Here is a 143,326-nt window from a genome sequence, read left to right on the forward strand (position 1 = left end):
GAATATCATATTCCATGCCCTCTGGTCCTTTAATGTAGATTCTTTTAGATCCTGTTTTAACCTCATTGGAGCTCCACAGTATTTGAATTCCATTTTTTCTAGCTGCTTGCAGTATTTTCTCCTTGACCTGGGAGCTCTAGAATTTGGCTATGATATTCCTGGAGGTTTTCCTTTTGGGATCTCTTTCAGGAGGTGATTGGTGGATTCTTTTAATTTCTATTTTCCCTTCTGCTTCTAGAATATCAGGGCAATTTTCCCTGATAATCTCTTGGAGAATGGTTTCTAAGCTCTTGTTTTGGTCATGGTTTTCAGGTAGTCCAATGATTTTCAAATTATCTCTCCTGGATCTGTTTTCCAGGTCAGCTGTTTTACCAAGGAGATATTTCATATTGCCCTCTATTTTTTATTGATTTGGATTTGCATTACTGTGTCTTGATTTCTCATAAGGTCACTAGCTTCCATTTGTTCAATCCTAATTCTTATGCAATTATTTTCTTGAGAGAGCTTTTCTATTTCTTTTCCCATTTGGCTTTTCAAACTGTTGACTTTTTTCTCATGACTTTCCTGCATCACTCTCATTTCTCTTTCCATTCTTTCCTCCATCTCTCTAAATCTTCCTTCTATCTCTCCTACTTTCTCTTCAAAGTCCCTTTTGAGTTCTGCCATGGCCTGAGACCAATTCATATTTTTCTTGGAAGCTTTGAATGTTGGAATTTTGACCCTGTTATTATCTTCTTCTTCTGAGGGTGTGTTGTGGTCTACCTTTCCCCCAAAGAAGTTTTCAATGCTGGTCTGTTTTCTCTGCTTACTCATCTTGGCCACCTATTTCTTTGCTTTTAACTCCTTCTTAAAGTGTAGCACTGCTTCCAGGACACACTGGTTGAGCTACAGTGTGGCCCAGGGGGTGATTGTACTTCTTCTCTGTGATAAAATAATGGGATTTAGCAGATACTCAAAGACCCACCTGGAGATTAATCTAAACTGGTTGAATCAAGTGAGAGTGAATGACTGCTGATTAGCCTACTTCAAGTTAAGTAGATTACAATCACACCTGGCTAGCCCTGCGTGATGAGCTGTTAAGCCTGATAAGTAGGTGATCCGAATTGCCCTCTTTTGCTGAAAAATAGTCTCACTCTGTTCTTATGTGCATTAGGCTTCTCTGGGTTTTTTTTTTTTAACCACATTATTTGGGCATGAGTAGATGGGTTTATGTGGAACTTGTGGGAGTCACAGCCTCTCCTCCACCATCTTGCTGGTACAAGGTTTTGAGGAAAATATGATTAACTTTAAACCACTTTTCAAATGGGAATTGTTAGCAGTAATGACTATAATATCAATGCATATAATGGACAATAATAGGTGACCCAAAGGGTTATAAAGGAAACAATATGGTGGGTATAAATATTTTCAATAATCTTGGTTCAAGAAATGGAATAAGGATCAACTAAGCAATGGATAAGATGAAAAGGAGGTGGGTAGGTCACATAGCAAATAGGAAAGAACAGAGACTCGGAGGATGTCCAGCAAATTGGGTTCTATGCAAGAACAAAGACAATAGCAGTACTGCATAAAAAGGTGTGAGTGACTTTTCATCTGTATCAGTGTTGTAAGTACCAAAATTGAGACTGAAGATCTGTTGAATAACTGTCAATAAGGACATGGCATCAGAATGCATGCAAACAAACAGGGAAGTCCAACCTAACGAGCTTCCTTACTCTTGGAGTAGTGAAATGCAGTTTGATTGTGAGAGAAGACTGGAGTTGGCAATCTGAAGATCTGGATTATATAAGACTTGAAGAAAGTCAATTATGCTTCCTGTACCTCATTTTGAAAAAAAAAAATGAGGGTTTTTATTCATAGCTTTTGTTTTTACATTACCAACACATTTGCCCATGTCTCACTGTCTCTCCCAGGAAACCAACAAAAAAGAGAAGAAAAACAGGTCAACAGTACACTGAAATTTGACTTCTTCAGTGTCCCAAACCTGCAGTCTCCCTGGTAGAGTGGAAGACAAGGCTTCTTAAATCTTTTGGGGGGGGGCAGTCTCAGAGATTAAAATTTTACAACATTCAACCGTATTTGTTTTCCATTTTATCACTTTAGTCATTGCATTGTGTATGTTGTTTTCTTGGTTCTTCTTATTCAGTTTGCATCCATTCATACACTTTTTTTGGTGAGGCAATTGGGGTTAAGTGACTTGCCTAGGGTCACACAGCTAGTAAGTGTTAAGTGGCTGAGGTGGGATTTGAACTCAGGTCTTCCTGAATCCAGGGTCGGTGCTCTATCCACTGAGCTACCTAGCTGCCCCTATCCATTCATACACATCTTCCCATGCTTCTCTGTCTTCATCATTCATAGTTCTGTGTAGTATATTTCATTCAGGTACAACTTACTATACTTGTTGAAGCCATTCCCAATCAATGGGTATCTATGTTTTCTGGCTCCCTTTTAAAAAAAAATGAGCAGGTTGGACTACAGGATGTCCAAAGTTTCCTTCTGTATTGATGATCCTATGTATGTATTTTTCTATATTTCCACACTCTTCACCACTCTCAATTTTCTTATACTCTTCCTATCTAATTGGAAACAGAAAATCATTGATTAAGAACTACTGATGTGAGAAGTGAAGCTATTTGGATAAGATCTCAAAAAAGCAGTGTATTTATGTTATTCTCATCATGTTATTTTACATATAATCTTATAATTTTTATTTTATTTTAAGATTGAAAAGAGGGGCAGCTAGGCAGCACAGTGGATAGAGTACTGGCCCTGGAGTCAGGAGGACCTGAGTTAAAATCCAGCCTCAGACACTTAACACTTACTATCTGTGTGACCCTAAGCAAGCCACTTAACCCCAATTGCCTCACACAAAAAAAAGATTGAAAAGAAAATCAGGAAATATTCTCATAAAATTCTTGCATATATTCTATAATTATCCTGATAGACATTTCCTTGCTAAGTCTTTTTCTAATATGGAACCCTTTGCTCAGAAAAAGGAATGTTTTGTTCTTTTTCTCGATAGGAAAATGATTATGTTAAAGAGGCAGCAAGCAGCATCTAGCTGCTTCCTTTCCCTATCTAGCTGTCTTTCCTCCTAATTTGAATATTCTTACTTCCTCTGGACCATAAAGCATCAGATATGACCGTTAGTTTTGGGGGCAATGCTACCATCTGAGGTATCTGGGGCAGTAACCAGGATAGCACTTTCTCCCTGATACTCCTTTCCTGGATCAAAGATATTTAGTAACCTGTATTTGAAACATAAAAGGAAGTGAGTGTGAATACCACTTTCATTCCCATCCCTTACTCCCCCTTTCCCTTCTTAGCCAATTATTTTTGCAGATGGTTCTTTGCTGCTGATTTGTTGAACTATGAGAGGGGCACCAAATGCCCCCCTTTAATTTGCCCTTCATCAGAAAAGAAAATGCTGACAATGTAGAAATGTATGACAATGTTTCATAAATATTAACACCCCAAAACATGAGCATAGTAAAAACACAGGCTGCTATGAATTTTGTACACTGAACTCCTATGAATTTAAGCATAATAAACTTCGGCCACTTTAATCAAGATGAATCTTAAATGATGATTATAGCATAGTCTATATTTTTTAAAGTATGTGAGCAATCATTTAAAAAAAAACTACGGTCTCGGTGAAACATAATTTAGTTTTTTTAAAAAATGGGTTGTCGACACTGCACATTTCTTTATTCCAGGCACTCAGAAAGATATGTAACTGAGTCAGCATTGCTATCTGGAATGAGGTTTATATCTTCACCTTCAATTAAAGGATCCCATTGATTAAAATTTCTCTGAAGACCTAGGAAAAAATACAAATATGCACAAATTTTCTGAATTGGTAGAAGGATTTCTTTACCTGGGAGCTTCATATAGCAGTTAAAATATAGGTCTTATCCCAATTTCTATTACAGCTATAATGACTTTGTTCTAATTATTTTATAATTCTTTAAAGATCTATAATTTGTGGCACTTTTATGTTACTCTAAAGTCCCCAAAGGCTGTAGGTGACTAATTTGTCATGATTTGCCCCTACAAGCATATCTTTGACTTGGTTCCTCTTTTGGTTAGATAAGTACTATTCTTGTTTTTTAATGTCAGTGCAAGCTCTGCAGTCTGAAAAAAAATCCTTAGAATTATCTAGAAGCAGGGGCAGCTAGGTGGCACAGTGGATAAAGCACTGGCCCTGGATTCAGGAGGACCTGAGTTCAAATCCAGTCTTGGACAGTGATACTTACTAGCTGTGTGACCCTGGGCACATATGTTCTACAGGCCACTTAAATGTCAGTGACAGAAATGCCAGTAAACTGAATCATGGCATATACAATTTTACTAAGATATTTCATTTTCATTTCTACCTTGATTTGCTAGTTCATTCAGGTTAGATGAGAATTGTACTTTGAAACTATAAACTAAATATCAGGAGTTTCTCAAAGAGAACTGAAACTTGAAAATGGGTCACTCTAGCTTGGTGTTAAATAGTGATTATTTTTTGAAAGAATTTATAATAGTTTCTTACCTAAATGCTTTTGCAAGAAAGCTAATGAAGCTTTGTTGCTTAGATCAATGGCTACATCTGAATCAATATCTCCTTTTAATGAGAACATGTATCCAAGTAGTTTACCAGTCACAAAAGTAAAGTCAGGAAAGTTCTGATGGACTGATCCCCTGGAAGGAAAGAAGAGAAATGGTTATATGGTAGACTAAGATTACATATGTGTTAATGGTGCAACACATTAAGGTAATATAAAAGATGCTACATAACTCTTGGTCTAGCGTGGTTAGCTCTAGGACTGATAGCATGGCACCAGTGAGACCCAAGTTATGGATCTGATCACCTTGGCTTTTTATTTCATAACCATATTTTGATAACCATAAGTGCCTTTGGTTGGTTGGATGCCATCTGAGCTTGGCAGATCTCTTGAGCATGCAAGTTCTGAGCTATACTGTGCTTAAACCTAGCAAATGTCTGGCCAGAAATAGCCAATCAAAGCTCTGGTTGTCACTCGGTAGTGGCTTAGTGAATAAACTCTATACATCCAGCCAAGGCAAGATAGGAAGCTTCAATCTTGATAGGTAGGGAGCTGGGGTAGGGGAAAGAATAAGCACTGTGCTAAGTGCTTTACAAATGCTTCATATGATCCTCATGGCAACCTTGGAAGGTAGCTGGTATTATTATTCCCATTTTAAAAACGAGGAAACTGAGGCAGACAGAAGTTATATGATTTGCATAGGAAAACACAGCGAGAAAGTGTCTGAGGCAGATTGTAATTCAATTCTTCCTAATTCCAGGTCTAGCGTTCTATCCACTGTACCACCTAGCTTCTGATAGGGGAAACACACAGATATGATAGATGGATGGACAGAGGGATGGAAAGACAGACAGACAGATAGATAGATAGATTAAATAATAGATGCCCTTGATCAAAAAGATGAGAAAATTAGGGTGGTTGAATGTAAATCTTATCTCCCCTCTGGGAAAACTCAAAATGCCCTCCTCTGCAGGTATTTGTTTCAAGAAAATGTTGTCCTCTGAAAGAACTGGAATACTCAAACTCTACTGTAAATCTATTCAGTGGCATCTTGACAAGCTGAATGTAAGGATCAAAGAGTGTGGGCTAACACCCTATATCAGAGACTGTGATTTAGAAGATATGGGTTCTAGTTCTGGCCCTGGGAAGAAGCCAAATAATTTCTCCTGGAAAATGACTTTCTTTCCTTTTGGTCTAAAGTTGCCTTCCATGAGTCCAAGTGAGTGTCTGGGGTTAGAGGGGCTTTTCCTTCCTAATTTATTTGGTAAGACTATTTTTTAAATTAAATTTGGCTAAACCTAAAAGATAACTAGGAAGATGCTGAGGAAATGAAGGTCATTTCTAATGACCTACAACTTGCTCATCTTTTCAGAGGACTTAAGAACAACTAAGTAAAGTATCCTTTTTAGGTTTCTCTGAAATTCATTTCAAAGATGACCTTACCTTATAAATTAGGAGGATAAAAAAAACCCTTCCCACTCCAAACCTTCATTTGGAAGGCAATTTTAGACCAAAAGGGAAGTATGTTAAATAAAGAACCATATTTAAACTATAGAATGTCTTCATCTTATAGTTATTGATTTTGGTGTCTCAAAATGTGAGGTCTGATAGTTTCAAAAAGAATTCTGTCTCCACAGTTAACATTGCTTTATCACAATGCACACTTGTACGTTGAAGGTGGTTCCCTTGGCCTGTTCAGTTAGATGTTGGTTTGTCTCTGCTTCCTAGCAACATTGAGAATCCCAGAATCTAAGTTAGAGATCTCTACTCCATCCCATTTCTGAATAGAAATCTTCCTATTTTGAAAATTGGCTGAGGGGCAGCTAGGTGGTGCAGGGAAAAAAACACTAGCCCTGGATTCAGGAGGGAGGATCTGAGTTCAAATCCACCTCAGACACTTGCCTGGGCAAGTCACTTAACCCTCACTACCCAACAACCCCCCCCCCAAAAAAGAAAGAAAATCAGCTAAGCTATCACATGGATATTTGTTTGCACTTTTTCCAGATGTTAATGTGTAGTCTTGGTAGTTCACCAAGAATCCTGGCTCATCCCAGCCATTCATTTCCTTATTGATCTCAACCCTATTTTTCAGCATGCTATAGTATCATTAAGCAATGAAGACTAAGGCCAAACTGGCCCTTAGATTTACTCAGGACTTCTGTATTCAGGATACATCCTGTCATCCTTCCTATAATCCAACTGTTCAACTTAAGGAGGTCTATTATTACTATGGATTACAAAGGAGACATTCTGCATAAGAGTAATCTTTAAAATGAGGTACAGTTGAAATGGTAAGAGCTCAGTGAGAGTACATGCCCCTTATACAAAGAAGACACTGATATCTCTACTTCTGTATGGATAGTCACTGTGGTATTGTGGGAAAGCACTGAACTTGGAACCAGGAGACCTGGAGCCATTCTAATTTGTGCAATCACTAGCCAAGTAACCTTGGGCAGATCAATTAATCTTTCTGGATTTCAGTCTCATCTGTGAAATGAGGATGGTGGGGAGAATGGACGAAAGAATACTTCATGGATTTCTAAGCACCCTCTTATTTCTGAAAATCTATTATCTCAAGCACGTTTTCTTCCTTTCCCTTCCTTCCTTGGCCCATGATTTAATTGTTATATGGAGCTGAGGAAACTTCATAATACTGAACAGCATTTACACTGTGTAGTCTTGAGAGTTTCCTGGTGACACCAAGAGATTATGTTTATGGTTACTAACATGTGACACTACATTATCAGGAAAACTGTACCTGAACCCAGGTCTTTTTTATTCCAAGGCTGGTTCTCAATCTAATATACCATGTAAATTTCATCCCATGATTCTGATACATTAAATAAATTTTACTTTTGTGGGTTTGCTTAACACTTTTAATACCCATTTATAACTATTTAAATGGGGAAAATAATAGGTTCCTTAAATCTCACATCCATTCTACCTTAAAAATTTAAGGTGATACTATATATTAGATTTGATAAGACCTAAATAAGTGCCTAATACAACCTGATGTCTAATATCTAGCCAGCTAGGTGGCACAGTGAATAGAGAACTGGGCCTGGAGTTGGGAAGACCTGAGTTCAAATCTGCCATCAGACACTTACTAGCTGTGTGACCTTGGGTGAGTCACTTAACCGTTAGCCTCAGTTTCCTAACTGGTAAAATGAGGTGGAAAAGAAAATGGCAAATCACTCTAGTATCTTTCCCAAGACAACTCCCAAAAGGGGTCATGAAGAGTCAGACATGACTGAAAAATGACTAAATAAAAATAACTAGTCACCTAAGTAATTTGGGTCTCACATAAAACATAAAAGAAAAAAATAACGTGTCCTAATGCAAAATATAATTGCATATATAGCATGATTTTTATTCACTTCTTAGAAATGAATTGATTAAAAGTCTGTCTAGACATTGAATTTTTTTCCAATGTCTTTTCCCATAATCAACAAAAGATGAAGTCTTAACAACTAGTCTAATATTAGAATTCTGCTATGGTCACCAATGTGTCTCAAAAATTTTCTTATTTTTTGTTTCATTATCTCCAGTTTAATGTTTTCAAATAGAACTGCTGAGTAATACTTACTTGATTGTAATCATTTTTCTTTCTTTATCAGGTAAGTAGAATTTCCTCATTTTTATGACGTTTTCTGCAGTCTGGAATCTTTCAGAGTTGATAAAGAAGAGTGGCTGGGGAACTCTACTGTACAACTCCTCACTTAACGGGAGCATCCATGCATCCAGGGCAATACCACATCTGGAAACATTTCATTGACAATAAAAAAGAAAAACAAGATCTTATACCTTAATTGACATGGAGACGGTTCAGAATTTTATTATAATAGTCCTAAAATTAGAAGATGAGGCTGATAATAGACATTTTAGTGACTCTGGTCACTAAAATATAGCAAGATACATTTACTGTGTAAATGGAAGAAAGGAACTTACCCCCCTCTTAAGGATAACTCAAATCATGCTATGACTTAAATGCTTTATAATGAAGCTTTGTTGTAATTCATAGAATTATGAATCATTAGCATTTATAGAATTCACAATTAACACTCATAGGATTCATAATTATTCATAATTAATATTCATAAAATGTTAAAGATCTAGAAAGATCATTTCATCCTCCTTGCTTTATATGTTGGGTTTTTTGTTTGTTTTTTGGGGGGCTATGAGGAACTTTCCCAGGGTCACACAGCTAGTAAGTGTCAAGTGTTTGAGGCCGGATTTGAACTCAGGTCCTCCTGAATCCAGGGCAGGTCCTTTATCCATCCTGCCCCATCCTTACTTTATAGAGGACACCGAGGCACATAAAGCATTTTAGTGATTTGTCCAAGGATCTAGAGCTAGTCAGTGGCAGAGCTAGCTGGAAGCAAGAACTCAAATATCTTGATTCATAGTTCATAATCATCACCTTCAGATGCAAATTTAGAAAAAGCTTTTTCAGTGTAAAATAGGTAATACTCATTAAGAAACCATTATAGGGGGCATCTAGGTGGAGCAGTGGATAAAGCACTGGCCCTGAATTCAGGAGGACCTGAGTTCAAATCTGGCCTCAACCACTTAACACTTACTAGCTGTGTGACCCTAAGCAAGTCACTTAACCCTCATTTGCCTGAAGAAACAACAACAAAAAAGAAACCATTATAGAATTGGAAAAAACATGGCTGGTAGAGACTTTACTGTATAAAAGCTATCTAGAATGAGAATTCATGGATGGTGAGATGACATTTAAGGAATAGGAAAAAGAGTTGTATGTATTATTCAATTCATACACACTAATAAGTATGCAGTTAACACTGTAGGAGACTCATCCCTCTATCAGAGATGGAATGGTATAACAGAAAAGAGCATAAAGTTAAGATTGAAGCTTTGACTGAGACCTGAGTCTTAGTTTCCTCATTTATAAAACAGGGCTAATATGGAAGGAGGTCAGACCAACAAGCTGTTGTTATATATTGCTGGGAAAAGAGGGACAAAGGTCATAGACCCTCTTGGAATTCTACAGTCAAACCCAGTAGTTGTCATCTGCACTTAACAACCCTTTAGAATTTTCTGGCCAGTGTGTCAGTTGCTGGAGGAGAGAGGGCAAGTTGGACTGAAATTAAAAGTTTTCTTACCTGGCTGTTTCTCAATCCCTTCCCTGTTAGGGAAATGGAACACTAGGGAGATTTATCTCAGCTAAGGAGTATGATAAATCCTAAACTGAATTTCTGACTATATGTTAGATGACAGTTAAATGGAGAGACCCGAGAAAAGTAGCATAGGTCAAGGTTATGTAACAGGACTGAGAAGACTTCTGAAGATGAGAAGCAGGCAACAGAAAAGTTTAAGAAAAGGTCAGAAAACAGACCTGATCTCAGCATAGAAACCTGTTCTTTTTGGTGCAGACAGGTTGAGTAGAAGACATTTTTATTAGCCAATGGCAGAAAGGAACCTAGCTGAGGAACTCATTGAAGCAAGCTTCACAGTTATTGACTGAGAATGCTGTTCTGAGGATAAATTGCTGCTTTCCCTGCAGGGATGAGGCTTACCAATCACAGTACCTCCAACAGACTGAAGGACTGAATTGAGTTGCAGATGGCTCTGAAGTGTTTTCCTAGGGACTAGAGCTGAAGCATGCAAGGAAGCTAGGAAAAAAAAAAAACAGCAGAGAGAGATATCCTCTCTCATCTTAGGGGAAAGGCTTATCAGCCACAGCCACCCCCTGCTCACAAGTGGATGTTGCAGTTGTCTAAAAAAGTTGATGAAAGAAAGATCTGTAACCACAGAACCCCTAGTTGTGTTGTAGAAAGTATTAGGTGAATGAAAATAGAGTTGGTTCTGGAAGAGAGCCACGGAGAGCAAAATTTGGAGGAGAAAAGTGAAAAGCCATGCTTGGCAGAGAGTAGCAGAGCTCAACACTTGGTGGAGAGCAGTGAGGAAAGCAATATCAAGAACATGGAAGTGCCAGTGACATCAGTGGAAGACACCCATAACTTTGCAGTTTCAGAGGTATAAGTTGTCCTCTTCAAGGCAAGTGCCCCCTGGCCATCTGTGGATATCTCATATAAGAGATCTATAAATGTATACTCTCCCACTGAGCATCTGTGTACTTGTGGAAGTCTGAGTTCAGGAGGCAAAAGGGGGTGGTGGTGGTGGTGTGAAATGCTATATTATTATTTGACCTCGCTATTTAATTAAATGCCATTTTATGAACTGAGTGATCTAGATGGCTCATAAAAAATAAGACACATTGTGGGAGGGGAATTCATCTACTATAGTTTAGGAAGGATTCTTGACCTACAAACTGCCTGGATCCTAGAGAGTACTAAGTGAATGGAGCAGAGTGAGGGGGCTATGACCCATGGATGCTACAAACTCAAACCCAACTAATTTACTATCATAGATTGTAGAGCTATGAAGGGGCCCCTGAGAGGCCATAAGTCCAACCACCTCCTTTTACAGATGAAAAAACTGAGGCAGAGGTAGATTAAATTACTTTCCCAGGGTTGCTTAACTAATAAAATAAGTACCTAAAGCAGGATTGAAACCTAGTCCTTCTTGACCCTTAAGTCTAGTGCCCTATTATACCCATGTCTCCCCAACTTTAAAACCTAAAGTGATTTAAGTTAAGTTAATTTAATTAAATTTAAAATTAATTAAATTTAAAATTTAAATTTAAAATTAATTAAATTAATTAAAAATTAAATATTTACAAATACGCAAGATAAGCATTATGTTACTCTTTCTCACCATTGTAAACACTAACTGGAACAAATAACAAGAATGAACTACTTCCTGCCTTAAGCAGTGGAACAAGTTAAGGCAGGATGCTGAATAAGTCTTTTTTTTAGGGTGTATAAAGAGAGTGCATAGATAACCCCTTGCTCAGAATGCTTTCCATAAAAGAATGGGGACTGACTATAAAACCTGCATGAGATCCTTTGCATGCCATAATTAAATCAACATCATTAAACAAAATTACAATATTTTCTTGCTTTATTTTCCTTACCGGAATCTTTCGTCTTCACTAAGAGACTGAATAACTGTTGCTCCACCAAAGGAATGTCCCATTATTGCTATTTTATTTTTATCAATAGTGTCCTGTGTAGAAAGCATGATAAACTCACAGCTTTTATAAGATGTCATTTGAAGTATTGAAGAAAATATAAAACTTTCATTATTCCTATTCATGCAGTCATCCATTCAATATGCATTTTTTAATCAACTTGATTTCTTATAAGAGAAAAAAAATATACTGAAGACTCATGAGAATGCGTGATTTCCTTTTACTTACTTACCTCGCCATATTTAGTGATCTCATCAGTTTCCATGACTTCAATAATCATCTCCAAATGTAAATAATCAGCCCTTAATCTCTTTCCTAGGCTCCAATTTTATATCTAACTCCAAAACTCAACATAAGAACTCATTTTATTACACACTGATCCTACCTATCCCTGTTCCCCCAATCACACACACACACACACACACACACACACACACACACCCTTTTCTCTTTTCATATTTCCTTATTTCTGTTGAAGGTACCACTCTCCACACGCAATTGTCCAAAGTTTTCAACCTGGGCAACTAGCTGAAAGGTGGTATCTACAACAGACATAAGGGAAACTATATTCTCTCTCACCACCATATCTTATTAAGTTTCCAAGGCTTGTCCATTATGTTTCTAGAGCTTTCGCTTCTGACCCCTGCCTGTCTTCCCCACATTAATTGAAACTCTCTGCTTTGATTCACTTCCCTCACCAGTCTGGGCAGCTAGATGGCGCCGTCGATACAGTGCCAGGCTTCGATTCAGGAAGACTCTCAGTGAGTTAAAATCTGGGCTCAGACACTTACTAGCTGTGTGACCCTGGACAAGTCACTTCACCCTGTTTGCCTTAGTTTCTTCATCTGTAAAATGAACTGGAGAAGGAAATGGTGAACTACTCCAGTACTTTTTGCCAAGACAACCCCAAATAGGGTCACAAAGTGTCAGACATGACTGAACAACAACATCAAATAATAATTTTGAGGCAGGCTTCATATCCACCAATAGGTATTTAAACAGTGCTTACACACTAGGTATACATTAAGTGCTTAATAAACACTTGTTGAATTGACTTGAATTGAATTAAGATTGAGTGCATTATAGGCATGGAGGAGGCTTATGAAAATGCAAAGGCAGGGGGCAGCTAGGTGGTGCAGTGGATAGAGCACTGGCTCTGAAGTCAGGAGGACTTGAGTTCAAATCTGGCCTCAGACACTTAAGACTTACTAGCTATGTGACCCTAGGCAAGTCACTTAATCCCAATTGCCTCACCAAAAAAAAAAAAAAAGAACAAAAGAAAAGAGGAATTCTTAGAACAGCTAGCAATTCAGTTTGTCTGTAATGTGAACTGTGTGAAGAGAAATATATGTGAAAGCTGGAAGTCAGATTGTGATTGATGAGTCTTCAATTCCAAGATGAAGATTTTGTCGGGGTTTTCCCCTAGAGTCAGTAGAGAATAACTGAAGATTTCTGAAGTGACACGATTAGACCTATATTTTAGGAAGACAATTTTGGCAGCTGGGTAAACGACCTAAAATGGGGAGGATCAGTGTGTTGTTGTTGTGTGTCATGTGTTCTTGAAGAGGACCATGACATCAGGGTGATATCATGACTTGCAGTGAATTGGATTTATATGAGGCAGGGCTGTGCAAATTCACCATCCTCACTCTCTCCTTCAGAGCCATCTGGGTCCAGTGGCAAGTTAGATAACAGGATGATTGGAGATGGCCCCGATTACTGAGTTTTGAAGCTAAATATAAAATTGGAGAATAGTCAGGGTAAGAGGTAATGACTTTCTGAACCTTTACATGGAGACATGCAAACAGAGAGAAGGTAATAGATTTTATTAAAGCAGAAGTGTAACGTTTTGGTAACTATTTAAATGGGGAAGGAGGTAAGGCCATATTTGAACTCAGGAAGATGAGTCTTCATCACTGACTCAAGACACCAGTGTTCTATCTACTCTGCCACTTAGCTACTCCCTCAAAACCATGAAGAGCTAGTTAAAGCCTACTCCCAGTGCATACTGGCTGGGGATCCTGACCCTGAGCTAAGAATTTGTGGTAATTCTCTAAGATTATAAAGTGCAGAGAGGGTCCTGACCTTCATTAGTAGAGGTAGTTTCCTATGCTGTGAGCTCTTTGAAAACAGGGCTTATCATTTGTCTTTCTTTGTATCCCCAGCACTTAGTGCAATGACCAAGCTTAATAAATGCTTGTTGACTCACTGACTGACTCACTGTCCCAGTGAAATCACAGTTCTAGTCACTAACCTCTATCTAGGTAACATGATGTTAGTACATGTGTATGACGTGCCCCTGTGAAGGTTCCATGAACAAGACACTCCATCTCTCAACTCTGGGCATTTTCTCTAGCTTTTCCCCATGCCTGGAATGTTCCGCCACCCTCATCTCTGCCAACTGGCTTCCCTAGTTTCTTTCCAGTGCCAAATAAAATCCCATCTTCTACAGGAAGCTTTTCCCAACCCCTCTAAGTTCTAATGCCTTCCCTCTTCTTTTTTTGGGGGGGGGTGGGGCAATGAGGATTAAGTGACTTGCCCAGGGTCACACAGCTAGTAAGTGTCAAGTGTCTGAGGCCAGATTTGAGCTAGATTCAGGTCCTCCTGAATCCAGGGCTGGTGCTTTATCCACTGCGTCAACTAGCTGCCCCCATGCCTTCCCTCTTTAATTATTTCCTGCTTGTCCTGTATATAGCTTCTCTGTACCTATCTGCCTGTTGTCTCCCTCATTAGATTATAACTTCCTTGAGGATAAGACATCACTATGTAATGTCTTTTACCTCTTTTTTGCTTCCTCAGTGCTTAGCACAGGACCTGGCACAAAGTAGGCATTTAATAAGTGTTTATAGACTGACTGAAATTTGTCAAAAGGAAAATTGACTTTATTTGCCTCACCTTTAGTTGCTGCAAGTCAAATGTGGAGTCCAAAACATTCTTCACTGTTTTTCCCCCATTAATATCAAGGATCAAATTAAGAGCTTTAGAACATTCCTCTGCTCTTTGAAGGACCTGGCCATGGAAGTAAACAGCACCATTTCACATAAACAGAATGATATAAAAGTTTCAATTCTTTGCTTGAGATGCAGGGAAAGAATGGAGGCACCAAATTGATCTTTTCTAAATAACATGTGGTTGTTTGACATTAGAGGAAAAAAGAACATTTTTGGGGGCCTATCCAATTATTGTCTAACAATTAAACTTCTAAAATTAGAGTGCTTCATATGTAACCTATATAAATTTATTTACCATCTTAGAGAAGAGAGAGAGGAAAGAGGGAGGGATAAAAATTTGGAACTCAAAATTTTATAAAAAGAATGTTAAAAATGTCTTTATATATATATTGGAAAAGATAAAATACTATTAAAAATAAAAGAAAATTAGAGCCCCTGGTGCAACAAATAAGAGGCAATGTGGATTACTGGAGAGAGACAGCTTCAGAGTCAAGAAAACCTGAGTTCAAATCTTCCCTGACATATTTTGGCTATGTGACCAATGCCAAGTCTTTTCACCTCTTAGTGTCCCAGGCAACTAACTCTCTAAGTAAGGTACAGATTCATTGCTGATCTGCATCGGGGGAGAGAGTTTCCACACATGGATGACATCACAGATTTGGATCCCAAGCAGAAATCTCCTAACAAATAGGTACCATCGATCAAGATTTTGGTTACTTTTGTTTTTATTATGAAATAGAAATTTTATAAGGAGCGGTCCTGAGAATTTGGTCATGGAGAACAGGAGATAGGACTGCAGCTTGAATGTGGAGTATTAACTTAAATCGCATGCCTATGGGTATGACTAAATTGTCTTTGCTCAGCTTATCCCTGGAACATACCTGTTCATGGCGTTGGACGTACTCCTTGTTCTCTAAACTGAGACGCATATAGGGAAGCCAGGACTTATTATTTGTCTCTACAGCATATTCATTTTCGAAGTAAAAAGTTGCTGATGCCGATTTATCTCTATGACATGGAAAAATCATCAGCCCATTTGCTTATTTAACCCTTGCCCTCACATTAACTTTCCTTACTTCCATCCCAACCTTTACTCTCTTTTTTTTTTATTCTAACCCTTTCATTCTAATGTATAACACTACAAAATTAAGACTTCAAAATTAAAACAAAAATAAAGATGCCTCTGAAGGAACCTCTGAATGCCAGGCCTGATGACTAATACCTCTTTACAAACATGTTAAGCACAACAGTGATCCAGTGGGGTTCAATAACAGCATAGCAGCCTCATGGGTGTGGCATCCATGGCAGGTGTGGTGTAGAATAGGGTCCTATGCTGAACTAGGCTCATCTCCTTCGTGATATGCCTAACTATGGTATAGTAGGGTAGTGGACATGAAGTTGGGGTATGGTTATAACTTTTAGTGACATTGAGAAATATTCTTGTGTGTGACTGTATTATGCAGAATAGGTGTCTCTAAATTAGATAGTAACAACCTTCTAGGCCATCTCACGCTGATAGTTTGGGGGCAAAGTAGTAACAACAACATTGATTTCAGAGTCAGAGAATGTGTATTCAAATTCTAGCTCTAATAATTTCTCTCTGAGTGACCTTAGGGCTTAATTGCTTTTGGCCTCAGTTTCCTCATACATAAAATGTGGTGGGTTGAATTAGATCACCTCTGAGGTCCCTTCCACCTCTAAATCTATGATCTTATCTTCTTCTAGTACAATTTAATCACATTTTATATCTATCTAACAAGTAGATGGGGTACAGTAGAGTGCCAAGCCTGGAGTCAGGAAGAGTTATCTCCTTGAGTTCAAATCTGGCCTTAGGCACTTACTAGCAGTGTGACCCTGGGGCAAATCACTTAACTGTTTGCTACAGTTTCCTTATCTATAAAATGAGCTGGAAATGACAAGTCACTCTGGTACCTTTGCCAAGAGAGCCTCGAATGTGGTAACAAGGAATCAGAAATGAGTTAAAACAACTGAACAACAACAATAAGTAGATACATTTATATGATGCTCTAAGACTTGTAAAGCACTTTACAGATCTCATCTTCCTTTTTTGGCTCTAAATCTATGATCTTGTGATCTTCCAACATAATTTTTTTTTTTTGTATCTAATAGGTAGCTGGCATTTATATAGCACTTTAGGTTTGTAAAGCTCTCTACAACTATTATCTCATTTGATTCTCCCAACAACCCTGGATGGGTAGGTGTTATGCTATTATCACCCCACCCCCATTTTGCGGAGGAGGAAACTGAGGCAAAAAAAAAGGTTAAATGATTTGCCCAGGGTCACAAAGCTATTAAATGTCCAAAGCAGAATTTGTACTCAAGTACTCCTGACTCCAAGTCCAGCACCTTGTAATCCAATCCACTATACATATATTTTAAACCAGAGTTGAGGGGGCAAACTAGGTGGCACAGTGGATAAAGCACTGGCCCTGGATTCAGTAGGACCTGAGTTAAAATCTGGCCTCAGACACTTGACACATACTAGCTGTGTGACCCTGGGCAAGTCACTTAGTCCTCATTGCCCCACCAAAAACAAAATAAAATAAATAAGAGTTGAAAATTCCTCTCTAAGGTATATTGAAATTCAATGGTATTGTTATATACACCAAAAACATTTTTTGTATGCTTGTGATGACATAAAATATTTAAAACTATTAAACATAGAAAAAACAATGCAACTAATAATAAGAAAAATGCACAGCAAAAAAACCTTTTTGAGTTGACTAAAGAAATCCCATACAACAAATGACATTAATATACATACCTGTGTTCTACAGCAGCAACTATAAACCCATGAGATGCCAGTTCAACCCCAATAGCAGAATAAATTGTTCTTAAAAACAGAAAGTTGACAAAGAAACAATTACACTTGGTATAAGTGCAAGAATTCCTTGTAGTTCCAAGACACATGACCCTGGGCAATATACTACAGAGACATGCTGAAGTCTCATTTAATTAAATGTTTGACTTAGGGTTAGGTAGTTAGATGGTTATCCTGTGATAAGAAATAATATCACCAAGTTATCTTTTAATGCTTATGTTTATAGATGATATACATGCATATATACATATAATATATTCACATACATGTGTGTGAAGCTTTAGAGGCAATAAATGTAAAAAAAAAATTGGACAACCATCTCCACTAAAAGTTTGTGCTTCTAAATCTCAACTGGACCACCCAATGCTCTTAAACGTTTTTTTAAAAAAATTCTCTTATTTGTTCCTTACTTAGATTTCCATAACAGTCATTGCAAATGTTTTCCATTCTCATTAGAGATCTACATTGGGATTTTGAATTCTGAAATTCACCCTCCTTGACCATATCCTCCCATCCATCTATATAACATTCCCTTATCCCTACTTAATCTTCTCAATTCTACTTTCTAGAGTCCTTGTCTCCTTCAAGAATCAGCTTGGGTGCCACTTTTGTGAAGCCTTTCATGATTGTCTCCTCGACACCCCTCAACACAGGCACCTAGCTGGATGTGTTTTCTGGGCCCCCTCTCCTCCTGATTTTCCAGACTTCTGCAACCATGCCCCAGCTGCCTTCCCATCCTAGAAAGTCCTCTCCATTCTGGTGGCTCCCTCCTGGCAAACTCCATTTAGAGAAGTTCTCAGGTCAGCCATCCTTCACTCCTTTTCAAGTTCCCCTTCTGACCACTCCCAGGATTTGATACCATGTTCTTCTGTAAGTACTTTTCTCCCTATCCCCCCACCCACCTTCAGCCTTTTTAGCTCGCTTTTTATGCATAGTAATTCTCTAGGTAGCCCCGTGGATAGAGTGCTGGACCTAAAGTCAGGAAGACTCATCTTCCTGAGTTCAAATCCTTCCTCAGATTCTTTCTGGCTGTGTGAACCTGGACAAGTCACTTAACCCTGTTTTCCTCACTTTCCTCATTTATAAAATGAGCTAGAAAAGGAAATGGCAAACCACTGCCAAGAAAACCCCAAATGAAGTTACAAGAAGTCAGACATGACTGAAAAATGACTGAAGAAGCAAATAAGAACGGAATCCCCTGAGGGCAGGGGCTGATATTTTGTATCTATTTGTATTCCCAGCCTGGAACATAGTAAGAACCTAATAAATGCCTGTTGATTTCACTCCCTCTTCAAAATACCCCTTTTTACACCTATCTAGGAACATGCTACCTCATACTTGTAGAAAGTGTACTCCTTGAGTATAGATATTATTTTTTTTTGCCTTGAAATCACTTAACACAGGGCCCTGAGCATCACACACATTTAATAAAGGTTTTGCAGAATTCAATAAAAAAGAATTCACAAGCAACTGGTAAATGATTACTGATTGGATCTGGACGGCATTGAGCTTAAGATTTCGATGCCCTTTTATGTAGGAAAAAGAAACAAATGATTGCTCCTGAAAGAGGCCAGATTATTCTCCCAAATGTTACCTGAATGCTCCAAGTCCATGAGAAAAAATAATTAGTGGATATCTTTCTCCAGTCCTCAAAGGGGCATTCCAATTTGCAGGAGTTTTCATGGAACCTAAAAACACAATAAAGTAAGACCACAAAATGTATACAGAAATTTCCTTTTTTGGGGGGGGGGTGAGGCAATTGGGGTTAAGTGACTTGCTCAGGGTCACATAGCTAGTAAGTGTCAAGTGTAAAGAGGTTGAATTCGAACTCAGATCCTCCTGAGTCCAGGACCGATGCTCTATCCACTGTGCCCCCTAGCTGCCCCCAGAGATTTACTTTTAACTTTACTATGTGAAAGTTATTGTTGATCTAATTTGTATTTTTTTAATACAAATTATGGTCCATTGATGCTTTGTCTTCTCTTACTATTATGTCTAGTACTAATTATAAACCCAGAAATAAGGGACTTTTCACAGGTAAGCAAAAGAATTGAGTCTCGTGTTCTTTGCTGAGGTCACATTATTAATCATTGGTATTTTTCACACAGTACATTAGCAGAACTATAGATAGCTCAAGCATATGGAAGACTGACCATTATTATTTAATGGAAGATGGGCCAAGGGGTCTGACCCTTGAAATACATGCAGAGGCTTGGGGAGCCTCTTCCAGAAATGCATGATGACATATAATGGACAGAATGATAACCTGACTCAGCATGAACAAGCATTCTCTGTTTCCCTTCATCTTCATGGTGATGAAAAGTCCTTTAATTAGCTCTTGAACTAGAACTGAATGCATACACATAAAGAAAAAAAAAACAGAAGGAATTTGTCTGTCTCTCCCTTCACAAAGCAATGGTGGCCAATGGTGGGTTGGGCCCTCTTCCTTTCTTACCTGGTTACCACTGTGTGGCCTGGCATGCTAGCTGTGGTTAATTTTCTGTCTGTGTTGTGTTTATTATTTCCTTAAGTGAACAAGTCACTGAGACATAATAGGACAGGCTGTGATTTTGTGGTCAGAGATCCAGCAATATGAATCCATAGCTGAATCTACCAGTGACTGAAGCATCCCTGAAGGGTGAACTTTGTAGCCAGCCCTGAGTCAGCCTGGCAGCCTACTCACTCGGGCCTGCAAGCAAGGGAGCAACTTGTCCATTGGCTCCACTGCCCACAGAAGTTAACATGGTGGAAGGAGAAATGTTTGTAGTGGCCCTTCTAAGTCTGAGCCCACTCTCCCCAGGGACCAAGCTGGTAGGTTAGGAGAGTATGGTCCTGGTTTGGGACATTTGTGTACTTCATTTTTTGGTATAGTAAAAATATCCCTTTGTAAAATTTAATTTATGTTCATTGGTTATCAATAACATTGAAGAGCTATCAATTGTTCAAAATTTATAAGGGGGCACTAATCACTAGCTAAATGATATTGAGGAGGTATTAATTGGGTCAATGCTTGGATGGAACACTGGATGGGTGCTTGAGAGCAATAGTATAGAAGAACCCCACAATTTCTTTTTGCTAGAGTATGCGTAATATGAGAAGTCTATTTCTTTTCTTTTTTCTTTTTTTTTTTTTTTTGCAGGGCAATGAGGGTTACACAGCTAGTGTCAAGTGTTTAAGGCTGGATTTGAACTCAGGTCCTCCTGAATCCAGGGCTGGTGCTTTATTCACTGTGTGTCCTAGCTGCCCCCTATATTTCATTTTTTAAAAATTATCCAGTGAATGGGACAGTGGGAGCTTACAGAAATTAATTAATGTTTTTAGACATGGCCACTGTGGTTATGTGTTTTGCTTAACTATACATATTTGTTATATGGAGGTTTTTTTCCAATGGGGGTGAGAGTGGGAGGGAGAAAAGGTGAATTTTTAATTGTAAAAACTAAGCAAAGTTATTTTTTTAAAAACAAAAAAGAAAAAAACAACACAGTTCTCATAAGTAGCTCTGGAACCCTAAAAAAATGGACCTACAAATAGGCTTGCTTTGGAAACCAGACCAGAACCAAACCATTGTAGTTTGGGAATTATGTAGAAGTGATGTAAAAGGATATCATCAAAAACCATATAGAAGTGAATAAAAATAAGCTGGTGAGAGCAAAGCATAACTGACAGATAACCTGAGTGCTCCATTGATTTTTGTGCCTCCATTTCCTAATGTCAAGAGAAACTGAGGAAGGCTACTATCACATTGGTTGGGACACCTTGTGCTAAATGTATAAGGGTTCATGGATTAGAGATTTACTGAATATGAATAGACAGGCATTCAGTGGTTGTCTTCTGCATCATTGGAAGGAAAATACACATTAACGAGACTGCAGAACCATAGGAGTATTTTGAGTCATGATTGTGGAAGTGATTTGCAAAGTATCAAGTGCTAAGAAAAAAAAATGAGGTTTAAATATTTGTATTGTTACCTTTTGAGCCATTATTTCTTTCTATTGTTTCATGATTTCCATAGGATTTGATCTTTTATCAGGTAATTTTGGATCATTCAGTCAGTTAATAAGCATTAAGCACCTATTATGTGCCAGGCACTTTACTAAACTCTGTGTTCTTTGTGTTATAATACTTGGGGTGCTTTGGTTTCTCTTGGGGTTTTACTCATTCCTCCATTTTTATGATCATCCTCTCTGTTGCTTTATCTGCTTGTAAGCTAGGTTTCTGTTTAGGTTTTCTCTCTCTCAAGCTTTTGGTCTCTTGACTTCTCTTGTATGGATTCCATGACAATCCCCTCTGGGTTCCTTTCTCACTCTTTGGTCCCTCTCCATCTTCAACAGACACACAGACCTCTGGTCATTTTCAGCTTCCTTACTTTCATAAATATGGCACTAGGCTGTGGTCCCAGTAAACTCCAGAGGAAGAGGAATAGCCCCATCTGGGCTTAGAGTCCCTTTCCCCTAAGGCCTTATGTTCTTTTACTCTTTAACTTGTAGCTCTGAGCACAGCCTGAGTCTTCTGCACCTCCCTCTTTCACTAAATTTCCTATTCTTTTGAATGGCTGGGCAAAGTCAGGGCCTGTTGCTTTTGTGGGGTTGGGAGTATGGAATCAGGATGAGTCAGTCTTGGGAGATTCTTTTTTGTTGTTGTTGTTTTGTTGTGTTGTTTTGTTTCTTTGGTGAAGCAATGAGGGTTAAATGACTTGCCCAGGGTCACACAGCTAGTAAGTGTCAAGTATCTGAGGCGAGATTTGAACTCAGGTCCTCCTGAATCCAGGACTGGTGCTTTATCCACTGTGCCACCTAGCTGCCCCCAGTCATGGGAGATTCTTACAGTCGAACCCCAAACCACAAGCCCATGAGTTTTCCTGTGCCCACTGCACCTGGGCACAAAGTGGATTGGAGGGCAGGGAGAAATGCACAGACATTTTAAGTGTTGTAACATACCTCTGATATTCTTTCATGAGTTGTTTCATTTTTGAAACTTCAGTCAGGGTTGTGTCTTCCTAGCTCACAGACTCAGCTGTAAATACTTTACTTTTATGAAGTTTTGGGGTAATGATAATTTGGAGAAAGCAGTTACTCTGCTACCCTGCCAGATAAGTTATATGTTTTTAATTGCTATTTTTAATTTCCAAAGACTTCCAGGACAAATTAAAATTATATTTGGAAAGTATTTCTTTTTCTTTTTTTTTTTTTTTTTTTGCAGGGCAATGAGGATAAAGTGACTTGCCTAAGGACACACAGCGAGTAAGTGTCAAGTGTCTGAGGGCGAATTTGAAGTCAGGTCCTCCTGAATCCAAGGCCGGTGCTTTATCCACTGTGCCACCTAGTTGCCCCCTGGAAAGTATTTTTAAGCAGGGGGGTGGGGGTGAGGGTGTAGGGGGGCAATGGGGCAGTACTGGTGGTAAGCAGGAGTGTAAGATCTGAGAAGATGATTAACATCAGCCCTACAATAAAAGTTTTGACTACACCAGAGTGAGATGTGTCTAAGGGATAGAGAGCAGTCTTTGGAGTCAAGAAGGCCTAGGTTCAAATCCTGCCTCTGACACATTGTGGCTGTATGGTCCTGGCAAGTCATTTAATCCCTCATTGCCCAAGGAAACTCCCTACGAGTGATAGTTATCCCTTACACATGACTTACCCTATCCCAGATTTGATATATTGTGGGTGGGCATAAGAAATTAAATGGGAAATTCTGGAGAGTTTTACAGAAGCCTCAGATGACACACAACGGCTAGCAGGCAACACAGAAAAAGTTTAGAAACTCAGAAATGCATAAAATACATGTATAGTATTATATAATACCAACCCCAATTTTTAAACAAGGTACTGCAAACACCCCATAAAAGAAAAAGAAAAAAATTCAGACTTCTCTGTTAAAAGGGGGGGGGGGCAAATTTTTTACATGGATTTTCTAGATCATGGGGGCATTGAGCCCCTAACAACCAGTGATGTGGAAGGAATGAGTGTATACACCTAAAAAGTTGCATGATAGTTGTCAATCAGCATTGGTAGAACAACAAATTTTTTTTACTGAGTCCCTTATATCCATGGAAAGTATATCCTTATACTCCCTGTGCCTCCACCTCCCAAAGTAAAGAGTAAATAAAAAACAAAACAGATCATTGCAGTAGAATTAAGTGCCATTAAGAGACTGGATGATAATAATACCTGACATTTACATAGTGCTTTACAAACATTGTCTCATTTGATCCCTCTTTGAACTTTGTGGTAAAAATATCACAAGTTTCCTAGGTCTGAGAGTGGGGATGGACCATAGAGATCATCTAATTTAACATATTCATTTACACAGAGTTAGTAAACTGAGGCTGGGAGAGATTAAGAGAGACTTTGCACCAGCTCACCCAGGTGATATTTTTATCCCTATTACAAGGGTAAGAAAACTGAGGCTCAGAGAGTTAGACATGAAATAGCCAAGATCATATAGTCATTAGGGAATCAAACCCAGGCCTTCTTACTTGTCCATTGCTCCCCTTCCCCTGTGTCAAGCTGCCTGTCATGGTGGGGTAAATGTAGCTTTGGTAAAGAAAGAAGGAAAGGCTAGTTTTTTGGGCAGTACTAGAATGACATACCTGAGTTTCAGGGAATGAGTTTTTTTTTTAATTCTTTAGCTTGAAGTACAGATGGCCTGCTACAGAGAAGACAGATTTGTCTCTCTTTCACATTCTCCTCCATTTCACCCTAAAGTAAACTGTGATGACTCCAAAATAGCGACACCACAAAAGCTCATCAATTAAATCAGCTTTGTTTTGTTTTTTGTTTGTTTTTTTTTTCTACATAGCCCAGTGGGATAGAGTGCTAGCTTGGAAGTCAGAAAGACTTGTGTTTGAATTCTACTTCTGGTACATCCTAACTTTGTGACTCTGGACAAGTCATTTAACTTCTGTGGGCCTCATCTCCTTCTGTGTCAAATAAGGGAGTTCTTTAATCCTATATGATCCTTTCATTTTACAAGCAGGTGGGTTGGCAACTGAGAAACATAAGAGGAGGTACCAAGTAAAGCAGAAATCAGGCTGCACATCCAGTAATAGATGCCTAACCAAGTAGGGTATCTTTCTGAATCCTTGAGTCAGTGGCGGTGGGGGATTAGCGAAACCCCAACTCTGATAACCCATTAGGATCAATGCTTTTAAGAAGGATCACATTTAGTGGATAGAGCACCGGCCCTGAAGTCAGGAGGACCTGAGTTTAAACCCGACCTCAGACACTTAATACTTGCTAGCTGTGTGACCCTAGGCAAGTCACTTAACCCCAATTGCCTCACCAAAAAAAAAAAAAAAAAGGATCATATTTGTCATTCAGAAATGTTTAGATGTTTGTAATCTTTGGAACCCTAGAAAAGTGGAAAGAGCTCCTGGGGTCCAATCTTGTCTCTTCCACTTTCTAGCCATGAGACCTTGAGCATGTCATGTCTCATGCCTCAGGTTCCTCTGGTACATAATAAAGGAGTAGGAAAGGAGGTGGGATGGATTCTAAGGTGTTTCTTGGCTATAAAGATATGATCCCATGAAATGCTTAGATCTGACATTTAAAAAGCTGAAAAGCTGTTTTTGCTCTTTTATTGATAGAAACTCTTATTGTACCAGATGAGTAAACAAGACATGTGAGCCTGTTTTTTCAGGCTTTCCTATATTTTGGGGTGGGGGGGTGGGAGGGGAGAACAGGAGAGAAAGGCATAAAAAAGAATGCAAAGCAGAACAAACAAATCTTACCAAAGTAGTAGGCGATGAATTTGCCCATGATCCTGTGCGTTCCAAGAAAATTAGAAAGACCTAAAAAATATTCTTTATTGGGGATCCATACAGTATCGTGATATTCAACATCCTGGGAAGGGTAATAGAGACGCATTAAGCTGCCCTGTCAGAGAAGGAAAGGAATGAGTTTTTAATTTAAAAAAGTGGATACTGTCTAAAAGCCCAGTATTAGAGCAAGGGTTAAATTTACTGCAGTATGTTGCTACTAGAACCGAAGATTATAATGCAATTAAAACAACAAAATATGAGAAATGTAAACAGATTTGGAGAGATCACCAGGAAACAATGTAAAATGAAAAAAACAAACAAACTGGGAGAATACTTATGTGAGGAAAAGTATAGGAGAATGAAGGGACAAAATCAGTGTGTTATGGATTTAGAGTGGCTAAAATGGTGTCGGAATACTGTATAATAGTTAACATGTATATCACACTTACTATGTGCCAGGCACTGTGCTAAATGCTTTACAATTATTATCTTGTTTGATGCTAACTCACAACAACCCTAGGAAGTAGGCATTGTTATTATTTTACTCATTTTATGGGTTACAAAGCTGTAGCAAACAAGGGTTGAGTGACTTGCCTGGGGTCACACAACTAGTAGTGTCCGAGGCAGGATTTGAACTCAGGTCTTCCCCACTCTAGGACTTGTACTCTTCTGTCTACACTGCACCATTTAGCTGCCCCTACTTTATGCACTGGATTTAACTACTGCAAGTGTAAATAAATAATTACTAAGCATGTTTAGCAGTTTGTATTAATGTTCAGCTTTAATATTTTGACAAAACATTAAAAACTTTCATCATGTGTCTAAAGGAACCTTAGAATCATAACATTTGAGCTGGACAAAGCCCTTGAAGGCCATCTAACTCAAGCTCTTCATTTTACAGATGAGGAAATTGAGGCTCAGGTCAGTGAAAGCATAGGTAGTCATTAGAAGAGCCAGAATTTGAACTCAGATTCTCTGACTATAGATTTCATGGTGTTCCCACTATATTATAGTTGTCCTAGAGATCTATGAACTAGCTAAAAAAGTTTGATAGAAGAGTTGCAAGGGACTTACCTTAGTAGTGAAGTCAAACATCAAGTCTGTGCATCCCACGGAATAAGATCCTTTTCCTTTGGGGATCTGATGTTTGCCACCGAACACAGTACTCATCAGGTTCTGTATTTTATACCACTCTGAAAAACACGTGAATTGGATTTCACTTGTCACCTGTTACAAAGATCAGTTCCTTAACAGAAAAGACATGGAACCATAGTTTCAAACCCTTTCCATTTTCCCCTCCTCCATCACTAAGCCTCTCTGACCCTGGAGCCAATATCTTCTAAAAGACAACTTGTCGGAGGGCAGCTAGGTGGCACAGTGGATAGAACACTGGCCCTGGAGTCAGGAGGACCTGAGTTCAAATCCGGCCTCAGACACTTGACACTTATTAGCTGTGTGACCTAGGCAAGTCACTTAACCCCAATTGCCTCACCAAAAACCAAAACAAAACAAACAAAAAAACCCCAACTTGTCAGGTTCAGAGAGATGCATAAAATTTATAAAATGACAGTTTCCTTGATGCTACAAGGATATCACTTCTCTCATCTCTGACTACTACCTTGCCTACCTTCTTTCTATTCCTAGCCAGGTCAACCTTTTCATTTACTACCTTTAATCTTCCCCTTTATCCCCACCAATGTGTATTCCTTCCTTTATGGACTCAGAGACTTCACCCCACACAGATCCTAAAACTCCTTCCTTGTTATATCTGCTTAAAACATTATATATGTATATATATATATGTGTATATATGTATATATATATATATACATACATACATACATACATACACACTCTTGATCCCCCCATAACATAGAATCCTTCCATATATGCGTATATACATATATACATACATATATACGTCTATATACATACACACATATATAAAAGGATCAAGGGATATTTGTCAAAGTGAATACCATTATTTTGCTTAACTTTCTATAGGGAACTAATTAGCTCATTAGTATCTCATAGGATCACAGCATCCTAGATCTTTAGCTAAAAGGGAACTCAGAGGCCACTTAACCCCATCCTCTGTAATCAATTCAACAACAAATTTGATTTTGAAAAATCATTCCTTAAGCAACTATCATGTGGGAGGCATTGGACTCACTGCTTTGCCAGCACGTTGTGGCTAATTGTGGAGAACTATGCAGGCTATGACACAGCTGTGATCATTGGGAGTTACTCCAGTTCTTTTCAGTGGGAAAATGTCCATCAGCTTCCTCCACACAGGTGACCCGTTTGTGACTCATCCTTCAGTGACTCATGCCTTTCAATCTATCTTCTATAAAGGAAGAAATCATTTGGTCTGATCGTTCAATAACAGTGAGCCAAATGGGTGATGCGAGCACCTAGGAATGTCCTCACATTTGGTTGTCTCGAGCTGCCTGAACTCTTGGTGAGGCCCCCAGTAGAGCTAGGTGAATTCAACCTGGACACATAGCTACCCTGTATAGATGAATTTACAGAATATCCTCTGCCAGTATTTGTCCTCAGAACCCTTGGAAAATGTCACTTGTCCCTGTAAGAGAATTGTAGTTGTACGCTCTTTTTGGAATCAAAATAGCTTCCTTCCAGAGAAAATTCAATAGGTGAATTGTCTTCATAACATCAAATTGCCTTCAGGGCTAGATGACTGTTCGGTGTCTAGCTGCCTACTGCTTCTCCCTGTAGTCTGGGGTCCAAAGGGGCCCAGTGGCTATGTACACACAACTCTCAACCCAGATTATGAATAGCCATGGTGACACCATACTTCAGAAAACCTCCAGCTCACACATCCTGGTCCAGGGAAGCCTTAGGGTATCCCACAGCTGCCAAGGGGCTTTGTTTCTTCACTGGCCTCCTCCCACTAAGTGAGTAAATTATGAAGATCCCAAATCTCTCTGACGAGGGCCTTGAGAAATCCCCGTTCTAGTCCAAACCCTTAGGATCCTAAGTGCTGAGTGATTTGGGAGGGGTCTTCAAGGGAGAGACCCTGGACCTGCCCTGTTAGTCCACAGGTCCCCAAGTCCTCCACTGCTTGGCCAATTTGAAGAGGAGCTTCCTCCTTGGGGCTTTAGGCCCACAGTGAAGAGGCATAGAGGCCAAAAGGGCACTGTGGCCAACCAGTGCCCATTTGGCTGCAGGAGGGTCTCAGAAGCCTATGATTATGTTTGCCTCCTCTGGGCTGGGGCACAAGATATCCCCTGACATAATAATGCCCAACTGTTACAGTGCTGAAAATACTACTGAGAACAACTTTCAAATCACTTTAGTCTTTTACTTCATAAACAATTTGCCAGAAATATTTTCCAAATTGCAGGACTTGCCAAATAGTTTTTAAAATTAATGTTTGGTTGATTATTCTTCAGTAATCACTTGGGATTTAACTTATAACAAAAAAGGCATACATAGGAACACATCAAAATTTGAAACATTTCCTGAAGAGAAACCAACCCAAGAAGGAGGGACCTTTGTAAGATTTTCAGAAGATAAGACTTTATAAAAGTCATTTTCAATTTTACACATTTAGTGAACTTAGATTAAAAAAACAAACACTGCAAATCAGTTCGTATTTTAGTAGGTTTGTTCTTTTCATTTTTGTTCCAGATCTATGATCTGATCTGTCTAGACAACTCCTTGTGTGAAAGATAGCCACCAGCATAACCTTTTCCAAACTTCAGAGCTTGCCTATTATTTCCATTTTTAAAATTTTGTTTTAAAATTTGCCTTCTGTTTTCATATTCACAGTCATAGGCCAACTAGTCTAACCCCTTCATTTTATAGATGAGGAAACTAAGGAATTAAGTGACAGAGTTAAACTTGAACCCAGAGCCCCTGACTCCAAATGGAGCACTCTTTCCACTCCCTTATTTGAGTCTTATTTCATTTTATCATGAGAAAGGATGCTGTAACTTATAGTGTTAGAGTTGCCTGGAACAATGAATGGTTACATGATCTGCTAAGGATCAAATGGGTAGTGTGTGTGTGTGTGTGTGTGTGTGTGTGTGTGTGTGTGTGTGTGTGTGTGTGTGTGTTAGGCAGGATTAGAATCTAAGGTCTTCCTGACTCCAAACTCAACCATCTATGCACTATACCAGACTGTTTCATAATAAGAATATTCTTATAAATTTATGAGATGCCTATTTATTCCATATACTGAATAATTTCCTGGGCTGGGTAACCCATTATCTATTATGAAAAATGACTTCCTTATTCTGTATTTTTATGTCCCCTATCAGCAAATGGGCTAATGTACCATTTGTTGTTCAGTCATGTCTGGCATTTTGTGACCCCATGGACCATAGCACTCCAGGCCCTTCTATCTTCCACTGTCTCTCAATGTCTGTCCAAGCTCATATTCATTGCTTCTATGACACTATCCACCTCATCCTCTGCTGTTTCCTTTTCCTTTTGCCTTCAATCTTTTCCAACCTCAGAGTCTTTTCCAAAGATTCCTGTTGTCTCATTAAGTGGTCAACATATTTAAGTTTCAGCTTCGGTATTTGTCCTTTCAATGGGTGGTTTGAATTAATTTTTTCAAGTACTGATTGATTTAATCTACTTGTTGCCCAAAGGACTCTCAAAAGTCTTCTCCAGAATCACAATTGGAAGCATCAGTTCTGTAGTATTCAGCTTTTCTTATAATCCAACTTTCACAGCCATATAATGCCAATGGAAAAACCATAGCTTTGACTATGTAGACCTTTGTCAGTGAGGTGATGCCTCTCCTTTTTAGTATGCTGTCCAGATTTGCAATAGCTTTCCTTACAAGGAGCAAGCATCTTTTAATTTCATGGCTGTGGTCACCATCTGTATCTTTGAGCCTGAGAATATAAAATCTGACACTACTTCCATTTTTCCTCCCTCTATTTGCCAGGAAGTGATGGGACCCATTGCCAAGATCTTGGTTTTTTTGATGTTAAGCGGGCTTGAAGCTTAACATCAAGAGGCTTCTTAATTCTCCTTCACTTTCTGCCATCAGGGTGGTCCCCTCTGCATATTTGAAATTGTTGTTATTTCTCCTAGCAACCTTAATTCCATATTTTGATTCATTAAGCCTGGCATTTCACATTATATACTCTGCATATAAGTTAAATAAGGTGAAAATATACAGCTTTACTTAGTCCTTTTCCAATCTTAAACCACTAAATTGTTCCATGTTCAGTTCTAACTGTTGCTTTTTGACCTGCATACAGTTTCCTCAGGAGACAAGTAAGATGATAGGGTACTCCCATTTCTTTGAGGATTTGCCATAATTTTTTGTGATCCACACAATCAAAGGCCTGGGGCTCTGCAAACCGCACGGTGCTCCACCCACTGGTTGTAGCCATTGCCATGGCACTGGCACCTCACATCATCACTATTTCCTGATGCCTACATGGGCCTGGCAAAATTATAATGATTGGAAGCCGAGTGAGGGAGGTCATGTGACTGTCAGAGCAGCTATCCCATTGGCTGGGGCTGTGTGGGGTTTTTCTGGGATTGGGGGAGGAGAATTGGGCATTCTAGCTGGACGCTGGAATGACAGGAGTTCTGCTGCATATTCTCAGTGGATTCCTGGGCGGTGGTATCTTTACAGGTTGTATAATTTCTCTTTCCCATTTTATTTCCTTTCCCTTGATCCTACTGATCCTGTTTGTGTTTTTTTTTTTTAAAGTTCATTCTTGTTAAAATAAATCCTGTTCTGTTTTGAGGGAGGTTGCTGGTCTCCTTCCTTGCTCCAATATTGTGGCGAGCCGCTTAGCTAACACACCCCAATTAAAAATTGGTCCCCACAGTTTTTGGCGAGGCTGCCAGGATTTTATTAACCTAGTGAATTTCTTTAATATATATATATATATGTGTGTGTGTGTGTGTGTATAATAATATATATGTGTGTGTATGTATGTATATTCATATATACATGGGTCTATATATGTGTGTGTATGTATATTCATATATATATGTGTGTGTATTCATATATATATGTATATGTATATATGTGTGTGTGGATATATGTATATACTATATCAGGAACCAACACCATTGTGGTTATCAGTGATGTTAATATCTTTCTTGTATAGTTCTTCTGTGTACTCTTTCCACTTCTTAATCTCCTACGTTTCTCTTAAGTCCCTACCATTATTTTCTTTTATTAGGCCTGGTTTTTGCATGAAAGGTTCCTTTGATATCTCTAATTTTCTGTTAGAACTCTCTTGTATTTCCCATTATATTGTTTTCTTCTTTTTATTTTCATTGCTTGTTTATGAAATCTCTCCATGCTAATCTCTGGAATTCTGCATTCAGTTGGGTATATCTTTCCCTTTCTCTTTTACTGTTCACTTTCCTTATTTCCTCATCAGACAGCCATTTTGCTTTCTCACTAATCTTTTTTTCTTTGGAATGTTTTTTGTTGTTGCCTCCTGTACAATATTGCAAACCTCTTTCTATAGTTCTTCTGGCATTCCATCTACCAGATCTAATGCCTCAAATCTATTCATCACCTCTGCTTCATATTCATAAGGGGTATTGTTTAGGTCATACCTATGGTTTTCCCTACTTTCTTCAATTTCATTAATGTGCCATACATAGTCCCATTTCATAGTATTAGAGGCTTTAGTGTCCCCAGGGACCTTAACGTTAATTGAGTGTAATGCCCTTCTCAGTTTATAGAAGAAAAAAATGAAGAGATACACAAGTAATAAGTAGCAGATATGGAGATAGAAACCTGGTCCTCTGAATTTGCCTACAAAGATTACTTATCACTTACCTCTCTTTCGAGAATGACAGGTTTATTGAAAGCAACTTTCAAATAATTTTAGTCCTTAGAGGCATTTAGGTGGTACAGAGCACTGGACTTGCAATCAGGATAAACCTAAGTGCAACTCCTGTCCAGACACTTATTAGCCATGTGACTCTGGGCAAGTCACTTAACCCCTGTGAGCCTCAGTTTTCTTCTCTGTAAAAATGGGAATAATAATAGAACCTACCTCACAGATTTGTGGGGACCAAATGAGAAGACATATATAAATCACTTTACAAAGCTTAAAGCATCATACTAATGTTTGTTATTGTTATTTTACTTTGCAAATTATGCCAGAAAAGTTTTCCAAATTTTAGGACTTGCTACTTTAATGTTTTGTTGATATCCTTCATCTTTACATTATATTTTTCCTTCCTTCTTTCCTTCCTTCCTTCCTTCCTTCCTTCCTTCCTTCCTTCCTTCCTTCCTTCCTTCCTTCCTTCCTTCCTTCCTTCTTTCCTTCCTCCTTCCTTCTCTACCACCTTTCCTCTTTTTCTTTCTTTCTCTCTTTCTCTCTTTTCTTCTCTCTATTTTTTAAAATTTTGATCAGACAATGAGGGATAAGTGACTTGCCCAGGGTCACATAGGTAGTGTCAAGTGTCTGAGGTCAGATTTGAACTCAGGTTATCCTGAATCCAGGAATGGTACTTTATCCACTGCACCATCTAGCTGCTCCTCTTTCTTTCTTCCTTCCTTCCTTCCTTCCTTCCTTCCTTCCTTCCTTCCTTCCTTCCTTCCTTCCTTCCTTCCTTTCTTTCTTTCTTTCTTTCTTTCTTTCTTTCTTTCTTTCTTTCTTTCTTTCTTTCTTTCTTTCTTTCTTTCTTCCTTTCTTTCTTCCTTTCTTTCTTTTTTTCTGAAGAACCACAAAAGCCAACACAAATGAATAATGATGTTCCAGCTTCTACTTGGTTCTAGGAGTAGATGAATAATGTTGAAGTCTCATAGGAAGAAAATGACAATAAAATTCTTTAGGTTTTGACCCATGGCCACAGGGTGGGTATAGATCTTAGCTGATCTTTTTATGCTTTAATTTCCCAGACTAGGAAATCCAGCAGGGCAGTTCCTGTTTATAAAGCATGTGAATTACCATAAAGCTCTAACCATTCAGTAGCATACAAGGGCAGCTCCAAACCCTCTATTGTGTTTCTCAGAGCCTCGGGGTGGAGGCAGCATTACAACACCTCTTGCACCTGAATCATGTGTATTAGGAGCCTGAGTGCTGAAATTTATGAGTCAGGGCTGGATGGGCCCAAGGAGATAGGCCCTTTTCCTAAAAGCCTCAGGCAACTTTCCTTGACAACAGAGGACCTTCAGTTGGGAAACCAGGGGCCTTTCTGCCTATAGATGCCTGGTCTGCCCTATGTCCTATGATGTCCTCTCCAAACACTCCCCTACCTACCTCCCCATCTCACCGTTGCTCACCAACCCATCTCTCTACCATCACTGTAGCAAAGCAGAAAGAAGGCAGCATCATCTCCACACTCAATTTCAAACATCCCCTTGAGCAGCAGAAGTACTTTACATGTATAGCATAGTGGATTTGGCATTAGCAGCCCTGGGATCAAATCCCATTCCTGCTTATTTCTACCTATATAACTTTGGGTCACAATGTCTCTGGACTTCAGTTTCCTTACCTATAAAATGAAGGAGTTTGGCCTGGATAAAAGTTCTGAATCTGTGGTCCTGTGATCCATCCATTCACTTACTAAATAAGAAAGATCTCATTACTCTACAACCTACCCACTCTGATCTCCCAAGTGGCTTAAAGCCCTCTAAATATCCAACAAGTATTATGAAGTACCTAAAAGGTGCCGGGCACTGTGCTAGGTGTTAAGGGCACAAATACAGTGAATGATACAACCCTTTCTCATAGGAAACTTACCTTGTAGCTAGAAAAGCCACCAAGTTCCCTAACTGTTCCTCTTTATAACAACAACAACAACAACAACAACAAAAGGTTTTGGGTACAGTGAAACAGAAGGCCAGAGGATATAGTAGGAGAGAGGAGAGGAAAACTTTTTAAGGAGATCATGCAAAAATCCCAATCCAACTTCTGTCTATACAATTCCCCTTGGTCCTGTCCTACCACCATACTGCCTCTGCAAAGGTACAGTTCAAAATTAAGGCCACCCAAGTGGACAATGGGTTGTTTGTATTTCTATATGGTTTATTTTAGGATCAATGTTCTAGCATCTTTGGGGAGGGATGGCACTTTCACTCCATGAATTTATTGGATCAGAGATGAAAGGACATTAGAGACCATCTCTAGTCCAGAGATTTTAAGGTGAGGTCCACAGATCACTCCAAGGAGAGATTTCAGGGTTTCATGAACTTGGGTTGGGATAATTACAAATATATTTCAATGTTAAATTTATAATCCCATGTGCAGACTGTCCCAAAAATCTTAGTATAGACTTAAGCAACTTTAAAGCATATACAGGATATATGAGGTGTCCAAAAAGTCTTAGTTAAATTTTAACACTTTGTATTTTTTTTATTTACACCCTGTGGTTTACTGTATACATTTTAAACATTCTGAGAAGGAATCCATAAGTTTCACTAGACTACCAAGAAAGTTCATGACCCAAAACTCATCTAATCCAACACCTCTATTTTATAAGAATCCTATTCTTAATGACATGTCATGTAACAAAGAAAATTTTTCTTTTTAAAGTAGCTCAGCAAGAGCGAGATGAGCAGAACCAGGAGAACATTGTACATAGAAACAACAACATTGTGTGATGATCAACTGTGATAGACTTGGCTCTTCTCAGCAGTACAATGATCCAAAACAATTTCAAAGAACTCATAATAGAAAATGTTCTCCACATCCTGAACAAAGATCTGAATACACATTAAACCATACTGTTTCTACTTTTTGGCTGTTTTTTTCTCTTTTTATGAGGTTTTCTCCTTGTTTTCTGTTTCTTCTTTCACAATATGGCTAATGCAGAACTATATTTAATGTGATTGTACATATATAACCTATATCAGATTGTTTTCCATGGGGCAGGGAGGGAAGGGAGGGGAGGAGAAAAATCTGAAACCAAAAATCCTATGAAAACAAATGTTGAAAACTATCTTTACATGTAACTGGAAAATAATAAAATACTTTTATGATTGAAAAAATAAGTAGCTCAGCAAAACCATTTAGCAGTAGGAAGGGCCCTGGCTTCAGAGTTAGAGGTTCTGGGTTTCATATCCTGCTCTTTATATAATTTTTCTTCCCTGGGCCTCAGGTTTTTTCATCTGAAAAAATTGAGGGAGTTGGACTGGATAATCTCCAGTGAATGAAAAGGTAATTATTTATTAAGAATATCTTGTGTACCAAGAATTATACTTTGCAGGGAGGCAGCTAGGTGGCACAGTGTATAAAGCACTGGCTCTGGATTCAGGAGGACCTGAGTTCAAATCTGGCCTCAGATACTTGACACTTACTAGCTGTGTGATGCTGGGTAAGTCACTTAACTCTCATTGCCCCACAAAACAAAACCAAAACAACAACAACAACAACAAAAAAAAAAATTGTCCTCTACACTGAGGATACTAATAGAAAAAAATAAAATAGTTCCTTCTCTCACAGAATTTACACTATAATGGGGGCAGACAGTGCATATAAAAGATTTCAGTTACAGGTAAATGGAAAAGCTCAGAAGTGAGAAGGACACAGCACTTGGACAGATGAGAAGGACCAGGGTTCAGTAAGGTGCACCAGAGGGTCAGATGACAGTGAGCTATCTAGTTTCACAAATCTAAAGACTACATTCAATTCAACTGGATACGACGTTCCAAACCCTTAGTCCCCCATCTCTGGAAAGAAACGAGGTGTGTGTTTCTTAATTCTTCCTCCAAATAATTCCTCCTTTTTTTTTTTTTCTGGGACAATGAGGGTTAAGTGACTTGCCCAGGGTCACACAGCTAGTAAGTGTCAAGTGTCAGAGGTCAAATTTGAACTCAGATCTTCCTGAATCCAGGGCTGATGCTTCATCCACTGTGCCACCTACCTGCCCCAGTAATCCCTTCATTTTAAAGAGATGGAAGAAGCTAGAGCCCTCATAGCTCAAGTGAATTGTACAAGGTTATGAATATAGTTAAGTGCTGCTTTTCACATTGCAACTCATACTTGTGTCCTTGGAGCAGCTAAGAGGATGAATTTCTGAATGGACTTCTTACCTGTTGATTTCATATGATTAATTGGATCTGCATCTGGCCAGCCAAAGGGATAAACCTGCACCAAACAACCGCAGAGACAGAAAAACACAGGCAATTTGTATGGTGCCATCCTGGAGCTTCAGCAGCTGTTTCAGCTTAACCTTTGTCAAAAATAATAATGAATGTTTTAAAAAAATACATATACACAATAGAACATTTAAGGAGATAAAAATAGATATGAATGACTGTTTTAATCACTAAAGGTAATAGAAACTTCAGATTTTAAATTATCCCCCAAATGGGGAAGTATTTGGATTTTCTTTTAGTGAACTGAAGACAATAAAATAAGGTGGAAACAATATATAATCATCTATGTGGGGTCAGGAATACCACTTGTCCTTTTGGACAACTAAGTTTTATATGGAATTTTGTGTCTGTCTTGCTGAAAATTAAAATATATAGTTTATTTTACCTATCTCCTACAAAAAGATCAGAAAAATTAATCTTTAATATCTCCTACAAAATTAATAAACAGATCAGAGAAATTATAATATCTTATATCTCCTACAATTTGTTTCCATACCTGTCCTCCTACAAAAACCCAGATCAAAGAAACACGAATCTCCTATTAAAACCAGATCAGAGAATATGGCTACAAACCAGATCAGAGACAGATTAAAAAAAAAACCAAAAAACATAATACCAATTTAACTTTGTCCCAAGAAGAATAAGCATGATCATGCTGGAGATCCCCTCCTCAGAAGGGAGCTCATGGACTCCCTCTTTCTGAGGGTATTTAAGTCCCCCCGACCATGGGTTACAGGGTGTTGTCAGTTACAGATCAATCCTAAAGCAAATACTGTAACAAGAATGAATGTCACAGAGACATCATGATAAGATTATAGGATTGCAAAAAAGGGTTTGGCAGGGATGAGGATGCTGAGATGTCCCCATAAGATAGGGACTTGCTATGTTTAGGGAAAAGAAGTTAGCAGGTAGGAAATTTTATCTGCTAGCTACCTGGGCTCAGTTTGAAGTTCAGTTGAAGGACATTTTGCTCCTATTAACTCAGGGTTTCATAAAAAATACTTTTGGATAATAAGGCACCTCCATCAAATCCAGGTGATACATACATTCATATTAACACTCTATAAATTGTAGAATATTCAAATTGGTGTACCCTGAACCACATTGTAATGGAGTTCTATTATAATATGTATTCATTGCTTTTGCTTAGTCTGGGATCATTTCTATCCTCAAAGGTGACCCCCCAACCTAGATCCATTGAGTGGTAGGCTGATAAATGTTTAACAACTGCCTCTCTGTGGGAAAATTTACATACAACACACTTTCAAAATTAATCAGCATTAATAACCTTTTATCCATCACTGTCTTAAGTCTAGGCAATCTTGTGTTATCAATTAGTCATGTCCAACTCTTCATGACTTTATTTGGAGTTTTCATGGCAAGAATCACTGTAGTGATTTGCCATTTCCTTCTCCGGCTCATTTTACAAACAAGGAACTGAGGCTAACAGGGTCAAGTGATTTGCCCAGTGTCATACAGCTAGTAAGGGTCTGAGGCCAAATGTGAACTCTGGGTCCTCCTGACAGCAGGGCTGGAATTCTATCCATTGTGCCACCTAGCTGTCCTTCTTGAAAATCTACCAAACAATAATGAAACCTTGATTTTAATCATTTTCTAGCCTATCAAACTGGTTCCAGCATACCCCTGGACTCATCACAATGGCACTGGGAGGGAAGGGGGAGGAGAAGTGGTAAACACTACTTGATGTTATAGGTCAGAATCAAAATCACCAAAACACATTAAATGACCACATTTCTGCCTTCCAATGAACAGACACTACTTCAAATAGAAATCAAACGCCACATTCCTTGCCATGCTGTTGGTTTTATCACTGAGAATATTTCAAAGAATAATACTCTGTTTCAAAATAAATCATCCTGTTGATCCAGGAAGGAATTTTCCTCTGAATTTCTTCTGACTTTTGTAATGATTTTACATTCCTACCATTTAAAAAAAAAGCTTCAACTGTTGGGGGCGGAGCCAAGATGGCGGAGAGGAATCAGCAAGCTGCCTGAGCTCTCCTTCTGTTCCCTCAAAAAGAACATTAAATCAAGCATCTGGACGGATTCTGAAACTACAGAACCTGCAAGGAGACAGAGAGACACAGTCTTCCAACCAGAGATAATTTAGAAGACTTCAGGAAAGGTCAGTCTGATTCAGGCAAAAGGGAGGCACAATGCAGGACAGCAGCCCAGCACTGAGTGGGTCGGGACAAGTCAGCAGGAAGCTGCGGGCCACAGTCAAATAACTGAGGCCCCTGGATCTTGGCTCAAAAATCTGGTGGCCCAGCATGACAGTGGAAAAACCTACCTGCACCAGCTGAGAGGGCAAGTTGCCAGCTGGAGGACTATGAACAGGATAGGCGCGACTAGGCCCACTGACCCTAGTGCACTCAGACAGGTAGTGCGGCATGGGGGAACTGCACACATCATAAAGACCTCAGAGTAAAAAGCCAGTGACACAGAACCTATACCCCTGCACAAGATGCCCAAAACAGGGACCCTGGTGCACCCAGAGCAGACCTCAATTTAAAAAATAAATAAATAGGGGCAGATAGGTGGTGCAGTGGATAAAGCACTGGCCCTGGATTCAGGAGTACCTGAGTTCAACTGAGTTCAAATCTGGCCTCAGATACTTGACACTTACTAGCTGTGTGATCCTGGGCAAGTCACTTAACCCTCATTGCCCCGCAATAAATAAATAAATAAACAAACAAACAAACAAACAAACAAATAAATAAATATTAAACTGCAATAATGAGTAAGAAGCAAAAAAGAGCCATCTCCATTGAGAGCTTCTGTATCAACAGGGAAGAAGCAAACACAAACTCAGATGAGGACAATACCCTCGAATTTCCTACATGAAAAGCCTCATGAGGGAAGGTAAATTGGTCTCAAGAACAAAAAGCCTTCCTGGAAGAGCTCAAAAAGGACTTTAAAAATCGATTGAGAAGGGGCAGCTAGGTGGCACAGTGGATAGAGCACCGAACCTGGAGTCAGGAGTATCTGAGTTCAAATCCGGCCTCAGAGACTTAATACTTACTAGCTGAGTGACCCTGGGCAAGTCACTTAACCCCAATTGCCTCACTAAAAAAAAAAATCAATTGAGAGAGGTAGAAGAAAAAAATGGGGAGAGAAATGCAAGCAAAACAAGAAATCTATGAAAAAAGAATCAGTAGCTTGAAAAAGGGAGCACAAAGATTGACTGCAGAAAACAATCCTTTAAAAAATTCATCTGGCCAAATGGAAAGAAAGGTGCATAATGTCACTGAAGAAAAAAATGCCTTGAAAAATTCATTTGGCCAAATGGAAAAAAAAGGTGCATAATCTCACTGAAGAAAACAATGCCTTAAAAATTAAAATTGGACAGTTGGGAGATAAGGAAACCATGAGACACCAGGAATCAGACAAGCAGAATCAAAAGAATGAAAAAATAGAAGAAAATGTGAAATACCTCATTGGAAAGACAACTGATCTGGAAAACAGATCCAGGAGAGACAATTTGAGAATCACTGAACTGCCTGAAAGCCATGATCAGAAAAAGAATCTAGACACCATATTCCAGGAAATTATTAAGGAGAACTGCCCTGATATTATAGAATCAGAGGATAAAATCATCATTGAAAGAATCCACTGATTACCTCCTGAAAGAGACCCCAAAAGGAAAACCACAAGGAATATTGTAGCCAAATTCCAGAATTATCAGGTGAAGGAGAAAATACTCCAAGCAGTCAGAAAGAAGCAATTTAAATATCATGGAGCCACAGTCAGGATTGCTCAGGACTTGGCAGCTTCAACATTAAAGGACCTCAAGGCTTGGAATATGATATTCCAGAAAGCAAAGGAGCTTGAATTGCAGCCAAGAATCTATTACCCAGCAAAACTGATCATTCTCTTTCAGGGGAAAATATGGACATTCAGTGTCAGTGGGGACTTTCAATGTTTCCTGATGAAAAGACCAGAACTGAATAGAAAATTCGATCTTAACATGCAAGACACAAGAGAAGTTTAAAAAGGTAAACAGAGGGGAAAAAAAGTTACTCAATTAGGTTAAACTGTTTACATCCCTACACAGGAAGATAATACTCATAACTCTTAAGAATTGTAAATGTATTTGGGCAGAGAGAAGGACTTTACACAGAGGGTATAAATATAAATTGTCTTTGATGTGATGATACAAAGAAAATTAAGGGGTTAAAAAGCGAGTCTATGGGGAGGAGAGGAAAGGGGAGGTGGAATGGGGTGAATTACATCACATGAAGAGGTGAAAAAAACTATTACAGTAGAGGGAAAGAAAGGAGGGGTAAACATTGTTTCAACCCTACTTTCATTAGATATGATTCAAAGAGGGAATAACATATATGTTCACTGGGATAAAGAAACTTAGCTCTTTCTTTTTGGGAAGTAAAAGGGGAAGGGAAAGGGGGACTGATAGAAGGGATGACAAAAGCAAGGGAGAAAAGGGTAAAGAAAAGGGAGGGGATGATAAAAAGGGAGGGCAGATTGGGGGAGGCAGGGGTAAAAAGCAAAACATTAGTGAGGAGGAATAGGGTAAAAGAAGGGGGAAAAAGTACAAAGAGGGTAAATAGAATGGAGGGGAATAGACAGTAATAATAACTGTGAATGTGAATGGGATGAACTCTGCTATAAAACAGAAGTGAATTGCAGAGTGGATTAAAAACCAGAATCCTACAATACGCTGTTTACAAGAAACATATTTGAAGTAGAGAGATACACACAGAGTAAAGGTAAAAGGCAGGAGCAGAATATATTATGCTTCAGCTAAAGTAAAAAAAAAGCAGGGGTAGCAATCTTTATATCAGAAAAAGCATAGGCAACAATAGATCTCATTAAAAGAGATAATGAAGGAAACTACATCTTGCTAAAATGTACTATAGATAATGAAGTAATACCAATAATAAATATGTATGCGCCAAGTGGTATAGCATCCAAATTCTTAGAGGAGAAGTTAAATGAGTTACAAGAGGAATTAGACAGTAATACTATACTAGTGGGAGATCTAAATCTCTCCCTCTCAGAATTAGATAAATCTAGCTGAAAAATAAATAAGAAAGAGGTGTATAGATTACTAGAAAAGTTAGACATGATAGATGTCTGGAGAAAATTGAATGGGGATAGAAAGGAATATACCTTTTTCTCAGTAGTACATGGCACATTTTCAAAAATTGACCATGTATTAGGGCACAAAAACATTATAGTCAAATGTGGAAAGGCAGAAATAGTAAATGCATCCTTCTCAGATCATAATGCAATAAAAATTACATGTAAGAAAGAACCAGGGAAAAGTAGATAGAAAATCAATAGGAAACTAAATAATTTCATTCTAAAGAATGAATGGGTCGGGCAGCTAGGTGGCACAGTGGATAGAACACTGGCCCTGGATTCAGGAGGACCTGAGTTCAAATCCATCCTCAGACACTTAACACTTACTAGCTGTGTGATCCTGGGCAAGTCAATTAACCCCAATTGACTCACCGAAAAAAAAAAAAGAAAAGAAAAAGAATGAATGGGTCAAACAACAAATCATAGAAACAATCAATAACTATATCCAAGAGAATGACAATAATGAGACAACATACCAAAATCTATGGGATGCAGCCAAAGCAGTGCTTAGGGGAAAATTTATAGCTCTAAATGCTTACATGAATAAAAAAGAGAAAGAGGAGATTAATGAATTGGGCATGCAACTTAAAAAGCTAGAACAAGAACAAATTAGAAATCCCCAATTAGATACTAAACTAGAGATCCTGATAATCAAAGGAGAAATTAATAAGATTGAAAGCAAGAAAACTATAGAATTAATCAATAAAACTAAGAGCTGGTTTTATGAAAAAAACAATAAAATAGATAAAATATTGGTTAATTTGATTAAGAAAAGAAAGAAGAAAACCAAATTACCAGTATCAAAAATGAAAAGGGTGATGTTGCCACCAATGAAGTGGAAATTAAATCAATAATTAGGAATTATTTTGCTCAAGTGTATGCCAATAAATTTGACAACCTAAATGGATGAATATTTACAAAAATACAAACTGCCCAGGTTAACTGAAGAGGAAATAAAATCCTTAAATAAACCCATATTAGAAAAAGAAATTGAACAAGCCATTAATGAACTCCCGAAGAAAAAATCCCCAGGGCCAGATGGGTTTACGGGTGAATTTTACCAAACATTTAAAGAACAATTAATTCCAATATTATACAAATTATTTGGAAAAATAGGTGAAGAAGGAGTTCTACCAAATTTGTTTTATGATACAAATATGACGGTGATACTAAAATCAGGCCAAGAAAAAACAGATAAAGAAAATTATAGCCCAATTTCCCTAATGAATATTGATGCTAAAATCTTAAATAAGATATTAGCAAGGAGATTACAGCAAGTGATCACCAGGATAATACACTATGACCAGGTAGGATTTATACCAGGGATGCAGGGCTAGTTCAACATTAGGAAAACTATTAACATAATCAACCACATCAATAAGAAAACTAACCCAAATCATATGATTATCCCAATAGATGCAGAGAAAGCTTTTGACAAAATACAGCACCCATTCCTAATAAAAACATTAGAGAGCTAAGGAATAGGTGGAGCTTTCCTTAAAATAATAAACAGTATCTACCTAAAACCATCAGCAAGCATTATATGCAATGGAGGTAAATTAGAGGCTTTCCCAATAAGATCAGGGGTGAAACAGGGATATCCATCATCACCCCATTATTTAATATTGTACTAGAAATGTTAGCTTTAGCAATCAGAGAAGAAAAAGGAATTTAAGGAATTAGAATAGGCAAGGAGGAAACAAAACTATCACTCTTTGCAGATGATATGATGGTATAGTTAAAGAATCCTAGAGAATCAACTCAAAAATTACTTGAAACAATTAACAACTTTAGCAAAGTAGCAGGATATAAAATAAATCCACATAAATCATCAGCATTTCTATACATGACCAACAAAGTCCAGCAGCAAGAGATAGAAAGAGAAATTCCATTTAAAGTAACAGTAGATAATATAAAATACTTGGGAGTCTACTTGCCAAGACAAACCCAGGAACTCTATGAACACAACTACCAAACACTCTTCACACAAATCAAATCAGATCTAAATAATTGGAAAGATATCAATTGCTCATGAATAGGCAGAGCTAATATAGTAAAAATGACAATTCTACCTAAATTAATTGACTTATTCAGTGCCATACCAATCAGATTACCTAAAAATTATTTTATAGAGCTAGAAAAAATAATAACAAAATTCATCCGGAAAAACAAAAAATCAAGAATATCCAGGGAAATAATGAAAATAAATGCACAGGAAGGTGGGTTAGCGGTACCAAACCTAGAGCTTTACTATAAAATGGCAGTCATCAAAACTATCTGGTACTGGCTAAGAAATTGAGTGGAGGATCAATGGAATAGGCTAGGCACAGGAAATGCAGTGGTAAATGACACTAGTAATGTAGTGTTTGATAAACCCAAAGACTCCAGCTTCTGGGATAGGAACTCAGTATTTGACAAAAAACTGCTGGGAAAACTGGAAGATAGTATGGCAGAAATTAGGCATAGACCAACATCTTACAAAATGGATACGTGATTTAGACATAAGAGGTGATACCATAGGTAAATTAGGAGAGAAAGGAATAGTCTACCTTTCAGATCTTTGGAAAGGAAAACGGTTTATGACCAAACAAGAGATAGAGAATATCATAAAATGCAAAATGGATGATTTTGATTACATTAAATTAAAAAAATTTTGTACAAACAGAAGCAATGCATCCAAAATTAGAAGGGAGGCAAAAATCTGGGAAACAATTTTTATGGCCAGTATTTCTGATAAAGGCTTCATTTCTAAAATATACAGAGAGCTAAATGAAATTTATAAGAATCCAAGTCATTCCCCAATTGGGGTCTTTTCCCCAAAGAGATCATGGAAAGGGGAAAAGGACCCACATGTACAAAAATATTTATAGCTGCTCTTTATGTGGTGGCAAGGAATTGGAAGTTGAGGGGATGCCCATTAATTGGGGAAAGGCTGGACAAGTTGTGGTATATGAATGTAATGGAATACTATTGTGCTGTAAGAAATGATGAGCAGGAGTTCAGAGAAACCTGGAGGGTCTTGCGTGGGCTGATGATGAGTGAGATAAGCAGAACCAGAAGAACATTGTACACAGTATCATCAACATTGTGTGTTGATCTACTGTGATGGACTATATTCTTCTCACCAATGCAATGGTACAGAAGAGTTCCAGGGAACTCATGATGGAAGAGGATCTCCAAATCCAGGAAAAAAAAAAAAAGATGTTGAATGAACCAATGAATCATACTATTTCTTTTGTTTTTGGTGCTGTTGCTGTTGTTTTTCTATTTTGAGGTTTTTCCTCATTGCTCTGATTTTTCTCTTATAACATGACTAATGCAGAAATATGTTTAATGTTTTATATATATATATGTGTGTGTGTGTGTATATATATATATATATATATATATATATATATATATATAAACCTATATCAGATTACCTGCTGTCTAGGGAAGGGGGAGGGACGGGAGGGAGGGAGAAAAATCTGAAATTGGAAAGCTTGTATGAACAAAAGGTGAGAACTATCTTTACATGTAATGAGGAAAAAATAAATACTTTATTTAAAAAAAAAGGCTCATTGAGGCATTTTTCTTTTTTGTTGTGGAATCATTTTTCCATGCAAACCCTCCCAACAACCCCACACCTCCTTTGAAAAGAATACTTTTGCAAAACTAACCAATCCACCACATATGTCAGTATGTTCAACACTAGGGATAGAGGTATATTTCATTCTCTATACTTTTAAACCAAGATTGGTCATTGCATCACTTGTGCCTAGAGTCAGGAAGACCTGAGCTGAAATCTGGCCTAAGGCACTTACTAGCTGTATGAGTCTGGACAAATGATTTTCTTTTTGTCTGTCTCTGTTTCCTCAACTGTAAAATGGGGATAATAATAACCTACCTTCCAGGGTTGCTGTGAGAATCAAATGAGATAGTATTTGTAAAATGCTCTGTATATAGCAGGTGCTTAATAAATGCTTGTTCCTTACTACTTAATAGGATGTTTAATTTTGGATAAGCCACTTGATTTCTCTAGGCTTTAATGATTTCTTGATAATGGATATTTTCCAATATAGTTATTATGAGTATTCAGTATGGTCCAATCTATTAAAAATGTTCTTAAATCTGAGTATTTAGGAATTAAAATTGAATTTTAATTAAATTTAAAGCTGATGTCATTATCTTTTCATTAGCAATACAGATATCAGCCCCCGCACATTTTCTTGTATACAATTTTTGTCTATATCTCCCATAAAGCCACTTAGAATATTTACCCTATGACGACTTCCCCTTGGCTTTATTTTGATGGTATGGGTTATCCATATGTTTTCTTTTTAAAATTTTTAAAATTGTTTATTTTTGTTTGTTTTTTGCGGGGCAATGGGGGTTAAGTGACTTACCCAGGGTCACACAGCTAGTTAAGTATCAAGTGTTTGATCCTGGATTTGAACTCAGGTCCTCCTGAATCTAGGGCCGGTGCTTTATCCACTGCGCCACCTAGCTGCCCCCATCCATATGTTTTCAATCTTAACAGGTGACCACCCCATCTCATCCTCTTCAGTGATGTGTTTTGTGATACTAATAATGACAAAAGATGAATTTGTGTAGAACTTTACGAAGTACTTTACATATTTTGTCATTTTATTACTTCCCATGCAAAAGTTATCACAAAGCTGGTTACTATGTATCTTGTTCCTTGGGCTACTTGTAATTTTTAGTCTTTTGACAACATAGTTGTTCCATGAGTCACAGTACTGTGGAAACCTTGAGAGGTGTCCTAGTATTAAATTAAAATTAAAAGGGAGACTTTTATAGAAGTATGCAATATAAGGATACTGAAATCAATGTGATTCAGCTTGATTGACCTATAAATGTATTTTATAATTCAATAGAATATCCACATAGCTGCATCATACTTTGGGCAATATTGCTTTTATCCACTTTGTTTTCTATTGTGGATAGTCCGAGGAAAGAGAAGCAGTGTTCTTGACTGATGCTGTGAATTTCAGGAACATTCTTATCACTCCACATAGAGAGTAGCCTATTCTACTTATGTTAGGATTTAGACAATAGAGAGGCTTTCACCCCTGCACCACTGAGGAAGTACTTGATGTAATCATTAATAAAAGGACATACATACTCTGTTATCAGTAAATATTATGGGGGCGGCAGCTGGGTGGCACAGTGGAGAAAGCACTGGCCCTCGATTCAGGAGGACCTGAGTGCAAATCTGGCCTTAGACACTTGACACTTACTAGCTGTGTGACCTTGGGAAAGTCACTTAACCCTCATTGCCCTGAAAAATAAAAGATTATAGGATCATAGATTTAGAGTTGGGAAAAATCTTAGAAGCTCTCTAGTCCAACCCCTTCACTTTACATATACTTGCCCAGGGTCACATTGCTACTAAGCATCTTAGTTGTTGTCTGAACCCAGGTCTTTCTGATTCCAACATTCAATCTAAGTCCTTCTGTTTGGACTCTGTGTCCAACATCTTCCAAGTGAGAGAAATTATTATTAATAATCATTAATTTGAGGAGATCAGAGTTCTCCCCTTTTTTTAAAGTCCTCATTTCAAAAGCTCAATCTGTGAAGGTTGAACTAACTTTCTCTTCAATCCTGGTTAGACCCCACCAACCTTATAAGGAATCTCTAATTTAAGGTGAATTCCTGCCTTGAGCATTCCACTCAAGCAAGTTTGGGTGGAGGTAGGTCCTTTGTCTAAATTGCCAAAGGCTAGGGTAGTCTGGGTGTAGAGATAGTTTCTTTGTCCAAGAATGACATGATATCACTCTTCTTGGCCTCAAATTGGAGTGAGCCAACTTCTCACTGTAATATTCATTCCTTAATTGTTAACCATCCTCTGGAAGACTAGCTTTTCCAAGGGCATATAAGCTGAGCCCACTGCCATGAGGGTCTTTGGCATTCAAGAGTGCCATTGGCCTATGTTATTAGTAAAATACTAGCATTATTAATAAAATGGTTAATGAATGGGAATTTTTGTGGACTTGAGTCAGTTTAGACTCAGAAGCTGAAGTTTGGAAATACCCAGTCCCCAGTCCCTGTTATTGTTAGACCATTCTGTCCATATTCCATCCCATTGCTAAAACACACTTCTTTGCCCCTTGTTCTGTGACAAAGCAGGAGAGCTGTCTCCTATTAATGTAGACCCACTCTGATACCTCTACCTTCTTGCATTCCTAAGCCCTATCTCCTGGTTCCAGTTCTTGGTACCATCTCTCCCTTCTTCCCCCTTGTCCCCTCCTTACACAGGTGGAGTGGTTTTACCCTTCCCCCCTCTCCTTCCCCCAAGCTTTCGGACCTAGCTAAGCATGCGTCCAATCTGTGATCATGCCCTGAACACCCATACTGGGTGAGACAGAATTGGATGTTAGATTGTGAGCTTACTCTGTGCACGAGGGGACTGCCCCCTCAAACTTCCATAAAAACCCAACTCATGAGCTCATCAGCACATCCCCTCATCTCTTGCAGGGAATTATCCATTCTCATAAGAATGAAATAAATCTGCCTCTTCTTGACTCGGTGGTCTTCTTGAATTATTTGGGTAAACTGAGGCAATTGTCCCATATAATTAATAATACAGATATTATATCTCTTGAATTTTTAAAAATGTAATACAGAGGCAAATATGATAGATGAGTGTGCCTTCCCATTTTACACTGCAATTGATAGCAAATCATGGCAGACAAATGAACAAAATTATCTCCATGTCTATATCACAGAATCTTTTACAATTTTAAGGTACTTGTAAGAAACACCTCTTTGAGGGATAAGAGGAAGTAGGAGGATATCTTTTTTTTTCCAGGAATGTAAGGTTGCATTTTGATGTACCAAATGAACTTTTAAAAAATCAATATGAAATAGACATAGATTTTTTTTTATTCTTTACCTCTGTGTTGGCCATGTAACTATTAAAAATATGGTATAATCATGTCTTTATCAAGGCTATCTTTGATGCATAAGCACTTAGCACAGTGTGGGGTACCTAGTAGACATTTTATAAAGGCTTGTTGACTTGAAAAAAAAACGATTACAAATTATTATAAAATTTAAAATCATCAAGACAACTAAACATATAGAATAAGGAATTTTTTATAATAAAACAGAATACAGAATAAAAATAGACTAAAGAATAAAAATCAGCATAAGAATAAGGAACAAATACTATGTTAAATCTATGGCATTTGACAGACTAATAAAACAATTAATGGACAACAATTAAAGAAAACATTGGTTGATTATTGTCCATATAGGTTATTTACAAATGTTTGCTATTACAAATAAAGGACTGCTTACTTAGATTTCCAATGACTTCTACTGTCACTAAATGGAATGACCAACCTTAATTAATCTTTCAGGACACTAAGGTAACCAACAGGAGTGCCATACATCTGAACCAGAAGAAAGAGGAATAATTGCTAGAATATCCCTTAAACAATTTTTCTTTACATCCAGTATTCTCTGGGGATATGTCAAAACTAGGCACCTGAAATGACCCCAGAGATAAAGATCACAAAAGTCAATACTGAAATGCAGAAAACACTGATACCTTTCCTTGGGACCTTTACTACTAGGAAATCTACCAAAGCTTTAATTTGGCTAGCATAACCAGCATAACCTTTATGTGAAAGGGAAGTATGTAAAAGGTTTTTATTTATTCAACTTCTCCATCTATGCGAAATGTGGGCATTGGTTGTTGTTGTTGTTGTTGTTGTTGTTGTTGTTGTTGTTGTTGTTGTTGTTGTTGTTGTTGTTGTTCTTCTTCTTCTTCTTCTTCTTCTTCTTCTTCTTCTTCTTCTTCTTCTTCTTCCGGCAATCAGGGCTAAGTGACTAGCCCAGTGTCACACAGCTAGTAATTGTCTGAGGCCAGATTTGGCCTCAGGTCTTCAAGACTCCAGGGCTCACTTGCTCTATCCACTGTACCACCTAGCTGCCCCTTTGTTGCATTATTCTTAATACCAGATTTTTAACTTTGAATGTTTTATTCAAGAATCTCCAAGGTATAATCTCTCACCAGCTAGTCCCATAATTATAATGGTGATAATAATAATTACTATAATTCATATGCTACATTAAGGTTTGCAAAGTGCATTACAAACATTATTTGATCTTCACAACAACCCTGAGAGATAAGTGCTATTATTATCCCTGTTTTACAAATGAGGAAACTGAGGCAGACGGAGATTAAGTGACTTTTTTAGGGTTATACAAATTCTAAGTGTCCTAGACTGAACTCTTCCTGCACTCAGGTCCTCAGGTTCAACACTTAGCTTACATACTACCTAGGAGGATACTAATAGAAAAAGACAACAACCAAACAATGAGATGGCTCCTTCTCTCACAGACTTTACACTACAATGGGGGCAGACAGTGCATATAAAAGATTTCAGTTACAGGTAAATGGAAAAGCTCAGAAATGAGAAGGACACAGCACTCGGCCAGATGACAAGGACCAGGGGTCAGTAAGGTGCAACAGAGGGTCAGATGACAGTGAGCTATCTAGTTCTACAAATCTAAAGACTGTGTTCAATTGAGCTGGACAGTACACATAATGCTCCAAACCCTTGGTCCCCCATTGCTGCCACCTAGCTTACATAAGTACAATGAAACCTTGATCAAATACCCTCAACTGGATTTCTTTGACCTCACACTTCACTGTTAGATTGTTCATTGTTCAGCCCTTAAGTCATGTCAAACTCTAAATGACCCAATGGATAGGCCCTTCTATCCTCTCCTATCTCTTGACATCTGTCCAAGTTCATCTTCATTGTTTCTGTTATAGAATCTATCCATCCCATCCTCTGCTGTTCCCTTTTCCTTTTGTCTTCAGTCTTTCCCAACATTAGGGTCTTTTCCAATAAGTCCCATCTTCTCAACATGTGTCCATAAGTAAGCTTCAATTTCAGTATTTGACCTTCCAGTGAATAGCCTGAATTAATAAATTACATAAATAGCCTGAATTAATTTCTTTCAATATGGACTGATTTGATTTCCTTGCTATGCAAGGCACTCTCAAAAGTCTTCTCCAGCACCACAATTTTTTTTTTTAGTGAGGCAATTGGGGTTAAGTGACTTGCCCAGGGCCACACAGCTAGTAAGTGTTAAGTGTCTGAGGCCGGATTTGAACTCAGGTACTCCTGACTCCAGGGCCAGTGCTCTGTCCACTGCGCCACCTAGCTGCCCACACCACAATTTTAAAGCAGAGATTCTGTGGTGCTCACTTTTAGAAGAAAGATCTCTCTCTCTCTCTCTCTCTCTCTCTCTCTCTCTCTCTCTCTCTCTCTCTCTCTCTCTCCTTCCCTCCCTCCCTCTGCCTCCCTCCCCCCTTCTCTCTTATACACGCACATACACACACACAGACAAACACACACTTAACCAGGAATTTAGTTTAAAATATTAAAGGAAACATCCTGACCACTTTAGCAATTCAGCCCAATCTTACATTTCTACCTGCAGTCCTATACAATGAGAATTGAAGCTCCAAGTAATGACCTCAATCATGTTCACTTTGCTTAACTAAGTAGGACAGGAAATTGAATTTACATATTTTGGAAACATTTTTCAGCAAAGGGTCTGCAAAAAGGTTTTTTAAAAATACTCAATTAACTCAATTAATTATATTTCACATTTCCTGAACATTTCACTTAAAAAGAAGTTATAGCTGGAAAAATCAGTTCTTCCTTACAGCTGAACCAAGAAACTTTGTCACTGAAAAGAAGTTGTATTAAAAGGAGGGAGGGGGAAAGAAGACAGGAAGCAAAGAATGTACACAGAATGAAATTAAAGGGAAATCAAGTTTCTGGAAAATTTTCCACACCAAGCTGAACAGTTTACCAACAATACCAAGCCCTGTTCTCTATGAACTGCATCTGCCCAAGCTAAAGAACTGCAGAACTATTTCAAAAGTCAAAAGCTATTCATAGAATCTGATCCTAGATCAGTATCATTGACAAAGCAGAGCACTGTTCTTTAAAAGAAAATTAAAAGTGACTTTTTATACTTGCCCTCTGTCCCATCCTATAAAATACACTACAATTGGGTGGGGAGGTCAACAAACATTTATTGAGCACCACACATTGTGCTAGGATAGTGTGATGGGCCTGGAGTAAGGAAGACTCATCTTCCTGAGTTCAAATTTGGCCTCAGACACTTACTTAGATGTGTGACCCTGAGCAAGTCACTTAACTGTGTTTGCCTCAGTTTCCTCATATGTAAAGTGAACTGGAGAAGGAAATGGCAAACCATTCCAGTATCTTTGCCAAGAAACCCCATATGGGCTCACAAAGAGTATAAAAAGACTGAAAAAACACAGGACTCAACTCAACAACCACAGAAGACACTGTGTTAATCCCTGGAGATAAAAAGAAAGGTTAAGAAGCTGTCTTGGTCTTCCAGGTGCTTACAGTCTTATGGGAGAGACAACAAGCAAACAACTACGTACAAACAAGATATGGGCATGATGAAATGGAGAGTACCTCCGAGGGAAGGAATTAGAATTAAGGGGAGAACAAAAGACTGTTTGTGAATGTGGAGGAATAGGAACTAACTTGCTGGAATTATTTGTATATGAATGGGTAAGAGTCTCTCATAGTGGATTGACTGGCTAAGGCTAATCTACTTCAGGAACAATATGATCCCTCTTCTCAGAGACCTCTCCCCATTTGGTTACTTACAGAGGTCTGTGTAAGGGATTGTTAGGAAACCTGACCCTTGCTATTGTAGCTTAGGACTGAGTAAGAAAACTGTCATTCAGCCTCCTCAAGGCCCTTTGGGCATGGAGAAAAGAAAGATGGAGGACAATAATAAAGAGAAAAGGCCAAAATAAACAAACAAACAAACAAATATATAAATATATAAGTGAATGAATGAATGAATCAATAAATAAATAGATAACAAGACCAAAAAGGTAATTTTGAGGAAAACAAACTCTTCGGTAATCTTTAGATCATGCCTATAAGATATTACAACTGTTCTGTAAATATCCACCCTCCTGCATTTTTGCTGGTTTGAAGAACTCCCTGGTGTTGAAATTTCCTCTACAGTGACTATCAGCAGCTCTTGCATAAGTAGAGAGTTGTTTGGGAGCCATTCTTGAGAAGTTAAGCAACTAGCTTGTGGTCACCCTGCTCTTTTGCAGCCTCTCAAGCCTCTGGTGTAAAAGAGGCAAAATAATGGGCCCCAGACTGGAGGGTCCTGGCCATTCCCAGGGATGACAAGGTAGTGGTGAGAAAAGGCTCACCCAGCACCACATTGCTGTTTTTCTGACCTAGGGTAGTGTGGCCAAAGTTACTGTCACCATTGTCACTATAGCGGGGCAATAGCATATAGAAGAGATTTTAAAATCATCAATCTTCATAATTGCTAATAGTATATATGTATGTGTGTGTATAATGTATATACACACATTTGGGTATGTGAGTATCCAATGTATATATTGGATATATACCTGTACACATAGACATCCATGTATATACACACATATATATATATATATATATACTCTATTAGTATATCACAAACATATAATACATATACATATATATGCCCTAGTTAGTATTAGTATGCTAATGATTATATTATACACATACACACATACATATATACAGGTAAATGTTGATAGGCACCAAACTTAAAGGCAGTGGCTCTTTTGGTGGAACAGTGAAGAGAGGGGTGGCTTTGGCCCACTCTACCTTAGGTATCTTTGTTGAGGGTGGTTTCATGTTTATCATTAGGGCCTAAGTATTCCCCTCTGTAAAGAATTATTTGTTATTTGAGGTTTTTATGCACACTGGCCTGGGGCTCCCCAAACGGCACGGTGCTCCACCCACTGCCATGGCACTGGTACCTCACATCATCATCACTCACTGATGCCTACATGGGCCTGGCAAAATTATAATGATTGGAAGCCTAGTGAGGGCAGTCATGTGACTGTCAGAGTGGTCATCCGATCGGCTTGGGGCTGTGTGGGGTTTTTTGCGATTGGGGAGGAGAATTTGCCATTCTAGCTGGAAGCTGGAAGGCAACAGGAGCTCTGCTGTGTATTCTCAGCTGATTCCTGGGCGGTGGTATTTTTTCAGGTTGTATAATTTCCCTTTCTCCATTTTATTTCCTTTCCCTTGATCCTACCCTGTTTGTGTTTTTTTTTTTTTTTAAGTTCGTTCTAGTTAAAATAAATCTTGTTCTGTTTTGAGGGAGGCTGCCGGTCTCCTTCCTTGCCCCAATATTGCGGCAAGCCACTTAGCTAACACTCCCCAATTAAAAATTGGTCCCCACACCAAATACCTATGATTTAGATACATAATGTTGTCCTCATAACTTGGGCCTCATGAAACAGACAAAATTTACCTTGACCCCTCCTTCTTCTCTCCTCCAAATGTGTCATCCCAGCAAGTATCCTCACACACACATATGTTAGTACATTACCCAGACATTTCTTAGTCTTCCTCCCCTTGTGAGCCTTTTCCTACTTTCTCAAAAGACAACTGCATAATCTGATGCACTAAGGCAGGCCATTAATGGTAACTGTATATCAGTGAGGTCTCCCTCCACTTCCATGAAAATTTCTGTTTTTTATAACATTATGCCTTAACCCTCAAACAGTGAAATTTTCTTCCTTCCTTCCTTCCTTCCTTCTTTCCTTCCTTCCTTCCTTCCTTCCTTCCTTCCTTCCTTCCTTCCTTCCTTCCTTCCTTCCTTCCTTCCTTCCTTCCTTCCTTCCTTCCTTCCTTCCTTCCTTCCTTTCTTTCTTTCTTTCTTTCTTTCTTTCTTTCTTTCTTTCCGTTCTTTCTTTCATTTGTAGCCCCTGGTGTTGCCCATAATAGCTATTGATGTTTGATTGTTCAAAGTGGCTTTGACAGTGGGTTCTCTTTGGAACCAGGGACAATGGGTAGAAGTTGCATAGAGGATAATTGGAGCTTGATATCAGGAACCAGCTTCCTAATCATCAGGGCTATCCAAAAGTGGAATGGGCTGCTTGGAAAGGTCGTGAGCTCCCTACTCCTTAGAAGTCTTCAAGTAGAGGCTGGATGACAATTTGTCCTGTATATTATAGTGAGGGTTAGGCTGAATGGCTGCTGAGGTCCCTTTCCACTCTCATACACACACACACACACACACACACACACACACACACACACACATCAAGCTATATACAGGATAATTTGTTGTAGACTTTGTCCATGTGGTTTTCTTAGCAAATATACTGGAGTGGTTTACCAGTTCCTTCTCTAGTATGTGCCTATTTTACAGATGAGGAACTGAGGCAAAAAGGGGCTAAGTGGATTGCCCAGCGGTCACCCAGCTAGTAAGTGTCTGAGGCCAGATATATACCCAGATCGTCCTGACTCTTTCCCTGTACCACCTACCTGTCACCAAAAGTTAGGAAATTATTAAAAGAGGGAAAGCATCAGAATTAAGAGAGATGAGAAGCTTCCTGTGGGAGGTGGGGTTTTAGCTAGGACTTAAAGGAAGCCATGGTTAGTAAATTACTCTGTTTACATTAGGACAACAGGCACCATGTAGCTGAAGACAAAACATCGTATCTGCTAACAGTTATGAAACCCAGAGAAAAGTATAAATTACTTCAACCAAATTTGTTAAACACCTGCTCTATGAAAGGCACTGGAGATACAATGGTAAAAAGTGTAACTGTCTCTGCTTCCAAGAAGCTGACAAATAATGGGGGTGATGGTGGAATGGGGAAGGATAATGGGGAATCATCAACAAGCATGTATTAATTGACTATGGTGTGACAAAGATTAAAATGGAGCAATGGGATAAGAACAAAAGAGAAACTCAAAGGGTTATGAGAAATATTTCCTAAATCAAAGTTCTAGCCATAGCTGTGTGACCTTGGTCATGTTGCCTAACCCCTCTGAACTTTTCCACACCTGTAAAAAAGAGATTGGAGACAGTGCAGTACAATGAGCATGGAACCAGGGGACCTAAATTCTAATCCTGACCGCCATTCAATACCTGTGCAATCTTGGGCAAGTTATTTAAACTCTACTGGTATTTCCCCTCCTGTCAAAATGAGAAGATTGGACTAGATTATTCCTGAGGTTCCTTCCAGCTCTAAATCTATGATCAATGATCAGAAGAACATTAGGATCCATGCCAGCTTTAAATGGCTGTGATTCTAGTGCCCAAGGAAAAAAGACTTCATCTATGGTTTTGTCTGGAGATCTCTCTGTAGCTATAGCCCTTGTTGGAGACAGACTTGAAGTAGGACATTATTAGCATTCAGTAACTTTCTGAGGAAGGAAGGAAGGAAGGAAGGAAGGAAGGAAGGAAGGAAGGAAGGAAGGAAGGAAGGAAGGAAGGAAGGAAGGAAGGAAGGAAGGAAGGAAGGAGGGAAGGAAGGAAGGAAGGAAGGAAGGAAGGAAGGAAGGAAGGAAGGAAGGGAGGAAGGGAGGAAGGGAGGGAAGGAAAGGATGGATGGAAGGAAGGAAGGAAGGAAGGAAGGAAGGAAGGAAGGAAGGAAGGAAGGAAGGAGGGAGGAAAAGGTCGAACAGTGAAAGTGAGAAGACATAGAGTGGTTGTCATTTTTATCTTTCTATTTACAGTACCTAGAACACTGAAGGCATTTTAAAGAACCATTTCTTGGATTGGATACTAAGAAAAGAAAGTGATTCCAGAAGACTGATGATGTATGCCTTCTACCTCTTGGCAGAGATATGATGGTGTAGAGGTGGAGGATGAGACATACGTTTTTAAGTATTGTCAATATGGGATTTGGGGGGAGTTTGATTATACTTATTTATTACAAGGAAGGGATTTTATTATGGGGTGGTACAGGAAAAATTTAGGGGAGGTTAGTGACAGTGATTAAAAAAACAAAAATAATAAAAACAAAAACAAAAACTCAGTAACACCTCCAATAACAATAATAAGAAGAAGAAGAAATGAAAGCAACTAACCAGAGGAATTCAGTCAGAAACTTGGTCGTTTGCCAGTGAAATATCAGCTTCAGTTCTTGTGCTTGGAAGCATAGATGGAGTTTTAGAAACCTTTTCCTGGGAGACCAGGAAAAATGCAGACAAAACAGGCTGGGAATTAAAACCTGTCAGCCTTTAGAAATTTAACTTTGTCTTTCTTATTTTATCCCCAGCACTTAGCAAAGTGCTTGGTACATGTTAAGCACCTAAAAATACTTACTGACTCATTGACTTATTGACTGCAAGAATAAGGTCGAGAGAGGGGATGGAAATATAGCATAGGATAAAATATTTTTGAAATACTGGTCACAATATTTAGGAATGGTGATTCAGGACAATGTATTAAACCTGGGATGTAAACTTAATGTATCTTCTTCCCTTCCCCTCAACTTTCTTTTTCTGCCTTGCCCAATATTCCCAAGCCAGTTTAGGAGAGGATGCAGGACATAATTCTGTGTCATGGTGCCTATCTGGGCATGTTTCTACCCACCAAAGTTGGTGTGCCCAAGGCAGATCTGAAGAGATGATCATGTCTTTATTGAATTCCTGCTTTGTGACTGTATGTATGTTCTCCCTTTAGAGGCAGTTAGACCTGAAGAGGAGAAATCCTGAGTACAAATTTGACCTCAAAACTTACTAACTGTGTGAGCCTGGACAAGTCTGTTAATCTCTGACTACCTCAGTTTCCTTAACTGTAAAAGAGGGTTCATAATAGCATCTGCCTCCCAGGGTTGCTTTGGGGATCAAATGAGATAACATTTGAAAAGTGCTGAGCATAGTGCCCAGCACATAGTAGGTGCTTAATAAATGCTTGCTTATTTTCTGTAGGTTACAGGTTGTCCCAAAAGTCTTGGTGCACTTTAAACTATTAAAGCTTAACAGAGTCCTTCCTAAAATGTTAAAGCTAAAAACTACACAAAGACTTTTGGGACCCTTTGTATAAGGTGGAATTATGACTTTGCTCCCAACAACTGTAGATGGTATTAGTCCATTGACTTCTTAAACTCATAGTGCCCATTTTCACTCCTCCTAAATCTTACCACTGATGCATTGTGGGAAAATATAGAACAGGCAGGAGGTCCCCTGGAAAACCCTTCAACACTGCCCTTTAGGCATCTAGTCCTTCCTTACTGTCTCAGAGATTTTCCTCTGCCTCCTCCCTAAAGAGAGGCAATGTTAGGAAGTAGACAGAGAGCTGGTCTCATAGCCAGGAATGCCAAGGTTCAAGTGTACCCTCAAGATAATTAACTGATGTGAAAATGGGTACCTTGATTTGCTTGAGTCCCCTAGTTATCCAGGTAATCAGAACAACTTACGAGGACTGGCTGCATTGGCTAACATGCCAACAGTCCTTTGCAATGACCAAATTCAACCTAGCTGGAAAATCAGTAACTCTGAAGCCAATTAAGCTCATAGCAGCATTGAAGCAGATCCGGAACTATTTGGTAATGGTGGTTTATGGACCTTCAAGAGACATTCCTATCTTACCTGACTGTACATTATGAGACTATGAACATATCCTGTTTATGGTCTTAATTGTCTCAAGCTCTTCCCCAACTCTGGTTATGGGACTTTCAGAATTATCCTTTTTTTGAGAGATGCCCTTATCACAACATCTCCTAATCAAACCTTGAACTGTGAACTGCTTATCAAGGATGCTTTCTGATTTGTGTATCAAAGGCCACCTCCTTGACCCCTGGGATTTTTCACTCCCCCTCCCCTTGAGAATGGAACTCCCTAAGACCTGCCTTTCCTTCCAAAATTCCTTAGTGTCTTTTAATAGATATAGATATAGATTCAGATTTAGATATAGAGATATAGATATAGATATAGAGAGACATAGTATGCCCCCACAGTCTCCTACCTGTTGTTCTATTCAGCATAAGTTGGATAGTAGCCATGCAGCATGTTAAAGAAAGGTTTTTACCTTTCTTTAGTTTTACAGGCATTGTCTTTGGTTTTCCTTCCCTTTTGGGAAGAAGAGGATTTAAATCTCAAGAACTGGTCTTTGTGTTCTCTGGAGAACTGGCCTTCGCATTTTTCCTGTCTTCCCCTTTGGGGAATGAAAGATCCAGATTCCATTTAAGAGAGGTTTGCCTTGGTTTACACTGGCTATATGAACCTGGTCATCGCTTAATTTCTCAATTCAACACAAGACTCTAGGAGTTGCAGAATTGTTGTCAATGTACTTTGGCAAAGGAAATCAAAGAAAAAAAAAAGATGTGTCCCATTGTATTGTTGGATTATATGTGAATGAATATATGGAATATATGTTTCTCAGAGACAGGGAAGAGAGGGTAAACCATGGGTACCAAAAGATCAGTTAAAATGCAGCCTCTGAAGCATACTGGACCATTTGATGTTCTAGGATATTCTCTGAGACTAAGTTATGGACCAGAAGTTTCTAACCAGGAGAATGCTTCATGGTAAGAAAATCAAAGGTCTGATTCCTCCTTGCACATAAACATTTATGAATGTAAATTTCCTCAAGTTGATTTATACATGATATCCCACCTCTACCCACTCTACACTGCAACCAACTAAATTATAAACTGTTTGAGGAAAGGCACAATATCTCTAACCATATTTTTCATTTTCAGAGTGCTGTGTACCCAGCAGGCAATGCCTCCTGACCAAACCCCTCACATTTTATGCAAATGAGAGACTACCACTTCCTCCCTGAACAAAGCTCCATTATAAACTATCAAGAGATGCTAGTTTCCTTAGATTCTACCTCCCTTTGTTATGTGGGCAATTAAGATCTCTGGGGAGATACTAATTAGCATTTCTAGACTTGAACTCTAAGACCTCAGAGACTAGGAGCCTTTCAAATGTTGGCTTTCTTTCCCTTAGAAGAAAAGGTATTGCCTTCTGCCAAACTTTTACCAGCTTAAGGCAATTACAAATTTATTTTTAATGGGAGAGTTGGGAACACTGAAGAATCTGAGTGCCTGTAAAAAGACTTGTGAATCTGGACGTTTCAGTTGAATAGAAAGAACACTGGCTCTGGGAAGCATCAACCCTAGGGTCAAATACTGCCTGTGACATATAATCCCTGTGTAACCTGGACAAATTATTAAACCTTGATACATTTTAGTATCCTCAACCATAAAAATGAAGAGGTGCTTTGCAATTTTTTTTTTTTTTTGCAGGGCAATGAGGGTTAAGTGACTTGCCCAGGGTCACAGAGCTAGTAAGTGTCCAGTGTCTGAGTCTAGATTTGAACTCAGGTCTTCCTGAATCTAGGGCCAGTGCTTTATCCACTGTGCCACCCTCGTTTTTTGTTGTTGTTGTTGTTGTTGTTGTTTGTTTGTTTTTTTAAGTGAGGCAATTGGGGTTAAGTGACTTGCCCAGGGTCACACAGCTAGTAAGTGTTAAGTATCTGAGGCCAGATTTGAACTCAGGTACTCCTGACTCCAGGGCCGGTGCTCTATCCACTGCACCACCTAGCTGCCCCTCCACCCTCGGTTTTAAGTTTTAATAGTGTAACTATACTGCTAGGTGGTCCCATGGATACAGTGCCAGGCTTTGAGTCAGGAAGACTCTTCTTCCTGAGTTCAAATCTGGCTTCAGACACTTTTTAGCTGTGTGACTCTGAGTAATTTAATCCTTTTTACCTCAGTTTCCTCATCTGTAAAATGAAATAGAGAAGGAAGTGACAAACCACCACAGTATCTTTGCCAAGAAATCCCCAAAAGGAGTCATGAATAGTCAGACACTACTGAAAAATGACTAAGCAAAAACCCCTAGCTCAGACCTCTAACATTCTATCTATGGCCAAAGCCCCTTTTCTGTCTTCTCTCCCTTTAAAGTTTCAGGAGTCTTGGCCTAGACAGCAGAGACCCACCTCTTTGGTGTCAGATCTCTACATTTGGCAGTCAGATACTTTGGACTCTGGTATTAGGCAGCAGAGATCTGACTCTGACACAACCAAAGGGTTAACAAACAGGTCTGCAGCTTCTACTTCATGGTCTAATAGACAATATTTTTTATAAAATTATTTGGTGTCTTTTACAAATCTTTTCTGATAACACTGCATGCCCCTCCCTGACAAATGGAAAACTTCCTTGTACCAAAGAAAAATAATTAAGCAAAAATATATATTCTATCAATGCAGATTACATCTCCATTCCTTAGTAAATGTTTTTCATTCATTGCAATCACCAAGAAAATTTGTGTTACCAGAAGCTGGAGTCCTGCCACAAACACGTTTATAATCAGAGGTTTGGCAGTCAGCTCAAAGCAGCTCATTAAGAATCAGATAGTTAAATTTTCAGCTGACCACCTGAGAAATACCACAATTTGGGGCTTGATGTATTGTTTTGCTGATTGTCTAGATTTAAGAAAGTGATGGAGAAAAAAAATTAAAAAAAAGAAAGTGATGGAGAAAATAAATTAAAAATTAAAAAGTGTACCTAACATGTCATTTCCCCCCTCCCCCCTCCCTCCCCCCCAGCCAGCCCCAGTGAATTGTTTTCCAGCACCCCTGCCTCCTGTGATTCTATGTGGAAACTTAGCCCACATAGCCTCAGATGACTTTTACAGAAAAGTTAGAACAGCTCATCTTATTCGAGAGCTGATAAAGCTGCTGTTTAGGACACTTATGGCCTTAGCAATAACAGCAAAGAACCACAGGAGGAAGCAAACACAAAATGAGAAGCTTGCTGTGTAGAAATCATTTGACCAAAAGGCAAACAAGGTCTTCTAAGTCTAGATACAGGACTTCTGACTCCACACCCAAAAAGAATTTACTTTTAGTTTTCAAATATTCATGTTTGCCATTATGTACCATTAACCTAAGGCACCTAAGGTTATGCCCACACCTCCCCCCCCCCATGGGTGTACTACTAATTTTTTAACAACTGTTTCTTTAAACAACAACAATTAACAACTGTTTCTTTAAACAACAACAACAATGACCACAACACACTTTAATTTCCATTATTATTTTCTCCATCCTTTTCTCAAGCCTAGACTGTCAACCAAATAATAAAACAAGCCTTGATTTGTAGCATTTGCCAATTTCGGGGGTATAAATGCTCGAACTGAAAATTTAACAATCAGCTTTCAAATTGGTTTGAGCTAGCTCCAGCAAATCCCTATCCCCATCCTTTACACTGCTCCTTGCCCTCCCTCCCCAATTTATCTAGGTCTACAGAGCAAATAAGGGTCAAAATGAAAATCTAATCAGATTATCCTCCAAATTCAAACTACCAAAGCACACTTTAACTGTAAAAGTTTCTGAGGTAAGAAAGACAATTCAAAGACTTTCAAGGTTTCCAAAACCATGCAAAGATTCTCAATGCCACCTGGGCAGCTGAACTTGTTAGCCTTCTAAGGGCCAGCCTACTCTGCCACTAAGCGGGGAGGGAGATATGCAGGATAGGCATCTCCAGGTAGGTCTTGAAGGCATTTCAGAGATTGGAACTTGCAGACTTTCAAATAACTGTTTTGTGGTGGCAGCATTAGAAAAAAATGTAGGCTTTTTTTTCCGTGGTCTGGTTTGTTGTTTTGAGGGAGATGGGGAAATCACATATCACATGTGCTCCAGTGCTATGTATTTCCATGATGAGGGGTAGATAGGGAGGGTGGGGAGATATCACAGCATAAGTGTTTTGAGAAGCACAGCCTGGTTTAACAACTAGACACATAACAATTACAGACATCAGCAGGTTTGGTTTTGATTTTTTTAAAAAATCCATCTCCAACATCAAACAGACAAATAGAACACCAAATAGGAAACAAGAGAGGGTTTATTCTTTAAAAATGTGTGTGTGTGTGCATGTGTGTACACACATACATCTTCCTTGCTACCCACATTTGGGAGCTAAAGGTACCATTTACCTCTGTTGAATAATAATAATTTACTAAATGATATCCTAGGCAAGGATTCTGTGAGCTTGTTTTAAATATATATGGATGCATACACATATAACTGTTTTATTATAATTGGTTCCCTTTGTAATGCAATCAACTTTATCTTATGCATTTAAAAACATGACTCTAAATAGGGGTTCTTCTAGGCTTTACCAGGCTGCCAAATGGGATAATGATACAGAAAAAAGTTAAGATCTTCTGATTTAGAAGGTCCAGATCAATTAAAACACTACTTAAATTTCCCAAGTCATGGTGGTAAATTATTGACCTGCAAGGTCTGGATTTAATACACCAAATGCAGAAACGTAGCAATGATCCAGAAAGAAGACACCCAATGGGCAACTTAATTACCATCCACTTATTAAGTGCTGAGTGGGTGGACCTTTATTTATGCAAGAGGTATGTTTCAGAAAACCTGTAGTAAACAGCTTTTGCAAGTTGAAACAATGTGCCACTGGGACTCACTATTTAAAGGAATAATGAAGTAATTTTTTTTTTGTAAATGGGAGGCTCCTTTTATGAAATCAATCATATCTTCTCCCCACCCCCACCCCAATTTGTCATTTTTTGTAAATCTGGAACTTTTCCTATATTGTATTTCCTTAAGGAAGAGTCCACTAGGGCAGTGATTTCCATACAGTTGGTAAAGTTCAACCCAATTCACTGTTGACTTGGCAGCTGCTGTCACATCATAAATGGTTACCCTGATCTATAGTGCTTATTGCTATCAAACACTCAGATTTCTGGGTGAAATAAAAAGGGATGGGGGTGGGGTGGGGGAGTGAGGCATCGGGAGGAGGGATATCCTAACCGATCTTCATGATACACGGAAAATAGGCTTGGATGTGGAGTAAAAGAGTCTGGGTTCTAATCCTGCCTTTGCTGCTGACTACCTATGTTTCTTTCAATAAATTACTTATGTGGGCATATTTTTTCAATCTTTAATATGTGGAGGTTAAACTAGACAGCTTCTGACATGTCTACCAGTCCTAAATCTATGAGAGAATTAGCTTAGATGGCCTTTAAGTTCCCTTCTCACTCTATGCCTATGTCTTGTACTACATGTTAAGGCTAAAATTCTAGCTAAACTATCTAGAATATCTAATGAATGGTCTCCAATAAATTATAAGCTTTAGCAAGAGTTAGACTTTTAAGCATTTATTAAGGAGAATAAGAATTTGGTAAAGAGAGGTGGAAAGGCCTGATTCATCCATCTATTAAAGGGAGAGAGCATTCCTAGCTCTGCTCTCCACCAGAGTCCACATGAAAGAGAAAGAGTCAGAGTGCCAAGCTCCCCCTTCTTCCTCCCAGAAGCAAACGTCACTTCCTGACGCCAAAGAAAAGACACATGGTCTGGCCCTCAGAGATCTTTACCTCATGGCAGAGCTTTTCTACAGTAAGTCTCCAGCAGGTGGCATCATTCCAATCATTACATACATATTCACATGAATTCTCCTTTTTATCTTTTCTCTACAGATTATTAGCTCTTTAGGACCAAGGACTGTCTGGATTTTCTATTAGTATATCAAGTGCTTAGCACTGTACTTGTGACAAAGTAAGCCCTTAATATATACTTCCCCATTCCATCCCAAATGATCTACCCTCATGGGAAAAATTTAAAAAAACAGCCATTTCAGAAGTATGCTTCAGGAACTCAAAGATCATTTCCTATGTAATCCTTTTAGCCTTCCCAGAATTAAGAACATCATTTGTTGTTTGGTTATTTCTGATTCTTTATGACACCATTTGGAGTTTTCTTGGCAAAGATACTGCAGTGGTTGGACATTTCCTTCTCCAGCTCATTTTACAGATGAGGAAACTGAGGCAAACAGGATTGTGACTTCTTGCCCAGGTCACACAGGTAGCAAGTGTCTGAAGTTGAATTTGAATTTAGGAAGATTCATCTTCCTGATCCTAAGTTCAGTGCTCTATCCACTGCACCAACTAGCTGCCCCTTTAGAATATCATAGGCACGGGGCAGCTAGGTGGTACAGTGGATAAACCACTGGCCCTGGATTCAGAAGGACCTGAGTTCAAATCCGGCCTTAGACACTTGGTATGTCCTAGCTGTGTGACCCTGGGCAAGTCACTTTACCCTCATTGCCCTGCAAAAAAAAACAAAGAAGAAAAAAAGAAAAAGAAAAAAAGAATATCTCTGCCCTTAAAAACTACATAAGGTGACTAGAAAACAAGCAAGACACATATGAAAAAGAAACACAGCAATGCAGTAACGAATGAATTCTGTGCTGATGAGAGCTTTCTAGGTCTGTATAATGTGATCAATTGTGTGATATGTTAGGATAAAGCATAATGCTAAGGCAAAGTCATCGGTCTAATTCTTCTGTGGGCTTTGAATGTGACAAGTGGATGGTATCTTAGCATTCATGCAGTCCACCTAGAAAACTGAGATAGGTTAAGACACTTCCCCAAGGTCACACAGTTTGTGACAAAGCGAGGACTAGGCCCTGGGTCTTTTGGTGTTCTCTCCTTTACACTACTCAGCAGTGTCCAGCATGAATCAGGAGCTTATTGAGTTACTGATTCAGCTGTTTTGCAAATGGAACTAAGAGAAGAGAGTGTAGATCATGACATTTATTTTGTGACTCTCCATGGTTGTTGAGTGATTTTTCATTTGCATCTGACTCTCTGTGATCCCATTTAAGATTTTCTTTTTTTTTTTTCAAAATTTTTTATAATTTAAAAATTTTTTTCAATTTTTTTCAATTTTTTATTTTTTCATTTAGGATTTTCTTGGCAAAGATACTAGAGTAGTTTGTCATTTCCTTCTCCAGCTCATTTGATGGATGAGGAAACTGAGGCAAACAGGGTTAAGTGACTTGCCCAGGGTCACATAGCTAGGAAGTGTCTGAGGCTGGATTTGGACACACCAAGAAGAATCTTCCTGACTCCAGGCCCAACACTCTATGCATTCTACCACCCACCTTCACTGGTGCTCTGTGGACTATTAGGTAAATTCGTCAGCCTGGCATAGAAGGCCTTCTACAGTCTCACACCTTCTTTTTGGATATATCTCCAGCTACTTCCACTCTCCTTGTGCCAACCAAACCAGCTGACTCAGCATTTCTGAATCGGTCCCACACTTTCCCCCATTGATGTTAGTGAGTACTCACACTTACAGTCTACATTCCTTTTCTTCTTTGCACCCATCCTTGAAGACAAAGTTCAAATGCTAACCTGCTACAAATAGCTTTCCCTGATTTTCTAATCAAATACGACCCTTCCTTCTTTTCAATTGTCAAAATCATATCTATCTCTATATCTATCTATATCATGCAGTTTAGGGGGCAAAGTAGACAGATTATTTGGTGTGGACTCAGAAAGACCTGAGTTCAAATCCAGACTTAGAGACTTAATAATGTCTGAACATAGGAAAGTCATTTCACATCAGCCTTAGTTCCCTCATCTATAAAATGGGTATTATTATACCATCTTCTTCCTAGGGTTGTTGCGAAGATCATAGTTCATATTTTTAAAGTGCTTTATAAACCTTTAATCACCATATAAATCTTATCTATTATTCTTTTCTGTACAAAATTGACATGTTGTTGTTTGGTTGTTTTTCAGTTGTGTCTGACTCTTTGCAACCCCATTTGGGTTTTTTTTGGCAGAGATACTGTTGTGATTTTGCCATTTCCTTCTCTGGCTCATTTTACAGATGAGGAAACTGAGGCAGAATTAAGTGACTTAACTAGGGTTGCATAGCTGGTGAATTTACATGTGCACATGTCTTATTCCTTCTTCTAATAAACATTAAGTTCCCTGATGACACAGACTATAGCTTTTTCCTTTTTAAAAAATATACTTCCATTGTGCCTAGCTTAGGGTCTTGTGCATAGGAGCAGCTCTAAAAAAAAAGTGTTGATTTGAATTTATTTTCAAAATCAGGGAAGCTGAAAGGCTGCAAAGAAGACTTTACATAGTAGTTAATTCACTCAGTTTCCAAAAAATACCAATGTTTTTGTCTTTTAATGATGAAATGAAGACTGTTCAGCTTAAATCACAACAAATCCAGCTGGAAAGGACAAAAGTAATCCCTAGGTTACATCCAGGCATTTGCTATGTGGCATTATGATATACTCAGCTCTTGGCTTAACATCCTATGAGGCCAATCTCAGCACTCGATGAGGAAATTCAGTCACCAGGAATAAAGAGTAAAATGAATAATAGAGAGAAATGAAGAAAGTCGAGGGAGCCAAGAGGCCCCCAAATGATAAGGGTCTGAGTGAGTCCTCAGAACAAACTCCACATTCAAGGGATGAATGAGGGAGGGTTGTTTCTCCATTTGGTGACACTTTTTTTCTTTTTACACCTCTAACCCATTGAATCTGGGCAAGGCAGAAGCAGTGAGATACGGGGGGAAACAACCCTCACAGTAGCTTTGGGTTCAAATGTGACTTCTGACATTACCTATGTGACTTTGGGTAGTTGACCACTAAATGCCTCCTCAGTCTAATGAGGGGATTGGACTCACTGGGGAACTTTCCGGGTCCCTTACTGCTCTACATCTATGACCTTGAGACTGAGAGCATGACAGAGAGAGGATGCCAACTCTTTCTTTGGTGAATTAATCAATCTAAAGAAAATGTTTACATGGGCAAAAAAAAAAAATCCCTTTCTAATCTGTCTCAGATCCTTCTTTAGTTATTCTACTCTGAAAACTCTTAATTTGGCATCAGTGACCTTGTTTTTTTAAAAATATTTTTATAACTGTATTTAATTGGCTTCCTTTTAATATGCTATATTTTGTTTTATAAGACAGCTAGGTGGCACAGTAGATAGAGTGCCAGGCCTGGAGTCAGGGACTGACTCGTTGATGAGTTCAAATCTGCCCTCAGACACTAGTTGTATGATGTTGGGCAAGTCACTTAATCCTGTTTGCCTCAGTTTCCTCATCTGTAAATCTGCTGGAGAAGGAAATGGCACACCACTCTAATATCTTTGCCAAGAAAATCCCAAAGTGGATTGCAGAGAGTCTGAAATGACTGAACAATAACAGCAAAACCCAGGAACATACTGATATTCATTTAAACAATAGGAAAAACTGAATTATAGATCAATAAAAGCCATGTTAAAACAACAACAACCATAGTAATAATAATGAGGGGGATAATTAACATTTTTATAGTGCATTAGGGTTTACAAAGCATGTAACAACATCTCATTTTATCCTGCCAACAATCCTGCAAACTAGGTGCTATTACTATCCCCAACTTACAGATGAAGAAACTGAGGCAGATAGTGGATAAGTGACTTCTCCAGCGTCACATAGCTAGTGAGTTTTCTGAGGCTGGATTTGAACTTAGGTCTTTCTGACTCCTATCCACAGCTCTCTCCACTGTACCACCTAGTTGCTGAATAGGTAATAACAACAATAAGTGATTAACAGTAGTATAATAAGATCTTAGATCTAGAGCTGTGTGGGACCTCAGGGGCCATTTCATCCAACCTCACCATTTTAGAGATGAGGAAACTGAGGCCAAAGGAGATTAAGTGACTGACCCAAGATAATACAGGTAATGATGATGATGATGATTTGGTTTTGTTTGTTTGTTTTTTAGTGAGGCAATTGGGGTTAAGTGACTTGCCCAGGGTCACACAGCTAGTAAGTGTTATGTGTCTGAAGCCGGATTTGAACTCAGGTACTCCTGAATCCAGGGCCGGTGCTTTATCCACTGCGCCACCTAGCCGCCCCAAACTATTTATAGCAGCTCATTTAAAAAAAATTTTTTTTAGGCAATGGGGGTTAAGTGACTTGCCCATGGTCACACAGCTAGTAAGTGTCAAGTGTCTGAGGCCGGATTTGAACTCAGGTACTTCTGAATCCAGGGCCGGTGCTTTAACCACTGTGCAATCTAGCTGCCCCCGATGATGATGATTTTTAAAAAGTTAGATGTGAACCCAGGTCCTCTGACTTTAAATTCGGTGTCCTTACCAAGTTAATTATAGCACTTGTATAAAGTATTTTCACATATTTAATCCTAATACTTGTCCTCATAGGTAGGGTATAGGTTACATCAGTGTCCTCATTTTACCCATGAGAAAATTTCGAAAGGAAATAGTCATTTCCCCAGAGGAACATAGTAAGGCAATGAGTGATGGGGTCTAGAATTCAAATGGCACATGATGTTTAGTCAGTGTTTATTAGCAACAATGAATTGTATTTTCCCCCTATTTTCTTTTCTTTTCTTCCTTCTTTCTTTCTTTTGTTTTTTTGGTTGGGGAAATGAGGGTTAAGGGACTTACTCAGGGTCACACAGCTAGTAAGTGTCAAGTGTCTGAGAACAGCTTTGAACTCAGGTCCTCTTGAATTCAGGGCCAGTGCTTTATCCACTGTGCCACCTAGCTGTCCCTCTAATTACATGTTAAAACATTTTTTAAAACATTTTTACATTTTTTTAAGAAACAAGAGATTAACAAAAATGACTTCCAATTTTTTTAAGCCTGAAATATTTCAGCTCTAATTAGGAATAATGGAAAAAACATTTAATATGTATGTTAAATGCCCTACACAGCACTTAATTCTGCCCACATCCCAAGGGGTGGATAAAAAATCTAGCCATAGATATTTCTATGGGCCTTATTAGAAATGAAGCTGTGATTCTATAAAATTTTGCACTCCGAAAGCCTTCTTCCTCACTTCAAATTGCTCTTTTTTCTGGATCTTTCCTTGGTCCCCTTCTCACTCTTATCTTGTTTATATGCTGTTACCTCTTCTACTACTAGCTAACATACATGTAGAACTTTGAAATTTATAAAGCATTTCATATACATATGTATATAATATCATTTGAACCTTACTATCCTCATTTTACAGATGAGGAAACTGGGGCAGTGACTTAGAGACAGTCTCAGTGTCAGAGTGAATGAAGCAGTATTTGAACCTAGATCTCCTTGACTCCAAATCCAGTACTCTATACAACATTCTAGGCCTAATTTAGGTTTCTTCCCTATAAAAGAAGGAAGTTGGACTAGATGATCTTTGTGCTTCCTGCTATAAAGAATGGGTCTATGTTGCTTTTCATCTCAGGGCCTAGTACTGTGTCTAACACATAGATCCATAAGTGTTTATTGAACAGAGAGAAACTTGGCTTAAGTGAACAAATCAGGCTATGTACAAGAAAGTAAGCACTTGATTTTCTCCTTTTCTTCCAGAGAAAATCTATTTCTTAGGTGTGGCAAGAAAGGGGATTTTAACAAAGCGGAAAACCAGCTGATATTCCCCAGAGCTCCAGAAATTTTTGGCTACAGCACTATGTCAGTGAGTTAAGGGTCATAGGTTTCATCCCCAAACAGGTTAGTATATTTGGTCTCTTTCAGACGGTAGTATGTAAAAATAGGTCTGTGCTATTTCATTACTATAAGGGAAAAAAATCAAAACACAGTCACTACTAAAAGTAATGCCTTCTTGTATACAGAGAATAAATAGCCCTTTGGGTGAGCAAATGAAATGCTCCTACATAAAGGGCTGGGAAAAGAGAATGGAATAGAGAGAATGCCTAACAGAGGAGTGAGATGATATGGAACATGTACCCAAGGGGAGCCTAAACCAACAAACCCTTTACCTAGGCCCTACATGTGAGTCTCTAAGGGGAGACTTAGATCAAGAGATCTGAATGGATGCTAGAACAGGCACTAATATACTTAGAGTGGATACCATTCTCCAATCCTATAAATGTTCACTGATGATACTTTGTACATAGTAGATGCCCAATAAATAAATATTAGGGAGACATTATTGTACAAGGAAAGAACCTAGCTTTGGAATAAAGGACCTAGATTGAAATTCTCCCTTTGACAAACTATTTGTGTGTCCCTGGGCAATTCCCCCAACTTCTCTGGTCCTTAGTTTTCTTATTTGCAAAATGAAGGGGTTGGGCTAGATCACTGGTGTGAAACTCAAGTGGAAATGGAAGACACTAATCCAAACAATGTAAGGATCTCTGAAGACTGACTTCCTTTTTTAAAATGTAGTGTTAGCTAAGCTTTATAGCATTTTTATTATTTTGTTAAATATTTCCCAATCTGGTTTGGTGGCAAGCTCAGCGATTGACATTTCTGGGATAAAAGGATGACCCCCTTCAGTTTTAAACCTATTATCTTTCCTATTAGAGTAGAAAACTGGGTTGAATTTTAAACAGAAGTCTTATTGCTGCACCTTTTCAGACTACCAAAAATTCAGAGAGGCATCTCTACAATCTGGTTAAAAAATGGCTAGAGGTGTGGGAGCAAGCACCTTGCCCTTCCTTGTCCCCAACACTCATAAAGAGGGCTGCAGTATTAGCTTCGTTCCTGCTTCAGTAGCCCAAGCATCGTATGGGTAAGTGACTTACACAAGTATCTTCATTGTTCCTTTATCTTGAAATAGTGGTAGGTGCATATGAAAAAACTGCCAACCAACACCACGGCCACCTTACCAATGCTACCAAAAATGGGGTGGGGGATAGATCTTATGATAGGTTAGGGGTGTTTTCCCCAAGCCAGAAACTTCTGCCAAGGGCTGCAGGTGAGATGTGAAGCATTCCTCCTCCCAAGCGTTGCAACATATATATTTTTGAAAACCACCTTCCCGTGTGACATGCTGATCTTATCCTGTTCAGTCTCAAACATTATCGCCAGAGTGAACTGGCAGGAAAGAATTGTATGGAGTTTGAGTTGTGAATGGGATTAGGGCCAGGGGTACATGGTTTTAATGCGTCCCCTTGTTCAAAAGGCAATAACCCAGGAATGGAGTTTACAGGGTTAATATGCCCGAAAGCTCCCTTCGGCCCAGCTTTTTATTCACCTTCCCAGCATGGTCCAGCCTCCTCACTTCTTAGGCATTTCCAAGGCAGGTCCCTCTCAAAGGATGAAGTTTGGAGGAGTACGAAGACTGGAGCTCCGTACTGGGCTCCGTCTGTCCTCAGACTCTGCCCAGGTCCTGGTCACCCTCGTACAGAAGGCTCATTCTCCCGCATTTTCCTCTTTAGCACGCCCAGCCTAACCTGGGCTCCATTGCCCGCTCTGTCCCCCGCGACAAATCCCTCAAAGTGGGGGAAAGAGGAGTTCCCGCAACAGCATCCCCCAATTCTGAGCCCGCCTTCACTTCTAGCTTCCACATCGCCTCTCTTCCCTCCCCGCAATCGTAGTCCCGCTGTCCTCTCCTTACCCCTCTGCGGTGCGGCTCCCAGGACCAGAAGTCTCCTAGCCAAGCCCCAGGGCCGCTTCGGGGTCTGAGAACAGAGCTAGTCCAATCGGAGCCTCGGTCTCCGCCGCCGCCTCCACCTCTGGATGCTATCCCGCCCCTTTTTCCTCCCCCCCACCCACTGTGCTGCAGCTGTAGGTCCTCTAGCTTCTTCGTCCTGTAAAGACTGGAAAGCTTCTGTAGTCCCCTTTGCCTGACTCCCGAAGGATTCTGCTCTAATCAATGCCCTTCCTCCCCTGCATCCCTGTAGGGTAAAGGGAGGGGCCGAGGGCGGAGCTGATCTCCATCTGCCCACTCGCAAACATTTGCTTTGCACGGAGCTATCCAAGCTATCCCTGAGTTAGCCTAAGGCTTCTGCAGCCTACCCATCCGACTCGTCCTGGACTCCTGCATCCGCTTTCCATCCAGGGAACCCAGAAACACAGACCTGACCTTGTGTAACGTGTGTAGAATGGGGCCATGCACCGCCCACTCCACTAGATCTGTCTCAAACAACTCACCCTGGTTAATGCAACAGCTAGTGATTGAGGCTAGGCACTAAAGACCCAAACACAAATTCCAAACAGCCTCTACCTCCAAAGAGTCCATATTTTATAGGAGGGAAACATAATAAATATGTTTATTGACTCACATGCTGATGAGAGAAGCGGCACTTGACTGGAGGCTTGAAGTGAACTAAGAATTGCTAGGTCAAGAATTAAATAGGGAGAACATTAGGGATTGATCAATCAACAAGCACTTACAGTCCGCTTCAGGCACTGTGCTAGAAGCTGGGGATATAGGCATGGTGAACGGATTCTGCGAAGGCATAGAGCTGGAGATGGAATGTCCTGCTCCGGGAACAGCAAGTGGACCAGGCTGTCTGGAACGTAGAGCGCCTAGAAAGATAAAAGGCATGGGGGAAAATCTTGTGAAATCAATCGAGAACACAGTTTCTTAAGCTAGGTTTCAGTGGGTAGATGAACTTGGATGGGGGGGGGGGGCGTGTTATATTTTAAAGTTAAAACATCTAACTAACCCTCACTAAACCTCTAAAGGGAATTTGGCATTTCCTTCGATTATGAATGCGAGTCACAAACAATTATTTTGAGAAGCAGTGCATGGGCTTCACCAGACTTCGAAAGGGGTCCATGACTCAAGAAAGTTAAGAACCCCTGTTCTAGAGCAGGGCTTCTTAAACTTTTTTCACTTGTGGTGCCTTTTCTCCCAAGGAATTTTTACTCAGCCCTGGGTATATAGGTATATAAAATAGGTACATATAATCTTTTACTGTTGCCAAATTTTTCCATGACCCCCACATTATGGGGTCGGGACCCACAGTTTAAGAAGTTTTGGTCTAGAGGATCCCCTGCTAGTTTTACCAACAAAATCTGATTAAATAATGGCAAATATTTGATCATTATTTTTATGTCTTTATTCTAAAATTATTTTAGTCTTCCCACCCCAGTTATATATACATGTACATACATACATACATACATACATATACACACGTGTTCAACTCTATATCATAATCTGCTCAGACCTATGTTTTGGTGCATACTGACAGTAATAGGGTGAATTTCTCCCACCGTCTTTGGAGAGGCCCGATGTAATGTCACACTACACAGCTAAATTTAATCTAGAGTAATTTGAATGAATTAATCTTAATTAAACCCAATCTATCATGAGGTCAGAAGCCAAAGTGCAGAAAGTTAAGAAGAGAGTAATAGTGGGTCAAGAAACATATATAGTCAGGGCAGCTAGGTGGTGTAGTGGATAGAGCACCGGCCCTGGAATCAGGAGGACCTGAGGTCAAATGTGGTCTCAAACACTTAACACTTACTGGCTTTGTGACCCTGGGCAAGTCACTTAACCCCAATTGCCCAGAAGAAGAAGAAGAAGAAGAAGAAGAAGAAGAAGAAGAAGAAGAAGAAGAAGAAGAAGAAGAAGAAGAAGAAGAAGAAAAGAAACATACATTGTCTACTATGTGCCAGGCACTATGCTGCGTTTAGGATATAAAAAGAGGCAAGAGGTAATCCCGATCCTCAAGGACCTCACTTGCAAACATATGTACAAAGCAAACTACAAACAAGATAAATAGGAAATAATTAACAGAGGAAAAACATTGCAATTAAAAGGTGTTGAGGAAGATTGTAGAAGTTGGGATTTGAGTTGGAACCTAAAGGAAATCAGGAAAGACAGTAGAGTGGAGAAGAGAGTGTTCTAGGCATAGAGAACAGCTAGAGAAAATGCCTGGAGCTGAGATATAGAGTATCTTGTTTGTAGATCAGCCAGGAAGAGAATGTCACTGTATCAAAAAGTATGTGACCAGGAAAGGTAGGAGAAGTCTAGGTTATAAGGGTTTTCATTGGCAAACAGAGCATTTTATATTTGCTCCTGGAGGCAATAGGGAGCCACATGAGTTTATGGAATAGGTGTGGGTGGAGGTGGGGGGTGGGAACTTTTGATGTCGGAAATCACTTTAGTGACTGAATGGAGGATGGATTAGAGTAGGGAGAGACATGAGGCAAGCAGACCCACCAGTGGACTATTGCAAAGGTGTTAAGGACCTGCACCAGAGTGGTGGAAGTGCCAGAGGGGAGAACGGGGCATAGTGCAAAGATGTTGCAAAGGTAAAACTGACAGGCCTTGGCAAGAGCTTGGATATGGGGAAGGGGATGATAGTGAAGATCTGAAAGACCCCTAGGCTGTGAGACTGAAAGATGGGAGGATGGTGTTGGTATCTATAGAAACAGGGAAGATAGGAGGGGAATGTGGGGGCAGGGAGGGAAGGTTTAGGGGAAAAGGTAATGAGCTTGGTTTTGGACAGACTGAGTTTAAGATATTTCCTGAACTGCCAATTTGAGATATCTGAAAGACAGTTGTAGATCTGAGATTGGTCATTTTCACCATGGGATGGCCTTTCTGCATTCACTGAAAGGGAAACAAGCCTAGAAAAGTTAAGTAACATGAACAAAGCCACAAAGATAAATGTAACATACTGCTTCTCACATATTTCACATATCATTGAGGGTAGGGTGGGGGGATCTTCATCTGAAACCTAAGTGGCTAAGAAAAATCACATCAAATATTTGTATTCTTAAAAATAGTTTATAAATAAGTTGGGTGACAATAATGGCAATTTAAATTTTAAGATTTAAAACTGTTATGGTTAAAATAATTACAAGACACCAGTTTGGGGCAAGCATATTATTGATTTATCAATCTCTACCAGTAAGGGATTGACAAAGCAGCTCTCTAGCTTCTTGTGGTAACATCAGGTCAGAAGCACTGAACATCTCCTTGACTGGGACCATATCTCTTTCTATAGTAATCAATACAAAGAACTTGGACCCCACCTTGACTGAGCCAGCAGTTGGCTACTATCTGGGTGTAGTCTTCAGGGGTTCAGTGAGAAAGTAACAAAAAGGGGAATCTGAATTTCCCCCTACACTGGTCATCAATAATTATTTTCTCACATAATGTACTTTCCAATGACTAACCAGTGAGGTAGAGACCTGCATTATTATCCACATTTTACACATGAGAGAACTGAAGCATCCAGTTGTTTGACTTGGCCATGCAAATGAAAAATTTCTAAGAATTAGGTACTCTTTAGAATAAAATCCATGTTAGTTTAATTGTATTTTCCTGAATTTCTCTAACTTAATTGAACTTGTAAAAACAGTTTTCCCTCTGGCAGCACTAAACTAAAAATAAAAATACAGGCTATCCCTTGGCAGAGTCAGGAGTACCTGAGTTTAAATCCAGCCTCAGATATTTACTAGCTGTGTGAGCCTGAGCAAACCTGTTTCCTCTACTGTAAATCGAGTATAATACTAGCATTTACCTCACAGAGTTGTTGTGAGATAAGAATTATAAAGTGCTTAATAAATGCTTATTCCTTCCACCCTCCCCCATTCTTTTATTTTTTATTTAAAAAATTTTTTTTGGTGAGGCAATTGGGGTTAAATGACTTGCCCAGGGTCACATAGCTAGTAAGTGTCAAGTGTCTGAGGCCGGATTTAAACTCAGGTCTTCCTGAATCCAAGGCCAGTGTTCTATCCACTGTGCCACCCAGCTGCCCCTATTCTTTTATTTTTTTAAAATTAATTTAATTTTTAATTTATGGAATAAAACAAGCATTTACACAACATGGTGCAATTAAAAAAGATGATTGCCCATAAAACTGTAAACCTACTATGCACAACTTGCTATTCCATTAAAATATATGAAAAATATTATCATATAATTTTTTCCTTTTTTGTTCTTTCCTCCCCCCCCAAATGGCTACCATTAGAAACAAATAGGTATATATGTAAAATTTTTCTATACATCTATCAGTTCTTTCTCTGGATGCAGATAGCATCTTTCTTTGTATGTCCTTTATAGTTAATGTGGGTAATTATAATAGTCAAAATAACTTACTTGCTCAAAGTCATTCTTAAAACAACAATGTTGTTACTCTATACAATGTTCTCTTGGTTCTGTTCATTTCACTTTTCATTATTTCTTGTAAGTCTATGTTTTTCTAAGATCATTGAGCTCATCATCTCTTATAGCATAGTACTATTCCATCTCAATCATATACTACAACTTCTTCAGCCATTCTCCAATTGATGGGCATCCCTGCAAATTTCTGAAAGACAGTTGTAGATATGAGATTGGTCATTTTCACCATGGGATGGCCTTTTTGCATTCAGAGCTGCTATAAATATTTTAGAATATTTAGAATAGCAACTTTAAACCTAAAGGCTAAATAATAAAACAATATTCTATGGAACACTTGAAAAGAGACAAAATCTGAAGGGCTGCCAAGAATAATTAATAAAGTATTTTATCTACCTCTATTTCATCATCTTCAGATAATAGGCACTCTGTGCTTTGGTGTGCTTCACCCTTGACTAAGATGGTACTCTAGATCTACACCCTGTGGCATTCCTTCAGGAAAAATAAGATCCCAGACCTGCTCCCTCCACAAGAATTCGTTATAGGTGGGAAGCCAAGATAGCAGAATGAAGCTAAAATTTTGCTGAGCTCTCCCAATACATCCCTTCTAAAATTAGTTTAAAAACATACTAGAACTATGAATAACTTAACTATTCTCAGCAATACAATGATCTAAGACAACACCCAAAGGACTGATGATGAAGCATCCTATCCACCTCCAAAGAAAGAAGTGATATTGATTGAACACAGACAGAAGCATGCTACTTTTCACTTTCTTTCATTTTATCTTTTATCCAAGTTTTCTTGTACAAAATGACTAATATGGTAATGTTTTACATAATTGCACAGGTATAACCCATATCTGATTGCTTATTGCCCCAGGGAAGGGGGGGGAGATGAAATTTGAAACACAAAACCATAAATAAAAATGTTTATTATTTTAAAAAATAAATAAAAGCAACTCTGAAAGATTTTTAAGAAACACACAAAATTCTAAGTGGGAAAGCCAAGAATAAAAAATAACAGCCATTTTTTTTCTAGCCCAGAGAAGCTTAGGAAGACAAAAAGAAAGGTCTGTGGACATTAGGGTGGGAGCTGGTAGGATTTTAGTGATGTTGATGGAGCAGCAGCAGCTGTATACTGAAGCAGTAGCAGGGAGAAGCCCAGTAACAGTAAGGGGATTGAACACCTGTTAGAAAGAGATTCCAAGGGACCCCACCCCCATCTCATGCTAGGACAAGAAGAAGGAACAGGGCTCATATAGCAACTTTGTTGTGTATTATCCAGTTCTGGGTCCCGGACTAAGATGGACAGGAGCAGTTAAAGTCATAATGGATCAAGAGCCCTACCTGGGAAAACACCAGAATGCAAACTTGAAAGGCAGTGTGCATCTCCCACTCCAGATCACACCACTTTGGAATCACTGGAAGCTTACAGGCCCCCACTGAGCTATGAAAGGACCAGAAAGACATAAAAGACAGAATCTCAGACCAGACATTTCCTTAGCTCTATCACCAGAGGTGAGCAGAGCCAAACTAACATAAAGTCCAAAGTCAAGAAATAGGCTGAAAAAATGAGTAAACAACAGCAAGCAGAAAAAAGAAAAAAGAAAAAAGAAAAAAGAGGGGGCAGCTAGGTGGTGCAGCGGATAAAGCACTGGCCCTGGATTCAGGAGGACCTAAGTTCAAATCTGGCCTCAGACACTTGACACTTACTAGCTGTGTGACCCTGGGCAAGTCACTTAACCCTCATTGCCCTGCAAAAACAAAACAAAAAGAAAACACAAAGAAAAAAAAGAAAAAGGAAAGAAAAGAAGAGAAAAGGAAAGGAAAGGAAAGAAAAGAGAAAAAAGAACATGATCAAAGAAAATCTATTATGGTGACAGGAAAATTCAAGACACAAACTCAGGAATCAACAATGATTTGAAAACATATATGAGCAAAGTGTCAATGGAAAAATGCAGATTAGACAAAAACCAAACAAGATTTCCTAGAAGAGGAAAAGAAAGAGATTTTTAAAATGCAAAACCAACCAAACAAATGAAAAAATGAATGAATGAATCAAATAAAGGTGGCAGAGAAAAAACTGGGGGAAAATGAGAACCATGTAAGAAAATTATGAAAAGAGAACTAACAGCTCAGTAAAAGAAGCACCAAAAATAACTATAGAAAATAACTCATTAAAATCAGACTCGTCCAAATGGTAAAAGAGGTACAAAAATACTGAAGAAAATAACTCTTTAAAAATTAGAATTGATCAGGTGGGAGCTAATAACTACCTAAGATATCAAGAAATAATAAAATAAAGTCAAAGAAAAAAAAAGAAGAAAATGTGAATTATCTCATAGGAAAAACAACCAACCTGGGACTAGATTGAAGAAAGGTAATTTATGAATTATTGGGATACCTGAAAGCCATGATCAAAAGCAGAGTCTTGATATCATGTTTCAAGAAATTATAAAGAAAAACTTCCCAGAGGCAAAGTATATACATATTGGGTTTTGCTTTTTATTCAACATGTTAGTTACTAAAGCTATCCTGTCTTGCTTCTCTCTCTCTCTCTCTCTCTCTCTCTCTCTCTCTCTCTCTCTCTCTCTCTCTCTCTCTCTCCCCCGCGCTCTCTCTCTCTCAACTTCCCTCCATTTTCTTCTGTACATTTAAAAAATGCTTTATTGATACCCTACTTTTCTTCCTTTGTTCTCCCCCTCCCTTCTTTTCTCCTTTTCTTCCTTTCTCCCTTCCTTTCCTCTCCATTTCTTCTTTACTTCCCTCCCTCATTTCCTTTTTTTCTTTCTTCTCTCTCTTCCTTCTTTCCTTACTCCTTTCCTTCCTTCCCTCCTTCCTTCCTTTCTTTCCTTCCCTTCTTCCTTTCTTCCCCCTCTCCTTTTATTCCCTCCCTCTTTCCCATCTTCCTTCCTTTCTTCCTTCCTTCTATCCTTCTTACTTTTTTGTATCCTAGGTCCTTTTCTCTTCTTCCTATATCCTGTTTCACTTGTTGATCTCATCAACTCCCAATGGATTAAATTATCATCTCTATGCTGATAATTCTCAAATCTACTAATTGAACACTAACCTTTCTCTTAATAGTGTCAAATCTTCACTTGCCTGTTGGACATCTTGAAGTGGAAGTTCTAGAAACATTTTGAACCCAACATAACTGAACTCATTATCTTCTTCCCCAAGGCCTCTCCTCTTTTTAACTCTCCTATGACCATTGAGGTCACCACCATCTTATAAATCACCCAGGCTCAGAACCTAGGTATAATTCTGAACTCCTTATCTCACACCCTATATCCAATCCGTTACCAAGTCCTGTCAATTCTACCTTTGTAACATCTCTCATATGTGCCCCTATTCTCTCCCTTGACACAGATACCACCTTGGTGCAGGCCCTCCTCACTTCATGTCTGGAGTATTGCTGTAGTCTACTGGTTGGTGTTCCTGCCTCAAGTTTCTTCGTGCTCCAACCTATTATCCACTCAGCTGTCAAATTGATCTTCCTGAAATGCAGGTTTGACCCTGTCACCCTATCCATCCCTATTCAATAAACTCCAGTGACTCTCAATCACAACTAGGTTTAAGCATAACATCATATTTTACAGTTTAAACCCTTCATAACCCGGACCCTTTCCACCTTTCATTCTTCATATACCTTACTCCCCTGTAACTATCACTCCAGGGAGACTGATCTTACTGTTCCTTGAAAAAGATACTAAATCTTCCTACTCAGAGCATTTCCAGTGGTTTGTCTTCTATGATTAGAATGCTCTTCCACCATATTTCTGCCTCCTGTTTTCCTTGTCAAGTTTCAGCTAAAATTCCATTGTCCCCAAGGTGCCTTTACCAGTCCTCCTTAATCTTAGTTGCCTTTCCCTTTATATTTTCCCCCAACTTATCCTGTATATATCTTGTTTGTACATAGTTTTTTAAAATGTTATCTCCCCCTTTAGAGCATGAGTCCCTCAAAGGCAGAGACTGTTTTTGCCTTTTTTTTATATCCCCAGCTTTTAGCAGTGTCTGGAAACAAGTTGCTGTTGTTAAGTCATTTCAGTCGTGTCTGACTATGACCCAATTTGGAGTTTTATTGGCAAAAATATTGGTGTGGTTTGCCATTTCCTTCTCTTGATCATTTTACAAATGAGGAAACTGAGGCAAACAGGATACAGTGACTCACTTAAGGTCATACATCTAGGAGTTGTCTGAGGCTGGATTTGAACTCATGAAGATGGGTTTTCCTGATACCAAGACCAGTGCTCTATTCACTGTGCCACCTAGCTGCCCCAAGTTCTGTCTGGAACATAGAAAATCTTTAATAAATACTGACTGTTATCAAAACTCTTTTACTTATCTCATAGTAGAGATACATAGAATTGTTCTTTGCTCTGTTATTTCTCTTTCTGTCTCTAACCTCATAGTCATCAGCCTTTTCTGTAGCAAAGTAGCCAGCTGCAAGCACCATCATTACAGAACTCTGCTTGACTGGCTTTCTAGACTTGCCGATCATTACTACTGTCCTGACTCTCTAGCAGACTCCCTAATGGAAGTAGGGAAAAGAGTTTGAAAACAGCAGCATTTATTTTTTCATCTAAGCATCCTAGTCCAGCCTGTAGACTGTTGAACTCAGAGTCAAGTTCAGTGTTTCATTCCTCAGTCTTCCACTGAATAAACTCTGCAGTTTCATTGAAAGAAACCCTCAAAAGGAGAGCAATCCTCTCCATTTTTCAGTCCACCTTGGAGAATAAGAATTTATCCTTTGTACACTGGCTGGCACAAAGTAGGTGTTTAAATCCTTATTGATGGATGGATTAACTGGGGAGGGGGAGAGAAGCTCTGTGTTTCCTTCCCCATATTTTGTCATTGATACTTTATGGAGAATCCCTTTATCAGATAGTTGTTTTCCAACATGAGAGCTTGCTAAGCGAAAGAGAAGGGACAGATTCATTTTGTGAAGAGGGAGAGGAGGGAAAGGTCTACAGTACAGTGGGGTAGGGGTGGGGCTGAAAGGCAGGCAAGGTCCCCAGCATCTGTGGGAAGGAGTGCTGACTAGAAAGGACGTAAGGGCAATAAATTTCACCTACTTTATACTGCGAGCCAGGTCCAGAAATGCTTGAAGAAAGTCAGGAAGCCAATATGAAAGGGACTTTTCTTTAAGCCAACCATTCCCAAGGAGGAAACAGTTACCACGGTGCTCACCAACAAACAGAAAGTCTGAAGTCCTGTGCCAGATATCAGCACTGCTAAATAAGCTTTGGGAGAATTTCACCAGAATTCTTTCATCCTTCACCATACTCCTTGCTAGGTGAGTCAAGGAGGCATCAGAGGATATTGTTATTTTTGGTTATAATATACCCAGTGATTATTTTATGTTCATGAAGTCCTATTGTACTTGTAAATTAATTGAAACAATTTAGTCAGTTGAGTGGGAAGTCAAGTGCCTGCTAGTTAATTTAAAAAAAAAAATTATTGTTGGGACATTGTATTTGCTGTCAGATTCAGATGATGCAATTAGTTTTACTGACCTGCTTTTTTTTAATCTTTCTTTTTCATTCTTTACCATAAGGGATGGCTCAGTGGGTAAGTGAGGGTAAGTGAGGTTTGAAAATGAAAGGGATATGAAAACAGAAGACCTCAATGAAAATGTATTTTTAAAAAATGTATGTGGGCTAAAGTTCACCCTCAAGAAGAGATGAGGGGGTACATTTTCCTGCTTCTTTGCAGACCTGCACAACTATGGGTTTGGAACACTGTGTACCATGTCAGATTTTTTCCTAATATGTTAGTTTCAGTGTTTCCCCTCCCTCCCACTTTTTTATTCCTTGTTTTAAAGGATGGTTCCCTAGGAATGGGAGAAGGAAAATAGTAGGAAATATGTTATAGAAAAAGAAATCCATAATTTTAATTTTGTATAGTGCATCTGTGCTGAATTTACAAGGGAGAGCCTGAGACATTGACATGGAATTGTAAACTCTGCACAAGTGAACTTTGTAGGCTATTAGGTCACGAAGGGATCTAAGAGATCACTTTCATTTTACAGTTTTACTCATCTGCAATTATTGAAATATTTTGAAAATATTGAATGCCATATTACAGGTAAGGAAGCCAAAGGCCAAAAAGGACTTGTCCAAGGTCATGCAGATAGTAAGTGCTTGAGCAAGGATTCTAACCTCGGGTTCCAGATTCAGTATCCTTTCATCTTCATTCTATTCTAGCTATGCAGTTACAAATTTGGTCAGAGCATAGAAAGTGACTTTGTTCTGCCATTCTTCTATTTTAAGGCCCCATTTAGTTTCCAGTTCTTTGCTACAATAAAAGAACTTAAAAGAATATTTTTATGTGCCCTTTTGCTATTCCTTTTATTTCTTTAGGATATATGGTTCCTAGTGCTATTGGTAGGTTCAAAAAGTGGGCATAGTTTAGTGTTTCTGGGTATAATTCCAAATTGAATTCTATAATAATCATACCATTTCACAGCTCCACCAGCTATGCATGACTGGGCCTTTTCAATCTAATATTCCCTTCAATAATTTCCATTTTCCTTTTTTTAAAAGTCATCTTGTCAATCTGATGGGTATGAATAGAAATTTGGCTATATTTTGTAATGCTGGCTAGGCATATATTTTAATTTTCATTCTTTGGATTTGTCTCCCCAGTGAGTGCTTAATGAATGTTTGTTGGTGGATTTCTCATGATTGGTAATTTGGGTCACTTTTCAAATGGATGTTGATAGCTTGCTTTTCCTTCCTTCCTTCTTAATTTAGGTAGTATTTTTATTTTATTGACACAGGTAAATCATGAACAATTAATATCTATCCATTTTATTTTCTATAAACAGTTTTATAGTTTTACCTATATTAACTCTTACATATGTCTATAAATGTCTCCCAAGCATTTTATATGTTCATTAGTTATTTTGAATTCAATTTCTCTTTCTATCTGTTCTTGCTTTGTTTTGTTAGTAATATTAAGAAAAACAAGGATTTCTTTATTTGTCCTTCTACTATCCTGAAATTACTGTTCCATCTAAGTTTTACTTGAATTTACAGGATTCTCTAAATAGAACATCATATTGTTAACAAGCAATAATTTTGTTTCCTCTGTTGATGTGTCTCAATTATCTGCTATCAACAGTAATTTATATTCCTTATATTAGATCTAAATTTACCTCTTTGTAGGCAAAATGAATCATAGAATCCTAAAATGCTAGAGAACTTAGAGATCATAGGATCATAGATTTAAATATGAATGGGGCCTCAAAGATTATCTAGTCCAACCCACTCATATTACAGATAAGAAAGCTAAATCCCAGGGAGATTAAATATCTTGTTCAAGGTAGCAGGTCCAGGCTTTGAACTCATGTTCTCTTACTCCAAATCCAAGACCACTTCCGCATTAATATAAACCTCTCATTTTACATATGAGGAAACAGGACTAGAGAGGTAGAATGAATTGTCTATAGACACACAGCTATTCAATTAATACTAGACCTGGAAAGAGAATGTACTGATACTAATAACTTAAATTTACAAATGCTTTTATAGTTTGAAAAGCTCTTGAAAATGATGGTAGAGGGGGCAGCTAGTTGGCACAGTGGATAAAGCACCGGCCCTGATTTCAGGAGGACCTGAGTTCAAATCTGGCCTCAGACACTTGACACTAGCTATGTGATCCTGGCCAATTCACTTAACCCTCATTGCCCCACAAAAATAAATAAACAGACAAACAAACAAATAATGAAAAAAAAAAAGAAGAGAAAATGATGGGAGAGTATGATCTGACCCAAGTTTCTATGTGGATAGAATATGGTTACTATTGATCAATTGTTTTAATATATGAGTACTGGCGATATTATGTCTTTTGCCTTCTTGATAAATAAATGGATGTAATATATAAAAGTGTCATTATTGTGAGTAGTTGGTTGTGTAAATAGAAATACAACAGTGGGGGATTGAGGGCCAAACCTGTGAGTAGAGAGAGAATATTCCCTTACAACTGAATTCCCCTAGGACCCTGAGGGAATTTGAGAGTAATTGTCAGGGTTATCTTTCTTTGGGAACTGAGACTTAGGAGTATGAAGGCAGGTTGGAATGACTAAGTCAGCCCAGAAAGTGACTAAGTGTCCACACACACCTGTGAAAGGTGTGAGGCACTAAAGTTTGGGTAGACACTCCCACACCCTTACATACTGTACATTTGTGACTATTTTCTGATCAGGAAATGTCCAGAATTACAGATATGACCAAGCTCCACCAAGCTGTTGCTATAGGGGACTACAATTTGGTGATGAGGATGCTAAAGAAGGGGCTTTACAATCCAAACCACAAGGATGAAGACTGGAATGACCGAACTCCACTTCACTGGGCTGCAATTAAAGGTAAACAATGAGTTGAGTTACCACCTATGTTCAGTAACCACTGAGCTTGGCTTTTCTTTCTTTATAGCTCATAGTATTATGTCCTCTCTATAGACCATAGCAATATGCCTACCCTACATTACTTATGGTTTTTTGCTTTTCTTGTTTTTTGTTTTTTTGTTTTTGGTGAGGCAATTGGGGTTAAGTGACTTGCCCAGGGTCACACAGCTAGTAAGTGTTAAGTGTCTGAGGCCAGATTTGAATTCAGGTACTCCTGACTCCATGTCCGGTGCTCTATCCACTGCACCATCTAGCTGCCCCCTACTTATGTTTTAATAAAGGATTTCTAGAGAAACTTTTCCTATCCAAAGGAATGAATCTCTAATGACAGTAAAAATTTTCATATGTACTTCTATTGCCGGGAAGAGATGAGCAATCTCTTCCCCATGCAATAATGGTTATAATTATATTACATTAACTCATGTAAGAAATGATGAAGGAAATCATTTTAGAGGAACTTGAGAAGACACATATGAACTGATACAGAGTGAAGGAAGTAGAACCAGAACAATTTATACAATAATAATAATATCATAAAAATGAATAACTTTGAAAGACTTAAGAATTATGATCATAATGATCATTCATGATTCCATATGACTTATGATGAAATGTCACTCCACTTTTTAATAGAGAAGTGATGGACTCAGAGTGTAGATAAGTAAATATATTTTTGGACTTGGCCAATGTGGAAATTTGTTGTGCTTGACTATGTATTTTGTTGTAAGGACTTCATTTTTCTTTCTTTTTCAATTGTGAAAGCAGGGAGTAACTGGAAGAGAGAAAGTGAATTTTGGCTAATTAGAAAAATTAATTTAAAACGATCAGTCATTTGTGGCTCTATTTGTAATGAAAATTGAGAACATTTTAAAATAGTAAGCTAATGATTTTTTCTAAATAAACTATACTTACAACTTTGACACTTAATACACCCCCAAAATTACAGCATTTCATTGCAAAGCATTTCCTATATATTAGGATACTTGTTTCTGACCATCAGGCCAATGAAATAGAGAGGAAGCAAGAGGAGGAGGAGAGGGAAGAGGAGGAGGAGGAGGAGCGGGAGGAGGAGGGGGAAAAATCTTGTCTTTAAAACAAATGTCACCTATGTTTTCCATTGTATTCCTTTTCTATCTATCCCGTTTATAATAAATATTTTTAAAAAGGAAGAAGGAGGGAGAAAGTTCAACAAAATTAATGTACATATAAAAATGATGCTATATGCAGTATTCCCCATTCACAAACCCTTAATTCTGCAAAGGAGTTAGGGGGATGTTTCTTTTCATCTCTTCTTTGGGTAGGAGCTTGGTTATTATGATTTTGCAACATTCAACTTTAATTGTTTTGTTGTTCTTTCTGTTTTCATTGTTGTTGACATTATATGTATTCTTTTCCTGGTTCTGCTTACTTCACTTTGTATCATTTCATATGAGTGCCTCACTGTATTCATCATGTGTAATGTTTCTTGCAACACAGTATTATTACATCACATTCAAGTACAACAATTTGTTTAGCAATTTTCCAATACATGAATATCTACTTTACTTCTAAGAACTGACATTCATATAGTAATTTGAAGTTGGCAAAATGTTTATTTACATTATTACATTTAAACCTCAAAACAACTCGGGGAGGTGAGTATAGACATTTTTTTTTTTTTTTTAGTGAGGCAACCGGGGCCAAGTGACCCACCCAGGGTCACACAGCTAGTAAGTGTCCAGTGTCTGAGGCTGGATCTAAACTCAGGTACTCCTGACTCCAGGGCCTGTGCTCCATCCACTGCACCACCTAGCAGCCCCTGAGTATAGACATTTTTAACACCATTTCACATAAGTGGTAGCCTACACAATTTAATTTGGGTGACTCTAGGAAGGCACCCTTTAAAAAAATTCTCTCTCCTACTACTTGTAACAATACAGGAACATCTGCCTTTAGATCTTTGTTCCTTTGAATGTTTAAAGGTTCTTTTCTCCCATTTCTAAGAGTCTCCAACTAAAATATAAATTTAGGTAGCAGGTATAATACCTTGCCTCAGTAGCTATTATACCTAATAACTGAGTGAGCATCAAGGCATTATGGATCTAATGCACAGCTTCTGGAGCTTCCAAAAAAAATGACAGAGGGGTACAGGCCCAGGAGGTAGAAGATTCTGAATTTACCATTTTCACAATTGTCCTGTGCACTGGCCCTGTTTCGGACAAAGAGCCAAATTGACAGTGATGCTAATAGTCAGGGCTTTAATAGTTTCTAAAATATTTTATATCTTTTAGTGAAAAAACGATCAGAGAAAACTGCACCAGGAGCCTGGAGAGAGAAAAATTAGTAGGGAAGAATTGGGCTCGGCCTGTGCTGGAAGATTTCTTAAGATGCTTCTAACCACCTGAGATATAGGGAAAAGCCTCACTGAATTGTAGTTAGCCAGACTGGTCAGAATATGGAGATATAGGATCATTCAATTCAGTGTAGCAAACATTTATGGATCCCTTATCATATATGACACTTTCTTCTTTGCTGAGGATACAGACGTGAACAACAACCCAGTCTCTCCCCTCAGGAAGGGACTTGATGGGAAATAATATGTATACAAGTAAGTATAATGAAAGGTAGAATGTGTGTAGACAGAGTGCATCCTTAGGAAGATTTAAGAAGGAAGAGAAGAACACTTTCAGGTGTATTAAGGAAGGCTTCATGGAGAATCATGGAACTATAACTGGAAGGGATCCTAGAATCTATCTAGTCCAATCTCCTCATTTTACAGATGAAGAAGTTGAAATCTAGCAATGTAATTAACTTGTTCTAGCTCACACAGAATAAAAGCATCGAGGGGCAGGATATGGATCTAGTACCTCTGACTCCAGGGCCAGCATCCTCTCCACTATACCTTAAGGGAAGGAAAGGAAAGGATTTGAACAGGCAGGGATGAGAAAGGCAACAAGTTGGGGACAGTCTCTCTGAATGCATGGAGGTAATAAAGTTGAGGACAATAATAGTCCAGTTTGACTGGAATATTGAGTATGCAAATAATAACTATAGTAATAACAATAATGTTAACAACAAGGATTGTGATGATGATAGCTAATATTTATATAGTGCTTACTATGTGCTAGGCACTAGGCTAAGTATTTTACAATTATGATCTCACATGGAGGGGAATAATATGAAATAAGACTGGAAATATAGAATATCACAGGATGTTAAAATTAAAAAGAATTTAGAGAGGGGGCGGCTAGGTGGCGCAGTGGATAAAGCACCTGCCCTGGATTCAGGAGTTCCTGAGTTCAAATCCGGCCTCAGACACTTGACACTTACTAGCTGTGTGACCTTGGGCAAATCACTTAACCCCCACTGCCCCGCAAAAAAAAAAAAAAAAGAATTTAGAGAGTAACTAATCCAATCCTCTCAGTTTATAGATGATGAAATGGGGCCATAGGGGATACACTTAACAGAAAGAGAATTTGAACTCAGGTTCAAATTTAAACTTCAAATGCAGTGCATTCTTCACTATACTATACTGGCTGGAGCCAAATGATAGAGGGCCTTAAATACTAGGCTATGGAATTTGTTTCTAAAGATGCTTAAAGACTTAGAACTGAAATTCTAGCCATTAGAATTTTATTCTAAAGGCATTAGAGACCAACTTTGAACAAGTGTCTTCTTCTTTTTTTTTTTTTTTAAGTGAGGCAATTGGGGTTAAATGACTTGCCCAGGGTCACACAGCTAGTGTTAAGTGTCTGAGGCCGGATTTGAACTCAGGTAATCCTGACTCCAGGGCCAGTGCTCTATTCACTTAGAGATCCGCTGGATTTTTGAGGAGGAGAATGATATTGTCAGAGCTGTGCATTAGGAAAATTATCTTGGCATCTGTGTGAAAGACAGTTGCAGAGTTCTCAAACTCACAGCTTCTGGCTGCATAAGGCCCAGAAAAACTCCTTAGTGCTGCTGAGGAGATGAAACCCTGAGAATGGTCCAGGCCTATGCAGATGCAGGGTTATAAGAAGCCTGCATGACCTGGGGCAAATTATTGAACCTCCCAGGGTTGCTTCCTCAGTAAAATGAGGAATTTGGATTAAGTGCTTTCCAAGGCCTCTTCCAATTCTAAATCCTAGAATTCTGTGGCTTCTTGCCTTAGTGTCCTCTAATGATCAAATAGAGATAATGAGCCTTGCTCCTGTGCTGGCAATGGAGGTTGTACCATTGCCCTGACTCATAGCAGTCAGGGTGACTTGTCCTTTGCTGCCTCCTAAAGGCCATCAGGAAAACAACACTTTCTGCTCTGTCCGCAGCAACATTGGTCTTGAAGACTGAATAATTTGTGGTCCCTGAGTATTATTGGGAGACCATTAGTACCTTCTTTGATAGCCTATCATTACCAGCTGGCTTTGGAGAACTATAAATGGAATGAATTGCCCATTGTGCCCATGATCTATGTGTCCTAGAATGTTTCCTACACCATCAAAATATGGTTCAAGATGATCAAGTTGTTGGTTGACCTTCTATGTGGTAAGCATCATCAAAGAGGCCCAGGCCACATGGACAAGGAGAGTTCCAAAAGGATTGACTGGAATGCATCAGAAAGGGAAAATTTTCACGTAGGGGATGGAGATGGGCTCTGAAGGGGGAGAAGGACTTGTTTCTATGCCTCCTAACCCTGGATTCTGTCTGCTGGAGTCCAAAGGTACAACAGGAGAGCCTGGTGAGGACTGAGAACAAGATAGCTTGGGGAAGCTGACTCCATTGCTGCTATTACCCAGCTATTGAGGTTCCTAGCTTTTCCTCTGTCTGTCTCCCCCCAGACCGTGTGTCTCTCCATAGCTTGACTCAATTCCAACTTCCAGTTCAAAGATCTGGATATTCCCAAATCTATGTCTGGTATAAGAGGGGAATTCATATCCCTGTTAAATACAAAGCTTAAGATGTTAGTCAGTTCTTAAATTCCTATTACATTCATAACAATTCTTTATATATCTTGGATATTAAACCTTTATCAAAGAAATGTATTATGTAGAGGAAGATAAATATCAGAGAAATTATTATGAAGATGTTTCCTGATTATTTCCTTTCTGAGTCTAACTTCACTTATTTTGCTCGTGTAGAGGTTTTTCAATTTTATGTAACTGAAATTGCTTTTTAAATAATTAATGAGTATTTCCATCCATTCCTCAGATAAGAATTCTCCTCCTAGACAAAATATTTCCTTGTTTGGTCCTTTTTAAAAATGATATGACCTTTTATACTAAGGTCATGTGTTGATTTGGAGTTTATTATGATATATGTTATAAGGGATTTAACTAAACCTAACTCAGACTACTTTCCAGTTTTCCTAACAGTTTTTGTCTAATAGGGAGTCTCTATTCTAGTAGTTGGTTTCTTGGGTTTTTTCAAACACCATACTACTATTGTGGATTGCTTCTGGGTATTATTTACTTAACCTATTCCACTGATCAACTTTTCTAATTTTTAGCTAGTACCAAGTGTTTTTGATAATTACTGTTTATAATACAATTTGAGATCCCATATTCCTTTAAATCTTGCATTTTTTCATTATTTCCCCTTCTATCATCCCTACTTTTAATTATTTTCAAACTCTTCTTGTCTGCTGGCTGCTCTCCTATTGTGTACAACCATAGTCATGTCTTCTCATTCTCAAAAGGTCATCTAGAATCAGTGCTTCCACATATTCTTCTCCTTAATCTCCTTTGCCACATGCACGTACAGATCATTCCCTCTAATTACTTCTCCCCCATACTACTTCATTTGGGGATTTCATCAACTCCCATGGGTTTAATTACCATCACCACTCTAGCAATTCTCAAATCTACTATCCTGCCAACCTCTCTGTTGAACTCCAGTTTCACTTCTCTAATTACCTTTAAGACATTTCAAACTGGATATCCAATAAACACCTTAAACTCAATATATCTAAAATGGAACTCATTATCTCTCCCCCTCAACACTCCCTTTCTCTTGCCTTCCCTTTTAATGTAGAGGGCAACACCATCCTCCCAGTTCCTCATGCTCAAAACCCTGGGTCATCTTGGACTCCTCACTATCTCTCACTCCCCCAATCCAATCTGTTGCCAAAGCCTGTCAATTTTACCTTTGCAAAATCTCTTGATTATTCCCCCTTCTCTCTTCTGACACTGCCACCTCTTTGGTGCACCACCTCATGTTTGGACTATTGCAATAACCTACTAGTGGCTCCTACCTGCTTCAAGTCTCTCCCCACTCCAACACATCTGCCATTTAGTCACCAGTGATTTTTAAAGTGCAGTTCTGACTATTTCACCCAAATCTCCAACTCAATAAACTCTAGTGTCTCCCTATTTCCTCCAGGTTCAACTACAAAATCTTCTTTGACATTCAAGGCCCTTCATAATCTATCCCCTCCTACTTTCCTAGTCTTCTTATACCTTACTCCCTGACACATAATCTTTGATCCAGTGTCGTTGGCCTCCTTGCTGTTTCATGAACAAGACACTCCATCTCTCAGCTACCAGATGGTTCTTTTGTTGCCCCTTATGTCTATAATGCTCTCCTTCATTCTTGTCTACTGTATTCTCTGGCTTCCTTTAAGTCCCAACCAATTCCATCTTCTACAGGCAGTCTCAAAACCTCTTAATCCTAGTGCTTTTCCTCTCAATTATTTTTTATTAATTCAGTATGTAGCTTGTTTGTACATATTTGCTTACTTGTATCCTCTATTAGATTGTGAGATCCTTGAGGAAAGGGACTGTATTTTGCTTTTTTTATCCACTAATATTTACCACAATGCCTGGCACATAGTAGGCACTTAATAAATGTTTATTTACTGATTGACTCTTGCTCTCCATAACTTTTTGCACTTTGACTTCTGACCTCATGATTCACCTGAAACATCTCTTTCCAAAATCACCAGTGATCTTTTAAAATCAACTACCAACTACTCAACCACCAAATCTAATGTCCTTTTCTTAATTTTCATACTTCTTGATAATGACAACTTTTGACATTGTCTATCATTTTCTTCTCTTTGAAATTCTCTTCTAAGTTTTCATGAAACTATCCTTTCACGGTTCTCCTTCTATCTGTCTAATTGCCCCTTCTCTATAAATTTTTAAAATTTATTTTCCAATTATATGTAAAGTAATGTTAAACATTTGTTTTTAAAAATTTTTAATTCTAAATTCTCTTTTTCCATTCTCTTCTTTCTCCTCCTTGAGAGGTCAAGTAATTTAATATTAATTATACATGTACAGTCATGCTAAACATATTTTCATATAATGATTGCTCCTTCCCAGTCTCATTTACTGTATCTTCATTTTAGTCATGCCCAATAATAATGGATGTCCCCCAGGGTTTTGTTCTGAGTCATCTTTTTTTTCCTCCTCTATATTGTTTCATTTGGTTCTCTCATCAGCTCCCATGGATTCAATTATCTCTATGCTAAGGATTCTAAGATCTATGTATCCTTCCCCAGATACATACTGGACATCTTGACCTAAATATCTCATAGACATTGTAAAGTCAGTGGATGTAAAATTGAATTTTCCTTCCAGGCCTTCCCCATTTTTCTAATTTTCCTTTTGCTGCCGAGGATATCATTATCTTCCCTGTCAGCTAGGTAACATCCTTAACTCCTCAACTGGGGAATTGCTCTTATTCATATTCATAAGAAAGCTTAAAATGGGAAATTATGGAAAAGGTCTAAACCCAGCATTTTTCAATACATAGAACAATATGAGAATGTTAAAGTTTATTCTTAAAATTGAATAAGAAAAATTTTACTTACATTAGATATTGATAGAAAACAGATAAAATTCATGTTTATAGAAGCATTTAGTGACATGTATTTATTTTCCTTTAAATTTTGCTCTCTTATTCATCACTTTCTTATCATCATAGTAATTATAGTCAATGCTTATTTTTTTTTCTTTTTTTCTTTTTTTGGTGAGGCAATTGGGGTTAAGTGACTTGCCCAGAGTCACACAGCTAGTAAGTGTCAAGTGTCTGAGGCCAGATTTAAACTCAGGTCCTCCTGAATCCAGGTGCTCTATCTACTGTGCCACCTAGCTGCCCCCCTCAATGCTTATTTTTTAATAAGAGGTATATTTTTATAGAAAAGCTTAATTTGTATCTTGTACTATTGTTTTGCTTATCCACACATGTAAGAAAGTTAGCTATTATCTACAATTATATGAAAAAAAGTTCTAGATCACTATTGATCAGAGAAATGTGAATTAAAACCACTTTGAGGTATCACCTCACAACTATCAGAGTGACAAATATAGCACAAAAGGAAAATATTGGATGTTGGAGCTGATGTGGGAAACTGGGACACTAATCCACTGTTGGTGGAGTTGTGAAAAGATTCAACCATTCTGGAGAGCAATTTAAAACTATACCCAAACAGCCATAGAACTGTGCATACCCTTTGATTCAGCAATACCACTGTTAGCTTTATATCCCAAAGACATCCCCCAAAAGAGAACAAGACCTATTTGTACAAAAATATTTCTAGCAGCTTTTTTTGTGGTAGATAAGAATTGGAAATCAAGGAAATATCAATCAGTTGGGGAATGGCTTAAACAAGCTGTGGTATATGATGGTGATGGGATATTATTGTGCTATAAGAAATGACAAGTAGAATTATTTCAGAAAGTCCTGGAAAGACTTGAATGAACTGACATATAATGAAGTGAACAGAACAAAAGAGAGCATTGTGCACAGAGACAGCAATATTATTTGTTGAAGACCTGTGAATGACTTAACTCTTCTCAGCAATGAAATGATCCAAGACAATTACAAAGGACTAACGATGAAGTATACTATCCACCTCAAAAGAAATAACTGATATTGACTGAACACAGACTGCAGCATGCTATTTTTCACTTTATTTCTTTTATTTGAGTTTTCTTGTACAAAATGACTAATATGGTAATGTTTTACATAATTGTCCACGTATAACCGATATCTGATTGCTTACCTATTCAGGGGGTGGGGGAGGGGATAGAGGGAAAGAGGGATAGAATTTGAAGCTCAGAACTTTAAATAAAAATGTTTACTATAAAACCCAACAAAATAAAAGCTATATACTTGAAAAATATCAGATCATGCCTACTCATAATCCAGGATATGATTTTTGGAACATCAGAAAGGATCCTTAGCCTTTCAGTGTGGGATTGGAAACAGAAAAGATAATGTGTGGAACATGTAATGTTATCCATAGAGATGCACTTCAAGGGTAGTGTGAGGGTAACGAATTGGGAATGGGAAATAAGAAAAGCAAAAGCTGGAAAGAGAAAAGAAAGGTTCCAAAGGAAAATTTCACCAACTTAATAACTTTGCTTAGGACTGGCATTGTCTTCAAGAAGAAAATGCATTTCCTCTGATTGTTTTTTTCTCTCTCTCTCTCTGAACTTCTAAGGACATGTTGAGATGACAAAGCTTCTAATAGCCTATGGAGCCAGGCACTGTTTGGTGACTGATGTTGGCTGGACCCCAGCACATTTTGCAGCTGAGTCAGGACGACTAGGAGTGCTCAAAGTTCTCCACATGCTGCATGCTGCCATTGATGCCCCAGATTTTTTTGGAGATACTCCAAAGAGAATTGCACAGATCTATGGGCAGGAAGAATGCATGGCATTCCTAGAGAGGTGAGTTTCCTTTTATTCTCAGATACTTACTAGCTGTGTGACCCTGGGCAAGTCACTCAACTTCCTTTAGTCCAAGTTCCCTCATAGGTTAAATGGAGAGAGTGATGTTACCTGTCTCACAGTGTTATTGTGAGGATGAAATGAGATAATAAATGTACATATGTTAAATATCATTTAAAGGGAGCAGAGAGCCTGTCCTAATTTCAATTTAGGAGTAGGCTGATGACTGTGATTTCATATGGGATTTATACTTTTACCTAAAGTTATTTATATATAAGTTGATTGGTAGTTTACTTTAGAATTACTGACAAAGTTGTATATAGTATTTTATCATTCGTCTGACTTATCAGAAGGTTTGCTGATGTTTCATCAGTTGTTCGAGAACATACAGATGTTGCTTACTATGTCATACCACACAGGTGTTTATCTTATTTATGAAAAACAACTGATAGAAAAAACACTATACTAAAAATAGCTCAGTTTATCACAAAATAGAGGCTTAAAATGGAATCAACTATGCTCTGTTGACAAACTATCCTAAGATAAATAAGATTTATTCTTACTATATTATCAGTTAAATTAATAAGCTTGTTCCTACTACCTTATTGAGGTACTAAGACTTATTTTTACTACACTTGTTGAAGAATAAGTCTAATGAAATATATGTCTTAAACATTTAGAGCAATAATTACTTTAGAATACCAGCATTTTTCCACTCCTTGATTTATTTATTCTATTTTTATTTATTTTTTTTGCAGGGCAATGAGGGTTAAGTGACTTGCCCAGGGTCACACAGCTAATAAATGTCAAGTGTCTGAGGCTGGATTTGAACTCAGGTCCTCCTGAATCCAGGGTCAGTGCTTTATCCACTGCACCACCTAGCTGCCCCTCCTTGCTTATTTTCAAGTGTGTATGTTATTTATTTATATAATTTTAAGTTTAACATATATTTATTTTATTTTTTCCAGTTACATTTAAGGGTAGTTTTCAACATTCAATTTCATAAGATATAGAGTTCCAAATTTGTCTCCCTCCCTCCCTTTCCTCCCCCCTCCACAAGACATCAACCAGGTTATATATGAACAATCCACAAGTGCTTTTAAAAAATCAGTTCTTTCTATGGGGGTGCACAATATGCTTCATCATTAGTCCCTTGGGATTGTCTTGGATCATTGTATTGCAGAGAGTAGTTAAGTCATTCACAATTGCTCATCAGACAATACTGCTGTCACTATGCACAATGTCCTCCCAGTTCTGCTCACTTCATTACACATTAGTTCATATGAGTATTTCCAAGTTTTTCTGGTATCATCCTGTTTGTCATTCCCTATAGCACAATACCATTCAATTACAATCATATACCACAGCTTCTTAAGTCATTTCTCAATTGATGGACATTACCTTGATTCCCAATTCTTAGCTACAACATAGAGTTACTATAAATATTTTTGGTACAATTTCCCCCTTTTCTCTTTTTCACAATTACTATTGTTAACTGTTTCCCTCCATCCTATTCCCTTCCCTATGATATTTACTCTATTATCTATCTTCTTTAACCCTATCCCTCTTCAAAAGGGATTTGCTTCTGTCTGTCCTCTCCCCCAATCTGCCCTCCCTTCTTTTGTCCCTCTCTCTTTATCCCCTTCCCCTCCTATTTTCCTAAAGGGTTAGATAGATTATTCCACCCAATTGAATGTGTATGTTCTTCCCTCCTTGAGCCAATTCTGATGAGATTGAGGTCTTTGATCCAATTCTGATGAGTGTTAGGCTCATTTACTGCCCAAATTAAATAGATTACCCCACCCAATTGGGTGTGCATGTGTTAATCCCTCCTTGAGGCAACTCTAATGAGTTTAAGGTCTTTGAGCCCTTTCATTTACTGCCCTGATCCTCCCCATCTCTTCCCCCACTCTATAAACCCTTTCCTATTTCTTTCATGTGGGATTTCACACAATGTTACCTCTGCCCTTCCCCCTCCCCGAGTGCATTCCCCTCACCCCTCAATTTAATCCTAAAGATGTCATGATGGGGCAGCTAGGTGATACAATGGACAAAGCATCCACCCTGGACCCAGGGGAATCCCAGCCAAAACCCTGCCTCAGACACAAGATAGTCACCCACTGGAGGACCCCAAGTATGTCCCCCAACTCCAATTTTTATGGTTCTGTAGGGTCTTGTATTTGAAAGTCAAATTTTCCATTCTGTTCAGGTCATTTCATCACAAATACCCAAAAGTCCTCTTTTTCATTGAAGTCCTATTTTTTCCTCTTAAACATGATCAGTTTTGCTGGATATGTGATTCTTGGTTATAATCCCAATTCCTTTGCCCTCTGGAATATCATATTCCATGCCCTCTGGACCCTTAATGTAGAAGTTGCTAGATCTTGTGCTATCCTGACTAGGGCTCCACAGTACTTGAATTCTTTCTTTTGGGTAGTTTGGAATATTTTCTCCTTGACCTGAGAGAGCTGGAATTTGGCTATAACATTCCTGGGAATTATCCTTTTGGGATCTCTTTAAGGAGGTGATCAGTAGATTCTTTAAATTTCTATTTTACCTTCTGCTTCTAGGATATCAGGGCAATTTTCCCTGACAATTTCTTGGAAGATGATGTCTAAGCTCTTTCCTTGATCATGGTTTTCAGGTAGACCAATAATTTTCAAATTATCTTTCCTGGATCTATTTTCCAGGTCAACAGTTTTTCCAAGAAGATATGTCACATTGCCCTCCATTTTTTTATTCATTTGGATTTACATTATTGTGTCTTGGTTTCTCATAAAGTCACTAGCTTCTATTTCTTCAATCCTAATTCTTAGGCAATTATTTTCATCAGACAGCTTTTGTACCTCCTTTTCCATTTGGCCAATTTGGCTTTTCAAGCTGTTGACTTTTTTCTCATGGCTTTCCTGCATAACCCTCATTACTCTTTCCATTTTTTCCTCTACCTCTCTAATTTTATCTTCAAAGTCTTTTTTGAGCACCTCTATGGCCTGAGACCAATTCATATTTTTCTTGGAAGCTTTAGATATAGGGGCCCTGACATTGACATCTTCCTCTGAGGGTGCACCTCGATCTTCCTTGTCACTAAAGAAATTTTCTATGGTCCTCACCTTTCTCTGTCTGCTCATCTTGCCTGTCTTTTATTTGACTTTTGGCTCCTTTAAGTGGGGCACTGTTTCCAGGCTGCACTATCCCCAGCTTCTGAAAGTCCCAGGTGCTATTATTTAAGGAGGATCAGTTTCTTCAGTCACCTGGCCTGTTCCCTGGTCCGTAGATGACCCCAGACCAACTTGCTAATCAAGCAGCTTTGTGTGTCATGGTTGTCAGCTCCAATGAGCTTGTGCCCCTCCCCCACCTGGGCCACTGCTACTCAAGCCTACCTCCTGGTTCCCAGCAGGGGTGAAAAACCCAAGTTCTGCCTCAGTACCAGCATAGACCCCTGTCATCTTCCCCCTGCCAAGGGCTCAGCCCTCTCACCAGACTGTGAACTTAGTTCCAGATGATACTGGTGCTGCAGGCAATTCAGAAGCTTGGGGAGGGGGGGAGGTCTCTTCCTCTGGTGAGGCCTTTCTGGGACTAGATCTGTGTCAGGGTGACTGTGGGGTTGGACTCCACTCCTGTCTCAGCACAGCAGTTCCCTCTTTCTGACCTTCCAAGCTGTCCTTGGTTGGAAGTTGATTTCAGTACATTCTTCTGTGGGTTTTGCTGCTTCAGGCATTGTCCTATGGCATTATTTGGATTTTTTTTTTGAGCAATCATGTCATGAGTTTGAGAACTCACTGCCTTTCCTCTGCCATCTTGGCTCCACCCTGTCATTTCTTATATCACAATAATATTGCATTACGATCATATGGTGGTGGGGATGTTGTTTAGTCATTCCTCAATTGATGGCCATGTATTCAATTTCCAATTCTTGGCCACCACAAAAAACTGCTCTAAATATTTTTCTACAAATAGGTTCTTCTTTCTGCCCCCTCCCTTTTAAAAAATCTCTTTGGTTCCTTGATTTTTAGAATGGATCTATTCCAGCACGGATAACTATAAGGCAAAATTTAGTAAAATGACTCAATTTTTTATGAGGTCCATTATATTATTAGAGATGTGTTCTCAAAGAATAAAAATCTAATTAAGTCAGTTGATTAAGTTTTAAAAAAAATACAATTTTTATGAGTAAGCACTGAAGAAGTAGCTATGCCAATGACGTCCTAAATCTCGTAATATTGATATTTCTTTAGCATTCCTTCACCTGATTCTTCATAGCAAATAATAATGTTGTGCTATAAGCCCTGCTTTCCCCGCAGTTTGAGAACAATAGCTCTAAATCTTTTTTTTAATTAATAAAGTATTTTATTTTTTTTTCCCATTACATATAAAGATAGTTCTCAACTTTTGTTTATACAAGCTTTCCAATTTCAGATTTTCTCCTCCCTCCCCTAGAGAGCAGGTAATCTGATATAGGTTTTATATATATATATATATATATATATATATATATATATATATACATATATACATACATATACATACATATACATATACATATATATATATATACACACATAATAATATTAATCCTATTTCTGCATTAATCATGTTATAAGAGCAAAAATCAGAGCAATGATGAAAAACCTCAAAATAGAAAAAAACACCACCAAAAAACAAAAGAAATAGTATGGTTCATTCAGCATCTATACTCCACAGTTCTTTTTTTTTCTTGGATTTGGAGATCCTCTTCCATCATGAGTTTCTTGGAACTCTTCTGTACCATTGCATTGGTGAGAAGAATAAAGTCCATCACAGTAGATCAACACACAATGTTTATGATACTGTGTACAATGTTCTTCTGGTTCTGCTCATCTCACTCATCATCAGCCCACGCAAGACCCTCCAGGTTTCTCTGAACTCCTCCTGCTCATCGTTTCTCATAGCACAATAGTATTCCATTATATTCATATACCACAAATTTTCCAGCCATTCCCCAATTGATGGGCATCCCCTCAACTTCCAATTCCTTACCACATAAAGAACAGCTATAAATATTTTTGTACATGTGGGTCCCTTTCCCCTTTCCATGATTTCTTTGGGAAAAAGACCCAAAATTGGTATTGCTGGGTCAAAGGGTATGCACAGCTTTATCGCCCTTTCGGCATAATTCCAAATTGCTCTCCAGAATGGTTGGATCAGTCACAGCTCCCCAACAATGCATTAGTGTTCCAATTTTCCCACACACTAGCTCTAAATCTTATCATTTATATTTGTGATTCAGAATATCATGATTCAACCTTTTTATACTTAGTTCCCCTCTTTAATTCATCTTCCATAGTTGCCAAATTGGTATTTTAAAGCATAGTCTGATTAAGGAGCTTCTCTGCCCCAGGAAAAGTTAGTGCCATCTACCCCAAAATTGCCTTCTAATTGTTTTGTGTGTATTTTGTTATATCCATGTTTTATCCCTGATAGGATATAATCTCCCTACGGGCAGGGACCATTTAATTTCTGTCTTTGTATCTCCATTGCTTAGCACGATATTTGACATATAATAGGTGCTTAATATAACTGATTAAATGACTGATTGAATCCCAATTGCTACTGTTTGGACTTTTAAGACCTCACATTCTGGCTTTGATCCATCTTTCTAGACCAATGACTATTACTCATCCTTATATATTTTATAGTCCAGTCAAGCTACTTTATTTTTATATAACATCCTATCTCATAAGGTCCCCTATGGATGATATGGCCCCAATTCTTGCCTCTGCCTCTTATAACTTCTAGTTCAAAGTTTGGCTCAAATGGCAACTTCTTCAAGAACCCTTTCTTGATTTTTTCCAGTTGATAGTGATGCCCTCTCGGCCCATGATTTTGTATTTTGTTGTTAAGTTGTTTTCAGTCATGTTCAACTCTCTGTGACCCCATTTGGGGTTTTCTTGACGAAGATACTGGAACAGTTAGCCATTAACTTTTCTAGCTAATTTTACAGATGAACTGAGGCAAATAGGATTAAGTGACTTGCCCAGGGTCACACAGCTAGTACATGTCTGAGGCCAGATCTGAATCAGGTCCTCCTGACTCTAGGCTGGAAGCTCTTTGCCATTTAGCTGTCCTGATTGTGGTGTGTGTGTGTGTATGTACATTATATACACACATATGTGTATATGTATATATTATATATACATATATGTATATACATTACAGGAAAGGAAGGAGGAAAGAAGTACTTATAGTACTACTAAATGGACAGGCACTGTTGCTAAGCACTTTAAAACATCTCATTTGAACCTCACAGCCATACTTCTGGGTAGGTAGTGTCATTATTCCCCATTTTACAGTTTAGAAAACTGAGGTAAAGAGAGGTTAAGTGATTGTTGATGGTTACATAACTCAGGAAAGTGTTCTGAGGACAAATTTGAACTCAGATCTTCCTTACTCCAGGTGTCATTCTTTATCCACTGCTTCACCTAGCCTGAGCTATCACAAAAAGTCACATGCCCAGCTGGATTGCCCCATTTTCCCTTCAGAAGCTAGAGAGCAATAATTTTATATGTGCTTTTGAAATGGTAAACAGCCCTTTTTCTGTCTTTTCTTTTTAGGGCTGAAGTTGAGTGTCAAGACTATAGATTAATGGCCCAAGGAGAAGGGGCTGCCATTGGATCAGAAAGATGAAGAATGGGAACTCAAGAAACAGGAAGTTGAAAAGACTCTCCCTTCTCTAAATCAAAAGAAAAATAGAAAAAGGATTAAGAAATCTCAAGGTCCCCACCAGATTCCATGTGGTCGGGCTCATTTACACTGAGATTCTCTTGTGGGCAGTTTGGCAAGGGAAATAACACAAATAAAGTTGGATACCCTCACATAATTGAATCTTATTCCAGAGCTGTGAAAAGCCTGTTTTTATGAAGTAAAATTTTTCCAGGGCTCAGTTAGGAACAGTGACTAGGCTACTTCTTTGTTAAATTTGCATACACTTGTATAGACTATTTATTCCCAGGCTGACTGTACTGTGATGCTGCAGTAAATAGTTCCTCCTGAAGGATTACTTGGTAAACTCATAAATGATTCAGGGACTGGACCTGTTATATAATTGACATAAGGACCCCCACATAAGGAAGTTCTCTTTTTAAAATGTTATTCATTTTGAACTTAGATATAAAGGACAAATAAAAGAACATTTCTATGTACAGAGACAACATCAAAAGAACCCATAAATTTCCATTTCAACTGTTTTTCAAAGCTGTTCTCCTTTTCTGTGCTTCTAAGTTTTCTTTTGTCTCTGCTGTGCACTTTTTATATTTTATTCTCTCCCTTCCTCCCCACACCCTTGCCCTAGAGCAGGCTACCATTAGATTACACCATTACAAATATGTGTGCATCTGTGTGTGTGTGTGTGTGTGTGTGTGTGTGTGTGTGTGTGTGTGTGTCGAACACCCTATACTTACTTCTGTTTATCAGTTCTTTCTTTGGAGATGGGTAGCATCTTCTTTCCTTTGTAGTTGATTTGAGTATTTATAATACTCAAATGACTAGTTGTTCAAATTTGTTCTTAAAACAATATGCTGTTACTGTGTATAATGTTCTCTGGTTCTGCTCATTTAATTCTTTATTTTTTCAGGAGCAAACTCTACCAATTCAGGTTGACAACTTTCTATGCAACATAACAGGCAAAAAGTTGCCCAGGGCTCTGAGAAGTTGACACTTGCCACATTTGTATGGCATTTGTATGGACTTGAATATGCCTTTTGTTCTTAGCTTGGCCTGTATCATATCTCCCTAAATAATAGGTTTCCTGCTTAACCCAAAATCAGCTGTTGCCACTTACCCTGATCTCATGGGGATTCACAGTGGAGAGGAGGCCTTGATTGGTAGTCATATCCTCTTATCACTAACTTACACTCGTAAGTTCTCCTTTTCCCCTCTGCTCCAGGCATGTGCAATTTCATGGAAATCAATAGGAGAGTATCAGCAACAAATGATAAGCCACTCAAAGCCAAAATATCTAATCAGGTTTATGCTAAGACAAAGCAACTATTTAAATTTCATAAGAAATGATGTTTTTCTAATCTGTTTCACAGTCCTGCTGTGTTGAGCACCTATCTCAGTTCATCAACTAATCCTTTGGGATTTAATTGGTCCCCCTGACACATTTATGTCAAGATAAAGGATAATAATCATGACAATAATTGGCACTCACATAGAGCTTTCAAGTTTGCAAAATGCTTCATGGACATTATCTCATTTGACTGTTGTAACAATTCTCCGAGCCTGTAGGATGGACATCATTATCTTCATTTAACAGATGAGTAAACTGAAACTCAAAGAAGTAAACAGAGGGCATATTCTTCAAAAGAACCTTATGGGAACAGGCTGCTCAGACAAGACAACAGGTCCATGGTGGTACAAGTAGTAGCAGCAGGATTAGTCTAGCAGACTGGTAAGCACTTATAAAAAACAGTGATTTGCCTTTAACACCAAGGTAGGATGGTATCATAGGTTGTTGGAATGAGACTCAAGAGGTTTTGCTTTGCTGATAACTAGCTGTGTGACCTTGAACAAATCACTTCTCCTTTCTGGGATTTAACCATTTCCCACATCTACAAAAGGAAGAGGTTGAATTAAGTAACCCTTTTGCTCTAATATCCTAGGATAAAATGTGGTCTGGGGACCTACTTCCTTCCTCATCACTAAGGAAAAGGTTCATTTTGTTTACATAAGAAAATAGGCCAAATAATTAACCCTGGGGATTGGAGGCAATGGGAAAAAACCCCCACTGTATTTAGAGTCAGAGGACCTGGGTTTGAATACTTGTTCATAAGTTGAACATATTGATATACTGGACAAGTCATTTCACCTTTCTGGAACTCACTTTCCTCATCTATAAAATGAGGGGGTTGGACTAAGTGGCTCCCCAAAGTCCTTCCATTCTAAAATTTATGATCACACAATGTGTGTTTCTTTTGTATATACAGAGAAAAATTGAATATTCCAGAGATAGAAAGACCCAAGCGTTTGGCCACTGCACTCTTCTGTTTCACAGTTCTACTTGGCTGATGGGTATGTGAATCTGCACACCATGTTTGTTGTGGTTCCTTAGCCACAAGTACAATTTTAGAAAAAAATAGGCAAAATATTAGAAATAGGAATTTGGCTTTCCAGAACTCAGAGCCAACCTAGCCTCTGCCTAGGAAGCCATTCCAATGGTTCTTCTTTTCATGGACCATTCTGTATTATTATTTTTTTTGCTTTTCCATTTTTTCACATGAATTAATTCCCCTGGACTTCACATTATCTGGATTCTGCATTTAAGGATGATTCTAGGGGCAGCTAGGTGGTGCAGTGAATAAAGCACCAGCACTGTATTCAGTAGGACCTGAGTTCAATCCTGTCTCAGATACTTACTAGCTGTGTGACCCTGGCCTGGGCAAGTCACTTAACCCTTATTCCCTTGCCGCCCCACCCCCAAAATAAAAAGAATGATTCTAGGTATTGCTCCTATGTACTTGTCTGGTGTGAATGCTCTGAAATAAAATTTTGAAAATGTTGTAAACTTCTGTGGCTCCCTTTCTTCCCAGGAAAAATACTCAAGGATTCAAGTTTCCACTTTGGTCCCTAAAGGATGTTAAAAATAAACACACTTGGGGCAGCTAGGTGGTATAGTGGATAGAGAACCAGTCCTGGAATCAGGATGGACCTGAGTTCAGATCCAGCCCAAGACAATTACTAGCTGTATGACCCTGGACAAGTCAGTTGCCTCCAAAAGAAAGAGAGAGAAAGGGGAAAAAAAAAGAATATGCTCATTTAAATGCAGAGAAAATCCTGTCTTTCCTCTGCTCCTTAATCCCTCCCCTATTTAGGTTTTGGTGGTTTGTATTAAAATAGTTTAGCAGCCATTGACAGAACCAGTCCTCAGGCAAGATTACAAAGTATGTCTTCTGCACCTCCAGCTTCCTCTTTTCTTAACCCTTCTATCCCCATTTCCCCTTCTATTTCCTCTGTGTCTTTGCTCAAGTGCTATAAGACTATTCCATTCTCCATAGAGAAGAAAGATCTGGCTTGAGGGTTAAATCCTAGCTCTGGCTAAATGACCCTGAACTAGTCATTTACCCTTTTTGGCTCTTAGTTTATTTATTTATAAAATATAGATGTTGAACTATATGGCCTTTGAGGTATCAGCTCTAAATCTAGGTTCATAATATGTTACCTACTATATCCCATCAGGAAATCCAGACTGGGGCAAGGTTTGGCTATAGTCCTTGATGATTAGCAGGTGGGTTGAGAGTAGGGATGGAGCTGATCTAATGCACAGTCCATTTCTGCCAAGTCAATGCTAAAGATACTAATGCAAAAGTTGTTGTTTGTCCATCTTTAAAGAGGATCAATGTCATCACAATGTGATGTCTTGATTTTTGTATGACTTGAACTGAAGTCAGCCAGAGTTGCACAAAGTCATCATCATCACTCTCTCTTCCAGAGTCCATTGGCAAGATAAAAGGGCAACTGGCGATGGCCCAGGATGCAGGGGATGAGCTTGGAATCTTCGATGCCTGACCAAGTTCTTAGTGCTCCACAGCATCTGCTTCAGTCTCCTTCATGACTGAATTGTTCTAAACTGTCTATTCTGCTGGGGGAAGTCTTCCCCTTGCTTGGGGTAGACACCCCCTATCATCAGTTTGATGGGTTTGAGGCCCATCAGTTACCCTCCCCCTGGTTTAGCCTGTTTGCCTAGATGGTTTATTGGGGTGTGGCTGCTGGGCATGCCACAGCTTTTTGGAGTCACAGATGAGAGTTGGGTGGGAGGTAGATACCAAAGATGGATGAGCAGCCCTGAAAAGGGATCAACAAGTCCTTACACCAGATGTTCTAGTCTTTCCTGAACATCCCAGATCAGTTGTTAAGAATAGCAAGGAACTGACCAGAAATGAGTGCCAAGAACATTAAAACTAGATAAGAAGTACCAGGAGAGCAAGACCAAGGATATAGGCAGCTCAAGATTTGGAATGATAGTTTCCAGTACCATGGTGTTTAACCTCTGCATGGGTTTCTTTAGATTCAGTCATTTGCTAAGTATCTATTAAGCACTTGCTATGTGCCAGGCATTATTCTTAGTGCTGGGGAGGCAAAGAAAGGCCCTCAAGGACTGTCCATTCTTTTTTTTTTAAGTGAGCAATTGGGGTTGTGACTTTCCCAAGGTCACACAGCTAGTAACTGTTAAGTTTCTGAGGTCGGATTTGAACTCAGGTACTCCTGAATCCAGGGCTGGTGCTCTGTGCCACCTAGCTGCCTCAAGGACTGTTCATTCTAATCATTGCAACATGTAAGTAATGTGGCATATAGATGATATGTTCAGAGTAGGTAAAAGATAACCTCAGAGGAGAAGGCACTAGGAGCTAGGAGGAATGAAAAGGCCTCCTGAAGGAGTGATTTGAACTAAGCTGAACTAGCATGTACTGGCCCTGCTCCTTGGAAATGTTCTAAGCATATTGGCTTGCTACCTTTCAGGATGTGGAACTTACCTTTCCCAGGAATATTGACATGTTAAAAGACTTCAAGAGAGGGGGTGGCTAGGTGGCACAGTGGATAAAGCATTGGCCCTGGATTCAGGAGCACCTGAGTTCAATTCTGGCCTCAGAAACTTGAAACTTACTAGCTGTGTGACCCTGGGCAAGTCACTTAACCCCCACTGCCCCGTAAAAAAAAAAGACTTCAAGAGAAGAGAGGACATTAATACTTCTGTGTTAGACATTGGAGGTTGGGGAAAAGGTTGTTTCAAGCATCTCTGATATGGTGGAGTAGAAATTGGGGGCAAGAAAATACCTTTGAGAGTCCCCTCAAATTGTATGATGTAGAGCTGGGCTTCTTAAAGTTTTTTACCTGAGAAATTTTAATGCAACCCTGGCTATATAGGTATATAAAAAAGGTATGCAAATCAAACATTTGCTGCCAAATTTTTCACAACCCCCATATTCAGTTACATGACCCCATGTGGGGTCTCAACCCACAGCTTAAGAAGCTTTAACATAGATGATTGCTTTCTGTGTAATTGCTACACAATGTGAAAGCATCACCCCAAGGAGTTTATGAAAACAAAGTGCTCAGCCAAGATATTTTATGTTTATTTCATTCCTGCCCCATTTGCTTTTGCCCCCTGATCCTTCCCTTTTCCCCAAGTCCTGGCTTATTTCATGGCTGAACACTTTGTGAAATGCTCAGGGCTCTGCTGGTAAATGTTTAACAACCAAGTCTCTGGGGAAAAAAACAAACAAACAACTGCACACCTGATGCACTTTTAAGTTTAATCTGAATTCTTAATATTTTTCTCCATCACTTCCTCAAGTCTAGACAATCAACAAAACAATCAAGGCCAAATGCTCACCATGAAATTTTAAGCATCTTCTGCTTTTAATGCTCCAGGTACGTCCTCAGTGCTTAGATGAGATGTCCTTTGATCTTTGCACCAATCAATTAATAAACCAATAACCTGTGATTAAGCACTCATTATGTGTCAGGTACTGTCCAAAGTCAAGATAAAAAAGGGCAGAACCACAAAAATAGGCTCTATTTTTTTTAGGAGTTTAAAAACTATCAGAGGAGGCAACATGAGAAGTAATGGTGTTTGGGATGGAAGGATAAGAGAGATATGGGATAGGAGGATAAGGGAGTTGGGTTCAAGAAGTAACCCACTGGAAAGGTATCAGAGGAAGCTTGATATCAGCATTCTCTTAGTTCAAGTTCAATGTTGGGATGAAATGAGACATTCCCAAGTCATTGAACAATCAACAAAAGGAGGTTTGTTTTTCCTAATATGGCAAAGCTATGCTGCAAGGATATGGTCAATTGTGCTTTTCTGAACACCTCTCCCACCTTGTCTGGATGAAAAAATTCATCTGGTCTCAAGGACAGGATATGGTGAAAGACATATTCTTCAGAAATTCATTAAGTAGGAGAAGGCCTGAATGTACACTAGAGGGGTTTTTGTGCCTTTAGATAACCAGGAAGTTGAAAGTTGGGCAACTGGTCAGGAACAGCTTTGTCTCCCTTTTAGGGAAAGCTAATCCTTTTTGAAATACCGCAATCACATAGAGGTCAGGGTCAGTGTCATATAGACAGCATGCACTAGGGGTAGGACTTGAATCTGGGTCTTCATGTTTTTTAGGGGGCAGCTAGGTGGCACAGTGAACAGAGCACTAGGCCTGGAGTTAAGAAGGCTAATCTTCCTGACTTCAAATCTGGCCTCAGATATATCCTAGCTGTGTGACTCTGGGCAAGTCATTTAAGACTGTTTGCCTCAGTTTCCTGATTTGTAAAATGAGCTGGAGAAGGAAATGGCAAACCACTCTAGTATGATTGCCAAGAAAATCCCAAATGGGGTCATGAAGAGTCAGACATGATTGTAATAACTGAAAAATGTCCTACGTCTGACAATAAGAGAAGCTAACTATATCTTTAGGAAGGTTAAACCTCGCCAGGGAGAATAGTTTATTGTCCTGTTTTGTCTTAATGTTTTTTCACTCAGCTGCTAGGAATATTGTCCTAACTTCGGAACTAAAATGTGTTTGTAAACATGTCTAACTTTGTTGTTGTTGATTTGGCTCAGCCGTGTGGTATGATTTCATTGATATAGAAAACTCCAAATGAAGAAGCTCCTCCTATCAGAAGATCCATAACTCATCTACAACTTGTCTTAAAGAGTGGACCCTGAGATGTTAAGAGATAGTAGGAAAATTTTCAACCATGATTCCTGAAGAGCCCAAGGAGAATCTTGCCCACCAGGCTGAATTTGCTAACAGGGGAGTCAATATAAAACAGCTAAACTTATATATATATATATATATATATATATATATATATATGCATGCTAAGGAAGATGGTTCACTAGTAGAAGTTTCGGCTTTATAGGATATGGTTTCCATAACCCTTCAGGCCCACTTAGGGTATGTTGTCAATCAGCAGCATTCTTTGGCAACTTAGATAAGTAACACTTTTCACAGGAGGCAGAGGGGTAGAGAAAGGGGGAGGGGTGTAATCAGCCTGAGATAAAGAGGTAGTTTGAAGAACAGGTGCCATGGGACTGGAAGGATTTGTTATTGAAATGAGATTCCCTATTTATTTATAAGAAAAAAAGAGGAAGTGACTAAGTACTTTAATAATTATTAAAGTCCATTTGATCTAAGGCAGAAAGGTTGAGGTAACCATTTATACAAAGCTGAAGGTATCTTGTATCCAATGATAACAAATAGTTTTGTTGTTGTTGTTTTTTTTGATGAGACAATGGGGTTAAATTACTTGGCCAGGGTCACACAGCTAGTAAGTGTTTGAGGTGAGATTTGAACTCAGGTCCTCCTGATTCCAAGGTTGACACTCTATCCACTGTGCCACCTAACTGCCCCACAACAGTTTTTACAGTGGTTGATGAGATCATCTATTTTACTTTATCCCTAGATTTGTTACATGTTATGTTTTCTTCAGTTACTTGCTCAAGGTCACATAGTCAGTATGTGCAGAGGTTGGGATCTGAACCCAGGTCTTTCTGTCTCAAAGGCTAGCACCCTAGCCACTATACCAAGATGTCTTATAATTATTATTTGGGGGGGGAGGCTGTGGGGTGTGGGGAGAGGTCTTGGATTTGTGATTTTGTCAATATGTAGAAAACTCTAAAGTAACTTCCCACCAATACAGATTAGTAGTTTTATAACATATAGTCTCCTGGGGCACTTCTTCTAAGATAGATGACTTGCCCAGGGTCATACACATAGATTAAAGATTAAGTAATAAGAAAGGACCTTAGAAACATCTTGTCTAATTATTTCATTTTATAGAAGAGGGGACTAAGTCCCAGAGAGATAAGTGACTTGCTAAAGATCACACAGGTAGTAAATAACCAAATTGGGATTTGTACCTGGTTATTCTGAATTCGAATTCACTAATCTTTCTACAGAGCAACTATGATTTTCCCTCCAGCTAGTTTGTGTTAAAGGTAGATCTTGAACCCCTGTCTTCCTGACTCCAAAGTGCATACTCTCTTCTGTAAAGAATTATTATTTGAGGTTTTTATGACCCCATCTTTTGGCTAGAATTTAAAAAACACCTCGGCGTGCCCACCAGCCTGGGGATCTGCAAACCGCACAGTGCTCCACCCACTGGTTGAAGCCGTAGCCAAGGTGCTGGCACCTCACATCATCACCACTCGATGATGCCTACATGGGCCTGGCAAAATTATAATGATTGGAAGCCCAGTGAGGGCAGTCATGTGACTGTCAGAGCAGTCAGCCAATTGGCTGGGGGCTGTGTGTAGTCAGCCTGGGGTCTCCTGGGAAGAAGGGAGATTTTTCGCCATTCTAGCTTGAAGCTGGAAGGCGACAGGATGCTGCTGTATGTTCTCAGCTGATTCCTGAGCGGTAGTGTTGTTCAGGTTGTATAATTTCCCTTTCCCCATTTGATTTCCTTTACCTTAATCCTACTGATCCTGTTTGTGTTTTTTTAAGTTCATTCTTGTTAAATAAATAATCCTGCTCTGTTTTGAGGGAGGCTGTCGGTCTCCTTCCTTGCCCCAATATTGAGGCGAGCTGCCTAGCTAACACTCCCCAATTAAAAATTGGTCCCTATACTCCAATCTTAATATACGTTAATAAAGTAGGATATTATGTTACAGTTCAGATGGAAATGCAGAGCCACCAATGGTTATACAATAAGAAATTTCTCACTGAAATGTCTCTCACTGAATGGGTGTTGAATTAGATAAACTGAGACCTGGGAAAAACCTTAGCTTAAAAAGGCCAAGGTCTTCCTCTGCATCCAGGACCATCTCTAGTCATCCTGATCTGTCTTGCCACTGGACCCAGATGGCTCTGGAGGAGAGAGTAAGGGTGGTGACTTTGCACAGCCCTCCCTCACTTATATCCAATTCACTTGCAAGTCAAGACATCACCTTCCCAAGAACAAAGGACAAATAACACTTATTTGAATAGACCTATGTTTCTCCTGTTTGAGTAGTTTCTGCAGCACTTTCTCACAGAGTCGCTCATTTGACTCTTATAACGACTCCGTGCTAGGGGGGTCAAATATTGAAGAAACTGTGGCTCAGAGAGGTCATGTTGATGTCAGGCAAATGAAAAATTTTCAGGCTTCATCTGAATGCTTCTTAATGTCTCAGATGAATTTTCAAAATCTGAATGTCTCAGTGTCACAGACAGTATATGTTCCAAACACTGATGTAGCAGCTGAATGTCAGTCCTATATCCTTGTAATATGATTGAATAGGCACTTGAGTTCATAGGACTGGTGCAAAAGCTTGCTTCTAATTATGTGTTTATGACACCATGTATCTTGATGGAAGCTTTAAAAATTCTGTCTATATTATTAAAGATTTAGATAGGTCAACTGGATTTCTTTCTTTCTCTTTTTCTTTCTTTGTTTCTTTTTTCTTTTTTTAGCTTTTCATCCCAGTTTGTGATGCTTGGTTTGATATAGACTTAGGTTGTAGGGTAGAGGGCTGGCCATCCTAGGTTTAGGGAATGCTTGTCAATCTGCTCCATCATCTCTTTTAAAAGAGCCCCAGTTATGCTTGGTCATGATTCTGCCCTGGCAGACAGTACTAGTGAGGGGCCTCCCTGTCAGCTAGAATTTTCTGCATGAATGCCTGGGGTTGGCTGCACTGGGGGACTTCTGTGTGAACTCTTCTAGACTGGTTCAGCCTCATGTGACATTCTGACAGAGCCTATTTAACTTTTGTTTATTTAGAGGGATTCTCAACTAGCTCATGAAGAGTATGGACACTTCTTTCTAGCCTGGTGCACTCACTGACACTGATCCACAGACTGTGGTCAGCTTACATGTTAGGACTGGTTCCCATCCTAGCAAGAACTATAAACAAAGTTCCTAAATGGGTCAGAGCCTCATATCATAATCTCTACTGCTGAATGCCTTATGTCTGTCCTCCCACCGATTTTGTAATGTTCCCAAATCAGACAATGTCACCAACAAGTGGTCATCCTGACTTTGTTTTAACTCTCTGTCTCTAGAGGCAGCCCATATTTCACTTTTGGATAAAAGTTCTTATAACAAACTTAAATCTGCTTTCCTGAAACTTCTATCTATGGCTATTGGTTCTGCTCTCTGGATCAAACAAAGAATCAGTCTACTCCCTTTCTATATGATAATCCTTCAAAAACTAGAAAAAGTTATCATCTACTCCTAAGTCTTCTTCCTTCCATGTTCAACAATCCCTAGTTCTTTCAGCCAATCCTCATACAGAATGATCTTTAGACTCTGATAGAGAATAATCTTGAAGTCCTTTGCCAACCTGAAGGAGCTATATAAATATTTGTATCATCGTTATTGTATAATATCTATGATATCATTATTATTATCTAACATATCAGGTGTCCCTCCTAGATTTGTATCATCTGCAGATTTGATAAGCATATCATCTATGTTGGTAAAAAATGCTCAACAGCATAGGCCAAAGACAGATCTTTATAGTAGTCTAATAAAGATCTCCTTCCAAGTTGACATGGAACTATTAATGGATTCTTTGGGTCCAGCCTTTCAACTAGTTTGGAAATCACTTCCAAATTCAGCTAACTAATCTGTCATCTAGCCTTCTCCATCTTTTCTGCAAGAATAGTATGAAAAACTTTGTCAAATGCTTGTGATTGTCAAATCTGAGTAAATGATCTACCCAGTATAATAATCATATTTGTCAACCAGGTGGGACTGGCTTCTAATTTGAGGATAGTCAGAGCCAAATACAGCAGTATAGAGATAGGTGAGTCAGGAATTAAAGAGAAGTTTTACTTTCAGAGTGAGGGAAATGGCTTACAAGCAAGGACACATGTACTGGAGTCCCACCCTTAATGGGGAGGGCCACTTTAGTGTGTCTGAACCTTGATTTATATACTTGTAGCCAGACAAAGAGTCAAATTGTGTAGTGGAGCAACAGTGGTAAGGCACAACAGCAACAGTGAAGCACAATAACAACAGTGAGTCAAGATTGTGTAGTGACAAAAAGTCCATTCATAGCAGGGCTTCATTTTGTGATCTGTTTGGTGCTTGCCCAAGCTTAGGGACCAACTTGCTTGCTGGGCTTTACCTCTGGAAAACAAGATGTTTCCTAATCTCTTGTCATTTCCCCTTTTTGGCCAAAGGAAGGCGGGTCTGAAAGAGCCCCTACCCTTCTGGCCCATAAAAGAGAGGCAGGTATAAGCCAAGATGTCACAAGAGACCAGCTGGGTCAGGATGAGATGTTTCCCAGGGGCTTAATATTTTGAGGGGACCTGTTGGGGAATGGTGTCCCAGATATCATTATCAGGCAATATTTTCTTGCAAGCAGAATAGGGGTGGGACAAGAACGTAGAGGGAGAAAATGACAACACATGCTTGAATCAGGGCCTGGGTGGTTGGGCACATAACAAAAGGGAAGAGAGAAAAAAACTGGGGAAAAAATTCATTCCTTGTCTAGAACCTTGAGACAGCTGTCTCAAGGTTTCGGCTGCTTCTGGGTCAGTATTAGATGAACCTTGAGTTCCCTGAAGGGTCCTGCCATCCACTCAGGAGCAGGGGCTTTCTCAAGTAGACACCTGCAAATTTGGTAGCTGTGGGAGTAACCAGAAGGACCTAGTAGGTGCCTTTAGAAACAACGATTGATTGTACATAGAGATAGTTCAGTTTCCTAGCCACACAGGGCTATGTTCAAACAATGCAATAAAGTTTTTCATAAATTCATAATCATAGTTACACTAATGTCAAATTACAGATCCAACTACTTAGAGGGATTGTGATGGACTAGTTTTGAGAAGAGAGATTTACATGTCACCAAGGTAACCAAGAAATCTTAAACATAAATCATCTTGAAACAAAAGACCAAAGCAACACAATAGTTATCACTGATGTTAACTGACTTCAAGCCTCCTTGTATCCTAGTAACCCATTCTTAATGTCCATTGAACTAGCACATTTTGAGTCCTAGATGTCTCATGTAGTTATCTATCTGGTCCTTATATATCTTTTTTTTTTTTTTTTTTGACAAGAGACTTTATTCTCAGGACAGCTCTGAAGGGGCTCTGCTTTTCTGGTTCCAAATCTAGAGATTCTTAGATATTCTGCTAGTAACAAGATAATACAATTTAGTACAATCACTTAAATTTTGTTCTCCAATCTTGAAATTTCAAAGAATTTCAGTTTATATATTCTACTTTCTGTTTCCATCTTTACCTAAAACCCATACCCAATATAAGAATCTTTTTTTTAAAGTTATGAGGGTCCAACCATAAAATGAATTCTGCCTTTAATATTATCATACAGATACTTTAAAATGGGAAAATAATTTCACTTTCTTTACCGTTATCAATACAATTTATGTGTAAAATCCAATTAATCCTTAATTAACAAATCCTTAATCCAATTTTGAGAACCTATTCCCAAAATATTCAAAGCTTGAATTTCCATCATAGATACATTTGTATATAGTTTCTAGAGAAAAAAAAAACAGTTTAACCCTGTTGCTTTTCTCAAAATTTACTATCCCATTTATTTAGAAAACTTTTACATTACATTTTTGTCTAATCACTTTGCCTAATCTTCCCCCCGCTTAGGAGGATATAACCCCCATATTGTAATTTGGACACAAATACAGATTAAAATTGTAAAATGTTCATACTTATCCTATAATGGTAAGTCAGAGATGTTCTAGTATAAGTATTGTACTTAACAAGATTTCTTGATTATAGAAATTTGCTATAAAAGTAAAAAGAAAGACATAGTTATACCAATGTCATATATCACAACAGGAAAAAAAAAAACCTCCCTTAGCTCTATTTGATTCCAGGCATGAGTCATATCTGACAGCCAATCATGTATTCACAGGGTTAAAAGCAAGGCTCAAGATTAATCAGGTGTGAATTTTCCTTTTCAGAAAGGAAATAGCACAATGGGGAAATAAAATCATGAGGGAGTCTACATTGGGCCAGGCCAAAGTCATCTCCAAAACTTTTCTCAGGCATAGACATACACCTTTTCAGTTCCCAGACTACAGCACATGACATTTTCTACTATTAGCTTCATGACAAAACAAACAACTATCCCTATGATCAAAGCTCAAAATGATAGTAAATTATAGTCCCAAGAATTTTTACCTTAAATAGCAAAATTTCACTAACTTCAACTTAGGGCTTGAACATCTTTCCTGATATTTTCACAACAATTAACATTTAATTTATCCTTTACTTATAAAATAAAATTATCCATATTCTGGGGCTTCAGACACTGTTGAAGCTACATCTTTAAACCACCATATGCACTTTCATGATAGCCAAGATTTTCAAATGAAAACTCACTATTATAGTAAACATTATTATTATCTGCTTTGTAGCAAAATATACTTCATTAAATATTTAACAGTTTTCAAGTATCTGTTTTTAAAATCACATCCTTTTGAAAGCCCAATTAATCCAGATTAAAAAAAAATTGTTTTGTCTAACAGCATTCCTATTACAATGGTCTCTCAAATTTCACATTATAAGAGAATTTAAAAATACCATCTCCTAATATCTTGTCATATCAAAAAAAGGAATGAAGTCAGTCTGATATGACCTGTGTTTGCAGTGGGAGTAGAGAAGAAGAGACAAATGAGAAAGTTATCAATGTAAGGACTCAACAAATGACTGGATATATGGCAGGGGGTAGTAGAGAAGAGTCCAAGATGAGAAACTTGAGCAACTAGAAGAATGCTGGAGTCAACCAGAAATAGAGAAATTAAGAAGAATGTGTTTATTGGGGAATATGAGTTTTTTTTTTGGACATGTTGGGTGTGAGGTGCTAGCTGGGCATTCAGGTATTTTGTACTAGATTGGAATGCTGGGGGAAATATTGGCATAGAGATAAAAACTTGAGAGTTAATCTGCTTAGAGTATCAATGAGGCCATTGGATGAGTTCACCAAGGGACTAACTGTATAGAAGAAAGAGAAGAGGGCTCATGATACAGTTTTAAAAAAAAATAAACATTTTTATTTATAGTTTTGGGTTTCAATTTTTATCCCTCTTTCCCTTTCTCCCCTTCCCCCTCCCTGAGGTGGCAAACAATCAGATATAGGTTATACAATGTATGATTATGTAAAACATTACCATATTTGTCATTTTGTACAAGAAAACTTGATTAAAACAAAAAAAATGATAGAAAGTGAAGAACAGCATATTTCAGTCTGTTCCATCAATATCAGTTCTTTCTTTGGAGATGGATAGTATGTTTCATCAGTAGTCCTTTGGGATGGTCTTGGATCATTGTATTGTTGTGAATAGTCGAGTCATTCACAGTTCTTCATCAAACAATATTGCTGTCATGACAAAGTCTTAAGAAACATCTGTGTCCAAAAAATGGCTAAAGAATGAGAAGTCCAAATAAACAAAACCAAAAACCAAAAAAAAAAAAAAACCCAAAACGAAGTTGTAGAAGGACCATGAGAGTACAGCTATGGAATATTAGCTAACATTTGTCAAGTGCTTTTGCATGCATTATCTCATTGGGCCTCACAACAAATCTTCCAATCATGATTAACCCCATCTTATAGATTATTATATTGAAGTTCTGATAGTTAATTGACTTTCTCATAGATAAAGAGCTAGTAATTCATAAGATCATTGAATTAGAAATGGGAGGAACCACAGAGGTCATTTACTCCAGCTCTTTCATTTTACAATTGAATATTTTATTAACATGCTATTTGTCTTGCTTGGAAAAAAGATGTCTAAATATGCCTAAGAGGAAAAGCTCCTTCATTTTTCAAAGGAGGAAGCTGAGACACAGAAGGGTTAAGTGATTTGCTCAATGTTGCACAGGCAGTAATTAACAAACCTGGGATTTGAACTGTGGTCATGGGTTCTGTAATGAGTATAATAACTTGTTAGAGATGTTGGAACTTCCCATCTTTACAGATGAGCAAAACAATGGAATTATACAACAAACCCACCAATTAGAAGGAATTCTGAGGCTAAGAGCTGCTTAACATACCAGTGATCCTTTGCAAAGTGACATATGGGTGAAATTGGAGAATTCTGCAGAGGTGGGACCAGCCTTGAACAGCTCAAGGGCAGCCTTGAGCAAAAGCTGCAGACATAGGACTTAAAAACACTTTATTCCCTGTCTTATCATATGTATAGATATCTTCTCCTTTAAACACCTGCTCAAAAGCCTCTAGAACGATATTATTTCAGCCTTTTCCCACTCCCCTTTGAGAATCTTAGAACTCTCTCCCCCTCGGCTCCCTTGTAAGATCTTCTCTCTTCTACTAGCCTTTTTTTTTTGGATAATAAATCTTTTAAATTGTGTGTCAGATTCAGTTTCATCTGTTGTATATCAAACTCTGTTTCATTTCATTTCCCTTTATGGGCCTGGAGGTCTTTGGTTAACAGAGTCAATATCTTTTGGTTCCACTGTACCATGCTGTTTTGGGCACTTGATATTATTCCAAGTATTCTTGACTCCAAGTCCAACACAATTTACTATGCAAATCCCTGCATTTAGGGAGAAGAGAGAATTTAAGAGGAGAGGAGTGATCAACAGTATTAAAATCAACAGGATAGTCAAGGAGGATGAGAAGGAAAACGAAAAGGGACCATTAGATTTATTAACAAAAGGTAATTTCTGACTTTGGGGAGAGATGTTTAAATAGGCCAGTATAGTCATGAGATAGAATGAAAGGTGAAACATACTTTTGGCTAAGCAAATGACCATAATTAGACCTGTATTTACTCATGTTTTCCGTGCAAGAACTCCATTGGGGTTGGTGTAAGCAGCAGAAAGATCAAGATGGTAGAAACACCATCATGAAGGCTGGCCCTATATGTCTTTACTGACTCTTTAACTTTCTTTCCCCTAGCTTCAGGTGTTTATTATACAAGGTCTATAATCCCTGCACTCGTTTCTTTATTTTTATCTTTTTTATTTTATTTTATTTTTTGCGGGTCAATGAGGATTAAGTAATCACAAAGCTAGTAAGTGTCAAGTGTCTGAGGCAGAACTCAGGTCCTCCTGAATTCAGGGCCAGTGCTTTATACACTGCGCCACCTAGCTGCCCCATCCCTGCACTTTTGCCTTCATATTGCCCTGTCTTGCACCCAGGTTTTCTTACTGATGTACATCTTTATTTTGGCATTTAAAGCCAAGCCAATACAGTAATTCAGTCAACATTTATTAAGCTTCTGCTATATGCCAGGCACCAAGTGCTAGAGATACAATAATAAAAAAGAAGACAGTCCCTGATATCTAAGAGCATACAATCTGTTTGTTTGTCCTTTCCTTTTGGAAAGAGGACAATGATCTCATGGGATGACAATCTTAACTTGCTTGTGAATTGGATTTAATGAGGCAGAATGTGCACCAAGTTATCAGCTCCAATCTCTCTTCTAGTCATTGAAGCCCAGTGACAAGACAAAAGTCCGGACAAACTGGCATTGGCCCCAGGATGCAGTGGGGGACCTTGGAGTCTTTGATGTCTTATCAAACTCTAAGTGCTCCATAGTGCCCTGCTTCAGCTATCTTCATGGCTATTGGAATAAATTGTTCTAATCTGCTCATTCTGCTGGGGAAATGACTTCACATGTTTGGGTAGACACTTCCATAACTCACCAATGGGTTTGATGTAATTTTAGCTTGCAATCTAGAGAGACAACATGCAAAAAGAGGGGAGAAAGGGGTGTGTGGGAAGAACAACAGGACACCAGGAGTTACCTGCTATGTTGGCATCTTTTTCCATGCAGTTGAAACAAGTCAGAGCAGCAGATGCCAAAGTGGAGTGAGATGCAGGTCTAGTTTCTCCCCTACATAAGGGAAGTCATTGGGCAAAGTTTGGTTACTCTGCCCTCCAGTTGGCCAAACAAAGGGGCGAGGAGGCTGAGGGTGATGGTGTCAATTGAAGCCTGAGTTAGCAGCATCCGTGTTGCATTTAGTAGTGATGGCTTTATACTGGAGAGGCATCTTTCCCTACCCACTCCAGCCCTGTTGTTCAAACCAGGTAGAGCAGCAGATGTAAGTAGGAACCCTTCATAACTTGACCAACCTAACTTTATAATAACAATAGCTATCATTTATGGAATACTTTAAAGTTTGCAAAGAGCTTCAGAATATCTCATTTGATCCCTCATGGCAACCTGGAAAGTAGCGTACTAATATTATCCCCATTTTACAGATGAGGAAACTGAGGCAGGCAGAGCTGAAGTGATTTGCCCAGGGGTGCATAGTTTCAGAGGCCAGATTTGAACTCAGATATTTCCTGATTCTGAATACAGTACTCTATCTACTGCACTTTCTGGATGATTCAAACAAAACCATCTTATGTTACTCTCCCTCACATTTTCTGTTCTAGGTCAATTGGCCAACTTGTTGTACATGATATCCGTTTCACCTTGATGCCTTTGAATAGGTATCATCCTTCGACCCCCTAGGCTATATATGTGCTTTTTAAAGGGGCCTTCAGGAATCATGGTCACATAATCTATTTTTTTTTTTTTGGTCGGGGCAATGGGGGTTGTGTCTTGCCCAGGGTCACACAGCTAGTAAGTGTCAAGTGTCTGAGGCTGGATTTGAACTCAGGTCCTCCTGAATCCAAGGCTGGTGCCTTATCCACTGTACCACCTAGCTATCCCAACACATCATCTATTAATTCAATTCAGTAGACATAAACTAAAGCATATTATGTGTGAGACACCTGAGAATACCAAGATGAAGGAAAACACAGCCCTTACCCTGAAAGAATTTGATGTTATTGTTGTTAATTCTTTGTTCTTTAAGAAGACCAATGATATTCAGAAGCTGATGTCTTGACTTGCAAGTGAATTGGCTTTGAGAGAGGCAGAGCTGTGTAAAGTCATCAACCTCATTCTCTCTTCCAGAATCATTGGGAGTCCAGGGATAAGACATAAGTCAAGACTATTGGCAATGGCCCTGGTGCAGTGAGACCCTTGGCTTTTTTAAGATGTCTTTCCCAAGTCTCAGTATGTCTGAGGAAACAATCATTCAGTAACTAAAGGTTAGGTAAAATTGAGGCAAAAGCTGGACCAGTTTCCCTTCATAAATTAATCAGTCTGGGAAAGGAAGACGCTCAGAATTTGCGAGGGCAGTGAAGTACAGAGACAACTCAAAACAGAAGCTATTTTCTCATTCTATGTTTGCCTAGTGACACCTGTTTCTTTTAAGGTGACCATGGCCTAGATAGGAGGTAGATGTTGTAGCGATGCAACGTTTCCCTAGGTGGACAGCAAATTTTTGAATGTTTTATTATTGTAGATAAAAAGAATAATGATAATAACATCTAGTGTTTACATAGTGCTTTAAGATTTTGCAAAGTGCTATGTAAAATACATTTTATAATAATTTTGATATGTATTTTACTTGAATCAGTATGGCATTGTAATGAAACTAGTCTTACAGTCAGGAAGAGCTGGGTAGAAGTCTAGACACATACTGACCATGTGATCCTGACTTTAGCAACTAACCCTCTTAATGGTTCTGACAACTCTCTAAAGCTAAGTTTTGCATTGGTAGAGGGAGCATCCTCATCTGGGAATTCCCTATATCAAGGAAAAACCACAAGTCCAGTCCCCTATGTATTTTGTTTCCTCATACAGGTAGTTCTGTAAGCATGATATTTATTAAGATACCATATACATATGAAACACCATAGACTAACTTCCAAAACATGTCTGCAATTCCCAAGAATTGAACAAAAAATGTCATTCTTATTGGAAGAAAAAATGTATAAAATCTTCCCGAGGCCTTCCTGAAGAGTATGCTAACCTTAAATGTACAATGTGCTGCAATTCTCCTAGTGAAATATGCTGTGCTACAAAACAAAATAGAGTTTGAGAACCATTGTAGCAGGTTGCTTATAATAAACCTTTCTTCATTTAAAAACCTCAATGCCAACTTAGTATCGAGATGATAATACTCTGGACAAGAGAAAGGCCCAATTATCAATCAAGCAATTCACATTTATTAAGCACCTACTATGTACCAGGTACTGGTGCTAAGCCCCTGGATCAATGTCAAGTGAAATAAAATAAGATAAAGCCCTGAGATTTAGGGGAGGATTTCAGAAGTCATCAATTCCCTTGTTTTATAAATGAGAAAACTGAGGCCCAGGGAAATTAATTGCCTTGTTCAAGGTCAAATAGTTAGTAAGTAGCATTCAAGGATTTGAATCCAGGTCTTTCTAACTCCAAATCTAGCTCTCTCACATGAGTATCAGTAACATCGAGAGCTGCAAATCCAAATGCATACCTTCAAAGGTAGGTCTTAGAACTGGAAATGATGGTTATGTAGCTATAGTGGAGAGGTCTTTTTGAGGGAGAAGATGAAAGGAGATGAATTCTGTTTTGAACATCTTAAGTTCGTAGATGCCTTTGGGACATCCAGTTTGAAATATTCAATAGGTAGTTGGTGAGTATGGGACTAAAAGGGAATCATCTGCAAAGAGATGATAATTGAACCCATGGGAACTCACAAAGCCTCCAAATGAAAACATGAAGAAGAGAAAAGAGAGGTGGTTTAAGAGAGAAACTTTGGTTATACACACAGCTAGTCGAGGGAGGGCATGGGTATTCATTCAGCAAAGGAGCAAAATAAGGAGAGATCAGGCAGGGAGGAGGAGAACTATAGACTCATTTTACAGTAACACAAACACCCAGAAAAGAGACAACATCCAAGAGAAGGTGGCCGATAGTGTCAAGTACTACAGAGGGCTCAGAAAGGATGGGATTGAGGAAAAATCAGTCAGTCAACCAAAAATGATTAAATGCCTTACTATATATACCAACGGACTTTTACTAAGTGCTGGGAATACAAAGAGGCAAAAACGCATTCTTTGCCTTTAAGGGTTTCAGATTTTCTAATAGGGGTGACAACATGCAAAAAAAATTGTGGATGCAAGATAATATTGCAGTGAAAAATGAAAGCTTATGTCTCATATGGCCATTAAGTACACATTCGGTAACTTGGGAAAGAGCAGTTTCAGTTGATAAATGAAGGAGGAAGCTAGACTACAGATGTAGAAAGGAGATTTGGAAGAAGAGGAAAGTGGAATTACTGAGCAAGGCAACTTTTTCCACAAGGTTTGTTGAAAAGGCAAAAGCTGGACAGAATAATAAGATAATAGTCATTAGTGGAGAGTTAAAGTCTCAGTAAGTATCAGAAGATTGAAAAGAACATGAGATAAAGTGCCACAGGATACAGTGGACAAGATAGGCAGATCTTGAAGGATACATCAGGGAGGTAGATTTAGGAGGAATGGGGAAAAAAGAAGTGAATTATTAGTGATGAAGGAGGGGATTTGTTCATTGGCAGCCTAATCCAGCAGTATTGGGATAGAGAGATTAAAAGAGGAGGGAGGTTTGTTAACCAAGAAAATGAGTCAGGCAAAATATCACAATGGACGGGAGGAGCTCACTGATGAGTCAAAGTCACAGTTTGCCCTCAAACTGCCTGAGATAGTGAGCTGGTAATGTTGTGTTCTGGGTGGTCAGGAATGCCATCCTTCCAAGTAATGAAAATGGGATCAGTAGTATTTTATCCTAAGAGATTCCCAAAGTTACTCTGCTTTAAGTTTGCAATAATACTTTACTAATATTTTTTAGATACAAATGATTTTTATTTTGTTAAATTATTTCGCAATTACATATAAGAAAAGTATATATATTTCCAAATTCTTTTCCTCTCATCCTTGAGAAGAGGAACAATTTTAATGTTGACTATACAGGCGAAGTCATGGAAAACATATGTCCATATTAGCTATGTTGCTAAAGAAAACACAAACAAAATAAAACAAAAAAAACAAAAGTGGAAAAAATGTATGCTTCAATATGCCTTCAGAGTTCATCAGTTCCTTCTCTCTGGAGGTAGTAAGTATTCTTTATCATGAGTCTTTTGGAATTGTCTTGGATCATTGTCTTGATCAGAGTAGCTAAGTCTTTCCCAATTGATCATCCTTTCAATATTGAGACTATATGTCTTCCCAGTTTTTTTCCAGAAATCAGCCAAGTGCTTTATGTTATCTTATTTGAATCCCACACCAATCTTGATTATACACACACACACACACACACATATATGTATATATATGTATATGTGTGTATATATATGTATACTATAATTATTTCCATTTTACAGATGAGGCAACAGAGGTTCATAGAGGTTAAGTAACTTGGCTGGCATCACAGTGCTTAGAAGTATTTTGAGGCAATATTCAAGGTAGATTTTCTCTAGTACTTAGTTCAGTGCTTTATCATCCTCCGCACCACCACTGGAATGGCTAAGTAATTATGCTACATTAATGTTAAGGAATAAGGCAATATGAACAATCAGCTTGACGAATAGAAGTGCAGAAAGGGATATTCTGAAATAATGCTAAGTGGAGAAAAAATCAGAATCAGGAGAATGAGCATGAAGAAAGAAAGTGAACGAGAATATATAAAGAAAAAAAGCCTAATAAAAACTTGAGAGGCACTTAAAAATTGTTCTGATAATGCCCTCTGATGGACAAAAATGCTTTCAAATGCTATTGTCCAACCATCACAATGCATATATAATAATAAAAGAAACCTAAAACTGTCAAGTAAATTTAAGAATAAAGCACAGAACTTCAGAGCTAGAGATCTAGTCTTGCCCTAATTTTACAAATGAGGAAACTGAAGCCTAGAGAAGGGAAATTATCACCCCCCAAAGTCATATATACTTTAGAAATCTGAGCTCTGACAATATTTTCATTAAGTTCCTGTTCTTTAAATTAGCAATTAGAAATCCTCCATGTCATTATTAGCGTAATACAGTAAAAAGAAACTGCAGTTGAACTTAGATCTGTGTTCAAATCCTGGCTCTTCCAACATGATCTTGATCAAGTTCTTTTATTTCCTCTAGACTTATTTTTCTTCATCTATAAAATTAGAGACAGTGGGACTAGTGGTCTTCCACCTCTAAATTTAGGCTTATCTGATTCTGTGATCAGTAAAATCTGTGATATAGTTGAAAGCACACAAGATTCAATTGAAAGACTGACTTGAATCTTGGCCCTGCGATTTATTAACTATATTGACCATTGGGAAAAATCTCAACTTCTCTGGGCTTCAGGTTCCATCCATCAAATAAGGGGGTTGGGCTATAGCACCTGCAAGATCCCTTCCAGCTCCGAGCCTAAGAGGTAAGTAGGGCCAATATTATTCCCATTTTACAGAGGAGAAAACTCAGTATATTACAGGCTTGGAATATACTCCTTCCTACCTTGGCTTCAAGAGTCCCTCTCCTTCCTTTAAGATGCACCTAGGTACTATCTTCTGCATGAAGCCTTTGCTCATCCCCACAACTGTTTCTCCCAGTCTATTTTGTATTAAACTATAGATCCTTCATATGTGCATTTACACACCATGTATACTTATGTTATTAACTCTGTATTATATATACATGTGTGTATATGTTTATATGTGTATATATGTATGTATATATGCATATGTATATGTGTTTGTGTCACTGTTATCCAGATTCAGTTGGAGACCTGACTTTGAATTCAAGTATCTGAGGCAGTATTTGAATTCAGGTCTTTCTGACACCAAGTCTGACACTCCATCCATTCCAGCATCTAGCTGCCACTAATAGATTATACAAACAAATATTTATAGGGTGTCTTGCTGCTCATAGACACATGATTCTCACAATAATCCTGTTTAGTAGGAAGTTTAGATGTTAATACGATGTAGAAGCATGTAAGTTTATGATTTGCTTAAGGTCACACAGTTAGTAAGTGATTCTATGAACGGAAAGATAGATGCAGGATTTGAACCAAGGTTTTGAAATCCAAATTCAATGTGTTTTCAATCACATCAATTACTACTTATCTATTCTGAGGTGTTTTTCAGGTTCTGGAAGCTTCTTATTTTAAGTTATTAAGAAGTACTATACAATGATACAGTAGTAATAGGAATTTAGCCAAATTTCCCAAACAGTATTGTGAAAGTCAATTCAAGTTGGAGTCTTTAAATGTGTAAATAGCAATTAATAGCCTCTTTATTCAGAAGGGCTATTATTGGGATAAGCAATGCCCTTAGTTGTCATGGGAAGGCCTAAGTCATTGGCAGGCAAGAAGGAAAAAAGGAAGAGAACAATAGAAGAAGGGGAGAGAAAGGGAAAGGTTGAAGTAAAGAGAAAAAATGACAATTCAATTCAATAAACATTTATTAAGTTCCTACTATATGTTGTTTGGGGGACATGGATGTTTAAATAAGATATAAGTCTTGGTCTCAGGGACCTTACAATCAAGTAAAATGGCAAGCCATCATTATTGTAACATGAAATGATAAATGATAAATACTTAAAGGAGTTATAAAAGTTATGTGACATCAAGAGTGGGGGAAGACAGTTATTTATGAGGAGACTCAGGAAAACTTCATTGAGGAGGTGGCATTTGGGATGAGCTGTAAAGTTATGTTGAGGGAACACATTAAAAGTTTAGGCAGGGGCAGGTAAATGGCACAGTGGATAAAGCACCAGCCCTGGATTCAGGAGGATGTGAGTTCAAATCCGGCCTCAGACACCTGACACTAGCTGCGTGACCCTGGGCAAGTCACTTAACCCTCATTGCCCTGCCACCCCCAAAAAAGTTTAGGCATTATTAGTACTAAAGGTATAGTGGTGGGAAAGCATGAGTCATGTATAAAGGTTAGTCAATAGCCCATTTCAATTAAATTTCCATTCCAATTTAAAGAACATTTATAAAACACCACTATCTGGCAGGCACAAGCTGGTGCTATGAAGACAAAAATTAAGACATTTCCCGCCCTTAAGGATGTTAAAATCCTCCTGGGATTTTCTGGCCTTGGCCTGATTCAGACAAACTCACAAAAATCTATATTTGATAATGGAACAAAATGAGTCACTATGTTGATTCAATAATTAATAAAAGATTCCCTCAGTCATAACAGGTGAAGAATGTTCATCAAGGATAGCCACTGAGAACTTTTTTAATTGATTCAGCTGAGAAAAGCTTTTTTGCCTGAATTGTCCATCATTTTAGAATTCCTTGTGGCTTATTTGTCCTTAGAAGTAATATCAACAGCCTAAGTCAAATAAGTCTCAAGGATGGTTCCCTACCTTTTAAGGAAAACTAGCCTAACTTGCATGAGGGTGATGGTTAGGATATTTATTACTCTGACTACAAGGGGAAAACAAAATGGAAGAGACAGGCAAATATAAAATGTATTCAAAGTAATTTTGGGCTGGAGGGACCTCCTAACTGGCAGAAAGTCCTCATATAGGAAATGACAACTTAAGCTTTGCCCTGGAAAGGGCATGGGACTCTAAGAGGTAGAGGTAAGGATGAAGAACATTCCAGGTATCAAAGTAGGAAGATTTGAGAGGCAGAATTTCTGTTTTCTAATGCCATAGAAGGCAGTCCTGTTTAGTTGGATCTCAGTGAGCTTGAGGGACAGTCATATATTCAGCTTGGAAAGATAAGTTGAAGCTAGATTGTGAAGGGTTTTAAATGCCAATCCTAGGAGGAGTTCCTCTTTTACCCTAGAGGCAATAGGGATCTACTGAAGCTTCTTGAGCAGGGGAGTAGAGTCAGACTTAAGCTTCATCAATATCCATTCAGCATCTGTGTGGAGAAGCCATGGAAGATATGAGAGACTGGATGTTATTCCAAGACTATAGTAGCAATAGTGTAGGAGAAAGGTGAGGAGGGCCTGAGGATGGTGACTTTGTGAGTATAGAATAAGGTAAGAATTTTTGTGGAGGAAGAATAGTCAAGACTTGCCAACTGATTGTTAAGAGCTGTGGGTGTAAGAGAATGAAGAGTGGAAGATTGCTTCAAGGTCGTGAACCTGGGTTTCAATAAAGAAGAGGAATATGATATAAAGCTAGAAAGGGTTCTACCAGATCATGAAGGGTCTTGAATTCCAGGCTAAATGAGGTTAAGTAACTCATCAAAGGTAACAAAGGAAGTGTCAGAGTTGGGCTCATGAGCCCAAGTCCTCTGCCTTAAGATCCAGTGATCAGACTTCCAGGGCTGGAGCCAAGATGGCGGAGAGAAACCAGGAATTTGCCTGAGCTTTCCCATGTTTCCCTCAAAAACAACATTAAATAAAGCCTCTCAACAGATTCTGGAACTACAGAATCTACAAAAAGACAGACACAATCTTCCTACTTGAGATAATTTAGAAGACTTCAGGAAAGGTCTGTCTCACCTGGGTGAAAGTGGGGTGGGGCTCAGCACAGCTTGGCTCTGGTCAGCTCAGCACTGCTTAACTCATCACGCAGCTCAACACAGCTGAGAGTGGGACAGCTTAGAGCTATAAGAAGCTAGCAACAGTGACCCCTGTGCCCTAGGAGCAGACTTCAACTTTATCAGTTTAAATATGTTACAACATGAGTAAGAAACAAAAAAAGACCCTTACTATCGACAGCTTCTATGGTGAAAGAGAAGACCAAAACTCAAACTCAGATGAGTTTGCCAAAATGCCTACAGTGAAGACTCAAGTGGGAAGAGGATCTTGTCTCAAGAACAAAAAGCCTTCTTTGAAGAGTTCAAAAAGGCTTTTAAAAACCAAATGAGAGAGGTAGAAGAAAAAATGGAAAAAGAAATGAGAGAAATGAGAGCTATGCTGGAAAAAGAAGAACAAGATTGACTGAGGAAAATATTTCCTTAAAAAATAGAATTGGCCAATTGAGAGAAAAAATTGGCCAAATGGGAGAAAAAATTGGCTAAATGGAAAAAAGAGGTGCAAAAGCTTACTGAGGAAAATAATGCCTTAAAAATTAAAATTGGGCAGAGGGAAGTTAATAGCTCCACAAGACACCAAGAATCTGTCAAGCAGAATAAAAAAACACCTGAAAAAAAATAGAAGAAAATGTGAAATACCTCATTGGAAAAACACCTGTCCTGGAAAATAGATCCAGGAGAGATAATCTAAGAATTATTGGACTACCTGAAAGGCATGATTAAGAAAAGATTCTAGACACCACATTCTAGGAAATTATCAAGGAGAACTGCCCTGCAATTATAGAATCAGAGGATAAAATCATTATTGAAAGAATCTACGGATCACCTCCTGAAAGAGACCACAAAAGGAAAACTTCAAGGAATAGTGTAGCCAAACTCCAGAATTATCAGATGAAGGAGAAAATACTCTAAGTAGTCAGAAATAAACAACTTAAATATCATGGAGCCATAGGATTGCACAGGACCTGGAAGCTTCAACATTAAAGGATCACAGGGCTTGGAATATGATATTCTAGAAGGCAAAGGAGCTTGGATTACATCCAATCATCAACTACCCAGCAAAACTGAGCATTCTTTTTCAGGGAAAAGGATGGACATTGAAATAAGGGACTTCCAAGGCTTCCTGAGAAAAAGACCAGAACTGAATAGAAAATTTGATATCCAAATACAAGACTCAAGAGATGTATAAAGAGGTAAATGGGGGGGGGGAGGGTGTGGGGGGTGTGGGGAGAGTTCAATGAAGTTAAACTGCTTACATCCCTATGAGGAAGGATAATAGTTTTAACTCTTGGGATCTGTATCTCTATTAAGGTATTGTTATTAAATTGACTTTGATGTGAAACTTAAGGGGCAGAATAAAAGGAGACAAGTGGGAGGAGAGGAAGAGGGAGATGGAATGGGGTTAATTATATCATATGAAGAGGCACAAAAAGAACCCATTACAATAGAGGGAAAGAAGGGAAGGGGGAGCATTGTTTCAACCGAAGTCTTATCAGATTTGGTTCAGGGAGGGAATAAAATACACACCCATTTGTATAAAGGAACTTAGCTTACTCTTTAAAGAAACAAAAGGGGAAGGGGAAACGGGTGGTATTGATAGAAGGGAGGGCAGAAGTAGGGGGAAAAGGGGCAAGAAAAGGAAGGGCAGATTGAGGGAGGCAGTTGTCATAAGTGAAACACTGGTCAGGAGGAATAGGCTGAAAGAAGGGGAAAAAGAGTAAACAGTTAATAATCTTAACTGTGAATGTGAATGGGATGAACTCTCCCATAAAACAGAAGTGAATAGCATAATGGATTAAAAATCAGAATCCTACAATATGTTGTTTACAAGAAACACATTTGAAGCAGAGAGATACACACAGAGTAAAGGTAAAAGGTTGGAGCAGAATATATTATGCTTCAGCTGGAGTAAAAAAAAGTAGGGATAGCAATTCTTTTCTCAGACAAAGCAAAAGCAAAAATAGATCTAATTAAAAGAGATAAGGAAGGAAACTGCATTTTGCTAAAAGGTACAACATACAAATTCTTAGAGGAGAAGTTAAATGAGTTACAAGAGCAAATAGCAAAACTATATTAATGGGGTATCTGAACCTTCCCCTCTCAGAATTAGATAAATCTAACTACAGAATAAATAAGAAATAAGTTAAAGAGCTTAATAGAATGTTAGAAAAGTTAGATATGATAGATATCTGGAGAAAATTGAATGGGGATAGAAAGGAATATACCTTTTTCTCAGCAGTACATGGCACATACTGAAAAATTGACCATGTCAATTGAGCACAAAAACCTCATAGTCAAATGTCGAAAGGCAGAAATAGTAAATTTATCCTTCTCAGATCATGTTGCAATAAAAATTACATGTAATAAAGAGCCATGGAAAGGTAGACTGAAAATTAATTGGAAACTAAATAATCTCATTCTAAAGAATGAGTGGGTCAAACTACAAATCATAGAAACAATCAATAACTTCATCCAAGGGAATGATAGTAATGAGACAACATACAAGATCCAGTGATCTCCCCACTATGTCACCCTGTCTCAGAGTGGGCACTGAACAAAATCTCTTCCCACTTGCCCAAGACTCAGAAATGACTAATTAGAACTCTGGGGTTTTCAGAGGGAAATGGAGTTGCCAAAACCATTTCCCCACTAAGTTCCTTTGCATTCTCTGTTCTCAGGATTGGTTAAACTTCTAACTTTGCATCAGCTTTATTTAATTAAAAAATTTTAACAAAAAGACTCCTTAGGCTAAAAGCCTACCAACAATTAGGACCCCACCCCAACTTTTTCCAGGGAATTCAGAAATCCCATTTACCTCTCCCAGACTGTAATTCTGACTGCTAAAACAAAGTGATGTTAAGAAAAAAATTGTTTTTGTTTTTTGTTTCTGTTTTTTGTCTGGACATACAAGTCCATCCGTGTGGGGGAATTTCATCATCAGGGATACTTAGGAGCTGTGTTAGTTTGCATTTCTCTAATTGTTAGTGATTTAGAGCATTTTTTCATGTTTATTGATTGATTGGATTTCTTCCTCTGAAAACTACCTGTTCAGATCCTTTGATCATTTTTCAACTGGGGAATGAATCTTATTCTTATATTGTTGTTGTTCAGTCATTTCAGTCCTGTCCAACACTTTATAACCCTCTTTGGGGTTTTCTTGGCAAGGATAATGGAGTGGTTTGCCATTTCCTTCTCCAGTTCACTTTATAGATGAGGAACTGAGGCAAACAGGAATAAGTGACTTACACAGGGTCACACAACTAGTAAACGTCTAAAGCCCTTAGGAAGACAAGTCTCCCTGACTGCAGGCCTGACACTCTATTCACTTCACCACCCAGTTAAATAAATTTCTTATAAATCTTGGAAATGAGATCTTTATCAGAGAAACTTGCAAATATTTTCCCAGTTCCATATTTTCTTTCTATTCTTAAATGTACTGAATTTATTTGTGTAAAAGCTTTAAAATTTATGTAATGAAATGAACATTTTATTTTCTGTAATTCCATTCCTCCTCTTTTTTTAAATAGGAAGGATAAGCATATAAAGTAAGATTATGTTCATTAGAGCCAGTAGAGTAAAGTTTGCTATGTTGTGTTTTGTTGTCTTATGCTATTGTGAGATTAAAATTGGATATTAGATCATAAATCTCCCTTACTTAACTTTTCCCTTAATTTATCTCCCAGACTAGTAAATGGAAGAAGCTTCTGGTTTTCTAGTTAGGGCTTTTATTGTATGGTAGTCACAAGGTGATGTTGATTAGAAGGATAGGAAAGTAGAAATACAATACAAATCGTCTTAAGTCTGGGCTTAGTCTATATTCCGTATAAAACTCACCAAAACCCAAGGCCACCTTTGGGGAGAGAGACCAAGTCAAGTGCGTGCTGTTACCCGAGAGTCGGGCCGAGTCAAACTCCAGTCAGCGTCTGTCAGTGCAGCGCAGCCAAGAGACCAGCGGAGCAGGAAAAAAGCCCACTTCCATTTTCTCCTTGCCTTTTAAGCTCGCACCCTGGAAGTCGAGTGCTCAGCAGGCAATCTGGCGTGTGTCGCAGGCGGACTGGTATGCATAGCTCATGCTGTTGGTCTCCTCCCCAAAAGGGTGGTCCTAAAAAAACCTGGCGACTCTCCATTATCTAACCGACTGTTAAAACTTTATACCACACTATGCTATGCTATATTATGTTATGTTATATGCCTCAAGGGCCAGGAACATATGATTTTTGGTTTTCTATTCACAGCATCCAGCACAGTTCCTGGTGCATAGGAGGTACTTAAGAAATGCTTATTGATTGGTGGATCGAAAAGCCTTTGCAGTCCCATGGTTCTGAGCAATACCTGGCTCATGATGCACTACAAACCTTAAGATCATAGATCTACAGCTGGAAGGAACTCTTAGAAGCCATATAGTCCAATTTTCTTTTATGCACGAGAAACATGAGACTTAGGGAAGGTGACTTGCTTGAGGTCACACAAATAGTAAGTGATAGAAGCAGGATTCAAGCCCAGGGTTCCCAAATTTAAGTCTGCTTTTTTTCCCTTTTAAATCCCACTTCAGAGGGATGAATAAATGGAACTGATTTTTTTGAAAAATTTTAAGAAGTTGGGTTTTTGGGGGGGGAGTGGGATGGGTCTGATTCTTCTTGACATGTTCAGATGTATGAAATGATGTTTTTTTAAAGTCAGTTTGAGCCTGGTGTTCCTGCTTTTTATACCTGCTTGGGACTTTTGGTTTCTTTCTGCTCACACTGTCTCTGAGGCTGAAATCTTTGGAATGGTCAATATGAACTGGATAGGGAAGCAGAAGGGGACACAAATGGTTAGTGTGGCTCTCTATCCCAATGCCTGCTTCTGTTTTGGTGCAGGTTGTGATACATTGCATCTGATCCTGGCCTTGAATGGGCTCATCTTGCAGTCTGCCTCTTTGATTTCTCTGGAAGGAGTTCTCCCAGGCAGAATGTCTAAGAGGCTTCTTTCCTGACTGAAGATGTGGCTCTTACCATATTTATTTCATGAAGCAAAATTTTCTTCTAGGCCAAGGGCTCTTAATATGAGGTCAAAGATGTTTTTAAAACCCGACAATATTATTTTGATAACTTTATTTCAACAGAATTTTCTTTTGTGATCCTATTTTAAGCATTTTAAACCATCATTCTGAGAATGGGTCCATAGTCTAATTGACAAAGGAGCACTTGGCACAGAAGAGTTTAAGGACCCCTGCATAGTGTTTCTTTTCCAATTTAAATAGATTCCCACCATTTTAAGAACAAGATAAATTAATGCTAAGGTGAGAAGACTAGGGACTATGCCATAGGGGGAGCAGTTGAAGGATCACCCTAAGTTGAAGGATGAGGCATGTGGGGTGTTTAGGAGGACAAACACTTCTGGTGTGAGGGTTGGTGGATCCCCTTCTGGGTTGCTCATCCAGATTTGCTGTCCACCTGCCACTCAACTCTCACCTGTGGTTCCAAGGAACCTGTAGTATGGGAAACAGCCGTTCCCTGGTAAAACTGTATCAACAGAAGGGCTTGATGGTGACTGACAGGCCTCAAACCTGTTGGTGATGTAGGGGGATATCTACCCAAGCATGTCAAGACCTCCCCCAGAGTAATGGGCTGGTGAGAACAATTTGTTCCAATGATCATGAAAGCAACTGAAGCAGGTACTGCGGAATGTTTAGAGCTTCGTCAGACATCAAAGACACCAAGTTCATATACTTCATGCTGAGTCATCACCAGCCATCTTTACTTTCACCTTGTTTTTGGACTTTGAGGACTCAGGAGGAGAGAGTGAGGCTGATGACTTTCTGCTACTCTGTCTCGCTTAAATCCAATTCATGAGCAAGTCAAGATATCACCCTGTGCTGTCATTAGTCCCCTCTGAAAATGAAGGATGAACAACAGTTGAAGGATTAAGAGATGTTTAGTTCAGAGGAGAGAAGACTTGAGACTGGGAATATGAAAGGAATAATCTGATGGTTTTAATCAAGTATTTGAATATCTGTCAGGCAGAAGAAGGATCAGGCTTATTCTATTTGCTTCCAGAGGGCAAAACTAAAAGAAAATGATGGGAGTCTAAAAATCCTAACAATAAGAGCTGTCTGAAAGTGGAATGGGCAACCATTGTAGGGAATGAATTTCCTACCCCTGGAGGTCTTCAGGTGGTTTCTAAACAACCATCTTTGGGAGATGCTACAAAGGGGATTCCTGTTCAGACTGTTTAGAATAGGGGATCTCTGAGGTTTCTTCCATTTTTAAGATTTTGTGAGAGTCTCAGTATTCTGAGACCAAAGTCGGACATGAAGAACTCTAAGAACCCCTGGAGAGTATTTCCTTTGCAATTTAAATGTTTCTATCCCTTTGTGACCAAGGCAAATAAATGTTATGGTGAGGAAATTGTAGACCATACCATGTGGTGACCAGTTGAAGGATGGGGTGTATTTGGAGAGGACTAGGCCTCTAAGGGATTTAATAATCTGCTGGAGAAAGAAGGATGTGGTTTAACTTGATAATCAGAGCTCCAGGTCCTAGCCACCTTTGGCCACCGACACCCTCAATGAAGTTCTATAATTATATTTCATTCCTGCCAGTTTCAGGAAGAATGCCAAGTTGGGGGCTCCCTATGTCATAGGAGGGGCCTTGGGCAAACCTATTTTTCAGTCTGTCCCACACATCCACATTCCTTCAAGATCCATTCCTTTGCACCTTAGTGTTATAGCAGTTTTGTTTTGTTTGGGGGGGGGCAGGGCAATGAGGGTTAAGTGACTTGCCCAGGGTCACACAGCTAGTAAGTGTCAAGTTTCGGAGGCTGGATTTGAACTCAGGTCTTCCTGAATGCAAGGCCAGTACTTTATCCACTGCACCACCTAGATGCACCCCGCCCCCCTCCGAGAGATAGTCTATTAAATTTCTTCATTTTATAGATGAGGAAACTGAGACTCAGAAAGGTCTCATTCAGGGCCAAATAATAAATGACAGAATTAGAATTTGGCCAGATTTTCTGACTGCAAATTCAGTGTTGTACTATACTCTTAAAAGTCCCCCCATAAACTTTTTTTTTTTTTTAGTGAGGCAATTGGGTTAAGTGACTTGCCAGGGTCACACAGCTAGTAAGTGTTAAGTGTCTGAGGCCGTATTTGAACTCAGGTACTCCTGACTCCAGGACCGGTGCTCTATCCACTGTGCCACCTAGCTGCCCCTCCCCCATAAACTTTTTAAAGAATTTCTCTCCCCCTATCTCCCCCACCATCTTTCTTCCCCTTAAAGTATAGAATCTGCTAGAAGAAATACTGATTCTCTTTGTTATTAACTAAACCCTTAGCAGAGGTTACTTCACTCCAAGCTGAGTACAAAGTCCTGCATGAGTAGGCAAATGACATGATAAGTGACTTTTGGGAACGGTGGAAAGAAGGGACATCTGGAAGGGAAAGAGACCCGTAAAGCGAGGTGGATGAGAAGATGCCTCACTTTATTTTCCTAGAACTTGGTCCTTGGTGGGCAACAGTGGTAGCCTGGTAATAATCCTTGCTCCGTAGGGAGAGCTGTTTTCCTTTTCTGAACAAATTGAACCAAAGGCTTCCTTGGAAGCTAGTCTCAAACTTGTGGGTGTTTAGTGCCTGAAGTCATCATCATAATCACTTGAACATAATGCTGAGCTATAAAAGTTTTAAGAACGATGTTGTTAATAGGTGTTGCCATACCCAGTTATCAAGCTCTAAGTGATGTGAGATGACAAGCTGTCTGAGAAGTCAAAATCATGCGGGAAAAGGATGGAGTAAACATTATCTCTGTAGTCCTCTCTGCTACTTGGAGCTGTCCCCTAAAGATTCTTTAAACAAGCCTACAGCTAAGTTTATAGCCTGGTAGATTTATATACCTGCACTATTGTCTACAGGACATTAAATTTAAAAGAATAATAGCCAGTTAATGACATCATAGGGTTATGAATTTGGAGCTGGGATGGATCTTTGAGGCCATCAAGTCTGACTCCCTTATTTTACATAAGGGGAAATTGAGGCAGATAGACATTAAATGACTTGTTCAAGGTCACACAGCTAATAAATGTCTGAAGCAAGATTTATACTCAGGTCTTCCTGACTACATGTTTGGCACTAAATCCATTATACCTCCTAGTTTACTTGAGCACCTTGTCCATATCCATCAAAACAAGAGACTCCACTGGGGAATTTTTACCCTAAGTAAGTCATTGATAAGAAAAAAGTCCTATATATTCCAATATATTTAAAGTAGCACTTTTTTTCTTTTTTCTTTTTTTTTTTTTAGTGAGGCAATTGGGGTTAAGTGACTTGCCCAGGGTCACACAGCTAGTAAGTGTTAAGCGTCTGAGGCCGGATTTGAACTCAGGTACTCCTGACTCCAGGGCCGGTGCTCTATCCATTGTGCCACCTAGCTGCCCCAAAGTAGCACTTTTTTAAAAAAAATATTTATTTAGTGGGGCAATGAAGGTTAAGTGACTTGCCCAGGGTCACACAGCCAGCAAGTGTCAAGTGTCTGAGGCTGGATTTGAACTCAGGTCCTCCTAACTCCAGGGCTGGTGCTTTATCCACTGCGCCACCTAGCTGCCCCCTAAAGTAGCACTTTTTATGATAGTTAAGAATTGTAAACAAAGTAGATGTCCATCAATCTGGGGAATGGCTAAACAAATGGTGGCATGTGAATGTAATGTAATATTCCTGTGCTGTAATAAATTATGTATGTAATGTATATAGAAAATCATGGGAAAATCTCCATGAACTGATACATAGTAAAGAAAGCAAAGGGAAGAAAACAATAAACACAATGACTACAACAATGTAAATGGAAAGAACAACTACATGGAAAAAAAATCAAAAGTCAATGTTGCAAAATTTTAAAAAAAGGTGTGGCTCAAAATAAGAGAAATCATTATCCCACCCTTTTGCAAAGGCGTTTGTTGCTGTTCATTTCACTTGTGGCTGACTCTTCATGACCTCACATTTGGGGAATTCTAGGCAAAGATACTGGAGTGGTTTACCATTTTATTTTCTAGATCATATTATAAAGGTGAGAGGTTCACAGATGTTTTACATTTCACATAATTTAGTGTTTTCAATGTTTAGTCAGTTATGGGGATTTTTTTTCTTTAAAAATGTAATTTGTTATATGGAGTGACAGGAAAGGGGAGGAAAAGAGATACTGGGGGAGACTATGGTGAAATAAAAAACCCAAAATACATCAATCAAAACTTATTTTTAAAAAGTCAGATGAGCCAATGAAAGTGATCTCTAGGGGCAGCTAAGTGGTGCAGTGGATAAAGCAGGAGGATCTGAGTTCAAATCCGACCTCAGACACTTGACACTTGCTAGCTGGGCAAGTCACTTAACACTCATTGCCCCGCAAAAAAAAAAAAAAGAAAAAAAAAGAAAAAAGAAAAAAAGAAAAAAAAAAGAAAGTGATCTCTAAATAGGAAATCACTAAGGCTTTATCACCTTTAAACCACAAAGTCTTTACAGCACTGAAGAGTCAAAGTTTCTAGTCCCTCCCTGTTCACACTGGAACCTTTGGGATCCAATTGGTTGGAAAAATGCAAACATTAGCTAACAGCTGTAGTCATAAAACCTAAACAAAAAGAGTCATGTTTGTAAATGGGATTCTAAAGCAGAAAGCCCATATTCACATGTCTTTATTTGTGTCTCCACCCATTCTCTACCCTTTCAGCAGAGGATATATTTATCCAAAAGAATGGATGAGATGGCTATCTAATGTTCTTTGTCCTTCTCTGCTAGCCAAGGAATGTATAAACTCATAAAGTTGTTTTATTTCCAAACATTATTAATAATTATCAATCATCAAAATGGTCAAAGTACTTGGGGATAGGACAAAAAAAGCAGAGAGGGGAAATGTAATGCGTGGCCTTTCATTGGAAACATTCGTTTATTCATTCATGCAACTAGTATTTAGTAACTACTTACTTTGTGTAAAACACTATAGTTGGCATAGGAGATATAAAGACAAAAAGAAAAACAAAACAGTCATTTGCCTTAAGGAACTTAGATTTGATTAGGAGAAAACAATATATACCCAAAAAACCAAAAAGAGGATTTTGGGGGGAGTGGGAGACATTCACTATTATGAGGATCAGGAAAAGCTTCATATGGAAGTTCCTGGAACATAGTAGACATTTAATAAATATTTACTGATTGAATGATGTAGAAATTGGCACTTGAGCTGGGTCTTGATAGAAAAAATGGATTCAAGGGGTTGAGGTTGGTGGGAGGGTAACTGCATTATAAATTTGGGAGATAGCTAGTGCAAAGTCATGGAGATTAACCATTAAGCCTTATGAGTGAGGAGCATCAGGAAAGGCTGCATGATGAAGGAATAGTGGGCAGGCCAGTTTACCTGGATAATAGAGTGACTGAAGAAAAGTGAGTGATACATACATACATATAAGTAGGTAGGCAGGTAGGTCTAGATAGATAGATAGGTAGGTAGATATACATATATACATATGTTGGTTGGTTGGTCAGTTGTTGTCCTTTGTTCTTGAAGAGGACCAAAATAACGTCACTATGTTAGAGTCAAGTTACAGTGTGTCTAACTGTGGCTAATCAGACCAATATGAGCTTGGAATGCTCTACCACAGGTCGGGCACAAATAATCCATGTGAACATTTGGGTTGGATTCTCTAAATCTGAACATCTTGCATTTCTTTTGAGCCACTTCACTTCTGTTTTACTCATAGAGTATTACTTATGTAAAACATGCACACACATACATATATACACATACATACATATATGTAGAAGGGTAGGCTGGGTTGGGATTCCAAGACACAAAGGAGTATGTATTTTCCTTTAGAAGTGAAAGGGAGGGGGCAGCTAGGTGGCACAGTGGATAAAGCACTGGCCCTGGATTCAGCAGGACCTGAGTTCAAAGCCAGCCCCAGACCCTTGACACTTACTAGCTGTGTGACCCTGGGCAAGTCACTTAACCCTCATTGCCCTGCAAAAACAAAACAAAACAAAACAAAAAAAGAAGAAGTGAGAGGGAGTCACTAAAGTTTCCTGAGCAGGGGAGTGTTGTAAGACCTGTGCTTTATCAGTGCCAGCTTGGTAGCTGTGTAGTGGGTGGCTCAGATCCAGGAGAAATTTGAGGCAGGAATAGCAATTAGGAAGCTATTTCTTTTTTTTTTCCATAAAAGTATTTTATTATTTTCCAGTTACATGTAGAGATAGTTTTCAACATGTTTTTATCAGATTTCTAGTTTCAAATTTTTCTCCCTCTCTCCCCTCCCTTGCCCCTCCCCAAGACAGCAAGCAATCTGATATAGGTTATTAATGTACAATCACATTAAATATATTTCTGCATTAGTCATGCTGTAAAAGAAGAATCAGAGCAAAAAGGAAAAACAAACAACCCCCCCCCCGAAATAGTATGGTTCAATATGCATCTAGATTCCATAGTTCTTTTTTTCTGGATTTGGAGAGCATTTTCCACCATGAGTCCTTTGGAACTATCTTGGACCATTGTATTGCTGAGAAGAGAAAAGTCAAGTCTATCACAATTGATTAACCCACAATGTTGTTGATACCGTGTACAATGTTCTCTTGGTTCTGTTCATCTCACTTAGCATCAGTTCATGTAAGTCCTTCCAGGTTTCTTTGAAATCTACGTGCTCATCATTTCTTACAGAACAATAGTATTCCATTACATTCATATACCATAACTTGTTCAACCATTCCCCAATTGATGGGCATCCCCTCAATTCCCGATTCCTTGCCAGCACAAAAAGAGCAGTTATAAATGTTTTTGTACATGTGTGTCCTTTTCTCTTTTTTATGATCTCTTTGGGAAAAAAGACCTAATAGTGGTATTGCTGGGTTGGAGGGTACACACAGCTTTATAGCTCTTTGGGCATAGTTCCAAATTGCTCTCCAGCATGGTTGGATCACTTTGCAACTCCACCAACAATGTTCTAGTTTTTCCACATCTTCTCCACCATTTATTATTTTCCTTTTTTGTCATATTGGCCAATCTAATAGGTGTGACATGGTACCTCAGAATTGTTTTAATTTGCATTTATCTAATCAATAGTGATTTAGAGCATTTTTTCATATGACAATAGATAGCTCTGATTTCTTCATCAGAAAAATGCCTATTCATATCCTTTGACCTTTGACCATTTCTCAACTGGGGAATGACTTGGATTCTTTTTTTTTTTTTTTTTAGTGAGGCAATTGGGATTAAGTGACTTGCCCAGGGTCACACAGCTAGTAAGTGTTAAGCGTCTGAGGCTGGATTTGAACTCAGGTACTCCTGACTCCACAGCTGGTGCTCTATCCACTGCACCACCTAGTTGCCCCATGACTTGGATTCTTATAAATTTGATTTAGTTCCTGATATATTTTAGAAAAGAGGCCTTTGTCAGAAATACTGGCTATAAAAATTGTTTCCCAGCTTTCTGCCTCCCTTCTAATTTTGGATGCATTGCTTCTGTTTGTACAACCCCTTTTTAATTTGATGTAATCAAAAGCATCCATTTTGCATTTCATAATATTCTCTATCTCTTGTTTAGATATAAACTGTTCTCTTTTCCATAAATCTGAGAGGTAAACCATTCCTTCCTTTCACAATTTACCTGTGTTATAACCTTTTATGTCTAAATCATGTACCCATTTTGACTTTATTTTAGTATAAGTTGTTGGTCTATGCTAGTTTCTGCCATATTCTCTTCCAGTTTTCCCAGCAGTTTTTGTCAAATACTGAGTTCCTATCCCAGAAGCTGGAGTCTTTGGGTTTATCAAACACTACATTACTAAAGTCATTTAATACAGTGTCTCCTGTACCTAACCTATTCCATTGATCCACCACTCTATTTCTTAGCCAGTACCAAATAGTTTTTATGACTGCCACTTTATAGTAAAGCTTCAGATTTGGTACAGCTAACGCACCTTCCTGTGCATTTTTTTTTATTAGTACCCTTGATATTCTTGACCTTTTGTTCTTCCAGGTGATTTTCAAATTATTTTTTCTAGCTCCATAAAATAATTTTTAGGTAGTCTGATTGGTATGACACTGAATTAGTAAATTAATTTAGGTAGAATTGTCATTTTTATTATATTAGCTCAGCCTATCCATGAGCAATTGATATTTTTTCCAATTATTTAGATCTGATTTGATTTGTCTGAAAAGTGTTTTGTAATTGTGTTCATAGAGTTCCTGTGTTTGTCTTGGCAAGTAGACTCCAAAGTATTTTATATTGTCTACCTGTTACTTGTTTTTGGTTTTTTGGGTTTTTTTTTTGGTTATAGGACAGTTATTTATTTTCTCCACCAAAAATAATGCCTAAAACACAAAAGACCAGCATGTATTAATACTTAAAACATAAAACAATAATCATCAAGATTGTTATAATCTCCCAGAAAGAAAAAGTAGGTCTGCTAAACAGATGTTTCATTATTAGCCTTTACCTGTAGTATGCATACAAAAGTCCAGATGTTCCATAATACCAGGAAAAGCTTATGCCTTTTTAGTCCTTTCAGTTATGATATTCTCTCAGTAATTTCCCATGATAACAGTGTACTTTCTCCTCTGAGAAGAAATGCAAGGGCAAAAAGTACCATCCATTGGGCAGCCAGCACCAATTAAGGAATTCTTGAGCTCAAACTCCTTGTCTCAAACTTGCTGTTTGGTCATCTGTTTTTTTTTTTTTAAATAAAAGTATTTTATTATTTTCAAGTTACATGTAGAGATAGTTTTCAACATTTGTTTTTATAAGATTTCCAATTTCAAATTTTTCTCCCTCCCTCCCGTCCCTCCCCAAGACACCAGGTAATCTGACATAGGTTATATATCTACAATAACATTAAACATATTTCTGCATTAGTCATGTTATAAGAGAAGAATCAGAGCAAAAAGGAAAACCCTCAAAAAAGAAAAATAGCAACACCAAAAACAAAAGAAATAGTGTGGTACAATAAGCATCCATTTTCCATAGTTATTTTTTTTTCCTGGATTTGGAGAGCCTTTTCCATCATGAGTCCTTTGGAACTTTCTTGTACCATTGTATTGGTGAGAAGAATCTAGTGTATCACAGTTGATCAACACATAATGTTGATGATACTGTGTACAATGTTCTTCTGGTTCTGCTCATCTCACTCATCATCAGTTCATGCAAGTCCTTCCAGGTTTCTCTGAACTCCTCCTACTCATTGTTTCTTACAGCTGTGAAAATATTTTAAATGACTAGGGCTAATTTGAGAGGGCTAATTTGTTAAGGACTAATCTGGGGACTTTTAACTGACTGGCTATCTGACTGCTATTAATTTAATATGGGCCATTTATAAAGTTCCACCACACTGCTCCCAAATTGATAAGCAAAAGATTAAGAAGCCTCTTAACTAAATAATCAAGGCAGAGTTTATTTATGAGATACTATTTAAAATTAAGAATACAGGGAAATAAAATGTACAACCTGACTGCGTTTGGGTGTCTCTTTCCACCAGGGGCCTGGAACTTTTTTTAATACAATAAGGGCTGGTACTGCCTCTTGCCTTAGGGTATGTTCCACTTTCACTGCTCAGCCCCTTCTAACTCCATGCTCCTTTCACTTTGTAAATCCCCCTGCTTCTAACTTTCCTCTCCTTACTGCCACCACTGAACCCCTGTGTTTCTCTCTCACTGACCTCTCCTTCCATTCTCCTAGTGCTCCAGTGTCCTTCTGTTCTCTTAATCTTCACTTTCTCCAACCTGTACCATGTGCTGACCACTTCTGTGCTCTCCACTGCCTCCTGTACTGTCTGTCTGCTCCCTCAGTCTTGTCCTTTGGCCTTCCCCTCTTGCTCTTAGCTTTTTCTCCTTCCCCCCGTCTCTTAGTGCTCCAGCCTTTCTGCTCTCTTAATCTCATCTGCCCCTCTTAATCTTGTCTGCCAGCCTTGTCAGTTCCCATTCCTTCTTGTCTGTCGGCCTCCTTGCCATCTAACTTTCAGGTCTATATATATCTTACTACTCTCCACTCAAATCTCAGGGCTTTTTGTGCCCCCACACTCACCAAGTGAATCTGCCAGCCAGGGCTGTGGCTGGGGCTGGGGGGATGTGCTCGAGTGTCTCGTGTATACCATACCCAGGGCTCTAGGGGCCTGTGCCCCCTGCTGCATGCCTAGGGACCTGGGCATGGGCTATGCCAGAGCCTGGCCTGGACGAGCCCGGGATCTCTCAGATAGATCCGCTCAGGGCAGAGGGAACTGGGGTTTTCTCCCCTAGCTGTCTGACCTGGCATCTCATCCCACCGGGCTTTTTGGCTCAGCTGAAGCAGAGGGGGAGGGGCACCAGCACCTCCCACACAGAAGAGACCCTAAGAGCCTAAGGCTTTCTAATCTCAGCCAAAAGGTAGGGTCCCCAAATCAAAATAAATTTCCACACAGCACAATAGAATTCCATTAAATTCATATACCACAACTTGTTCAGCCATTCCCCAATTGATGGGCAGCCCCTCAATTTCCAATTCCTTGCCACCACAAAAATAACAGCTATAAATATATTTGTACATGTGGATCCTTTTCCCTTTTTATGATCTCTTTGGGAAAAAGACCCAAAAATGGTATTGCCGGGTCAAAGGGTCTACCTGTTACTTTAAATGGAATTTCTCTTTCTATCTCTTGCTGCTGGACTTTGTTGGTCAGGTATAGAAATGCTGATGATTTATTTGGATTTATTTTATATCCTGCTACTTCGCTAAAGTTGTTAATTGTTTCAAGTAATTAGTTGATTCTCTAGGATTCTTTAAGTATACCATCACATCATCTGCAAAGAATGATAGTTTTGTTTCTTCCTTGGCTATTCTAATTACTTTAATTCCTTTTTCTTCTCTAAATCTAACATTTCTAGTACAGTATTAAATAATAGAGGTGATAATGGACAATCCTGTTTCACCCCTGATATTATTGGGAATGCCTCTAACTTATCTCCATTACATATAATGTTTGCTGATGGTTTTAGCTAGATACTGCTTATTATTTTAAGGAAAACTCCACCTATTCCTATGCTCTCTAGTGTTTTTATTAGGCATGAGTGCTGTATTTTGTCAAAAGCTTTCTCTGCTTCTACTGAGATAATCATATTATTTTGGTTAGTTTTCTTATAGGAAGCTATTTCAATAGCTCAGGAGCAAGGTAATGAAGGCCAGAACCAGAGTGGTAGTTATGTGAGTAGAGAGAAAGGAGGGACATGAGATGTTGTGGTGTTAGAATGGACCAGATTTGTTGGCTTATTAGACACAGAGGTGCAGAGGTAAGAGTAGATGATGTCTCTGCTATTGTACAATTGGGTAACTGAAAGGAACCTGGTACTCTAGTTTGAAATAAGTAAGGAAGGGGGTAGCTAGGTGGCACAGTGGATAGATCACTGGACCTGGAGTCAGGAGGACCTGGGTTCAAATCTGACCTCAGACACTTGACACTTACTAGCTGTGTGACCCTGGGTAAGTCACTTAACCCCAATTGCCTCACCAAAAAAAAAATAAGTAAGTAAGGAAGAGGGGATTATATGGAGTAGCATGGTATATTGGAAAGGATGCTGAACTCAGAGGACCTGGGTTTGAATTTTTGCCATTTACTTCCTAAGTGACTTTGGACAAGTTGCTTAATTTCTATGGCCCTGGTCTGTGAAATTAGGTTGAACTAAGTATCCCATAAGTTCCTTTCCAGTTTTAAATCTGTAATTAGGTGAGAGAATAGTTATCTTGGGCACATTTTTTTTTTGGTAAGCATGGCTTCATTTTTTAAAAGAGAACATTTTTTAAGTCATAAAAAAGCTTCCCAGAGTATCATCAGATGTAATCCTTCTTCAGGGTCTCTTGGCAAGTGTCTTCACTGACTGATGACTCAAAGGACCATGAGCACCATGAGGCAACAAGCTGGGGAACAGACTTGATTAGGAAACCTCTAGTCTTGCATGCCCATGGTGGAGAAGGGAACTCTGTGATAAGGAAGAGACCCAGGGACCTGCTCTGAGTAAGGTTTCCTGATCCTAGGAGCAGACGGTCGTTTAAAATTGCCATGAGGCCAATATCTTGCTGATCACTCAAGAAGGAGAGTCCAGAATATTTAATTTTACTTGGATTGTTTGTTCTAGCTGCCCCAGATAATGGGAGTCAGTAAAGAAGAGGAAGAGAGCCTTAAAAAAAAAAAAGCAATATAAGGCAGAGGTCCTTGATCTTATTTGTGTCATGGATCCTCTTGCCAGTATAATGAAGCCCCTAGATCCCTTCTCAG

The 143,326-nt window shown here is 38.6% G+C and overlaps 2 protein-coding genes across 3 annotated transcripts; one reads left to right on the forward strand and one right to left on the reverse strand.

Moving 5' to 3' along the window:
- Positions 1 to 949: 949 nt before the first annotated feature.
- PLA2G7 (phospholipase A2 group VII) lies at positions 950 to 80,952 on the reverse strand. 2 transcript variants are annotated; one of them, XM_044004615.1, is made up of 13 exons: positions 80,874 to 80,952; positions 72,109 to 72,243; positions 36,156 to 36,295; positions 26,231 to 26,349; positions 25,127 to 25,271; positions 18,995 to 19,088; positions 17,344 to 17,412; positions 15,440 to 15,566; positions 14,503 to 14,616; positions 11,551 to 11,642; positions 8,137 to 8,307; positions 4,538 to 4,686; positions 950 to 3,820 (listed from the first exon to the last, which is right to left on the reverse strand). In XM_044004615.1, exons 3-13 carry the CDS (start codon positions 36,262 to 36,264, stop codon positions 3,708 to 3,710), a joined length of 1,302 nt encoding a protein of 433 aa, XP_043860550.1. In that variant the 5' UTR covers positions 36,265 to 36,295; positions 72,109 to 72,243; positions 80,874 to 80,952; the 3' UTR covers positions 950 to 3,707. The 2 variants fall into 2 exon arrangements, with proteins under 2 accessions (XP_043860550.1, XP_043860549.1); XM_044004614.1 differs by lacking the exons at positions 72,109 to 72,243; positions 80,874 to 80,952 and adding an exon at positions 71,330 to 71,576.
- A 55-nt stretch (positions 80,953 to 81,007) lies between these two features.
- Positions 81,008 to 100,791, forward strand: ANKRD66 (ankyrin repeat domain 66). Its single transcript, XM_043964465.1, is given in 5 exon segments — positions 81,008 to 81,094; positions 84,007 to 84,166; positions 93,609 to 93,837; positions 100,428 to 100,467; positions 100,469 to 100,791. Coding segments are annotated over 4 exon segments (588 nt in total). The 5' UTR covers positions 81,008 to 81,094; positions 84,007 to 84,009; the 3' UTR covers positions 100,631 to 100,791.
- Positions 100,792 to 143,326: the final 42,535 nt, after the last annotated feature.

The sequence above is a fragment of the Dromiciops gliroides genome, chromosome 4 (assembly GCF_019393635.1).
Source record: "Dromiciops gliroides isolate mDroGli1 chromosome 4, mDroGli1.pri, whole genome shotgun sequence".
NCBI classification, from domain to species: Eukaryota; Metazoa; Chordata; class Mammalia; order Microbiotheria; family Microbiotheriidae; genus Dromiciops; species Dromiciops gliroides.

Coding starts and splice junctions, on each gene's coding strand:
- PLA2G7 (XM_044004615.1), bottom strand. CDS start 36,264: ATGGCACCATACAAATTGCCTGTGTTTTTCTGTCTCTGCGGTTGTTTG. Junction 14,617..15,439: donor ACGTCCAACGCCATGAACAG/GTATGTTCCAGG, acceptor TTCCATGGCCAG/GTCCTTCAAAGAGCAGAGGA. Junction 11,643..14,502: donor TTGACTTGCAGCAACTAAAG/GTGAGGCAAATA, acceptor CTTTCTACACAG/GACACTATTGATAAAAATAA.